The 113025-nt window shown below is 40.2% G+C and overlaps 4 protein-coding genes and 2 long non-coding RNA genes across 12 annotated transcripts; 3 read left to right on the top strand and 3 right to left on the bottom strand.

The window, feature by feature from the left end:
* The first annotated feature begins 9078 nt into the window (after positions 1-9078).
* Positions 9079-18708, top strand: arrdc3b (arrestin domain containing 3b). The gene is made up of 8 exons (XM_020081598.2): positions 9079-9692; positions 13594-13675; positions 13998-14145; positions 14681-14783; positions 14902-15158; positions 15782-15935; positions 16020-16174; positions 17472-18708. Exons 1-8 carry the CDS (start codon positions 9413-9415, stop codon positions 17550-17552), a joined length of 1260 nt encoding a protein of 419 aa, XP_019937157.1. The 5' UTR covers positions 9079-9412; the 3' UTR covers positions 17553-18708.
* Positions 18709-26169: 7461 nt separating this feature from the next.
* LOC109626349 (myocyte-specific enhancer factor 2C-like) lies at positions 26170-58385 on the bottom strand. 7 transcript variants are annotated; one of them, XM_069513766.1, is made up of 12 exons: positions 58106-58352; positions 54118-54212; positions 44205-44378; positions 42168-42371; positions 34595-34738; positions 34315-34504; positions 34162-34206; positions 33142-33308; positions 32982-33005; positions 31835-31964; positions 31612-31735; positions 26170-30646 (listed from the first exon to the last, which is right to left on the bottom strand). In XM_069513766.1, exons 3-12 carry the CDS (start codon positions 44256-44258, stop codon positions 30298-30300), a joined length of 1431 nt encoding a protein of 476 aa, XP_069369867.1. In that variant the 5' UTR covers positions 44259-44378; positions 54118-54212; positions 58106-58352; the 3' UTR covers positions 26170-30297. The 7 variants fall into 7 exon arrangements, with proteins under 7 accessions (XP_069369867.1, XP_069369866.1, XP_069369870.1 ...); XM_069513765.1 differs by having other exon boundaries at positions 34315-34507; positions 58106-58349; XM_069513769.1 differs by lacking the exon at positions 32982-33005 and adding an exon at positions 53677-53918 and having other exon boundaries at positions 34315-34507; positions 58106-58341.
* An 11474-nt stretch (positions 58386-69859) lies between these two features.
* On the bottom strand, positions 69860-73708 carry cetn3 (centrin 3). Its single transcript, XM_020081773.2, has 5 exons — positions 73544-73708; positions 72856-72991; positions 71911-72025; positions 71587-71778; positions 69860-70467 (listed from the first exon to the last, which is right to left on the bottom strand). Exons 1-5 carry the CDS (start codon positions 73558-73560, stop codon positions 70424-70426), a joined length of 504 nt encoding a protein of 167 aa, XP_019937332.1. The 5' UTR covers positions 73561-73708; the 3' UTR covers positions 69860-70423.
* Positions 73709-80005: 6297 nt separating this feature from the next.
* Positions 80006-81016, top strand: LOC138405460 (uncharacterized). The gene is made up of 2 exons (XR_011239196.1): positions 80006-80148; positions 80500-81016. It is a non-coding gene; the product is annotated as an uncharacterized lncRNA (long non-coding RNA).
* Positions 81017-89484: 8468 nt separating this feature from the next.
* On the bottom strand, positions 89485-103516 carry LOC109626031 (alpha-tectorin-like). The gene is made up of 19 exons (XM_069514087.1): positions 103370-103516; positions 101914-101995; positions 101072-101157; positions 99715-99945; positions 99531-99599; positions 98270-98360; positions 98060-98165; positions 97730-97970; positions 95712-95868; positions 95323-95401; positions 95124-95186; positions 94033-94238; positions 93679-93810; positions 93066-93253; positions 92792-92940; positions 92183-92428; positions 91544-91706; positions 91310-91399; positions 89485-91065 (listed from the first exon to the last, which is right to left on the bottom strand). Exons 2-18 carry the CDS (start codon positions 101963-101965, stop codon positions 91310-91312), a joined length of 2349 nt encoding a protein of 782 aa, XP_069370188.1. The 5' UTR covers positions 101966-101995; positions 103370-103516; the 3' UTR covers positions 89485-91065.
* A 235-nt stretch (positions 103517-103751) lies between these two features.
* On the top strand, positions 103752-106804 carry LOC138405447 (uncharacterized). Its single transcript, XR_011239186.1, has 3 exons — positions 103752-103841; positions 104690-105446; positions 106295-106804. It is a non-coding gene; the product is annotated as an uncharacterized lncRNA (long non-coding RNA).
* The last annotated feature ends 6221 nt before the right edge of the window (positions 106805-113025 follow it).

Here is a 113025-nt window from a genome sequence, read left to right as displayed (position 1 = left end):
TATATCGTTACAACAGGCACAAACATTCACTGCAACTAATCAGAAATTGGGTGGCCAAAGGACATTCATATTTATATATATACTGTATATATATATATATATATAGAGAGAGAGAGAGAGAGAGAGAGAGAGAATAATTATTATTAAGATTATTTTTTTTTCTCCTATTATCTGCTTATTTCTTGTTACTAATATTATTGTCGTAATTTAACTTATTTTAAAGATTAATATCATTATAACAAGAATTAATTGGTTAATAATATTATTGCAGTGATATCCTGGTGTCTCTCTCCCCCTCTATTCTCTCTCTCCTTTCCACCCAACTGCTCAGGGCAGCTCCACAGTAATTATTTAAGCTATAACTTGTTCAAAATGTAGCCAGCTTATTTTGATTTTATTTGCACAGATGAATTAAGAAGCGTAATGAGGTGATCAGGGTCCTGACTAAATGAGTGTGGGCGGTGGAAACCAGGGAGAAGGAAATCCAAAAGGAGTTCAGTGCAGCTCAGCATCAGCTCTGTGAGGTTGAACAGAAACAGCAGCACATCAGCCAAAAAGTCCCCGAGAGAGATGAATATGTAGACGGACCTGCACTGGGTGGTGGAGGCATACAACCACAGCTCGGTCATTCTAGTTTAGACTGAGAGTGTTTCTCCTGCTGCTGACAGTGTTATCAGCTGGTGTCAACATAACTTGAGTTAACTGGAGACTGTTCCTATGACGGACAGGCAGTTCTCATTTGGATAATCACATGAAAACAAAGTAAAGAGTATCGGAGCGGCCACCAGAATTGCAAGGGCAATAATAATAATAACCATTTGAATAATTATAAGAAGAAGAAGAAAGAAAAAGAAGATGGAAGCATAAAAAGAATGAAGAAGAGATACAAAACTTACACCCAAACTAAGAAAAAACAGAATAAGAAGAGGAATACAATTATAATAGATACATAAAAAACATTTTAAATAGCTACAACAATAGAATCAAATGGGTTGCTGTGTTTATTTTTATTCTTCATGTTGTGTAGCAACATTGTGACCAGCAGAGGGCCTCATATTGTATGATTCCATCATGTCTGCTGCGACCGGATTTGTCTTATGGAAAGAATGAGAGGTTAGATATAAAGCCTGGTTTTAACCCTTAAATCAAAGTTCCCATTTTTGCAGTATAAACAGATTATCTGCACATCAGAACCAGCTGTAAAATAATCCAATCAAATGTGAATCAGAGGAGGGGACACAATACCAGGACATGTGTCATGACTTTGAACTATTTTCTCTGTTTGCCTGTTTTATGAAGAGTGTTTTCATTTTTGATAATGGACTCCTCGTTTATTGTATCTATACCTGTGTTTTCCTTAGGTTTGGATTTGTGTTCTCTGAATTTTCATTCAGTGTTTCATTCTGTTTAGATTTAGGTTCCACGCTGTGTCCTGTTTTATTTTGTAGTTTCTGCTCCTTGTGGGTTTTCCATCCTTGACTTCCTGCCTTGATAAGTTTCACCTGTTTGTCCTGTGCCATCAGTCTCTACTCTGTCATCAGTTCAGTGTGTATGCAATTCTCTGTGCTTCTCTTTGTCGGTTTGTTGTCATTCCTGGTCGTCTTCATGCCATCACCCTCTGGCCTTTACTTGTCAGTTCCTACTGTTTCCCAAGTGTTTTCTATGTTTTTCAGTTTAGCCTTTTTTCTATCTTTTCTAGTTGTTTTCTGTTTGAGGATTTTAGCTTCTTGGTGCTTTTTTTCTGTTTATGGCTTTTGCCTCATTAAAGGTTCAGTGTGTAGAATTTAGTGACATCTAGAGGTGAAGTGTCATGTTGCAGCTGAATACTCCTTATTTTACCCTCCCCTTTCCCAACATGAAAGAGAACCTGTGGTGAACTTCAGTTGTCATGGAAACTCAAAAGATTTTAGTTGGTCCAGTTTGGACGACAGTAAAAAACATGGCGGCCTCCACAGAGAGGACCCTGCTCCATGAAAACAACAATTCATACAATTTGGATGAAACACACCAGTAAAAACATCACTAGGATTATTTTATATTCAATTTCTGCCAAACATTCCTTTCACCTAATTCCTACACACTGGACCTTTTAAACTTGTTAAAAGTTTTGCTTCTGCATTTTGGGTCCACCTGCTATAACTTAAAACCTGACATGTAAATCATCAGGAAAGGGTTGGATATTATCTAACATTATTCCTATAGCTCTGTGTCTCTGTCCATGTCTATTCCCTGATATCAAAATCAGATCTGTTAATGGTACATTGTTGAGTACTGTTGATTTATTTATTTATAATCCTTTTTTAGACACTTGCTTTGTGTGTGCATAGTAATCTGGTTTGGGCTGTAATTGAAGACATTCGCTGTTATTTTATGTTGAGGCAACTTTGGCTCAGGAATGTTCTTGGGCAAGACACTGGACCATGACCGCTGTGTCGACAGTGTGTGAATTATGTTAAATTTGTCAAACTTATTATTTATTTATTTTTATCAAGAAGCATCAACTTTCCTGTTCTCGTAAATCTCTGAATGTGCTGTAAAAGAACATTGTTGTGGTTTACATAGTTTCACACTCTGCCCCCAAAAACAGCCCTTGTAACTACTTGGGTTTCTTCTTTGGTTTCTTTGATTTTAGCCTGTTTTTGCGTTTGGCAACATTAGAATGTGCTGAATGAGCTGTTTAAATGTCCTCAACACAAGCCTACACATGGCTGTGCAGATAGGCATCACTGTGACAAAAAACTAGAATTACCCCCTTGCAGTTGTATTTACAGATTTTTTTTCCAGATTGATTTATGAGATCACTACTGAAATACAATCAATTCATCTTTGAGTAGGACAACTGGACAAAATTTGGAGAAATTCTCTACAGACAGATACTGTATGTTGAAGAGGCCAAACACATGTTATGTGAGACCACCCTGAGCTTGACCTTTGACCACCCAAATCTAATCAGTGAGTGAACATGTTTTCCAAAATTGAAAACATGTTCATGAGGTAAACAACTGTGAGGCCACACAATGACCTTGACCTTTGACCACCAAATAAATAATAATTAAAAAAATAATAAAAATCCCTATGGATGTTCTTGATGTATCACGCTCACAAGCGCATGATGTCACCATGAACTTGACCTTTAATCCTTTGACCACCATCTTTGAGTCCAAGTGATTGTTTCTACTAAATTTGAAGACATTTTCTCAAGGTGTGTTCCTGAGTTGTTGCATACACAAGACAAAACAGGATTCGAAGGGTCAGTGTGACCTTGACCTTTCACCACCAAAGTGTAATCAGTTCATCCTGAGCACAAGTGACTGTTTCTACAGAATTTGAAATTATTCTCTGGATATGTTCATGAGATATTAGGTTCACAAGGCAAAACATTTGTCCTGTAAGGTCAGAGTGACTCTGACTTTGGAACTTGACCACCAAAATCTTCTCAGTTCATTCTTGAGTCCAACTGAAAGTTTGTAGTCTGTGCTGAGTCATAAAAACATGAATATTCTGAGCCAACTTCTGAAGGAATAAGTATTTTTTCCTCATATCTGGTGTTTACAGTAGACAATGATAACAGTAAGGTATGAGTCACACTAAATTTAGAATAATGTATACAATCTATTTGTATTAAGGTTTAACAAACTTGATACAAAATTAAGGAAATGAGATGGAAAACTTCCACTTGAGGGAATAATAGTTCCTCATTCAGATTCCTTGATACAATATCATCTGATTCTTTCCCTCAAAGGAAGGAATCATTGTTTCATTTTCTGACACTGTACATTATCCGCTGTCGATCATACCTTGACTGGTAATTAAATGAGTAGAATTTTGTTAATTTTTAAGATTATTTTCTTTTCTGCAGCAAGTATTAACACCTTCAGTAATGGAATTCAACTTTAGATGATAAATCTGGTGACATTTTATATTCAAATCCCATGAAAAGATTGAAACCAACACAACCAAATGTTTGATTATCTTCTCTGGGTCCAGAACCAATTTGGCTACTGTGACATTAAAGTATATCTTATCTGATAATCTGTTCATTTTCTCTAAACACTTTCTGACTCTGCTCAGTCTGTGGCTCTCAGTGCTAAGCACCGAGTTTAGTCTATCAGGGGCTTGTGCTGAGAATCAGGTGAAAGCCACAAACTGATGAGAAGGTGCTCTCACCAAACTTGTTGAATTGAACGTTTTTTAAAGGGGATATATTTCCCTTTTTCTTTCTTGTAAATGGCCCGTATTTATGTAGAGCACTTCTCATCATGATGACCACTCATACCACTTTACAATTCTTTTTTTTGCCATTCGCACACACATACAGTGTATCAATGGGCAGCACTTTTTCTATGAGAACGGCATAGCTGTCAAGGGCAATTTGGGGTTCAGTATTATGCCCAATGACATTTTGACATGCAGCTGGGGAAGACTGGGATGGAACCACTAACCTTCTGGGCACATTTTGTTATTTGCTTTTTAGTGTATGTAAAATGTTTCTAGATTTAAAAAGCCAAAAGTCTGCAGTAAAGGGAGCTCTTCTTCCCTACAGAAGATAATGGACAAAACACCCTGGGAGTCATGTGACATCCCAATATCCCATATTAACATACGTGTTGCAGCGAGTGTGGCCCTTAACAAAGCCAGGTGAAGGGAGAGCACAGGCCAACCTTTGACTATCCAGTGCTGGAAGCAGTAAATCTCAACAGAGTGGACAAGATGGCCAATCAAAGGGGATTGGGCTTTATCGGGACAGGGGCATTAAAGAGACACGAGGTGAAACCAAGTGTTGGAAGCTGAAATGAAGAGCTGTCCTGATGGACAGAATGAGGAGAGTGATGTGTTTTCTGAAAAGTAAAGCATGTAAACCTTTTCAAGTATTAATAATAATTAAAGTTATGAACCTGGATAAGAGCATAATATGTCTCATTAAGTAATTTTACATCCAGCCCTGGGTAAGCCTGATCGCAACGTAAAGATGGCTTCTCTCTTTCCCACTCAAAAGGATGTAGAGTGCCACAACATATTGCAGTGCAACAAAAGTATTTATTTTACAACTTAAGTAGAACAGAGGTGTCAAGGTCAGAACAGCCAAAACAACAAACAAAACAATCGGTAACCAATCCTCACTGAATTCCCTAAAGAAAACAAGGACACTCAGATCCAGTAATCCAGATCCCTCTAAAATCCACAAAATCGCTACCAAACAACAAGGCGTGGTCGGGCTGGCAGTTCAGGAGGCGAAGAAGCAAGAGAGAGACGGCACCAACAGCTGACATTTTTAAGGTTTGTGCCGTTTAACTCTCCGGTCCAATCTGTTTCCACCACCTAACTCAAAGCCCCCCATAGAAGAAAACAGAGGAGAGTTATACAGCACCAACCTCTGTTGGGGAGGAAGAACAACAACAAAATACATGTGGATTCACAATTCATGACAGTAAGTACTGTCCATTAAGTTTTCATCATACAGTTAGGCTGATTCAGACATTATCCAGAGTTTTTACTAGGGGGTAGCAGGAGAAGCTTAAAGGGAAAGTCACAAGCCTCATTATGATCTCACATACTCTGCAGAATGTCAAGGGATTATCTGGAGTTCCATGAATGTCTGAAAGCAGCTTGTGACACATTTAAATGTTTTGGGACACAGGCCAAAGGTTTGTGTGGATGTTGTTGAGACAATTTGTCATAGTGGAGACTTATCAGGTTTGTTAGTCCAGTCTTTCATGTGGATTTGTTATCAAGCAGAATAAATAAAATGAATTAATACTCAGATGGACTGTCAGGTTGACGGTCTGACTGTACCAATTGCACTGTTGTACCAGCCGCACCTCTTCAACTTACACTGTTTCCTTTGACTTGTGTTTATTGTCTTTCTTCTGTGTTTTTATATTTAAAAAAATGTACATCTAGATTTGTCTACTTGATTTTTGGTTGGATAAATGCTGCTGTAACAACAAGAGCTGCTGAAACAAATTTTCACTGTTTTAATGTTGGTGACAATGTTGAACATTGACAATAAATGATCATGATCCTGATTCGGATTCTGAAGCAAATCCTTCAAAGTTCCATTATTTGTACATCAGGTAAGCTATTAAATTACATCAATTGGCTAAATGTGAAATCTGGAGAGGATTTCATGGTTTCGTGGTTTTGGGTCCACACAAAATGTGTTTGACTTTGTCAGATGTTCTGTATATTGCGTGACCTGATATCGTGTTATACTGTCAACACGCTGAAAAGGAGATGGAACAAACAAAAGAGAAGTAAGTAGTCCTAACTCCTCTTAAACCCTCTTTACACCAACATTAGTGTGATTTGTTATTTTAAATGCCGGTAAACCCTTTAGAAAAAGGTGACTGACTCCCACTGCCAGTAGATAAGTTTGCCTTGCCATCATTTTTCACGTTTGATGTAACGAACATTCCTGAAAGGAGGGTTAGTAAAAAGCAGAAAGCCATTGACTGCGTTTGTGTCCAACATGTCCATCACTGGATATGAGAGATGGAGCAGTGATCACTGAGGAGTCAATTGAGCCGGGAATAAATGAGGGCTGTAACCTTTCACACTGAGGACAAGAGCCAGGTTGATGGATTGTTTTGTCCAGTATGAAGAGACTTTAGATACCTGGGCTATGACACCGTGGTGGTCATTTTTTTTCAGTGCCAGTGATAACAAAAAGAACAAATCTTATGGTGTATTCTAATTACAAGGAACCTGATATCTCTTTTATTCTGCACTCTCGGCTCAATGTCCTCTTCATCTCTGTACATGAACTCCGTCAGCTCTCCCTCAGTATCTTTAATTTACTTTTCCTAGTTGTGATATACCTCAGCAGGCCTGCGTGTTTGAACCAACTGACCTTGTTACCATTTCACACAGCGAGGGCAGAGAGATACCACGTGTCCTCCTCAGTCTATCTGATCCATCAGCAGCCCACCCCTACACAGCGATTGTCCAATCATAGATTAACAAATGCCAAGATTGTGTTGGTGTGTGAAGTGTTGCGCTTGTATTCTGTCTCTTTTTGCCTTTCAAAACTAAAGGGTGTGCTGTATAAAACACATAAGCAACTGTTTCCATTTCTGTTAACGTGTAAATAAACAGCCTCTGTGTTTAAGAGTGGGCTTACAAACTTTCTTTTTGATAAAGCTTATATATAGTTGGAGCTGCCTCAGGTCTGTCTTGGAACAGCTCTCATGCTGCTATACAGGCCGAGATTGTCAGGGGACACACAGAGCTTCTCTTTCTTCCCCTCGCTCCTCGTCGCGTTAATGTCTAATCAATACATGTTACTGACTTGACTTCTACCCCAGAGTCCTTATGCTTTATCGTTACAGATCCAGAATCAGGGCTGCAGGTACATCAAGGATCATGATTGTGGTTGAAGATCGTGATGGTGGATTCTGATTATGAATCGTGGTGGCAGCTGATGGGTTATGTTTAAAAGTGGATTGCTTTGATATACAATATGCATATTCATATCTTCTACAGGCAAAGTCTTGATCATTACAATTGACATTTCTGCTCCCTTCATCTCTCTCAGACATTATCTTTTGTGTACATATTGATGCACCTCTTCATTTATGTTACACACTGTCTTTTCACATGAATGTTGTAAATATTGTTATTTTGTCGATGTGCTCTTGTTACACATGGCATCTTTTCACTTCTGTCTGTCTTGGGAGAGGGATCCCTCACTTGATACTGTCTCTGAGGTTTCTACATTTTTTCCCAGTTAAAAGGTTGTTATTTGTAGTTTTCTCCTTGTTCTTTAGAATACGGGCCATACAAATACAATTTGATCGATTGATAATCATCATGCACTAATGAAATTATGTAGCTTTGCCAGGTTTTATTAATCTTTGTGGTCATTTCCTCTTTTGTGTCTCATTTTGTGTATTCTGTGTGATTGTTTTTTTATTATTTTCTTTTTGAACAAGAAATGTCAACACACACCCTGCAAACACATTTTAGTTTGACAAAATGTACCTGAAGTGTACAGGAATGTTTGCTGTACTGCTCCAGCAAACATTCTCCTATGCAGAAACGTTTTCTTAGCACATCTATAATATTTGACTTTGTTTAAAAAAAAATTTGGTTAGGAAACACTGATGAGTGCAAAGGATTCACATAGCGAAATTGTTTTGAACCAGATATGCCCACACATGCCACATACCGATTGGAATAATGGCACTTGGGCGGTCCACTTCTGTTTGCCTGATCTGAGCCACAAGTAAGCCATAGCATGTCAACCAAAGATGGGCGGAATTTGTTTTGTGCTGTTTGGGCCATATTCACAAAGTTGGTAAATGCAGGCTCACATTCATTTTGGCTGGGCTACCAAAAGAACGTGCTGCATCTTTGCCTGAGGTCCACATCTGTACCTGGGTGTGGCCCCTGGAGCTGTGCCTTGACTGAAAAGTGTCATGCTGGAGGAGGATTTTCCACAACCTGGCAAACCAACAGTTTTTATCAATTGATCTATTAAACATATTTAAATAGTGTATTATCCAGTAATAAATACTTCAGCTATAGCTAACCTAGACACTACCTTATCAGAAAGTAACTGTCCGTCCCACTCTCATGATCTCATGACTCTCTTATCTTCAGATTACACACTAACTTACTTTTGGATTCAAGGTTGAACCAGTGGTCAAAGGTTTGAGGTCAAAGTCACTGTGACCTCTTGTGGCACTATTTTGGCCATAATTCAAGAGTCATAGTAATTGTACAAATGATTGATTTATTATATAAGTCTGTTTATATAATTATATGACTATTAAATGGTTTGTTGGCAGAGGCAGAAGAAGCTGAGCTGTTCGTGTATTGCTGAGGTTTAAGAGTCATATTCTGAAGTGTTTTACAATATTCTTCCCCTCCAGTAAAATAGTACATCAGTGCTAGAACATATTTCATGAAAGGTTTATTCACTGTATTTGTAGCTTAATATGATGTTGAGGTTTGTGAACCATACAGAAAAAGTTCTCCTGAAGAAACACAAAATGATTCATAAAGCGCAGCCACGTCCACCCTCTGACTTTCTCTGACTCTGTCAGATTATTTGTCGAAGCCACAGGCTGCACCTCAGCTCAGTTGAGTGTGAGCAGGCCGGCCGGCGGGTGCGCACATGCTCAGTGAGGTTATTTTTGCGCACAGAGGCTTTAAGAGCGCAGCGGCTGGAGGTAGACGGCAGCAGAGAGAGCGGAGAGGCGCACAGACAGAGCAGGGAGGGGAGCAGAGCCGACCATCAGCTGTGCGTCTCAGCCAGATGAACCAGCACCAACACCCCCGCGGACCCGGCTCTGTGCTGGGCACCCAGAGCTAGGGCGCATGAATTTGCGCCGCACGGCTCTGCACACGACATCTCCTCCATTGACTCTTACTTTTTATATACATATCGTGTTTTCTTTCCACTGTCATCATGGTGCTGGGCAAAGTGAGGGCCTTGGCGATCTACTTTGACAGTTTGAATGAGAACAACCTGCCGGCGTTCTCAGGGGGAGAGCTGGTGTCAGGGAGGGTGGTCGTGGAGGTCACCGGGGATGTGCGGGTGAAGAGTCTGGACATAACCGCGAGAGGAGTCGCCAAGGTCCGGTGGACAGAGTCGAGGAACGCCGGAGCCAACACGGCGTACACTCAGAACTACACAGAGGAGGTGGAATACTTACATCACTACGACACCTTGATAGGAGAGGAGAGAGGTAAGCAGTTAGTTCAGTCTCACTGTCACACGCTGCTGCTGCTGCTGCTGCTGCGGGACAGCTCGTCACGCTGATCACGCAAACTTTTCTGTCTGTGACGGAAAAGTTAGTGAACGCAGAGGGTGGCAAAACAAAGCGCAGAGCCCCCAAAACGCTTAGTGCATCATCAGTGACCAGGCTCCGCGGTGCTGATGCAACAGCTGATGGTGACACCGGGCTCCTGTCCTCACTCCGAACCAACACATGAATTATTGAGCCGAAGCGTTTGTTAAGCACAGACCCTCAGCAGCAGCAGCAGCAGTTTGTTGTGCACTAATCTGCACCCTGACGTCTGAATCAAAAAGTTGGATCCCATGCGTAAAAGAAGAAATCGACCCAAAATCTAAACAAACCGATGTGCGGTTTTTTTTTTTTAAATGCTTGGCGCAACATTACAGCAGATGCAGAATGAACATTTTACTGATGATATTCTGATGTAGGCGATAGCTCAGGCAACTCCCTTTGTTAGAAGCGGTTCAAACCTGTTCAGAAACTGCCAGAGAGGGAAGGAGGGAGGGAGGGAGGGAGGTAGGGAGGACCAGACTGACTCTGTGCGTGCGTGCGTGTGTGAGTGTGTGTGTGTGTGTGTAATGATATGTCAGCTGCCATCCTCCTCACACTTCCTGTACCTGTGTTACTCTTGTAAAACCTGATGCACAAAGACTTCGATGGAAACATCATGTAAATAAAAGGCTCCTGCAGGGATGTGCTACATCATAAGTTTGTGGCTCTGGCTGTCACCTCCTCACCAGACTAACAGTAACAGCAGCAGATCATTTGAATTGTAGACTGAGACCAATTATTCCAAAACGCCACCACAACCACCATCATGGAGGATTTGCCGTCACCACCGACCTCTTGTCTCTGAGAGGGACTTTGTTATCTATACTGGCCACGCTCCACAGCTACATCCTGTTCGTTTGTTTTAAACTAAGATCATGTGGAAAAATATTGCAGTTGCTTCTCTTTCAGGGAGGAATTTGTCAATTATTTGGACTCAATAACAGCATGTTGGGTCAATCAGTCAAATCACGTGATCTTCCTCAGCAGATGAGAGTTTGCCCACTTGTATTAAAATTGAATATGTTCAAACAGTTTTCATGTTTCAGTTATCTTCATTCTTGAATGACTTCATTTGAGCCAGGCTGATGTATTTAGTGAACAGAGGGATATGTCCAAACTGGTGAATTTGTTGACTGATAAATAAGAAAGTGAAACAAACACATTTTAACTATATCAACTTTGATGCAAATCATGGTTTCTCTTGGTCACAGTTTTGAAAAAGCAAATCGAAATTATCATGATTTTTTATTTGTGTTTAGGTTTAAAAAGCATGCAAAATACAAAGATTTGATTATATTATATATTATAGTCTGTATACGTCAGGCCATAGACCTGCATTACGGCTGCAATTATTAATAATTGTATTTTTCATTACTATTACATTTTGGATTTATGGCTTCCACTAATCATTATTTGAAAAAATTGTAATACAATATATACAATATAGACTAGATAAAAGTTTAAAGACATGTGTTGCCATCAAACACCCAAAGATTATTATCAACTGAGATGCTAAGGACACTAATTTCACTGTCTGAACCAAACATCAGCTTTTGTTTTTTAAGACCTTTAATAAAACTCATGTATTATTCCATGACACTAAATCTCCATGTGCTGAGAAACCTCATGAGATCTGACTGAAAGCTCAAGAAACTGCCAAAAGGACTCTTTCTGTTTTTAAAGGAACTGCTGTCAAGTTGTGACACTGGCCTTACTGTGTGATGAGTTTGGACTGTAACTGGTTTTGTTGTTGTTAACTTGTGGTTGATGAATAAAATGATCTGAATGCAGCACATTTCTTTTTTCTGTCTTCATTTCTTCGCGTGAGAACAGTACCTGGAGTTCACTGATAGAGTACACCACCCTTCCTCTCTTGCACCCCCACACACCACATGGCTGTGCTAATGTGGGCAGGGGCTTGTCACGGCTGTACCAACCAGAGCTCAGCCTGTAATTCATGTCACATTCCTCTCCAATGGGAGACTGAGTTGTAATGCATGCGTTGGAGTTTCCAGCTGAAGGAAGCTGCTCAGTCTGGTTCATACCGGTCTACTCCTGCTTTGCTCTGTGTTGCCGGTGACTTGACGGGGGCTTGTGCGCGCACACACACACACACACACACACACACACACACACACACACACACACATGCATGCAAGCTGTTTATGACAGCTCTCACGCCAAACTCATAGGAACCCACACAGACACACAGAGTGAGACAGACACAAACAGCAGAGATGCAGGGTGAAACAGAGTGAGTGCTGAGGTGGCAGGAAGCTGAAGTTCAGCAGGGCTGAGTGCAGACACTTAGAGAATTTCAAATACAAACAACAACAGAAGAAATGAGGAAGCGAAAGCAGAGGCCGTGTTCTTTCTCCCACAGGGTGTGCTGCTCTCGACTCTATTATTAGTCCGCGTGTACTGAAATTGAGCAAAGAAATTAAATGAACCTCGGATGTTTAAACAACTATTTGTCTTCCACCAAATCCTTACTGCATCTGGAGTCTGTAAATGGCATCAGTTGTGTTCAGGTTCAAGCTCGACTGACCAGACTGGCACCACCAGGCTGTGTCTGATCCGAGACTGAGGGTAAAACACTGGAGACACATTTTCAAACTGTGTAATCTGACATAATACCACAGCAGACCCTTCTCATGTTTTATTTGAACAATATGACCTTTAGAGTCCCACAGGTCACAATGTTCAAGACTGTCAACCTGCAAACAGCCACATTGGTCATTTGTGGCAACAGTTACCGCCTATAGTTACGTTTCATTATTGAGTGACATCTAATGGCTGTAATTATGACAGTAGCAAAGGAGAAACACTTGACCTATAAAGAGCGAGAAAGTTTTGTTGTTTATTTTATTGACGAGATGATGGTCTGTCAGACCGTTAAATAACTTGTTGTCTGAGGTAACATAACATAGTTTTGTGGTATTTGTTTTTAATTGTTGTTTTTTAACACAGTAACAAAGGGAAGAAAGTCTTTGGGAAATTCTTTGACGTTGTTAATGTGTAGATGGATTAATTTGCTGTGGTGTTGAGTTTTGTTTACATTAATTGTCCCCACTTGTTAATTTTTCCATCAATAAGATTTCTTCAACAATTGACTTTTTAAATGCTTATATGCGTTCTTATGTATGCTCGGGCTATGAATCCGTGTTTATTTCCAGTTCTGATGGAAACCATGGTTTTGAACGCAGGCTTTCTCTATTTTTCTTTTAGATTTCTTAATGATTTTGATATTACCTGGAAGACCTCAGAACTCAACCTATTTGGTATAAGCTGCAACTAACAGTTCATCTGGCAATAATGTCTGAATTAAAATCATGAAAAATGTCTTATTTCTCACAGACCAAGGTGTGATCTTTAGATATCTGTTGTCAGGCTGACAGCCCACGATCCAATATATGTATTTTAATGTCATATTGAAAAGGAGGAAGTATCACATTTTGAAAAAACGTTTTGGCATTGTAGCATCGAAAATGTAAAAAAAAAAGATTAATCATAGCTATTCATTAGTTCTAACTCAGCGTTTTTAATTTAGATGAAAATGTGGATTTTTAGAACAGATTAGCTGGTGCAGTTCCATGACATTTAACTATGGACTGGTTTTGTGATTCATTGTCCTCTCCTGATAGAATTCACATATTTCTGCTGGCTATGCTTTTGGAAATATGTGAATCCCCTGAGGTGAAGTGTGGAGTGCAGTCCGCTGTGGACTAGGTCTCCAGTCTGTGGTGGGGGCTTAGTGCAGAGTACAGGTGTATATGGACACATGTCCTTTGTCTTTCAGATGAGGATTGTCCAGAGGAAGGTCTGACTGTTCTGCATGCCGGCCTCCACGAGTTTGCTTTCAGCTTCAACCTGCCTCAGATGTGAGTAGTGACCAAGTACCGTACAGTTTTGAGACCCTTTAAAATGATCCAGTTACAAGAACATTTTGTTCGTAATTTGTAGTACTAATACAACACACATAATCTACTAACATACATCTTTTAGAGATAATACCGCTGTGCTTTTACTTGAGTTGAATGCAGGGCTTTAACTTGTAGTGAAGCAGTCTATCCTGTGTTGGTATTTAAAGTTAAAGGATCTGAGTACCTACGCACTGTAGCCTACTGGATGTACTCAAAGTAAATAATAGTTTAGCCTAACTTCATAACACGCATTCTTTTTTCCTGCATTCCCATGTTTCAGGGCCCTGGCCACATCTTTTGAAGGGAAGCACGGCAGTGTCAGGTACTGGGTGAAAGCTGAACTGCACCGTCCGTGGCTGCTCCCTGTGAAAGTCAAGAAAGAGTTCATTGTGTTCGAACACATCGACATCAACACACCGCTGCTGCTGGTAGGCACGCCACACACGCTGCATTTAACTTGAAGGACCAGTTTAACGTTTTTGACAAATATTGGTTAAGAGGACATGGTTCCGCTCTCACGTATTTACTGATGGTAAATATGAAGCTACAACTTGTAGCTGGTTCGCTCTGGAGCAGAGGAAGGTTATCAAAAAACGCCCGATGAGGTTCCAGTTTCTTCTTCTGCAGTTCCAGTGTGATAACTTACCAGTTCCACTGTGTTTCATGTCATTCTGGACTGTTACCGGGATAAAACAAGGCATCAATATTCATCATATCGAACTCTGATGATTCATAGTACTTTCACACATTCGCTCACTGTTCAGGGGAGATTTGAGGTTCAGTGTCTTGCCCAAGGAAACATTGATATGCAGACACAAGGAGCTGGGGATTGAACCACAGACCCTCTGATTTGTGGCATCAATCCTCTCATCAACCCTAAACTTATGAAGCATTATAAACGGAAAAATGGACATAATGTTTTTCATGTTTCACCAGAAGTTAAAACTAGTTGTATCTGAACAGGCTCCTCAAGCTGGAACAAAGGAGAAGACTCTGTGCTGCTGGTTCTGTGCCTCAGGCCCGATCTCCCTTAGTGCCAAGATTGAGCGAAAGGGCTACACACCAGGTGAGAGAAAACTCCTCTTAACTTCTCCACCTCTCCTTCTTCTCTTTTTGCCTGTGAGATTTCACTTATATCACTTCTCTCTCAGTCTGACAGACTGATCTGTTGTCTTCTCTCCAAGGCGAGTCTATCCAAATCTTCGCTGAGGTGGAGAACTGCTCCTCCCGGGTTGTGGTGCCCAAGGCTGCGCTGTACCAGACCCAGACCTTCTACGCCAAGGGCAAGGGCAAGCAGATCCAGCAGCTGGTGTCCAATCTGCGAGGAGACCCCCTGCCGCAGGGGAAGAGCCAGAGCTGGGAGGGAAAACTGCTCAAAATACCTCCGGTGTCCCCCTCCATCCTGGACTGTCCTATCATCAGAGTGGAGTACGCCCTCATGGTGAGTCTACAATGTTTCCTTTCCAGTCAGAAAATGAAACATATGTTATGTGTTCCAATGTAAAGTGATGGTGACAGCTAATTATTAGTTGTATTGACTTTATTTTAAAATATTTCATACTTAAAATCCATTATTCTTTCATGAAAACCAGCTTTTTACATCAATAATAACACAGTCACACACTATAAATGTATAACCTGTTAATATACTAATAATATACAAATAAAGTGTTAATATCTACCAGTAAGTTCCATACCTAAATAATAGTATTCACAGTAATCCTACAAAGAACATGCTAAGAACATACTAATAATCAGTTAATGAAAAACATACTCAAACCAATTAACGTGCACATAAAATAATAATTATTATAATAGTTGCTGGGAAAACACTTATATTTTCCTGCTTCTGCTTGCTCTAACTGCAAGTTTACACAAACACCAAAAAACGTATTATAAGCAGCACAGTATTGGAGATGTTGTTTAAGTTCCCAAAGTGTGATATTATTATTATTAGAAAACAGGCAGATATGGTGGATATCTGCTATGAACAAGTACAACTGGTTTCAACAGCAGCAAAACATAATTTTGTTCTTCTTCCCCACACACTCCCTCTGCCTGCAGGTATATGTGGACGTCCCCGGGGGCTTGAACTTGTCTCTCTCACTGCCGTTGGTGATCGGGACCATACCTCTCCACACCAGCAGCACCCGCACTTCCAGCATAAGCAGCAACTGCAGCACTTTGACCTGGCTGGGCCTGTCGCAGACACCTGAGGGTGAGTATTGCAAGCCCAGTGATACATACGCAAACAGTACAGTACACAAAAAACCCTTACACTTGTGTTGTTTTTCTACTGCAGCACCACCAAGCTACAGCGATCTGTCAATATCAGAGTCCCACAGACAAGATTGTCTGCAAGGCTGTGATAGGTCTGACGGGGTGGGAGAGGACCAGGGATCTCTGCTAACTTATATCACAGAGTTCAGATATCTTCCCCCGCCAGTCTACTCTGAGGTACACGTCACACACACACACACACACACACACACACGCACACATGCACACAGAAAATAAAGAGTGATCTGGCCAAGGGCAGCATGAAAACATGTTGCAACAGGAAAACCAAACAAAATATGATAATAAAGCCTGAAACATTGAGAGTTGAAAGGGAGATAAAGATACTGTAAGAGGTAAATGGTTTAAATGGTTTGTATTTATATAAAGCTTTTCTAGTCTTGATGACAACTCAAAGCGCTTTACAGTACAGTAAAGAGGTTCAATTCAATTCAATTCAATTTGATTTGTATAGTGCCGAATCATAATATACATTATCTCAAGGCACTTTACATAGAAGGTCAAGACCTTAAAATCTTATTAATATAGAGAAACCTACCACTTCCCAGAATGAGCAGCACTTTGGAGACTGTGGAGAGAAAAACTCCCTCTGTTGGTAAATTCTTCTCGCAGGAAACAATTGGAAATATCTGCTAATAGCTAATTCCAATTTATACATAAAACAAATAAAGGCTAAAAGTCAAAGTAGCAGCAAAAAGTGATGGATTAACAGTTAAATTGTAAGGTAAATGTAAAGTGTGAATGCTTTAAATGAATGGTGGTGTGGATGAAGAGGTGTCTCACAGGGTTCTCTTCAAACTGCGACATCTGTTTGGCTTTAAAGGTTCAGTGTGTAAGGGATTTTGGGCAGAAATTTAATATAAAATAATCCTAGTGATGTTTTCACACACTGGAAACTGTGTTTCATCTAAATTGTATGAATTGTAGTTTTCTTTACCATAGAATGAGCTCTTTATTTTTAAATACTTTATATTTACATGGAGGGGGGTCCTATCTGTGGAGGCCGCCATGTTTTTTAATGTCGTCCAAACTGGACAAACTAAAATCTTCTTTTTCATAACACTGAAGTTCACCACAGGTTCTCTTTCATGTTGGGAAGGGGAGGGTGAGATGAGGTGTATTCAGCTGCAACATGACACTTCACCTCTAGATGTCACTAAATTCTACACTCTGAACCTTTAAGACAAAGTTCATCTTGATATCAAATATTAGCAGAGGCTGAGTGAACTTCAGTTTATTTTCAGGTTGTAGCTAAAGGTTGTGAACACTCAAGCTGCCATGCACTGCAAGCTTTTACTGTAGTCATGTTTGTGTTCTAATATGATCAGATAAGGAATCAAACACTGCATTTAAATTAAAAATTATTTAGATTTGTATTTTTCTTTTCATACCTTGTGTTTTTGCCCATCAACAGCTTCTAAAAATGCATCTGTGTCTCTGTGATCCCCCCGCCCAGGTTGACCCCAACCCAGACCCCGTGGAAGTGTGTCATGGAGCCATAGATGTCAGGAGACCTTACACGTGTCCATCCCGCTGAGGAGAGCTCTAGAGCTCAGAAGGCTTCTGCACAAACAAGACACCGTCACCCTCAGCTCCCAGGCCCACACAGCCAGCTTCTCGCTAGATTATATACCACGACAAATGAGGCTGTACCCTCCCCGACACGGGAATGTCAGCTGAGAGAGTATTAGGTGACCACTGACGAATGGACCAGGGATTTGGAGCCATCCTCTATATCCTGTGCTCAAGTCGAGGCAAAAAAAAGTTCTGTCTGACAACACTGACTGTATATCTCTGTCAGAGTAAGCCTCCTTCTGCCTCATGGTGAATTTTGCACATAACCGAAAAAACTGTTTTTCTATCTGTGGTTCTATTTACGGCAGATTCCCACAGGCCTATATGCTACAGTAGAATCTGTCCACAGGTCTAAACAATAGTGAACTCCTTGAACTAAAAGGCACATTTAAAAGAGGACAAGTTTGAGCTTATGACTGTGGCCTGAAGGCGTCACAAACCAGACTTCAGGTGGAAACCGTTGCTTCTTGTGAACAAAGCTGAAACTTACCAAAAGATTTTAAAAAATTAAAAAATTGATGCCGTGAAAATAAGACAGGGGACGTTTCCGATGATTAGTTGCAGAAATGAATGCATCACATAAACAACCACCTCAAGCACTTAAAATAAAGTTCAAATTGTGTGTGAAAGTGTGTAAATGAGAGGGAAAGAGTGTGTGTGTGTGTGTGTGTGTGTGTGTGTGTGTGTGTGTGCTGGTTTAAATGTCCAGGTGAAACGGATACAGGCCCTAGACAAAAGCACAACTCCGACCAACCACGATAAAATACCACAAGTTGCCTGTAGGTTTCTGCTCTGAGCTAAAGCTTTTCTCGCTATAGATTTTTTGCAAACGTGGATGTTAAGAAGCTTTGTGCTCACAAAGACAATGGCAAAATGTAAAAGATAAATGTTTACAGATGAATATATCAAATTGAGAATGTTGTTCAAACATGACTTCTTCCACCTGAATTTCTAACTACCAAGTGCAATATATTTTTGTATTTGTGATTTTTTTGCACTAGTTTTTCATATACTCTATTGCTGTTTATTCCATTTCTGTGCATTATATATTATTGTCATGATCTTATTGCTGTCATGATCAACTTTTGATAAAATAAAAGGTTTATTTTATAAAATAATCTTCAGTGTGCATTGGTGTGTTGGGGCTCCGATCTACTGTGTGATTCTTGTTCCACTGCTGAGGATACAACAAACCAGATGTAGGGCAGAGCTCACGTGAGCTGCTGACCTAATTCCTCACTGCAGACTGGCAAACGCCATGGAGGGAAAAAACAGAACAGAGATTTTAGAGTAATGCTATTTTCACTCAGGATGTTTCATAACCTACAGTAAACAGGCTTACAGTAGTAATGTTAGATTAAGTATTTCTAGTTCAATTCATTCAGAAAATACAGACCATATACTGTATATACATACTCACACACATGAAAGATATTTTTCATAATAACACCAGCCATGTGTGTGTGTGTTTAGAGTTTAACAGGAATTGGTTGCATGTCAGGGACTGCTGAGTGAACAACTCATCAGCAGTTCATGATCACTCAATAAAGACTTGAACCTTTATTTGATATCTTTGAGACTAGGAGTGCGTAATGCTCAGCAGGCAATCGTCTCAAAAGGCAGAGACCAGGCTGCCACTGTCGCTGTAGGTATTTGTGGTACCACAGACCGGATCTTACAGTTTTCACCAATACCACTAAAACAACGTGGCCTCTATCAACACTTTGAGTGATGAAAACAAATATTGAATGGACTGCCATGAACTTTGGTGAAGACATTTATGTTCCTCAGGGGATGATCTTGTGAAGCCATCAGGCCCTGCAGGATAGTGTTCAACTAGAAGAACTAATAGCCTTGGATTATGTAACAAGTCTTTGAAGGGAAGGTTTGCAAGTTTGTCAAATGTTCTTATTCATGAGTTAAATGTTTGAATTGTTTAAATCGTCTTGTTCTTATCTCAGCACTGATGGGGAAACAGGGTGGGACTATAGTCTTGGCTCTGCCCAAAACAAAAACAAAAATCCACTTACAAGCAGCGCAACAACACTCCCTGAGTGTGTGTTTAATCCCTAAAAACAAAAATTCACACTTTTATTGTCGGTTGGGACGTATAATTACCCTATATTGTACAGATTAAACAAATAACATAATGCGTGTCAATCTGTGAGTCTTGGAGATACTGATAGGCAGAGTTTGTTTCCTGTAGGCCTCTGTTGTTCCCAGACTTAACACTAAGCTATAGGCCAACCTTCATGTGGCTCAATATTGAGCGTACAGACATGAGAGTGCTGCAGAATGCAGGAAAAGAAGCTATCCATCTATCTATCTATCTATCTGTCCATCCATCCATTCATCCATCCATCTATCTGATTCATACACAGGCCCTGGTGATGGCACAAAGTCCTCAACAACAGAGAGCAGGCTGTCATCTTAATTTTCCATGTTGAGGTACTAGTTATCGTCAGATCTGAAGCAGGAGCAGAAAAAACACATTCAGTGCTATTGGCTACAGTAAATGTCAGTCAACATTTGTGACAATTTGTGTTTTTATGGGAATCACGTAAATTATAAAACATGCAGAAGTAAACATTTTACTCTGACAACACAGGTCATCTCCAAATCTTTTAATCTCCAAATTAGAATGAGGTCCTGCTTATTGCTTATTTGGTGAAAGTTTGTTTAAAGGTTCAGTGTGTAGAATATAGTGACATCTAGTGGTAAAGTTTCATGTTGCAGCTGAATACCCCTCACCTCACCCTCCTCTTCAAGACATGAAGGAGAACCTGTGGTAGTCTTCAGTTGTCATAAAAACTCAAAAGGTGTTTAGTTTGTCCAGTCTGGACTAATGTAAAAAAACATGGCAGCCTCCGTAGAGAGGACCCGCTGATGTAAATATCAAGTATTTAAATATAAAGGGTCTATTCTAGAGTAAAGAAAACAACAATTTGTACAATTTAGATGAAACACAGTAGGGATTCAATAGGATTATTTTATATTCAATTTCTGCCTGTTGATCCCTTTCACCTAAATCTTACACACTGAACCTTTAATGGGAGAGGAGGCCGTAACATTTCAGCTAAGGAAATTTCCCCTTGTATCAGAACACTACTCAATATATTAAGTTACGTCTCAGATTAAAGGGGCTTTGCTAGAATTCATTGGAAATGCTTGTTTCATATATTCAGGATGCACAATCACAGTGGCTCTCTTGTTTTGCAGATCTAATACACATGCTGCTATTGAAGCAAGGGGCAGTCATTTTGTTTTTGCAAATAAGCTCTCATCAGCACCCACATCCTGCTAGGATTCAGAGAGAGCTCACATCGGTCTTTTCCACAAAATCTAACTGTATGACGATTTACTGTAATGCAGTAACTCTGACTGCAGTTTAATTCTTCCCACAAAATAGATCGATAGCTTTTCAGATCAAGGTTGAGGAATTTCCTCCAAAAGAAAAAAGGCCACAAGGTTGTTGATGGGTTTCTTGTCAGATTTCAGATGTGAGTAGTTAAGTTTCATTCCAAAGTTAGTGCAAACATCAAACTTCTCAAAGATTGGCAACAGACATGTCCCTCCTCTCGTGTTAGGTGAATATGAGCTGACTAGTTGATGAGATAAACAGCTGGGGGTGCTGATCCTTTAGCCGCTGCCATCAAACCACTACATAGGAAGTTAAGGTGATTTAAGAGTTGCAGTCAAAGCTCAACCGATGGAAAACATGACAGAAATTTAACATTTAGTTTCATGTATCAATGTGGAGACAGATCCAGATTTCTCATCGCTCCACACATGTCTGATGTTTTCTTTTTTTCCTGGTTCATGCACATCAGCGTTTAATCACCAAGAATAACGTATTTATGACATTTTGGCTTTTGTTTCCAGGGTCGATTGACAACAGGTGCACTTTGAGTTAGGTCTTCAGCCTTGGTAGGTAAGGTCAGATTCAATATTTCGCACACACACACACTCACACACACACCCACACACACACACACTCACACACACACACACACACACATACACACACACACACACACACACACACACACACACACACACACACTGCACAAAATATAGCCTTGGTGTGAGCCACGTCTTTCTTTCTCTCTCCCCATCTTTCTCTCTCTCTCTCTCTCTCTCACAAACACACACTCACACAAAACAAGTAAAATGTCCAAAACAACGATGACAATGTGGAGACCCCTCGAAGGACAGATCTCTGGCTGTAGTCTCCTGTTCGACTGGTCAGTTAGTTGGTCGATATCCTCTCATTCTCATGCATGGAAGCACACAGACAAGCACCTTGTTGGTTCAAGACTTTTACCTCAACTCAGGATTACGTAATGCTCTCAAGACACATGCGCACATGCCAAGAACAAAAACCTCCAGTATGCATGCACACAATAGTGAGAGGTCACATGAATAATGTTTTGGCTTCTAATATACAGGCAGCTTCTGGCTGGCTGATAAACAGAAACTGGTTTGAACTGGATGAAGACACTCAGGCGCAGACAGACAAACAAAGAGACAGACTGGCATCACATTCTTTAAAGGGCTCATATTCATATAACTTCCTGGTACAAAGTTGCTCCTGGTGATGACATTGTTAGAATGATCCCTTCACAGACTAGATCTGGTAAAAATAGAAGTGATTCACGAGAGATCTCAGGCCCTAAGAATTCTGCTAAGGGGAAAAACAGTTGGTAGTAGGACTTTCTCAAGCAGAAGACTGATAATTGTTACTATCCTAACTTTAGTATGTAAGTTAGCTGTCAGTAGGCTAACTGTTAGTAAGGTAACTTTGGTATGTAAGTTAAATTGAGTAAGTTTGGAGCCAGAGTCTCCACAGTAGTGATGGTGGAGGGGAGCCACGGTACCGAGGATCCACTAAAGACCCACCCGACCAGCAGCGAGACAACTTCAGCGGTCAATCATGAAGCATGGTTAGTGGAGTGGCCCTTAGAGGATACAAAATGCAACAAAAAAAAATTGTGCTTAACAGGAAAAGGTTCCGCACCCCCATAAGAAATGCATCACCAAGCCATACCACACCCTCAACCCCACCTCTTTGTTAAGAAAAACATTTCAGTTCCTTGCTTTGTTTAGACAATTTTCCTAAATCACTCCAAAGCTTGGATCCATTCATTGTAAGTTGGGAGTGTATTTTCTGAATATCACAGCCACTGGACATGAGAGATGAAACCTTATTTCACTGTCATCGCTGACTGAGAAAGTTGTTGTGTGTTTTTTGTTTTGTTTTTTTACATTTACTGAATTGCCTGTCACTTGATCCTCTGGAAGGTGTTAGAATAAAAGGCTTCAACAGAGAGACACAACAATGTACTGTGTATTTATATATATCTATATATATTTATATATAATAAAACTGTCGGATTCCCCTGGTCTGCACCAGTTCTAAGTCAGCCGCTCTTGGCTATGTCATATTTGCCTGCACTAGTTGGTTTTGCTTGTTTGTTCAAGTTGCATGTGAATCAGACATGCCCGTGCACATTCATCAGACATGCGCACACCACAAACAAGGTACTTTGCAGGCATCTGGGCTGACATCCAACTCACAGGGCGTCCTTGATGACTTCTAAACACAGCTCAGCATTGGCCACAGTGTGTGGATCGGCTCTTTCTGATAAAAAAAATAAACAAACTAAGTTTATTTTCATTATGTTGAACCCATGCGTGGTCAAAAGGGAAATGCACATACACACATCTCATTAATTAAGTTATTGAGCACAGTTGATCGAATTAATTTGCTGTGGTCACGTAAGTGTGAAAACTGTCTGAAACCTTCGCCCTTTATCTTGGCATCCAGTTCATCTTCCGACAGCCAGCCAACAATCTATGGCCATTACCCAGACTGCCAAAAATAAACACCAGCCATCAGCATTCGGCTCGAAGCTGAGACACTGAATTTATGAGCGGTTTGTGCTTCAAAACTCTGCTTTACCACTGTAAGTCAGAGGTCAGTAGTGGGTCAACACAACAGTGTGGACAAACTGTGGAGAAGTTTTCACTGGGTTTGACACAACATGCTTTCATTCAGGGTAGCTTAATGCATCACATGAAAGTTGTTATAATTTAATATTGAGATTAGTATTTTACATAAATAAGCAGATAATGAAAAAATACTTTGGTGCTGTTTGATCACAAACTTGTTCAGACTTAATTTTGCTCTGTCTATGTTTTAAAACGTGTATTACTAAATATGTTTCAAAAGTATCAGCATTGTGAGGAATATTCCAATGAAATAATATAACAAAATAGGAAAGAAGCTTCGTGCAGCTGGATTAAAAAACTGAAGTTGAGACTCATCTAGTTTATAGATTTAGCAGCTGTAAACAAGTGATATTTTCTAAATATTTTATATAACAGTGTGGACTATTACTACTGCTTTAACAGCAAAAACTTTACATTTTATGTTTTTTTAATTCAATGTACTTTGTACTTGTATTTATAAAAATGAATCCATTCTGCAATTTCCCTGCATCAGATGAAAGCATTTAGTTTGCTCTTGTTCACGAAATCACTGCACAAGTAGAGTGACATTGAATCAGAGTTACGTGTAACAGTCATCTATTCCCAGCAAACCAAATTATTCACAAAAGCTTCTGCATCATATCCCAGTTCACACCTGCATTAAAATGTATCGGGTGATCGGAGTACAATCGTAAAGTTCTTGAGAGTGTAAATGGACTTGATGCACATTGAGGACGGATTGTGATCTGATCAGATCCAGAGGTGGTCAGAGACTCATTGTGGCAACACTGAATACAAGTGCAGTTGATTTGTGAATAAACACGTGAAGCAGTCCTCTCCTCAGTCCTCATGTTAGTTATTCAAGACGCCTGTGAAGATGAGACCAGTGGAAAAGTTACCATCTTCTTCTATCTTTTTTGTAGTTGTTTTAGACCTGCTTAAATGGGAGTCTGTGATGCTGACTGGACAGAACAATCACACCTCACTGTGGACACTGGAGACATCTTTATACCAGGTGTACATGTCAGGTTAAAATAAGATGTAGATGCTATCTGGACATGGGGCAGGTTGCCTCGTAAAAGGGCTGAGAGTTTAGAAAAGGTCAAGTCTAAATGGAGAAATGTGTGAAAACTAAACTTTGGCAGAAAGTATATGAAGCCCACAGTGTGAATAACTTCACTCCTACCTGTCAGCACTTTATCAGATGGACTAAGGGCCCAGTCACACCTGTGCAAATACAAAGCGAACATCGCGGGTCAAAGTTCACCAGAGCTGAACTCCAAGCGAAGCCACCCTGTGATTTCCCTCTCCACAGGAAGTAAATATTTTATTCACATTATAGATTCTAAGTGAACAGGAGGTAAATATTTGACTGGGCACTAAAACCTATCAATCCAGCTATTGACAGTTCTTTGAAAAACTAATATAAAACAGTTTTTTAATGATGACAGATATAAATACAGAGTTGAAATTATTGGTTGATCAAACAGAAAATGACCAAAAATCGATTTTATTTGTTGAATAATAGTTTTTCTGCTTTTCTCAGTGACGGTTAACTTTAATTGTATTTTGAAGGAAACTGACATTTTATAGACCAAATGACTGATAAATAAATGGAGACCACAATTGCAATAAGAGGAAAGTGATGAGGAGTCTGTGCTGCCCCCTGGCTGTTGGTCTGTAGCTGTAACAGACTTGATCATTAATCCAATTCTGGAAATGAGAAACCCTGTGTTCTTCTCTGTCATAAAATGTAATGGTCCAGTGTGTAAGATTAAACAGAACATTCAGGATGTTCTCATTATTTTACAAATGTATAATCATACAAATGTATAATCATTTGAATTTACATCTAAACTATATGCTGGCTCAAGAGAGAGGCATGTGTTCACATTACCTGAGGGCCACTGTAGTTTCTCCTGCAGGGTTCTTAGAAAGCCACAAAATAATGAATCCATCAAGGCAAAAACTGAACATTGACCAAACAGGACAATTGTATGGCGCCTTTCAAGGGACCCATGGACGGTTTACATATTTAAGGGGACAAAGACAAAGTAGTGCACAGGTGTAGAAGGGATTTTTGGCAGATTGCAATAAATCAGGTCATTTAAAGTTTTGAGTAGCTTTTTGAATGTCCAGAGGAATGTGGTATTTCACTTGGCAGAGCTAGCGTTCTAGAGGGTGGGGGCTGAAAGTCTGCAATCTGGTGTTGGGGATGGTGAGCAGGCTCCAGTTGAAGGATCAGACAATCTAGAGTACCTGAGTATGACAGTGGATCGCTATTGCTGTGAGTAGTTCCACCTAGAAACTAAGTGTTACTTCTAATTTCCTTTCTGTTCAGAACTTTAAAGAACAGGGTTTGAACACACAGAATCAAACATTCATGACAAATTACTCTCAGTATATTTTCATGTGATGTATAATATGTTAATGTTGATATATTAACAAATAAAATAACATACGTAAGTTCTTGTCATTTAAATATTTTCATATATATATTTATGTTGTCCTGCTAAAATCTCTGGCATGAAATAAAAACTAGTGTGCAGCAGAAAGTGAGGAAGAAATGAACAAACCACACAGAGACATTTGTAACAGAGCCTGTATATTTAAAGTTTTCTTTTTCCTGCAAAATACAAATACGTTCACTTTTCTGAGTGAGGGAACCGCTGTACATGATCTGCGACGACAGAGGTGCACTGTATTTCTCTTCTGAGAATCATTGTCTCCAAGTGGCGACAAAGGCCAGCTTATGCCGCTAACAATCTCTTAGAGTATTTTACTTGTTACTCAAGCACTCATGTGTTTAAAGAGGGGAAATGCAGCCCAGGGTGTACATTTACAGTACAGAGGACATTCAGGGACATCACCCAAAATAACTTGAAATCATTTCATCAGGGCTTTTTAAGCACGGATTTGACAAAGTCCAGGCAGTTACGGATTAAAGAAATCAAACCAAAAACACAAATATACAGGGTATTTCACACTTTGGTTAGTTTACACTCCACCGTTCTGCGTGCACCCCCACCCATCGACTCAACCTGAAGCCTGAGGACGAGCTCCTGGCCCTGTCCCTCAGGGAGCTTTGTTACGCTGAGTCAGGTGTGTTGCAGTGAGCCGGAAGCCGACCAACTCGGAGACTCCAGTCATCATAGAAGAAAAGGAGTGCAGGAGAAAATACATCTGGGCTCTGCCCTTGTTTTTTTCATTGTTTTTTTTTTTAAACAGCATCATGAAATAGTTTGTAACTCAACAGCAGCAGCTGTCAAACTAGAACAGCTACAGGGATTTGAATGAGTGAATTTAGTCACTGGATTTACAGTTAACGGGGCACGTGGAGTGCAGACCTGTGGCTGAGGGTTCGTGCTCCAAATATACAGCTGCTTAAACCAAAATATTCATATGTGAACAACCCTTAGCCACTTCTGTCCCTTTAAAAGTACAACAATGTGGATATCAGAGCCTTAACTACTGTGTTCATCCTACTGTGACTGGTGTCAGACCATGTTGAGGTACAAGGCACAAATTATCGATATATGTCCACAATACCTTTCAACAACATGCAGTGGTGGGAAGAACTGTTTACTCAAGTCCTGTAGTTACACTGAGTTTGCGTACTTTACTTTTTCTCTGATAAGATTTTACACTTAAAAACCGTCTGTAATGTATTTCACAGGAGTAAACCAATGATCATTTAGCTTTTTGATCTCTTAGAGAGAAACACACTGGCTAATTGGAACCAGTACCCTTGTTCTACCAGTTGTTGGAATCTGCTGCTATCTAATGAACCAGCCTGCTTTTCCACCAATTTTGAATAGAACCATTAGAATCGAGGATGTGTCATTAACAGGGGGTGGAGCACAACCAGAAGTAAGAAGTACCATTGTATTGATTACTTGTGACCATGAGCCACTGAAGTTGTCACAGATCAGACGGTTCAAAGCTGCCCTCCCATGAATCTTCTCATGACCCCTCCAATTGATCTGCTGATCATTTGGAGGGGCCCAAGCCCTGTGTTGGGAACAACTGCATTAAACTGTATTCAAAGTAATGAAAGTCACATTAAAATGCTGCTAAAGTTGCAATGATTGGATTAATTATCTGATTATGTCACATCAGACAATTTACTGATACGGTAATACTTTACATGATGCTGACGATACTGAATTAATACTTAAGTAGGGTTTTGAATACACGACTTCTGTTGTATTGGTATTTTTACTTGAGTAACTGATCTGAGTCTCTTCCACCACTGCAGATGTATTGGTGACGCGCATGTTGTCTGTGGAGAAGGGCAGATTGTGTTCTGTGCTCTGTGAGATGATGTTGGCTCTGACACCAGCTACACAGAAGATTTGAAGGGGATTTTTACTTCACTTTACAACTCACTTAAAATCTCCCAGAATGTTTGTTAAAAAAAGGTTTGCACCTGTTCTTCCTGTTTTTATATTGTTATCAAATTAAATAAAGCTGCACACATCCAAAAATATCAATTTGATATAAGGAAGGAAGCTTTTTTTTTTTTAAACTCAACACAATAAAGTTTGTGCAGTGTAACATCACTCTCCAGTTGTATAAGGCTTTTAGTGTGACTGGAGCCAGACTGAAAATCTCCCTTTGTATAATTTACCACTCCAGTCGTTATATAAACCAACAGACGCTGTTGATTCTATGAAAATAATGCAGGTTGTTGTGTATGGAAGCAAGAGCAGCCATAAACATTGTCTTGACAAATGATTACCAAAATTGTGAACTGTAACCACTATAGAATACTTAACATTTAAATTGAAATACCATTGCATTGAAATATTCAGATTTAAAAGATGTCTGTGTGAATTTATATGGTTGGTCCATTTGTGTAAAGTTTAAAACACAGATTTCAGATAATCAAGTCAAAGAACATTGTATAATTATGTTATCTTCAATTTTAGCATCTGCAGAGCTAAGACGATTTTGTCAATTCGAGTTAGTTTTGAAATCATATGGATTCTTAAACTTCACGTTATGATAACTTTATGATTACTTATCTTTGTTTACTTAAAAACAAACATCTTAAACATTAATTTATTGGTATTTTTCCATCCTCACCACTTTGTTTGGAAGATCTACATCCCTCATTATTCATTGATGTATTCACTTAGTATGAAATGTCTTTGTTTAAACCTTTATCTTCCTATTTCCCCTTCACAGCATGAGCTTCTATGGTTGTATCACATAATTTATAATAGCCAGATATGTGCAAGTACATACATTTTTAACATGAAAAACTAAGTATTAAGTAGTGGTTACTTTTCAGTTCCTTAGTTAAGTAAAAACAACTTAAATGACTTTTGATTCCATACCTTAGCAATTGCATCTACCAAAATAATAAAAAAGAAAATCTTTATTTTTTTCTAACAGGGCTCTGAAAATAAGTTACTAACTCTGATTAGTGTCTTCACATCAATTTGAAACTTGTCCAAAGCTTCTTTTCTATGCAACCTGTTGCAAATAAGTTTCTTCTTTTCTTCCTCAGTCACCTTTTCTCTTCCACCTCTACATTTCTCCACCTCTCTTCTACTGTACTTACTCAAGCTCTCTCGTTCTACCTCTTTTATTTGCCAGACTTTACCTTCCATGCTTTCTACATTCTAAATTTGCCTTTATGTTTCTGTGTGTGCACATATGTTGAACCTGCAACACGCCATGTATGTAGTGGTGACGCTAAGCGCTTCAACTCAGCACGCCTCGCTCTCATGGCTCCAATGATCCACATCTCATTAAGTAGCTTCACCGTTCAGAGTACCAGACTTATTCACTTTACCTTTGTTAGTTTGCATACATGTGCACATCTGTGAATGTGCATTAAACATACTTGCTATTTACTTAACCCCCCCGAACACACACAAAGCCAACGTTGCATGTATACCATCAGCCCTTCCAGCCACTTCTGTACATGTTGGTGTTAAATGACATGTAAGAAATAGTCTTGAGAACAGTCACACTCACTATGTCAAAAACATCTCAGGTGAAATGACCCACTTTCAGTTTATTTATACCCATTACTCATTAACACGCCCTGCATAATAAGCATCACGTTAATCACATAAGAACAAAACGTGGCTTTAAGTGGTTTAATAATAAGTCGAGTAATTTGGAATAAAATTCAATGCTCTGTATACATTTTAATAAAACAATATTCTATTGTTGAATCATAATTCCTTTCATTATTCTTGAATTTCATTGAGTAGTATTACATTATGGAAGTATTACGATTAAGGTTTGTTAGAATCACATTAAGGTTCATATTTATCTGCTGAATCTATCACCTACACGAAATGGAGGATTTTTACTTTTTATTATCGTGTTGGTATCTCTTATTCCTTTACCTCTACTGAGAACAGTTGAGTGTCAAAACCATTGAATCCTTCTTTTTGCTGAGATGTTTTTGACACAGCTTTCAATGTTTAAAAACCCATTTCTTACAAGTTCTGTTCACCAGTTCTAATCTTCCAGGAGTCATCGCTCCAGTGTACAAGTCTGGCTACAGAACATGTTGTAAATACAGCAGAGCATCACTGTATCACTGTCTGACTGTGCTCCCCCCACGTACATGTTACCATTACACATATAGCACACCCACTCGGTACAATAACAATTTGATTATAATAATAATAATAACACTATAAGGTAACTTTACTAACACCCCTTCCCCTCTGCTTGTAGACCGGCCCCCATCATGTCGCCCAGCCCTCTGATAGCCTCATCCGTTTGACTGAGGGGCTGTGACGCTCCTCCTGACTCGACAGAGGGCGGAGTAGGAAGCCGTCGTTGCCGTGATAATCCTCACGCTCCTCGCTGCCTTCATACGAGCTCCCGCAGCTGGATGCGCTATCACCGGGGGAGCGGCCCGATTCGTTGGGACCCCTGCCACAGGTAGAGTATCCAGCCGTAGTCATGCCTCCTCCGAGTCCTGTGCCGACCATGGTGATGCTCCGGTCTCTGGGAGGGGAAGCGGGCTCAGACTTGATGTGTAGGTTCTGATGACCAGAGGTGAGGTTTAGGTTTGAGTTCTGACACAAGTTTCTGTGGGACAAGAAGAGTTTTTAATGAATCTTTTGCATACTTTAATCATCTATCCCAAACATAACTTGCTGAATGTAAACCCACACTTTATGGGTCTCACACTGAATGTAAACTTTTAACCCACAGGCAACTTTTTGACCAGTAACAACTCCTGCACATTTTACTCAAACAAAGGCAGCTTCACCTTGACAATTGTATTGAAAGAGAAGCAGGGAGAAAAAGAAGAGTGCTTGAGGAGGCAGACAGCCTCGTCTGTTCTGCAGCACAACTAAATCACAGCAGCATCAAGACAACAGTTGTAGCCACAACACGTTTAAAACAACTCCACTGATATTATAATCATTATTGTATTTTATGGAGCATTTCAACCCATCACCCATGTGGAGAAATCATGGAGACCATGGAGTGGTTCAAAACTATTTGAATCTGATCTGATCATCAGAGATCCAGACAGTCGTTCATTGAGTTAAATAATTAGATGATGTGACCCCAGGTGAAACGAGAATTATTGATACCTCTGCAGATGTCTGAAACAAAAATATTCAGCTTCCAATAATTGAGCTGCAAATCCCCACACTTAAGAAGTTTTACCCAGGGAATGTTTTCATATACAGATTATAAAAAAATATTGCTGTAATAATATATATATATATATGTTATTTAACTTGTGGAACAAGAACTGTGGAGTTTTATGCAGTAACAAATGTATGTAACAATCATCAACTATTTGTACACATGGAACACATAAAGAGCATGTAAGAATAAAATAAACGTGTTGAATGATTTATAAACAAATATGTAAACTGTAAATATTGTAAAAAGAGTAGGTGCAATAAGATCTGTGGACAATGTTTTTCGCTGCATTGAACCATGTGGTTTTTTTCATCTCTCTTTTCCTTTTTATCCGAAAATATTTGTGTTAATATTTTTGCACCAAAAATGTCATTTTAACTGGAAACTCTTACCCCATGTGTCCGAGTGCTGGATGCTGCAGATTCTGTATTTGCTGATGCTGCCAGCTAGTCACTGATCCAAGACCAGAACCACAAAATCCAGACAGAGAGGACAGGTCAGCTCCGAGGGAGAACTCTGAAGAAAACCCACAAAAAATCCCTCCTCATTAAATGATTAGATGCTACATGAGGCAGCCCTCCTCTGTCTGTAGCAGTATGGTTCTGTAGTAATCACCTGTGCCATAAGAAGAGCTGAGTGTTGACGGATATCCGCCCATCCCCTGTCCAGGTAGAGTCGGAGCAGAGATGGACACTGCAGGTGTCGACAGAGTCTGAGCGGTCTGAGAGTGATTTATTCTCTGGTTCTGCAAAAACAATGGAAAAGAATATCTGTAAAACGTGAATCATTCAACACAAAGACACACTCGAAACAATAGACCAAACCCTAAATGTTACTGTTCAGATAAGCTGCAGAGACATTTCATTTGAGTGGTTTCAGTAAAATCTGAGTAAACCACTGCAGTCCTGTGTATTAGGCAGGGTCACTCTGCTCGTAAATTCTCAACGCTCGTGGAACAATATACACACTTTCAGCTGCAACAAAGGAGGCAACAGCATTTTTAATGTCTCCATGAAGAACACAGAGTGCAAAGTCAGTTTTGGAAATTTTGAGACTAAAGCCAAATTAATGGCAGGGGCTTTTGGAAACTGTGAGGTACGATCAAAGAGTTCAGAGCCCATGAAGCATCTGCAAGTAAGTCATTATTCCACATTAAGTCACACTCAACATAAAGACCAGTTCTGGATCTAGGATCATCACTGGTGACATGAGTATGGTCTGTGACTGCGATCCAGAGGTCAGGAGGTATGATCCTCAATGTCCAAAACATGCTGCTCTCCCCTCAGCTTTGTCAACCGGACACAGTCACAGCCACAAAAATAAGATATAAAATGTATGAAACAGATGGAAGTCAAGCTAGCTTCCACACTCTGCTGCCAAAGAGCATAAATTACTCAATGAATTCAAACAGGCATTCAAGCTACTGACCTGCAGTGGTCTCATTGCATTTAATGAAAACAGTCTAAAAACACTGAGCGTCATTTTAGACAAATATTAACATTTTGACACAGGTACTACATTTGGTTTGTTTTCAAAACCAGGAACTCAGATCCATGAGGATTTTTAGTATGGGTCTGTTGCATGAAAAATATTTTATGCACACAATAAATAATTTTAGGGAGGAAGGGTGACGACTACAGTGATTTACCTCGACGTTGTTGAGATTGGATAAAAAAGTCAACGTCAATCTGCCCTGTGATATACTGACCCAGACTCAGAGCTTTTTGCTTTTGCACTACTTGTTCCCTTACATGCTACTTACCAACATGAGGTCAAAGTCCTCACACTGAAGGGCAGCATTAAAGCACAAACCAACATTATTCCATGCATTATAATGGGGCTTATTTTGCAGTGAAAATGAACAGAGTGAAAATCACATGAACTCAAGTACATAGGGGTGGAATGCAGAAGACAGCACTCACAACTGTTGGCATGTTGTTGCACTTGTTGGAGGGTGGCATCAGCGTTCGGAGGTCAGGCTTACGGCTCATGCTCATCGAAGGAGGGCTCTTATCCTGCATGTTTTTGGAGACTCCTCCTGCAGACAGCAGCCCCGGGGAGGTGCAGTGGTTGGTGTAGCTGCCATTTCCTGGGGAGACACAAAAAATGGATGTTCATGTTTGAATGCAGTTTTAATTTCAATCCACTGATAAATGATCTTTGTTGCTGAAGGTGTGTGCATGCTTCATCCTTTCTCTCTGAATGAGAGCCTAGCATGTTCTTTGTTTGGAATATTCAGATTGTGGTTTGCAGTTTTATCTGTTTTATGATTTTATTAGTACATTTCATGTATTTAGTATGAGGATATTTTTTAGAAACATTCATATTTAGTTTAATTCATATTTATCAGGTTGAAGTTCAGGTCATTTTTGCGATTACTCTGCTGATTATTTTCTCAGTTTCTCATTTACTCTATAAAATACTCAGTCTTATTCCCCAAACTCCAAAGTGACGTCTTCTAATTTTCTGCTGATCCAAACCCCTTTAAGGTGAATCCTTATATTTAGGAAGCCAATCTTGAGACTTAAGATTTGGCTTTTTGGTAATGACTAAAAATGATTAAATTATTTCAAATAAGAGTTTTCAACAAGTTTCTGTTTTGGTTGTATCATCTCTGTGATTAATGATCTCTGTGGTGTTTCTATCTTAAACAGGACACAAAATAAAATAAAAATCATCAACATCTCATGGTTAAATATTTATGTAAAGGTGTACCAGGGCTTCAAGTAATCATCATTATTACTACAATTGTTCGAATCATCATTTGATGTGTAAAATGTCTGATCAGGCAGAAATGCCAGATTACAATTTTGAAGTAATCAAAGGACATATGATAAAGTGATAATGAAAATAACTGTAGACTAAATTTAACAATTGAACTGGTCACAAGTCCTGTGAAATGTATCTAGTGACAGAGGAATGAGATGCAGTTCCAGTCTTACCCACACTGGAGACCACAGTGCTCGTCAGCTCTGAGCTCATCAGTCCTATAGACAAAAACAACACACACACACACACACACAAATGTGGTCAGATATCCAGGGGTCAAGACTACAGATTATTGAATTAGGATTATGTAGTAATATCATACATACCTTCATTTCCAGTGCTAGAGGGCCGCTGAGGGGACATGCTGTTTCTCTGTAGGGAGGGGTGTGTGTGTGAGATGGGCAGCAGATTGTGGTTACCTAGACCACCTCCTATGCCTGGGTGGGAGTACAGCAGTCCGCTGGCATTACTGCCTGGGATGGACACTCCCATGTCATAGTTGGAGGGAGGCAGACCCTGCTGTGCGATTAAAATCAACAGTTAAGATTATTGAGAAGAATCCATGACACTGCTTAGATGGAAACACAGAGAATATGGTGAACTTACACAGATTCTCTGTCTGTTAATCATTAGGTCGATGTCATCGTTGATTTTGCGGTATTTGTCGTCCGACTCTGGGCTCTGACCAGCAGAGTCATCTGCCTCGATGTCAGGGCTGTCGCAGCCATTTAAACCCTTTTTACGCAGTGTCTGGTTAGAGGAGGTAAAAAAAGACATGACATGTAAAATCATAGGGATAAAGTGACTGAGATCAGCCAGTAGTTTCACTCTATTTCACTGGTCAGCAGGTGGCAGTGATGTTCTGAAATACAACCAGTCATGGATCACATCAAGAGACTTCGAACAATAAGTACTTCATCATTACCAGGGGCTGATTTAAGGTCACAGGTTTTTCATCTGCTAACTGCACTTTGTATAAAGATAATTGCTAAATTAAAATCATTGCATTATTTCTTGTGTATGCCACACAAACACGAACCTATCCCTTTCACTAAAAAAGCTGCAGTGCATCTTTCTACCGCAAGAGAGCACCATATGAGAAGGTATCCCTTCAGCTTGCATCATCATCCTCCAACTTTCTGAGCAAGAACAAAAAGACATGACTCACTTCAGAAACACAAAAATTATAAAATCTCCAGAGAGATCTGCCTCTCTCTCAGTTTATGTGTGGATTTGGCAAACGTGTTCTGGGTGACTCCAACGTCAGTAAGCTTCATGTAAGCGTTGTAAAATCTCTGCTCTAACCCAGGTATCAGATGATGATGACGATGGTTGTGCAACGTGTGTGTGTGTGTGTGTGGTTTGGCTCTCAGTGGCCTTGCTTCAGCACTTCACAGCCCATTAGTCCAGTCTGTCACTGGACACTGTAGACTGTAGCACGCACGCACACACACACACACACACACACACACACACACACACACACACACACACACACACACACACACACACACGGAGAGGACTCAGCGGTTGGCCCAGTGCAGCTATCCCACTCATCCCAGTCATGTCCACCTGTTTTACTTTAGAGGAGTGGGGGTGAGAGGAGGGGGAGGAGAAGGGTGAGGCAGCTACCACCAATGCTAGTGTGGCTACAGGAGAGATGGCCGTAGAAGGCTATTTTTCACTGCTGTGCTCCGCTTCTCGTCACTCCCATCCCTCCCTCACAATCTGTCAAATCTGGCTCTTCTACTAAAACATAAAACCGACTCCTCTAGCCTACTTTTCCCTCTTCAAACACACACACTGTACACGGTGTCACTACTGCACACCCACTCCTTCCTCTTTCAATAAAGAAAAAAAAACAAGCACACGAATGTTAACAAAGCCAGGAACTGTGGTGGAGAAACATTATTTTAGTTAGACAGTACCTTATGGAAAAAATACTAAATTATGTAAAACTGTATTTAAATATTGACTTAAAGTTCAGAAAAATTCAAGAAAATGTATAGCAGTAAAAGTACTTGACATGAACTGACATTGTTGAATCATTAATCCAGAATCATTGATGCTTCAGAAGCATTTTTCTGATTTCAGCTACTTGGATAATTTTGTCCGCTGGTTCACAACCCCAGGTCTGGCCCCTCCAAATGGTCACCAGATAAATTTGAGAGGTGGTGAGATGATTATTGGGAGAGAAGAAGAAAAGAAGTTCTGATTCACTAATCTAAATTTGTTTTACAGGCTTTAATCTTTGCTTTCTGAGAAATATTGGATCATTTCTACCTTGAATGGTTGTTAAAGGGACACATAAAGGTAGCAGTACAGATAAAGTAAGTACATTTACTTATACCTGTAAATGAGTATTTTTACTTGATGCTACTTTATACTGGTCTTACTTTATACTCAGCTGCACTACAATTAAATTGAAAAAATACAAATCTTTCAATATTTGTGTACATTTGTAGTTGAGAAAAAAAAATGAAGTAGAGAAGTATGAAATGCTAAGAAATTAAAGAACAAGCACCTAAGTCCTGTACTTGAGTAAATATTCAGAGTTACTTTACACCACTGGTCAGGAATGTGTGTGTTGGGGTGTGTGTGGTGGCAGGTGGTTTGAACAGCTTTCTGGAGGCACTGGAGACAGACAGGGAGGATGCCATAATACCATGCCAGACCCGCTGCTCTTCCTCCCCCCACATCCATCTACACCTCCACCCTCACTACTCTTTTCCATCGATTTTTCTTTTTTCTTTTCTCAGTTACAGTTGCTTCTATAGCTCTCTCTGTTTCGTGGGTGGTCTTCTCCTCCTGCTCCTGCTCCACCACTTCCACATCAAATGATGCTCTGAGTGCAATGCGTGCACAAGCGTATGTGTGTGCGTATGTCCGTGCGTGCGCCAGGGAACATGACGTGCAACTTTTACACCATCCCACAACTGCTCAGCCAGAATTAGAGCAGCACATATTTATAGTAGTGGACCTACATTAAAGACATACGAAATACCCTTTATTTAACAGCTAATTATCGTATACATCTAAATTTACAGATAACTTTGCTCATAATTAGTTGTCATAAATAAAGTAAATAAAGTGAAAACAGTTCATAAATTGACAGCAGCATCCATCTGAGTTTCTCAGAAGGACATACCTATTTAGTTAATTCTTTATTTACTCAGATTCTCCGCGACATAGAGCTGCGAAACAATAAAGACCTATTTATTGATTAGCCCATATTAGTTTAGTCCTGGTCTACCAGCAATTCATCTGTATTAATTAAACATTACAAATAACAATTGAAAAATATTTTTTTAGGAATTCCAGGATATTATTTTAACATTTAGACACTTTTATAGCTCTGTTAAACATTTAAATTTAGGCTATCTGTTTAAAGAGATACTCAGTGCAGTGTTCAATACAACAGTGATTCTTTTGAATAACCAATGAACACCTGAAGAGGTAGAACCATATATGACAACCACACAACACACAAGTCAGAATTCTGGGCCTCTCATTCATTCATTCGTTAATTGAGCCTGTCCAGGGCTTTGGGTTTAAACTGAAATATCCATGAATTTATGTACTGACATTAATGGTCACCAGAGGGAACCAAATTATTTAATCAAATGAATTGAAACAGCTCCACTGGTTCTGAAAGCACCACCTGCTCCCAACTGTATCAACATCTGATCTAAAAGTTTGAAATTATGGTTGTCATTATTCTCAGGTATGTGCAGTTCTGAAATATACACCTACTTATTTCAGAGGGGAATATTGTATTATTACAGCACTAGACCGCTTTAGTTACAAGTTACGTTTAAATTAAAACACAAGACAAATGTATTTAAAACACCACTCTCTTTAGAATAAGACCATCATCTATTTCAATCTAATAATGTCAGCCAGAGTCCGTCACACCCAATTTACTGCTAAACAAAGTACTTTTACGTTTATTGTATTTTTGAAGATTTTGAACGTCGGACTTGTTTTGGAGTTTTACACTTTGAAATTAACGTAATCACTGACATATATCTTCAGGAATTATTACAAACACTTGAGCAGGATATCTAAGCAACAATCTTATTAGATAGAGTATATGAACACTGGACACAAACAGCTCCTCGGCTCCACAAATACAAAGTGGACTGGTCACAAGGGGAAAAGGAAGGAGAGGACCTAAGACGTGGTTGCTCAGCTTTAAGTTGCCTCTCTTCCTTTTCTCTATTTTCCTCCTGTGGCTCACATAGTTACGCACACACTCAGTCATTCACAGGCAAACCACAGTCGCACACACTCACAGCCCGTCATGGCTATTCTTAGCTGTGTTCTGCGCTATTTTTAGACCACTACCGGTTTCCAGCCATTTAGCAGGGAGGGATCACAGCCAACACAAAGGAACTGGACTTAGTCTGTGAGCACATCCAAGCGTCGGCGTGTGCTTCAGTGTGTGCACATGTGCACGCACAGCTTTATTGGAAACTTCATCTGTTTCTAATCTAAAACAACATGGAGCCACAGAGAGACAGAAAGAGAGAGAGAGTGAGATAGAGAAAGAGAGAAAGAGAGAAAGAGAGAGAGAGAGAGAGCAGAGTGGGCCAAAACAAAGTAAGGTTGACGGAGTAAAAGTGAAGAATGCAGAACTCCTCAGATTTATAAATAGCAGCAAAGTTCCCAGGCTAAATGAACACAATACAATAAGCTGAGAGTTGTCTGACCTGCACTCTGTACACACACACACACACACACACACACACACACACACACACACATACATACACATATACACACATAAGATAGACGCATGCCATCCCGCCACACAAGAAAAAAAGAGATGACCAAAACAAAGGAGCCTCTCTTCTACTGAATTCCTGTCTGGCAGATAGTGTATTTCAGAGCCTTTTCACAGCTACAGTATGTTGGCCTACAGTCATTGAAGCACACATTCCAACCTCCCCCTCTTTTCTGTTGCAATTAAAACTTGTCGATTAATCAGCTCAATGCATCAAGTCATGGGAGCATAATAGAACTGAATATCTTTGGGTTTTGGGGCATCAGCTTGAGTAAAAATTTATTTTAACTCCCGCTTTGACATTTAACAAATGGTTTACAACACAAGACATTTTAAAATGTTCACTTTACTGGTGTCCACAATGGCTTTGTGAGGCCACTGTGACTTTGCTCTTTGACCACCAAAATCGAATTAGTTAATCTGTGAGTCTAAGTGAACATATGTACCATAGTTGAAAGGATTTCCTCAAAGCATTCCGGAGATTTTGCATTTACAATGCAGACACAATGAGCTTTGTGGGGTCACTGTGACCTTGACCCTCGACCACAAACATCTACTCAGTTCCACTGAACATTTGTACCAAACTTGAAGACATTCCCTTAAGCTGATTTTAAGATATCAAGATTAAAAAAATCATGAAAATACTTTGACATACTTTGAAATACTGTGACCTTGACCTTTGTCCACCAAAAATCGAGTTGATTCAACGTCTTTGCGTTGAGGTGAATGATTGTACTAAATATAGAGAAATTCCCATGAGTGTATTATAGATGATTGTGGAGTGTGAGGTATGTCACATGATGTATGTCACATGATTGGAGCTGCCTGAACTAGCTCACAGGCGTCGCTCCATTTCTGTCATGCTGGCTGGGTGATCTGCAACTTGATTATTTACACTACACAAGTCAGTAATCAGGGAAAATAAGTAATAGCCATGAGAGCTAGGGACTGGGCAGCACAAAATCACTGCAGTTTGTATTATGTGTCATGCTCGAGTTTGGGAAAAAAAACCATGAAAGCCTGCTGTTGGGTCAAGCTCTGTTAGTTTTCCTTTTGGCTTGGACTGGTTCAGACAGAAAAAATGTGACCTGAGCCACGTTCTGTTACTGTAGATTGCTCAATGCTGGGTGATTTAAAAAAGAGCCAACGGAGGCACCTCCTTTTGGGGAACAAGAATTTCCTCTGCTGTGGCTGCTTCGACGTCCCTATCTCGTTCAGACACTTTGATTTCTTGAAGCTTGAGTGGTGGATTTTGACGTGAACTCATGCCTAAATTGATCGGTCTGCCTCCTGCCTTAAGGCAGCAGCTAATAAGCTCTTTAGCAATTGAACCATCCATTTAATATTTAAGAGAATAAACAGAAACAGTGTCTGTCTACAAGGTGGGAAGCATTTGGGCTGGGTGGATTCACATAAAAATTGTGTGTGGAAAATAAAATACTATGAAATAGTAATCATTAACCAAAGCACTAATACACAACACTCTCTTTCCTCAGATTGGCAAACCCAACAGGAGGATGGTGGGGTGGGTGAGAAAGATCTGAACACAAGGGAACAGGAAGCTGGACAGTAGTGACAGAGGAAATGCTGCACAACGGGTGAAGTGGATACAGATACAGTTTAGAGCAGAACGCAGCAGACTGTGGACATAGAGAGCAGAGATGAAGCGGCTGCCTGGGCAGATTACAGTAATGAGCCAAACAGGATTGTGGCAGATTACAGAGGATTACAGAGCCTAAAAGACTGGTTCTGTTGGGGCTGGCCAAGAGGCCATGTGGTGGGCCGCGTGGAGGGAAAAGCTCAGGTAAACACATACATGTGAACACAGAGAACACACATGGACTCACAGCAGCAGCCTCCTTCCTTGTTCTTAATATAGTGCCCTTCGAGGCATAGAGGTTTTAGAACTCACCAAAATTCAAGATGAGACATGAATAAGAGCCTTATAACAAGGAGTTGGTCGACTCTAATACTACTGACCCTGCTTTGAAAATTCTCAATAGCAAATCTTACCAAATCTGATGCAATAGTAACAAAGCATAACAATGCTGCATCCACTTAAGTCACAATAGTATTAGGTTGTCTCTCGATGTTAGCCATTAGGAGCCCTTTGAAAAAAGAGTGTGCCACGCTCAGAGTCCACAGGATTCTCTAAATTACTTAAAATGTTATTGTAATCAATAACAAGGGTTTGCACCTTTTTCTATTTACATTCCACATTATTCTTGATCAATGCTTCATGACTTCTTAAATGAAACCACGATAAAAAAAAAATCCTGCACACTTCCCAGCACTGAAGCAACAGACTCCTGCCTCCTCTCTGACTTTTGACAGCTTAGGTTTAACCTTGGTGACATGGTGTGCTTAGCAAATATCCACTGCGTGTTTGTGTGTGTGGGTGTTCAAAGAGTGTGTGTGTTCGCATGTGTCTGCAGAGGAACGCACTTGCTATTGTGTTCTCCTAACAATATTACATAAGTCAAAGCAGACCATGGTTAAATCTAGTACAAACTGTATTGCCATGTTCTGGTACAAACACACTAACACACACATGCGCGCACACACACACACACGCACACAAGCACACACACACACACACACCACACAAACTAAGAAGTTCCTGACAAGCATCTGCGACACAGTCCCTTCAGTCGTTTTTACAGCCTGATCATATTTATTATGGATTATGCTTAAGAACTGTATTCATTTGCTTAGTGGTTAAATCTATAACAGAAGTTTTCATACTGTGAGGCTCCTTCACAGATTGTTTTTAGGTTCAATAAGACTTTCGGTGGAAATCACTTTAATAGTTAATTCAATTCAATTCAATTTTATTTGTATAGCGCCAAATCATAATACATTATCTACAGGCACTTTGCATAGAAAGTCAAGACCTTTGTATTGTATTTAATATAGAGAAACCCAACAGTTTCCACAAAGAGCAGCACTTTGGCGACCATGGAGGGGAAAAACTCCCTCGTTATCCATTGTCGATAAACTTCTATAAACCCAACTGAATATCATAGATTAAGAAATGCTTCTTATATAGGTAGAGCTGTCACTTCTCAGTTCTCCTCTATATCACAGTGATCCAGTAATATGTGTCTGTATGCTGCAAACAGGACCTGTTAGTACTATTTGCAAAAATCAAAGAAAAAAGTAGAGGGAGAATTTGCCAAAAGATATTCAGTTAGAAATAGTTTACTATATATTTACCTTCATTGAGAACCAAAAATATTAAGTTTACAATGATTTAAAAAAAAAAACATTACTTTAAAAATGCCTTTAACGACTAATCTGATTGCTCCTGATCATTTTTCTGTGAATGAGCTAATTAATAGATCTAGTGCCAGTGAGTAAATGTTTGTGTGTGTGTGTGTGTGTGTTTCTTACATCCACAATATCTGAGTTGGTCCTGCTCTCGTGGGGCTCGTTGTATTCGGTGTATTTGAGCAGAACTTTGTCCATGTCGGTGCTGGCGTACTGAAACAACTTGTTGGTGCTGTTGAATATGATGAGTGCAATCTCACAGTCGCACAATACGCTTAGCTCGTACGCTTTCTTCATCAGACCAAACTTGCGCTTGGTGAACGTGACCTAGAGGAAGAGAGCAGGTAAAGAGGGAGAGGGAATGTTGTCAGTCATACATCGCTGTAGTTTCACTGTAGAATGTGAGATCAAGTATGCATGAGTGGAACGCAAGACAGACTGTAACAAGTACGCAACTCTCAGTGGACACTAAATGTGGAAAGTATGATAGACCCTTAACTGCTGCACCTACCTGGCTTAGGGTTGTGTTTTTTCAAATCATCAACTTTCATCATTTGGACAACTGATCTATCTACATACAAAGAGCTAGGTTTTACAACCACAGCCAGAGAGCTATGAATATGACATCAAAACTGGAATATACCATAGTGACAGAGCAGCTCAAACTAGTACTGGTACATTCCTTTAAAGATAAATTCACATGCGCACTCACACACACTTAAATATGGCTCTACCATCATATAGTCCACAAGAGGGACTGTGACGGGGTCAGTGCTGCTCTGCTACTGGGGTCAGGAAGCATATGTGCCTGCATTTCCTGTCATAACAGGAAAAGAGGAACCACTCCCCCAGACAGGACCTTGTCAGTGTGTGTGTGTGTGTGTGTGTGTGTGCGTGTGTGTGTGTGTGTGTACACTTGTGTGTGAAAATGCCGACACATAAAACTCCCATAGACAGTATGCTCTTATTACTCAGGTGTCGTATTCTTTGAATTGAGCTAGCGGGTCTTACATGTTGAATACAGGCTCACATACAGCCCCCATGACTGGGAGTCAGACAGCTTGTGAGGATCATATGACATGATATCACCAGTTTGAGGAACTATAGTGCGTCTGTATGTGGCTGGTATTGTGTTCAAGTGTGACAGAGGAAGAGACAGTGAATGAATGAGTGTGTTTAAAGCCCTTTTCAGACATGGAGGTTGTGCCATTGCTGTGATGATTTACAATGTGCTAAATAAATATGAGATTTCTGTGTGCCATCCTGGTTTCATATTGAATCATTATACCTAAATAACCTTCTACAGGGCCCCTTTGCACAAACCTATTTTTGGTCAGACAGCTCTTTTGGATCCAGAGAATTGGCAAGTGAACTTTTTACCCTAGGAATCAAAATCATGTCAAAGATCATTGTAGGCTTAAAGGTCCAGTGTGTAAGATTTAGGTGAAAGGGAACTATTGGCTGAAATTTAATGTAGAATAATTCTCATGATGTTTTCATCTTGTTTGTTTCATCTAAATTGTATGAATTGTAGTTTTCTTTACCCCAGAAAAGACCCTTTATATTTAAATACTTTATATTTACATTGAGCGGGTCCTCTCTATGGAGGCCGTCATGTTTTTTACATTAGTCCAGACTGGACAAACAAAACATCTTTTGAGTTTTTATGACAACTGAAGCTACCACAGATTCTTTTTCATGTTTGGAAGGAGAGGGTGAGATGAGGGGTGTTCAGCTGCAACATGCAACTTCAACACTAGATATCACAAAATTCTACACACTGAACCTTTAAGTGAAGCAGCTGTTAAAGAGGGTTCAGTCATGGTCATGAAAGATTTGGTGCTCATCATGTTATGCCACCTTTATTTGGATTGTTAAATTGAGTGTGTTTCATGCATTGTATCTTTTCGAAAAACTGAATTCTGTCAATATTGTATGTCTTATTCTGATTGGTTGGATCAGTTTGTAGATGTGGGTCTTAGCCAAACTATGAGACACTAATGGCAAACTGACACATGAGTGTTTTGTGCTCTGTTATAAACATGTCATAGGTCCAACCTCAACTGACTGTTGTTGTGTCTCTAAACTTTAAAAGGGATTTGAGACAAACATGTTAAATTACTGTCACATCAGAAAGGTGAAAGCCTTCCGTATACTTACATGTCGGTTCCGTTCATCCATTATCCGGGCTATCTGAATCTTTTTCCTCCCCATCTTCGTTATTTTTCCTGTTGCTTTTCCTCTTTTTCAGAAACGTCTCCTCCTCTGGCTTCGTTGTTTGTCTCCCAGGTCCTCAAGGTTTCTCACTATCAATCCCAAACTGCTGGCTGGCACCTGTGGAAAAAGAATAAACCGCAAAACAACATGATCATTATGGTAAAAAAAAATTTTTTAAATGCATCAAACCCAGTCAAGAGAAAGAGGATAAACCAGTTTTACATTTCAGTCACATCTGAAGACATGCCGTGTAAACATCTAACCATTTCCAGGGCAATAAAAACAACAAAAGACTTCAAAACAAAACTCAGACAGAAACATGTATGAACACTGCATCTAATTACCAAAAAGGGATTGTGTGTGGGTAGTATTGCATGCTGAGTAGAAATTTTCACCCGCCGTGCACGCACAGACAGGCAATATATTATCTGTTTGCATACCCGTCCATTCACTGCTGCTGTATCCCCCTGACACACCCAAAAACCCAGCTTCCTCAGGGGGTTACTGTACGCTCAGGAGGAAGTGAAACAACCCGGTATGTCAGAATGCGATTAATAAAGAGTGATGAGTTGGGCTGGATCATGCGCTATGTAAAAACACCTGGAGGTTTGGAAAAATCACATTTGAGGACACCAACTCTGAGTGGAGCTGAGATGGGACAAGCCTCTGTGAAGTGATAGGATCAGACTCATGTCAATAATAGTGATAATGAAACTTAACAGTACATTTTATAAAAAATTATGCCATATAATGTTTTCCACTAAAGAAAGAAAGGAAAACATTGAAAATGTATAGGGTAGTTATTTTATACAAGGAAGCAAAGACACTATGTGAGAGTAGTTTTACATTCACCCTCAAAACAGGAAAAAGTGGAGGAAGTGATATTTAATTTTTTTATATCCAAATTCTAACTGAGTTTTAGAAAGTTCCTTCCAGAGTAAATACATCAATCAATCAATCAAAATATATTTGTATAACCTATATTCACAATCGGACTCGTGTGGCTTATCAAGGTGCAACCCCCCTGCCATCAAACCACAATATAAGAAATTACAAAAATAGTGTCTTAAATAATGCTGAGCAAACAAATAATTTCTACAGGTACTTACGCAAGTTGGATACACATTGGGCTAGACTGGAACCATATAAGAATTGCGACCTTAAGAAGGGTAATAAACAAGTTTGAATACTTTGACAAAGTACAGGTGGTGACTGACCCACACATTTTTCTGTCTGGGCTTACCACACTTGCCGCTGAAACTGCTCAGTCAAACCAACCCATACAAACCCTGATACTCGACTTGGCTGCGGCTGATAACACCTCTTGTACAGACTCGCTGCCCTCGATGCTTCCTGTACATGCCAAACCTCAGGCTGTATGCCAAAAACAACTGAACTAAAAATGTGGGATTATGGCTCTCTGGGCTGCGTCCAACTGAGCATACACAAGTGTCATTCAGATGTGCTTCTTTTATACTTATACAGAGTGGGAGAAACACATACGTGTCTACTCTGAAGCACTGCAGTGTAACATTTGGCAAACCACAATTTGAAAAAATCAGGGAAAGGAAGGCCATTTCAATGAGAGTGTAAACAAACAGACCATTACATTTGTTAAACCTGATAAATAGAACAACTTTGAATTATCAATGAAATGGGATATCTGCTAAAAGTGGGAAATTATGTGCAATACTGTAAGGAAAGACATGTGCAGCACTATCAGCACATGCAGTGTGTGTGTGTTTGTGTGCGTATGCCATGTGACCCATGTCTCACTCCTAAAGTGGAGCTTAAGAGCTTGGGTCACCGAGTTAACTGGATGTTCACACACGCTGAGACAGACGCACACAAACACAAACACACACGACAGGTTTTCTTGGCAGCCCTCCACCGCCATCACAGCAGGGCAAAGCAAAAAAAAAGGCGTGCTCACTTTCAGGAGGTGCCAGCCTTCAGGCACTAGGATGACACGAAGAATAAAATTGGGATTTGTGAAGGCGTAAGAAGATGGTGAAGGTGTGCTCTCTGAACAAAAGGGAGAAATTGAATTCAGTTCTCCCTTTATGTCAATAAAATACTTCAAAGGTTGCTATTTTGCTTTATCTCACTCATCTCTTAATTACTATCATCATCATTATTATTGATTGCATCACGATGTTAAATGCAACAAACAAGGGCGGCAACAAACTGATTTTCTTGATTCATTGCATCAAATAATCTTCATCACGGTTATGATCACCTGATCCCGATCAGAGTCCTCTAACACTTAGTATCTGTTGAATGCAATTCTATCCTATATACATTTAATTGATGTTGACATGTAATTGAGACCTCAATGCAACAGCTATGGCAACTTAATTGACACCTTATTTTTCACATTTGCACACTGGATTAAAAGGATGATAACCTTAATTTATTGATATACAACAAAAAATTACAAACAGCCCACTCTTGGTTGTACTACAATGTTACGGGTGATGGGCTATGAGGGCTTTTGTGTCTGAACATAAAATCGTTGACCAGTGCAGATACATTTACATCACCACACCCAAAAAGAATGCCCTGATACTGTTCATTATGATCGACTTTGGACATCTCTATTTATGGTCAGCACTTCAGCAACAACCATTTGGTATTCTGCGTCATATGACATCTGGACCTGTGTTGCACGCATTCTTGTGATTTTTGCAAATTACAAGACTGCTAAGATCTCTGTCCACAGGCCCGGGATGATGTAACCTTCAAGCATCATTACCAATGACAAGAGTTGGGTCTATGTGCATGACCCAGAGACCAAACTGCAGTCTCCTTATTGGAAAAAAAACCACAAAAGGTTGTGACATTCACAAGGTTGTGCACCATTCATTTGTCTCCCATTGTCACACTAAAATGGCAGAGTTCTCCCGCACAGTTCTGAAGCATCTGAAGGAGGACATTGAGTGAAAATGATCTAAACTGTGGTGTGATAGCAATTAAGTGCTCCATCTCAACAGTGCGTTGGAAAAACCAATGGTTTTTGGCAACACCAACAGAACTGTTGCTCCCTTCCCACCCTCGTTGCTGGATTTTACTCCATGCTTCTTCCTCTTCTCCAGAATGAAATAAAAGCTGGATAGTCACAAGGTAAACTACTTCAAAGGGAATGGCAGTCAAGTTCAAATCGGGAACAGGTTTTTCTTGTCAAAGATGTTCAACTGTCTGAGTGCTTCTTCTTCTGTATAGGCGTAAAACAGAATTACCATAAACAAATTAGTGTATATTATCCCTCAAGGCTATAACGCTCCTTTGTCCAAAAACTATTAAATTCACATCAGTGAGTCACACTGTTGCATTGGATGACATGTTTTTTCATTGCCATGCACATGACTGCTATATTTTGTCATTATAAATGTATATTATAAAGTCAATAAGAAACTGAAGAGTTGAATAAAATCCCCAACTATTTTTCTTTGCATATAATTGTTTTAATTGTCAATCACAAAAGGTAAATCGTTCAGTTCCAAGCTTCTTATTTGTATATGATTATAAATGTAACTCTTAATGGGGAGACAAAACAAACATTTTGCTCTAGAGAAATTGTGAGGGGCCTTTTTGTGAGATGATAAAGCCAACAAATCAATCATTAATGGCAAAAATAATCTTTTGCGGTCCCAATAATCTGCACTGTGTGTATTGTCCCCTCTCCTCAATTATTTTTCCATCCACATCTTTGACATGAGGAATGTGTGAATATGATCTGACAGCTTCTGTCATCAGAGGATAATTGATGTGTTTTGCCACAACAAACCACTCTGATTAAGTGGAGAGATGTGATACTATCAAAATCGTGTGAAGCGAGCAGGAACATGCCAGCCTGAGAGCCTACATGAATATCTAGAGCCTGAGTCACGCCGGCTCTGAGCCTACCTCTCTTCAGGAAAACAGCACAAGGACCAACACGGTTTAAATTTAGAGCTCACAGACAACAGCACACTCAGCATGTTGTAGTAAGAAGAATTTGAGGCCAAACGGAGACATGAGACATTAAGGGGAAACATTGCATTTAACTCTCAAAATCAGTCAGTGAGTGTATGTGTGTGTACTGTAGATGTGATTTAATGCAGAGTTTGATCTTTTCCAGGATGACAGCATACGCCCCCCCCCCCCCCCAACACACACACACACACAAATTGTACTGCTATATTTAGCCTCCGTGTAAAACAGAAGGACTCCAAAAATAAAAGAATGAACTTTTTACCCCAAACAACAATACGACTGGTTTCTGGTTCACAGACAGAGGGAGCGACTGTTGAGCTGAGGAAAAGATGGAAATCAGCCATCTCACGCCGTCCTCAGCTGCTCCCTTTTCTTTCTCTCGGACTTGCCAATTATTTTCCAACATGCTGAACCTCAGAGAGAGGCCGAGTTTGACTGTGTGTGTGTGTGTGTCAGTTGTGGAGTACTATATTTAAGTAAAAGTACCAAAGACAAACAGTGAAAGTACTCTCATACAAGTAAAATCCTGCATTCAAAATTGTTCTCAAGTACCTAATCTAAGTATCATGTACAACATGTACTTTTACTAATCAAAGTAAAATTATTAAATGCAAAGGAATTCTGTCTGGGAGTGTAATATTCCCCTGTATCTTAGCTAATATCTAAGCAGCATTGAACTCTTATTGAAAGTTAGTTTTGAACTCTTTAATGTGGGACTGAAACTATTTATTTTCATTCTTAGAAACAGTAAGAAAAACCCATCACAGTTAAAGTCAAAGTGACACCTTGACTTGTTCTGTTTTGTCGTTCCAAACGTCATAATGATTCACTTAACTGTAATTTATAACATGCAAAGCCACAAAACCTCACATTGTTGAAGATGAATGTATGCGATGTTTGATGTTTTTACATGAAAAATTACTTCAACGAGTAATCAGTTACCCAAAGAGTCACTGACTAGTTTACTGATAGCTGACTGATTAACAAATCCTAAAACTACAAGACTAATTGTTCCGGGAAATTGTAACATAGTGTTGGTTAGTTTAATTTTGCTTCTACAAGATTGTCTTGTATGAAATCTTAATTTGTAAAGTAACTAATGAGTACAGCTGAATTTCAGTAAATGTACTCAGTTTGGGTAAGGGTCAGCAATGTAGACTTGCGTGCGAGTGTCCTCACAGCCGAGAGAAACAGCTAACGGGGGACATGTGGCAGTGGTATTCCTTGGCAGGACACTTGCGTGTCTCTGTGTCACACAGTGTCAGAGAGCCAGGGAGGGTGGGGGTGGGTGGAGGATGAGGGGCAGAGGGAGCAAGGCTCTTCTGCCTGGGGCTGACAGACAGGAGGTGGAAGGACAGCTGTGAGTATGATTCACTCCATCACTGCCTCCTACTGTACAGGGGACTTTGAGAAAGTTTGAGATGGAATCTTTTCTACCTGCAACTGCACTTAAACATCAATTTAAAAACAAGGAAAGCTGAGCTGACAAATACAAGTTATTTCTAATGAATGTTGAAGACGTAAAATGACTATAGGTATAATTTTAAAGACTCTTTCAAACACTCTTAAGGCCTTGCACATCAACAGTGACACAAACAAAGGCACGGAATAACAAATTATTTGTAAGTGAATTTTGTAACTATTTTGCTGATAAATTGTAAGGATTAGGATGTATTTCAGGATCCATCAGACAGTTTGAACAACTGCTGCAAAAGCTGGCAACAATATTTCCTCAGTATTTAAATCGTATTCTTTTAAAGACAAACATAACTGTGAGCAATGGCTGAAGTCAAATACATTAAAGGAATATCTCAAAGTGTTTTCAAAGGTCTCAATGTATGTTGTGATCATGCATATTACAAATAAAATTGAATAAATCGACAGATAAAGTTTATATCAGAATGAGGAGGACATTCTTCCTCTAATGCTTCAGAATGTGACACCAAAAATATCCACCTAAGACTGATGATTATTGTCCAATTTCATCGTTCTGGTCAGTCTAACCACTCTTATGTGCAAACACGTTCCGATAAGGCCACAGTCCACCACCTACTCAGCATCAAACAGCAGACAGACACAGTCAAAGAGGAGCAGGTTAACATAGTGGAGCATTTAGCAGCTAAAGACACAGGCTTCTCCCTCTGGAGGTGGGGGGGGACCAAACACAGAAGGAAGGAATATTGGATTCAAGATTGATACGAACACCACTCTACATACAGTATCTCTATTAATCATTAAAGGGCATAGACTTTTGTTTTAATACTTGATTATTTAATACTTGTTTTTATTATTTTATAACTTATATTCTATATTAGTGTCAACAAACTCCAAAAAAGGTTTCTTGAGACTTTCCATCAAGGCTGGGCAATATGGTAAAAATTTTTATCAAGAAAATAATTTTCATGTCAGTTAATATCCAGAATTATCATGATAAATCTAACATTATTATTTATATCAAGAAGATAATTACTATGAACTATGTTATAATTACTGTGCTTGCACAATGCATACGTGATAATGGATATATATTGAACTTTTGTTATATTGGTATCTATGAAAAACATATTGCTCTATTTATTGGTATTGTTTCATGGAAGTATTTATATTTATATTGTGTTGTTACTGATAAGAATCATACAGGAAGCGAATGCGGGTGGACTGCATCATGTTTGCATTTCCAAACTTTCCAGTTTTAGATGATTGAGGACTCTAGAGTAGCGTGCATGCCAGGTCTGAATGTAGCAACGGTGATGTGATTTAAAACTAAAACATAGTAGTGTGAATGTAGCCTCAGGTGACATCCCCTTGGACATTTATCAGGAGTTTATCATTTATCTTATGATTACATGCTTCATATTCCATACATGAATTGGTGCTTAATCCAGTCGCAACCACAATGAACACCAAGAAGTGGGAGAAATTTGGGGACTTGCAGAGACTTGAAACTTGCTTGAAGAAAGTAATCCATCAAAGTAATACTTCTTTTTTTTCCCAAATTACCTTGTGGTTGTGTAATGATGCAGGTGCAAATATGGATGATGTGGAAAACTCTGCCTGTGGTGCATTCAAGGACACTCTGAGACCCAAATTATCTGAATATACTTTTATATATAATTTTTTTTTACCAATCTAATTTGCGAAGACATTTTTATCACTACTTGGTGTGTGAATTTAACTATTTTGTCACCAAAGCACATTAAACAATTGTTTTTAACAGATGATTGTCAAATCTTGGATGTGCCGTGTGACCCCTGAATACACCATTTCTAAAATACTTGCCAGTGAATTATCAGGGGAAACTGTTGATTTGACAATCAGGCAATCTCAAGACAGAGAAAGGCATATTGGGCCCTTACATAAACACATACACAAAACACGTGCCAAGTGTGAAGCTGATGAGATTAGCTGTTCTCGACACATGCCACATACAGACCAGCAGAGACTACTGACATAGATGCATATACAGTATAAAGGTATCTATTTGTTTACACGTTAGGAATATTTAAGTCAACTCCGATGTTGTCTCACACATGAAGGAATAATCTGTGTCTCTTCCACATAGTGAGGCACACATCTCATTAATTTAACACTGGTATCAGATCAGTACTCGGCTTGTACTTGGCCAACATATATATCAAACTCCTTATGAGGGAAATGTCATCTAAGTGCATCCTTAATATTCAGTTTCCTTTAATGTAAGACTGGAAAAATGTGTCAGATCCTCAAACTGGAGAAGCTGGAATCATGTCAGCTGTGTCACCACATGATAATCACTGAAAAACCTCAGTAACATACAGTACAGTTTTCTGACTGCCAGCAGGTATTCAGTGTACAGTACGGTCTCTCACATACGTTCTCCTCTGTTCATGCCCCTCTGACTGGAGGCTACAACCCTATACATTAATTTGTAAAGTGCCTTTATTACTGTGAAGTGAAGCATGAAGTGTATTAAATGGAGACGAGTCAGATTGGCCGTCAAATCTGAGACATGTGAACTTCTGCACCTGGAAACACAGGAATCACCCAGGGCAAAATTAAGTGCTGTTCGAGTCAGCACACCTACTTGAATAAAGGGTAACAGCAGATTTACAAACATCAGCGTTATCAGATAACTGCACCATGTTAAAAGTATAATATTTGGATGTGTGATATGAGGCAGAGAAACGTGATATCAAGTGTCTCATCAACTTTCAAAAAACAAACACAGGCTAAATGACTGCTCAAAGTCCCTTGTAGGGTCTCAGATGCAGACACAGGTAACCTGATCTAATACATGTGGTCTGGTTAGGGACACCCCTCTATAAGCAGTGAATGAGTCACTTAGTGGCTCAAACACCACATGTTCAGCATGAGTGACTGATCTCACATCACTGTCTATGGGACACAGCCTCTCTCTTTACGCAAATCTGTCAGGATCATTGATTTAACAAAATAATACACAAATAAGAATTTACGATAGTAAATGATAGTGATGTGTAGTCTTTTAGCTCTTTTTCCTACTGCAAAAACCTTTTAGAATTTTTAGTAGCCAGTCGGAACAGATACGAGTATGTGTTCAAATGATTAAAGTAAAAGAGCAGAAGTATTATCAGCAGAATACATTAGGTGTCAAGTTTGAAAAGAAAAGTACATAAAGCCGATTAGTTCAATCATTCTTCAAGCAACAAGACTCAACAGAGATTCATACAGAATGCAGTGCTGCAGTCAAACGTCATATCAAGGTTGCGTTGGCAGGGCCGTGTTGCTTCAGGTACCAACGAGGAGATCTAAGTTCAGTCTAAATAACTGCTGAGGGCTTGTGTGATCTCGATATACTGGTGGAGGAGGTGGACATAAAAGGCATGACCTCAGAGTTTCTAAAACTACTAGAAGCATCTTCAATAAAAAAAAAAAAAACAGCCCAGATGAACAACGCAGGATTGCCAACCTGGAAACCCCCCCAGGGGCCCCTGAAGTACAGGTTTAAGCTATCAACATATTTCTGCAAGGAAATCAATTAAGTAGATTACAAACCATGATATGTCCCCCATCCTCTGCAAATTGGGGCCCCTGGTCTTGAATAGGATCCCCTGAACTGATCTACTTTATGTTGAACTCTTTTGATTGTACAGTTATGTTTCATCATATTTGTTTTTTTCTTCCTCCAACAATTACTTCATTCATCTTCATCAAATCTATTGATTGGTCGGTGTATAAAATATCGGATTATAGTGAAATTCCCATTGATGTTTCTTAAAACAAACTTAACAAATTGCTCCAGTCATTCTGACCAAGACGGAAAGTGTCATTCAAAACAGTCATAGGAAAACTGCAGAAGAAGATCTTGACATGTGAGAAGCTGCCACCAGTGAATTGACGCTTCAGATGGATCAGTTATCAAAACTGCTGCATGTCAGCTCTGCAGGTCTGAGATCATGAAACTCCGGTTACACACACTTACCGGGTGTCGCTGAAGAAGAGTAACGCACCCTTCGCTCCTCATGAGGCAGGAAAAGTTCCTCCGGTCTCTGCCCCAGGAAGAGGGGTGGAGGGAGGGCGGGCAAACCGAGCTGCAACTCCGGGGCTCCGCACTATACACGGTACAATTACAACGCAGCCGACTGCAGTGACACGCGAGTGGGGGAGATGAAGTTCTCCGGAGTGGAAGACGTGAGGTGAGAGGAGAAGAGAGGAGCCGCCGACCTGAGGGACCAGAACCGCTTCTGTGTTGTTTCCTGTTGTTTATCAGTCAAGTGGCTGCACGCTCTCTCTCTCTCTCTCTCTCTCTCTCTCCCTCTCTCACACACTGTCTCTCTCTTTCTTTTGCACACACCCACACACACACTCACACACACGCTACACTTCCAGGGGACACACAGATCCTGGTGTGGCCGGTGCTCACCTCTCAGTCCCGCATGTCTTCCGTGACTTTCTCCGGTGTCTCTCCGTCCTGCGGTTCACTCCATCAACGAGACTTCTCCTCTGCTCAGCGAGCACCTGTGCGTCAGGAGGCACACACACACGCACACACACACACACACACACAGACACACACACGTAAGAAAAGACGTCAGTGTTGTCAGACACAAATAGAGAAATCATTTCAGAGACAGACCAGTGGCGGTGACTTCGTATTTGGGGGTGAGAAGCACATGGAGTGTTTGTTGTTAAACTGGCACGAACTCGTGTTTTCAACAGGTTTATTTACTCTGCGTCTTGTTTGTTGGAGCTGTCAGTCGTCTGTCTCTGCCCAGGGCCACTGCTGCCTCTCAGTGGAAACAACGACAACTGCAACCGTCCCTCATCGCACCTCTGTCCACAGGATTCTTTCATTGTGTCACGAATACAAATGGCTGTTCAGTGTGGCGTAGAATCAATCAAGCCATCAAATTTTATTTGTGTAGCCCATATTTGCAAAATCACAATTTGTCTCATAGGGCTTTAACGAGCTGTGACATCATCTGCCCCGTAGAAGAGAGTACACATTTAAAACAGTTCCTATGCCAAACAGAAGAGACACAAATAAGTGGGTGAGTAAAAGTGTAAAAACTCCAATCAATTGATTTTTTAATAAAAATCTCATAATAAAAAAAAAAACTTCTTTATAATAATGCGTTTAAGAGATGTAAGGACAAGACAGAAAAGAAAAGAAGGTCAATCACACAAAACAGGACAGAATTAGACACAAATAAATGTGTTTCATTATCCCTATGGGGGACACTCACTGGTATAATGTTTTCTTGAGCCCCTTACAAACTTTAACCTCCACAACTAAATGCCTGACCCCAACCCTTACAATCTAAACCTGTTTCTAATGGGGATTGTAGTTACACATTTGTGTTGCACAGGTTGCGAGACTTTCCACAGTAATTAGAGTAATTTTAACAATGCCAGAATTCAAATCCCATTTGTTCACTGATGGAAGAAGCACTCAGATGAAGTAAAAGTAAAAAGCTAAATACTAATATCACAGTTTCAAGAATACTATATAAAGTTCTGCATTCAAAATAGTACTGAAGTAAAATATAGTCGAAAGTATCAAAAGTAAATATAAACTGACTCGTGACTGACGTGTTATTACAAATTACATTGCGACTGGATAATACTGATTCATGAGTGCGGCAGCAGCATTACTGTTGTAGTTGCACCACATGGAGCTGCTTTAAATTATTATTATTTATTTATATACACTTAGTTAATGATGTTTGAGTTATTGAAATAAGATGTACAGGGAGAACAACTCTATCACTGAACCACCTAACTAACCAACCAACTATGTACAAAATATGATGTCTTACAGGTAATCATTCAAATCAAGATGATGTCTGACAGTATGATGATTAATGTAGACTGTTTGTGTCCACCTTGTGAAAGTCCAGTATTCTCTCTCTTTTAGCTATGTCTTTGGTTTCAGGCATGTCCTGACAATGATATTGGCTCTGTAGCTGCCAAATGCTCCACTAAGTTCACCAGCTGTTCCCTGTTTGTATCTATCAGCTGTTTGCATTTCTCTGACAAAATGTTTAGAAAGAAAAACAAATATTTTTGGCTGTAAACTCAAACCACCCTGGTAAAATAATAAGTGTGTTTTCTTATAACACAATAATTACAACTGTAGATAATTAAAAGTAAAAAATAATTTTGTGAAACATTGCTTCACATCACAATTTTAATTTTCACTGAAGCCCAAAACAAAATGACAGTAAAAACTGCTGAGATGATCTCTGTGTACGAACATATACTATTATTCTGCAGCACTAAACACTGTGTGTTAATACATTTTGATTTAGATATAAATGGCAAAATAATTGAATGAACCAACCTATGAGCATGGCTTGCATCATACAGCAGCTATAACATCTAAAACCTCTACCAAAGGTCAAGCTTGTGTTAAGACCCAAAAAATTTTAATTTTGTAAGCAGAATTTGAAATATAAACTAAATACATTCGGTGAAACACACACACAAACATAAGCAGATACATAACTAAACAAAACCTTGTCCTCTTCCTAACCATCACTTCTAACTTATTTTCATCACATGAAATGTTCAGTAAATCAAAATCAAAATCTCAGGTCTATGTCCACACACAGATTTGTTTATATTGCTTGATATTCATTTCTATTAATTATTTTATATAATTCAATTGACTGCTGTGCCATCAGCTGAAATATTTATGAAATACATATGTTTAAGTGTGCTTCAACACTTGAATTTCAGCATATGGATTCGTTATTGGTAACAGCTTTTTTATTTAAATTAAAAACATATTTACTTAAAGGTTCAGTGTGTAGAATTTAGTGACAGAGGTGAAGTGTCATGTTGCAGCTGAATACCCCTCATTTCACCCTCCCCTTCCCAACATGAAGGAAAACCTGTGGTGAACTTCAGTTGTCATGAAAACTCAAAAGGTTTTAGTTTGTCCAGTTTGGACGACAGTAAAAAAAAAACCCCTCCATGTAAATATATATTTTTTTACATATAAAGAGCTCATTCTATGGTAAAGAAAACAACAATTTATACAATTTAGATGAAACACACACGTGAAAACATCACTAGGATTATTATATATTATATTCAATTTCTGCCAAAAATCCCTTCACCTAAATCTAACACACTGGACCTTTAAAGTCAGTTATCAGTTTTACTAGTACACATAATCAGTGTGTTCAGAAGGACAATATCTTACTGTAAAGCACAACTTCTAAAACCACCTTATTGACCAAATTATAATTTCAGTGAATGACCATAACAAGCCATACAACAACCATAAAAGTTAAACACACATACATACTGACAGCTCATCTGTACTCTCAGCTGCCTGACAAAAAGTTCACAATTTTATTTTGTTGTTGTCTGCAATAGCGCTATGACAATAAATGAAGTGGCAATGTTTAAAGCAGCACCAATTACTAGTTCTATATTAACAATGGATCAAATGACTGTATATGTAGGAAGTTATGTTTAAGTGAAAAACCCACAGAGAATTTTTTTTTTATCAGTGTGACGGTAACTTCAGGAGCATTTTAGCATCTTTCAGCTCTTTTTTTGATAGATTATCTGGGCTGATATACAATGCATTCCATTCAAAGCAGAAGTCATGTGACAATTTAGCCTTGTTACACCACACTTTTTGGAGTATAAGATGCCCTTATCTGCCACAGTAAAAAACAAACATCTGTGGAGTCTGCATAAAGGTGATCATGATGATTCACCAATCGAAATGGGGTCAACTGGTCTACTTTGTGTTGACATAATGTTCAAGAGGTCATTGGCGAGGCTGCCTTTTGTTCAAATGGATGACCAAGAAGTCAAGTGTAAACAACCCACAACGTGGCACATAATCTAAAAACATCAGACTGACTTATCTGCAATAGGAAATTTTCACGTTTCACGTTTGGAAAATCGAATCGGCACAATTTGGTCGAATAACAGGGTTAAAATGATTTGATGTCCAGCAAATTCCAGCTTTTTATGCTGAAGCCAGTTGATTTGTTCAAAAATTGGTACAGTGCCAGTCAACAAGAAACGCCAAAGATGAAGCCACTGTCCACTACCTGCTCCGCAGAAATATAGTCAGAGAGCAGCTGGTGAACTTAGTGAAGCATTTAGCAGCTAAAGAGCCAGATATTTCCCCAGGAGGTGGTGGAGACCAAACACAGACATAACAGAATTTTGGACATCAAATTGTTGAGTGTCAAGAAACATGAATTAAAAGTAGTTGTAATGTTGCGCAAAATCTGCTGTATGCATGTATAAGCAATTGCTTCCAGCAATTTGGCATGCAGTTTCTATCCCCATCGCCAACTTCAATCCAGTAATCAAGCCCATGGCTTTTCAATCTACCTGAACATTTTAAATCCATGAATCTTCCAATACCATCTACTCACCAGTGCTTTTTGTTCTGTCTTCACCTGGAAGGTTCCCCAGCAGCTCCAGCTGTGGGTCTGTTCAGTCAATCCCTTGTATCAAACAAGAAAATGATCTTTTAAAAAATAAATTAAAAAGAAAGAAAGAGATAACATTAAGCCAGACCAGCTGGCTTAGGAAAGAGGGGGACCCAAAACTGGGGTGCGTTGGGATATGAGCTCTCTCTGCACTAAGCAGAGGTAGTCCACAGTGATCAGACCCTGATACTCAAACACCGCCCCCTCCCTCCCATCAACACAACACACGCACACACACACACACATCTCTCTTTTACACTCACAACCGTATACACTCATACTCTGTGACCTCCTGTGTCCGAGCTGGCAGAGTGCATGCCTGTGGAGGAGCCCGTTCACCTGTCGGTGTCACTCGCTGTATATTTAGCCCTGAGGTGTCAGTGATGCTGCTTGTGTGTGTGTGTTGGAATATGTGTGTGTTTGAGTGTATGCATGTGTATGTGGAAGAGAAAAATGTGTTGCTGACACTCAGGGCCTCTGTGGGCCTTGGTGTAAGAGCCCAGGATTACTGCTCCAAAGACCGTGGGCTCTACACATTACACACGCAGAGAGAGAGAGAGAGAGATCAAACTTGCGAGCATGTCCTAGATATCAGCACACCGAGCATCTGCTTGGCTGAGGATTACCCTCAGCTGTCTACTCTTGTCAGCTCTGAGCGGAGAAAAGGAGGCCGGCAGGCTGTGCTGACTTCGATGATGATCCATGAATCTATCAGATATCAGCACAGAAATATACCTGAATCATTAAAAATAAACCATAAAAACTCACACACGCCCTATGGTTTCTCAAACACTGTCATTTTGAGAAATACATTTGATGATTAATGAAATTTCTCATATCTAAATATTTTTGATCGTTACCCTATATTTCTTTCTGTCACTACGCAATTCTGACTCAACTGAGCATGAGAATTCATCAAAAATGTAGGCTTAGTTTATTACAGTAAGTCTGCTACTACAACCAAAACAGAAAGGTTTTGCCAGGTAGCGATTGATAGTTTTCCCCAATTAGCAGAAATGGCTGATGGTGGAGCAACTGGTGCAGTGCCCTGCTGTTGGAGGCTGAACAAAGGGAGTGATAGAAGCAGATGTAAAACAACAATGAACCTCAAACACACCTGAATGACAGGCACACAGAGACAGCTGGTAAAGAGTCTGACAGGGATGGTAAAATCTTTATGGAGTTTTAAATGTTTGACCAGCCCACCAATGCGGGACTCCACTGGGATTGTTTGTTAGTTCTGCAGCCATTCAGACTATAGAGAGAGCTCCGTGATAGGAGAGGGTCCACATTTCTTCCTCTTAAAACAATTGTGTTCAAACTGGGGTCCTGACAGTGGCTTTTTGCCTTGGTCAGGAGCTAGGCTGATAGCGGTAGCCATGTTGTGCTCCAGTCTTGTTGTGATATTGGTGCCAGTAGTAGCAATGGGGTGGCTGTGGCTGAGGGGTAGAGCGGTCATCCTCCAACCAGAAGGTCAGAAGTTCAATTCCCAGTCTTCCCATCTGCATGCCAAAGTGTACTTGGGCAAGATGCTGAACCCCAAATTGCCCCATAGAACAACACTAAAAAAAAAAAAGTGCTACTCTAGATGCACTGTATGTATGAATGGGTGAATGGTAAACTGTAGTGTAAAGCACTTTGAGTGGTCTTCAAGACTAGAAAAGCACTATATAAATACTACCATTTAATACCACTTTGCAACACTGGAGGAAATATTTGGGGTTGTCATTTTCAACTTTAAGACTGGGTGACTACCAGCAAGTTATATGCTGATTCTGTATAAAATGAATAAAAATGACAATTAATCCACTGGCCTAAGATATGTAGAGTAGTGCACTTAAGGGGTGCTTTCCAGACATAATGTGTACTGATAAATGTTGTTTAAATGTGGTTTGTAATGTATCAGTAAAACATTCACAGACGCGTTTGTGAATATCTCAACTTTCAGTACAATCTGCCCTCCAGTATTGAACTTATATCAGTGTGATAAGAACTACCTAAATGACAGAAACCATCATTGAGAAACATCTATTGACTTTGTGTACTTTTATGTGTACTTTTATGTATTTTGACTTTTTAGTTTGGTCCACGTCCCATCTATCAACATGGAGGGTGCAGGATTTATAACCTGTATTCTAGTCAGCCACCAGGGGACGATCAAGATGCTTTGGCTTCACTTTTTTTTTTAGCCCTGTTGTTATCCATCTTCATACAGTCAATGGTCCAGGCTAGAATGATGCAGTTGATTTTCTACTTTACTAACAGTAGCTTCCCAGGTACCATTCCATACAGCAGGTCACAGAGTTTAGTGAGAACAGGGTGATGGGGTGGAGACAGTTGCAGTGTAAATGATAATTCCACCTGCAAATAAACTCTGTGCATGATTTCCTTCTCACAACACACAAAGACACAGCCACGCATGAAGGCTCAAAGGAATGTGTAAAATGTTCTGGTGTGTTACATCTGCATGTTTTAATTTCCCCACCATTGGTTAGCATCCATCCTTTACCTTTTCCTGGAAAAAAGCATGCTATTTATTTACCCCCCTCCCCCAAAATGAGGTGTTTAGACTCCTGTTCACCCCATTTAGACTTGAGGATGTGAAAGGATATATAAAAGTCTGTGTTCTTTACTTTACGGTCTTCAGGAAAATGGGTCTGAAACTGATTCATGGCAGATTTGTCAGGAAAATCATTTCAGTTCTGGTCTGTTTAGACATTGAAGCAAACCTTCAACCATCATCTGACTGACACCTGAGAGCAGTTAGCAATAGAGCAGTTAGCAAATTTGCTAAACTAAGATGTTGAATATGGTAAACATTACACCTGCTGCACATCGCCATGCTAACATTACAATCATGTACATTACAATCAAGTCCTTTCTTTTCTCTTTTGTCCCCACTGACACATGTAGTGTCCTTGGGTCTGTCGAAAGGCGCTATATAAATCCAAGCTATTTTATTACTATTATGTCTGTATTAGCATGCTGACCATTACAATTAGTTCATAAAACTACTGCACTATCTACAGCCTCACAGCATAGACTGTATATAAAGATGGACGACAAGTCTCTTCTTCCTCCCACTGTATGAAAATCGTTGAGTTGGAGCCATGATATCATGAACCCAAGGATACACATGTTCAGCATCAAATAACTAATAAAAACCTACATAAATCAGTGTCATAAGAAAACGACAGATATCATCTTTGGACAAAAAAAATGTATATGTACTTTATATTGCAGCCTGCCATCAGGGGGGTGATCAAATTGTTTTGTTGTCCATCTTTATACAGTCTATGTCCCACAGAGCGGCCAACTGTTAAGTTTGTGTTTAAAAATCTCCCCATTCTTTGCGTCTCAGTTTATTTATTGTAGTTTTCCTTTTGAAGGGTGTGGGGGGGCTGAGGCCAGTCCCAGCTGACATTGGGCAACTGTGGCTCAGGAGATACGGTCGGAAGTTCGATCCCTGTCACCCCAATTCTGCATGCCAGGCAAGATACTGAACCACAAATTGTCTGGTGTGGGTGTATGAATGGTATGAATGGTATGAATGATGTGTGATAGAGAATTAGCACTGTATAAATGTGTGTATAAATGGATGACTGACAAAACTGTACTGTACTTTGAGTGGTCATCATTACTAGAAAAAGCACCATGTACTATTAGGAGAAAAACTGGGTACCCCCTGGACAAGACGCCAGTCCATTACAGCTGACTTACTCTACTACTCATTCAGTTTGAGGGTCTGATTAAGCTGCATTTGTTTGGACTGTGAGAGGAAGCAGGAGTGAATGCCCCAGGTGGATGTAAACGGAAGAAGACGTAAACTTCACACAGAAAGACCCTGGTTGGCCGGTAGGTTTGAACCCAGACCCCTTCCTGCTGTGAGTCAACAGTGCTAACAACTGCAATACTGCACCACCCTACATGTCTGAATTCTGAGTGTATAAATGTATCCACAGCAACCACTGCAACATAGAAGCCACAGTGGAACATGTCCATGATGTAGTGTGCATTGCAAAGATCTCAGCTAGAACATTTGTGATCTGATCTATTATTGTGCTACAACAGTACTCTTGTTACTCAGATAATCTGAAAAAATCTACAAGAATTCTTAATGTTTAATGTTTTAAATAGAGAGGTTGTGCATAATGTTCCTTCTTATTTTTCAAGTGTTAAAGGTGTACAGGAATGTGTTCCAGTTATCTGAAAGACTCGACTGTGTATCCTGTATCTTCAGGGTGTCAGTCCTGCAGTATTTACAGGTATGTGTGCGTGCATGTAATGTGTGAGTTTGTGCTGGTGGTTGCCTGTGTACATCCTGTGCAGGCAGATAGTGTAGGAGGAGTTGGATGAGGTGTCGGAGCAGCATAAATAAGCAATCACAGAAGCAATAAGCTCAGTCTGAAGAGAACCAGATGTGTGAGGAGAGGGATCCTGGAAATGTTATTGCTGGAAGCACAAAGTCTCTCAAACATCCTCTTTAAATTCTCTGCAAGCTTGACACTTTTATTTCCACTCTTCTTCGTCTGATGTCCTATTACAGGGTGAAAACTGTGCCTCCCAGTGCTTTCACTTGGTCTCACAAGTCTCAGACACAAAGTTTGTTTGTGAGAAAGTTTTTTCATAATACTTCTGCGTCTGTGGGGAAGGGTTTTGTTGTTTAGTTGAGCTTGAGGGAAGGTCTGCTACAGTGCGGTGCAGGCTGGGTGAAGTTGGGATGTCCGAGAGATAAAGTTACTGTGAAAGCCATGAGCATGTGTAAACTAATCCATCCTCACCCAACTGCCGGGCATAGTCCGCAATCCACAGCATGTCTCGAGGCATTCCCTCCTCACGTCTGTGTCTACTCCCCTCCTACACCTCCTCCATGAGGGAATTCCGGAGTTTACCACTTCTGCTACTGTACAGCTCATGTAATTTGTTACATATATGAATAATCAGAAACAGCTACACTTTTGTTTTAACACACAAAGAAAAGAGTCATGTTTATCTGCCATTGTTGTTAGATGAGCTAAACAATAATAGTAAATAGTACATACTATTTTAGCATATACACCCCCATCACCATCTCTCCGAGTGTCAACATAACTCCCCCACTGAAAGAGACACATCTACCATAACCTCTTTGTGGACCTTTTGTCTCCCTGTTGTCGTTATCTATTTTTGCACCTTTTAACTGTAAATTTGAAAGAGGTTTACAGTCACATAAATTGACTGGCGGAGAGGCTCCCTGACCTCTCGAACCCCTGGTACTGTACCCTGCAGGTCAGTTCACTGATACATCTCTAATATTGACTTTTTCCATGCTTTATTGTTTGTTGTCAGATTCTACTTAAAGAACATTTATTTCTTTACTGTATAGGTTGGATCTATAACTAACATACTTTAATGTGAATTTTACATTTTTATATGGTGAAAAAGCATGGAGTCAAGAAACGCTTTTTATGATGATACATCTATCTTTGAATTTCTCTCCTTTATGCATCTTTCTCTCATTTGAATATTCACTCTTCTTGTAATGATTGTTGGCCACCAGCCATTTTAGCCCAGAGTATGCAACCTAAATTTCACAGCACATATATTGTTGTACAAATAAACATTTTGACAGCTTTTGATATTTATTCTTCACTATTTATTTCTCTGTTAGTAATATTGTTGGCTTATTAGTTAACTGATTAGTCCCAAGGTGATGTTTTTGCTGTTGTTTGACAAATAGAATAATTTGCCATTTGCTTCTGTTACAAATTGCATTACAGCATTACTGTATCTAGTGTATTTCATCAGATTATTTTACATCAATAACTTAAAGTTATTATCAAGTCCATAAAAGTAGTGAATGAGAGAGTGATTAACCACTTTTTTTTTTCATCTATTATTGTTATTATTGACTGCCTGTTTTGTGAAACCATAGATGACATATTAAATCAGCAAATAAACATGTATGAAGCTGGAACTTTGACTAATTGCTACAATTTGTTTTAAAATAGATCATAGTTAGTTAAACTGAAACTATAGGGATTCTTTTTTATAATAAATGATTCTACCAGTGTTTTCTTGGATAATTGATTCATTGTGTGGTGTGGGGCGGCAGGCCTGGAAGACTGTTTTAAGGGGACAAAACATTCAGGCTTAAATATTAGTTTTAAGTTTCTTATGTTTTTATGTAAATTATTTCTTAATAAATCCTTCTTATAGCATAAGAGTCGAGAAATGTTGCCAATTAGCTGTTTAATCAACATAAATATTTAGAATCAAATACATTTCATGTGTAATTAAAAACATGATGAGATGCTTAAGATGCCAGTCATTTTACAATGAGGCTCCATTCATGGTGGCCACGAAGGTTGAGGTCATTCGTTAGGGAAGAGTCAAAGGTCACGGCCCTCACCTGGACACTGGTGTCACATGTCCTGCTGACACGTGTCATAAACACTGAGAATCACCCTAAACTTCTTTCTCATCATCTACATAACCTGAGCTGACAGAATTCATATCAGCCAGTCATAGATGGAAATGGAGCTTGATGCCAACATACTGTCCCAGATCTATCAAACCTAAACGGTACAGCAGCAGCACCATATCACCCCTCTACCCTACTCAGGCTCCCATGTTCCCTTGTCTGAGTAAGGGTCAGAGGTTAAGTGTTGTCACATGGCCGGCATAGCTTGCCTAATGACTGACAGGTGGGCACAAGACCTGAATACTGACTCGTTATCTCGCTATCAGACTCGTTGGAGGCGCCCACTGTGCAAACATGAGAGCATCTAAAACTGATTTGTTTCATATAAACCAGTGATGGCTCTTGGATCTTTGACTTAATGATATAGAATAAGACTAAAATTATTGTGTGTAGGAAATATTCAGTAGTCTGTGGCTAGAAGGAGACTTGTGCTGTTTTAATAAAATAATATAATTTTAAAGTTAGATTTAAATTTGTTTTATTTTGGATCTAAATTCTGGACCAGCTATCACATAAATGTGGGGCAGTAGATAAGAAAGTTGTTCCATCTGTAATGTGGTGAAACTAAACCATAAAGTGGCATGAAAAGAAAATAGTACTTTACATATCAAGCTCTTACATATAACATAAAGAACTTTTAAAAATGGCAACTTGAAAATAAATGGACTATCCAACAGCATAAATATTTTTTTTTAACAGTATAATTAAGTATTATAATAATTATTTGTAAGTAATTAAGCTATTTGTTGATAATGGATTTGTTGATCAGTCAATTATCAGTAAACTAGTCAGTAACTGTTCGGATAACTGATAATCATCGAAGTATTACATTATGTCAAAATATCTCAGGTGTTAATCTTCAACAATGTGAAGTTTCAATGCTTTTGTATGTCATGAATTACAGTTCAGTTTGGACTGTTGGTCTGAGGACACAAAACATGTGAAGGGGCCACTTGTGATGGATGTTTCTCACAAGGAAAATTACGACTGGTTTGAGTACCACATAAAGAGTCTAAAACTACCACCTCAACCAACACAGGGGTTAAACGTTGCTTAGACATTAATGCACAAGGAATAGCATCAGTCACAGGGGCCAATTGTCTTTGCATTGATTACTTTTACGTGTGATACTTGAAGTACATTTTCCTGAATTTACTTTTAGTTGTTTTTAAATAAATGATCGAAATGCTTCCTCCACCATTCTACCTCAGTTATTACAGTTTCAGTTCATCACGATCTGATAAAACACAAAAGAGTCAGAGTCTGGCTATAACTGTGGTGCTGTGAAGCCATTTTGCTTGTCTCCTGGCAGCTGCTGGATATGTATTAATAGAAAGTTCTTTCACAGTCTTCCCTGCACCAAATGTCTCAGTAGTAGTTGTGAGGACTGGTTAACAGTCAAATCTAGACCAGTGTAGAAAACATCAGTAAATGTGCTCTCATCCCATTAGCCCATCTAAATGTGGAGCCTAGCTAACCTCTGCTATTACCCCTGACCAGAGAGCAATCAGACCCTGGCTAGCTTCGCCAGACTGGTGTATTTTTAGAAGTCTCATCAACACACGATGATTAGCAGCAATTCAGAGTTGGTATGTATGCAGTCATATAGTGGAAACCACAGGGGGGCGACTTTGAGGCTGTAACTGGGGAGGAACTGGGTTGGTTTTATTTCTGGAGCATGTGTTGCCCTGGTCCGGGCCGCGACCAACAGCTGAGCATGTGCCAGTGCAAGGGCAAGCCACGATGTCTGTCCCTGTAGTGATGGCCTGATGCAGGTTGTGATAATCAACATCAGTGTTGACCTTCAGCCTGAGTGCACATACTCAGTAACACAATCCCTGCAGTGTGTGTGTGTGTGTGTGTGTGTGTGTGTGTGTGTTTCTCAGCCTTTTATTACTGCTTCACATTCATTTGTCTCCTTGAGAAACTTCAAAACTCTATTACACAGGAGAAAAACCACTGGGTCCTCTACTCTGTCATTGTGTGATTGGCTCAAGTTATTACCAAAGCAAATTGGGTTAGAAAACCACAGTCCTCTTAATCATCTGAGCAACAGACGGGGGCTGAGAAAGATCAAAAGTGAGGCTGGCCAATGTTTTTCATGTTTAACTGACTTGCGACCAGAAGCCTCCATCTATATCAATATGTAAAGGGCTGTGGGGAGACAAATGACAGGGAGCGCAGCAGGATCCGCCTAAAGCGGTTTGTGGTTGGTCAATTATTTCGACACATACATCATCACCACATGGGATTTCTCAGTGTTGCTCTCATGTATACTGTTGGGCTTTGGGTCCATTGTGGTTTCAATCATCAGCAAGTCAAGTATCTCTTTTATTGTTTGATGTGGTCAGATCGTTTGCTGTTGTGAATGTTTTGAATGTAACAGTACATATTAATTCGATGCACAGCTGCTCGTCCCTTCAGTGAGTCAGCCCAGGCTCTGGAACTTAAGTACAAATATTTACAAAGTGTCGAACCCACTGTGATTTGTGTGAGTGTAACTTTCATGACGGTGCCTTAAAAGAACAGAATAAACAGCACATAGTTCTGAAGCTGATGTTACTATGAGCTGTTCAGTGTTGAGCTTCAATGAATGACTGGCTCTCTCTGGTGGTCAATTAAGGAACAGCTCAAAGCCTGTTTCAACCTTCTGAAGTCAATTCTGCAGGCAACCGTGCAAACCTCGACAAAACATAGACAGTTGTCCTGAGACAAAATGAAAACTCAGTTTCGACACATACATTCATCGTCCATAAGACAAAATCAGAAATGAGCACAGACACAAAACCACAAAGAGACAGAAAAGATCACAAAAAGATGCAATCACACATACAAAACAACCACAAAGACACAAAACAATCTCAAAGAGACACTAAACAACAACAAGGAGACAATAAACAACCACAAGGAGACACTAAACAGGCACAAAGAGACAAAACAACCACAAAGAGACACAAAACCATCACATAGACAAAACAACCACAGAGAGACAAAACAGCACCTTGACACACCAACAACAAAGAGACAAAACCACCACAAAGAGACACTAAACAACCACAAAGATTCACTAAACAACCACAAAGAGACACTAAACAGTCACAAAGAGACAAAACAACCACAAAGAGACACTAAGCAACCACAAAGAGACACTAAGCAACCACAAAGAGACACTAAGCAACCACAAAGAGACACTAAGCAACCACAAAGAGACAAAAAAAACACAAAGAGACACTAAACAACCACAAAGAGACACTAAACAGCCACAAAGAGACACTAAGCAGCCACAAAGAGACAAAACAACCACAAAGAGACACTAAGCAGCCACAAAGAGACACTAAGCAGCCACAAAGAGACACTAAGCAGCCACAAAGAGACAAAACAACCACAAAGAGACAAAACAGCCACAAAGAGACACTAAGCAACCACAAAGAGACACAAAACAATCACAAAGAGACAAAACAACCACAAAGAGACACTAAGCAACCACAAAGAGACAATAAACAACCACAAGGAGACACTAAAGAGGCACAAAGAGACAAAACAACCACAAAGAGACACAAAACCATCACATAGACAAAACAACCACAAAAAGACAAAACAGCCACAAAGAGACACTAAACAACCACAAAGAGACAAAACAACCACAAAGAGACACTAAACAACCACAAAGAGACACAAAACAATCACAAAGAGACACTAAACAACCACAAAGAGACACTAAGCAACCACAAAGAAACACTAAGCAACCACAAAGAGACAAAACAACCAACAGGAGACACTAAAGAGGCATAAAAAGACAAAATAACCACAAAGAGACACTAAACAGCCACAAAGAGACAAAACAACCACAAAGAGACACTAAACAACAACAAGGAGACACTAAACAGGCAAAAAGAGACAAAACAACCACAAAGAGACACAAAACCATCACATAGACAAAACAACCACAGAGAGACAAAACAGCACCTTGACACACCAACAACAAAGAGACAAAACCACCACAAAGAGACACTAAACAACCTCAAAGAGTCACTAAACAACCACAAAGAGACACTAAACAGCCACAAAGAGACAAAACAACCACAAAGGGACACTAAACAACCACAAAGAGACACTAAACAGCCACAAAGAGACCAAACAACCACAAAGAGTCACTAAACAACCACAAAGAGACACTAAACAGCCACAAAGAGATAAAACAACCACAAAGAGACACTAAACAGCCACAAAGAGACAAAACAACCACAAAGAGACACTAAACAACCACAAAGAGACACTAAACAGCCACAAAGAGATAAAACAACCACAAAGAGACACTAAACAGCCACAAAGAGACACTAAACAGCCACAAAGAGACAAAACAACCACAAAGAGACACTAAACAACCACAAAGAGACACTAAACAACCACAAAGAGACACTAAGCAGCCACAAAGAGACAAAACAACCACAAAGAGACAAAACAGCCACAAAGAGACACTAAACAACCACAAAGAGACACTAAACAACCACAAAGAGACACTAAACAACCACAAACAGACACTAAACAACCACAAAGAGACACTAAGCAGCCACAAAGAGACAAAACAACCACAAAGAGACAAAACAGCCACAAAGAGACACTAAACAACCCGAAGAGACAAAACAATCACAATGACACACCGACCACAGGGAGACAAAACGGTCAAAAAGACCCAAAAACAATCACAGAGACACAACAATCAAAGTGAGACACAAAACAACCACAGAGACTAAAACAACCACAACTACTAGCTCACAATCTTTCCATGGCTTTTGATATGTGGAGCGACGCATTTGCTGATATGACTTAACTGAAAACATCATCACAGTGATAACACCACAGTCCAGCCACCTCAGGTCAAACATGTGAGAAGCCAAGTCCACATACTATAGTTTAGGTCGAATCTTCATTGTTGTGGCTGCAGGCTAATGGTTGTCATGTGAAGATAATTAAAGCTCCATCATTCACAGTCAGAGTAGGCTGCACACACCTCTGTCCAGGCCTCTTCCTGTCTACAGAGGTCCTTAGATTAAATTCAATTGTGATGAAGCTGATGTGTGAACTGAATGAAGTGACAGATGATTTTCAATCATTCATTCATTCACATTGTATTACTGAGTTTTATGTATTTTGGACCTCTTACTCCCTACTCAAATATTGAGGAGAGAAGTTATTGGACACAAACAACCAATCGTAGATAAAAGCAAAAGACCTGCTGGCAAACCACTTTATTCTATACAAAATAAATAGCACATTCAAATATATTTGTTATGTAAACTGCACATACAACCAGTCAAAAATGTTCAGCTACAGTATGAAATGTGTGTTACAGAATACACAGAACATCTGTTTCTGAATGTCATCACCTGCAACAAAAGAATCCAATTCATCGAAGCTGGTTTGGTCTTTGATACAAATTTTGAAGGTGAAGTTACACCACACTTGATTAAAAGCAGAAACATGTAAAGGTCAACAACACTTGAAACAAAGGTGAAAAACAGATAAGCATGATGACAACAGCTTTTAACAACAGCCTACACGTCATCTGCCTCGAGCTGTGCAGTCGATGTTGAACTTGTCAGACAATCCAGTCTTTTAATGGAATAATTCAAGTATCGTCGTATAGGTCGTACTCAGGGACACACCCGCGAGTCCGTATTGACACTTGTCCACTTTCATACTCACACATGTTCAGTCAGTTCGTTTTACTCAGACTGAAAACCAATCCAAAGCAACATCCGCAGCCTCCATTATACACCTTGGACACAGTCTCCTCATCAGGAGTCTCCATTCATGATGGACAGAAACTCCTCCTGGTTTACTGGATGACAGAAAAACAGAGAGAAAAAGTTTAGGCAGAAAATTACTGTGCACATTAATGCTCAGTGAGAACAAATTCCAAGGAAGAGTCGGACATTTTCTTGACAGCCAACCTGCACATAACTGAGAATAAAAGCAGAGTAACTCCATAAATTGTTGAGTTTGCTTCCAGGCGAGAACAAATTCATTCTGTCAATCAAGAAACAATCAATTGCTAATTGTTTCAGCTCTAGTATCGTATCAAAGGAAAAGCAGCACCACTTTGCAGGCTCATATTCTTACTCACCCTCATTTGAGTCAAAGCACAATACACGGAACAATTCCTCTCAAATAAAAATGTAAGATCATATGTATTATGACAATAAATGTAGATTACAATTTTGTACAAAAAGACTATTATTATATGTTTCTAGCAGGAAGAGCTGTGTGCACATTATGGTTCTAATAAGTATAACCGCCACATACCAAGTCATTGGTTTATTGACTTAGTGCTGTGTGTCTGCCCCCCAGTGGCTGTCTGGGGTATGGTTCATCTACGGTTGACAATGGAGACTCACCTTCTCTCTGCAGGCTGCTGAACGGTGAACTGACCCTAAATCTGTGGTGATGTTTGTCTGTATCAGATTTTAGTGGCGAAACACTTTGAAAGCTTAAATCTGGCTGAATAGTAGGCTTGACAACCTGTGCATACAAACTATTCATTTGTTAAAGCCATAACTTAGTCCAGCAGTTATCGGTGTGAGTGTTGTTTTATTATGAGGAGGTGCTGTTGAGGCTGTGGTGTGAGAACTGCTGCTGTTCCATAGAGTGATTGATAATCCACCACCTCAAACAGTACAGAACTCCATCTGCATCATTTGTACCGTCTGCACCATTTAGCCCGATGATGCTGGAATGTTTGAAGCCTTCATCATTTTTACTGGTACACAGGGTCAAAATAAACCGGTTTAAATAGGGATCTATCACATCTTTCTATTACTGGTCCTCAGAATTGAACAGACATGTCATCTGTCCACGTATCTACCTCACTTTATTCAAATTCAATAAATTGTGTTTGAGACTGGCTCCCCATTTATTTAGGTGTTGATTACTTTTAGTGAAAACAGTCGCCGCCACTTACTCTCTCCATCTCCGTCTGTGTCAAACTCATCGATCATGCTGCGCAACTCGTCATCACTGATGTTCTCCCCGAGTTCTCTAGCCACACGCCTCAGGTTCCTTAGACTGATCTTTCCTGATTCGTCATCATCAAATAACTTGAAGGCCTTCATGATCTCCTCCTTTGGGTCTCGCTCCAGGATGCGATCGGTCACTGTGGAAAGAGATGGAGGTGTTGAGGATTTACTGAAGCTCAGAGAGATGTGCTCAAACTGCGCGTCATGATTCATCTCACTCACTTTCTACTCAATCTGTGGAGTTTCAGGTGAGGTGAAAGCAAACTTACCTACTTCATTGAAATCCTCAAAGGTTATTTTTCCGTTTCCCTCTCTGTCATAGTCTTTAAGAATCTTCAGAACGTCCACCTTCTTCACCTCAAAGCCAAGTGCACGCATGGCCACCTGTTGAGAATTTTGAATCGTCATAAACAATATGTGGCAAAACTTAAGCATGAGGACATTTCTTAATCCATGAATGAATAACAATGGATACATTTACACCCCCTTTATTCACGACTCAATGTGTCTTAGCTAAACTGAGCAAGTACAACATCGTGGCTCTCTGACTCACCTGTTTTTTATTGTTTTCAATAAATTCACTCTCTTTGATACAGGCTGTCACCTAAGATGGTTGGACACAAACCATCCAAATACACTGGCAACCTACACATAACATCCAAGGTAAGTGTTAAATAAACCAGCCGATTCTTTGTATGGTCTATTTGTTTGTGCAGAGTTTAACAAACTGACAGCACATGGACAGTCCTAAGGTATAGGCCCTTAATCTAAAGATGTTCTCATATTTAAAGCCACAGTAGTTCATCAGATATCAACCGTCTCAGAAGTGCAGTAAAGATGAAAAACAGTATCACACCTGGACTTGTTCTTGTGGGACGGGTCACTCCCTGATAGGACTGTGTGTAATGTACCGTCCATGAATAACTTTGTTAAGTTTTTTGGTGTGACCCTGGTAGTTACAGGATTTACCCATGTATTAGCCATCACCTCAGCCCTGACTATACAAACTACTGTCTGGAGGGACAAACAGGAGGGTTACACATATCCTAAAACATAAAGACCTGATTCCAGTCTGTTCTATTTATATGATGATGATGATGATGATGATGATCCAGAGATGTGAGACTTGAAAAGCATCTTATGCTCTGAATACGTTAAATCATTTGATTGCCCTCTGATGTCTCTCAAAGAACTATCAGTCCTTGGCTGCTCACCTTCAGTTCATGGTAATCAATTTCTTTATCTTTGTCGGTGTCAAACAACTCGAACGCTTCTTTGATTTCATGTCTCTGGTCTTCGGTGAGCTCTCTCCTCTTCCGACGTTTGGCTTTGTCTGCAGCAAGCTCAGTTCTAAAAATATAAATGTCAGTGTTATACTACAGCGCAGTACACATTCTGTTAGACAGTCTGGAATTATGACGAAGATTCAACCATCCTGACCACATCAGACCAGGTCCAGACAAATACCACGAACTGTCATTTGAGTCCCTGTGTCCCCGGGACACAGAGGTAAACATCGATTCTTCTTAAAGATGTTTAACTAAATGAGTTCACTTCAAACCATTAAGTACGCGATGTATAGCAATCAGTGTAAAGAACGCAATACAAAACGATGGTTATAGAGACACAAACTGTAGCAGAAATCCCTGCACAGCCTTTACTTCCTTTAAGAGCTTCATTGAAAGGGAACTACAGAGTTGAAGCGCAGCCATGAGACTCACTTCAGACACAACAGTGGGATGTGGTGAATAGAAGTCAACAACAGCACAGACGGTCAGTTCCTCAGCTCGTGTTACGGAAGAGTTGTCAAACGTGCTAACGCTAGCTAACACAGAGGGGGGAGACTTGCTGGCGCGTTACACTGAGCTGTGGTGGAGCAGTGACGACAGACAGACTGTTTACCTGAGAGACAGACTCATCTTCCGTCAGGCTGAAGATGTTTCTAATGTTCAAATCCAACGGTACCTGCGCGAAACACGACGGAGAGGACAACACAACAAACCCGTTTATCCGCGCGTACACACTGGCCTCCTATTGGTCGGTGGTTGCGAAGCAGCAGCAAAGTGTTGTCTGATTGGTTCAAGTCTTAACCATTCACTTTTCTCTCTCCAAACTTTATTAAGTCAACGACAGTGAACAAAGACAGTAGAAATAGACCATATAGACTGTATTTAAACTTGTAGATCTAGACCATATAGACTGTATTTAAAGTTGTAGATCTAGTCCATAAAGACTGTATTTAAACTTGTAGATCTAGACCATATAGACTGTATTTAAACTTGTAGATCTAGACCATATAGACTGTATTTAAAGTTGTAGATCTAGTCCATATAGACTGTATTTAAACTTGTAGATCTAGACCATATAGACTGTATTTAAAGTTGTAGATCTAGTCCATATAGACTGTATTTAAACTTGTAGATCTAGACCATATAGACTGTATTTAAACTTGTAGATCTAGACCATATAGACTGTATTTAAAGTTGTAGATCTAGTCCATATAGACTGTATTTAAAGTTGTAGATCTAGACTATATAGGCTGTATTTAAACTTGTAGATCTAGACCATATAGACTGTATTTAAAGTTATAGATCTAGTCCATATAGACTGTATTTAAAGTTGTAGATCTAGACTATATAGGCTGTATTTAAAGTTGTAGATCTAAACCATATAGACTGTATTTAAACTTGTAGATCTAGTCCATATAGACTGTATTTAAAGTTGTAGATCTAGACTATATAGGCTGTATTTAAACTTGTAGATCTAGACCATATAGACTGTATTTAAAGTTGTAGATCTAGACTATATAGGCTGTATTTAAAGTTGTAGATCTAGTCCATATAGACTGTATTTAAAGTTGTAGATCTAGTCCATATAGACTGTATTTAAAGTTGTAGATCTAGACTATATAGGCTGTATTTAAAGTTGTAGATCTAGTCCATATAGACTGTATTTAAAGTTGTAGATCTAGACTATATAGGCTGTATTTAAAGTTGTAGATCTAAACCATATAGACTGTATTTAAAGTTGTAGATCTAGTCCATATAGACTGTATTTAAAGTTGTAGATCTAGTCCATATAGACTGTATTTAAACTTGTAGATCTAGACCATATAGACTGTATTTAAACTTGTAGATCTAGACCATATAGACTGTATTTAAAGTTGTAGATCTATTCCATATAGACTGTATTTAAAGTTGTAGATCTAGACTATATAGGCTGTATTTAAAGTTGTAGATCTAAACCATATAGGCTGTATTTAAACTTGTAGATCTAGACCATATAGACTGTATTTAAAGTTGTAGATCTAGACCATATAGACTGTATTTAAACTTGTAGATCTAGTCCATATAGACGGTATTTAAACTTGTAGATCTAGACCATATAGACGGTATTTAAAGTTGTAGATCTAGACCATATAGACTGTATTTAAACTTGTAGATCTAGACCATATAGACTGTATTTAAAGTTGTAGATCTAGTCCATATAGACTGTATTTAAACTTGTAGATCTAGACCATATAGACTGTATTTAAACTTGTAGATCTAAACCATATAGACTGTATTTAAACTTTTAGATCTAGACCATATAGACTGTATTTAAGGTTGTAGTTCTAAACCATATAGACTGTATTTAAACTTGTAGATCTAAACCATATAGACTGTATTTAAACTTGTAGATCTAGACCATATAGACTGTATGTAAAATTGTAGATCTGGTCCATATAGACTGTATTTAAAGTTGTAGATCTAAACCATATAGACTGTATTTAAAGTTGTAGATCTAGACCATATAGACTGTATTTAAGGTTGTAGATCTAGACCATATAGACTATATTTAAAGTTGTAGATCTAGACCATATAGACTGTATTTAAACTTGTAGATCTAAACCATATAGACTGTATTTAAACTTGTAGATCTAGTCCATATAGACTGTATTTAAAGTTGTAGATCTAGACTATATAGGCTGTATTTAAACTTGTAGATCTAGACCATATAGACTGTATATAAACATGCAGATCTAGACCATATAGACTCTATATAAACTTGTAGATATAGAGCATATAGACTGTATATAAACGTGTAGATATAGATCAGACTACAGCATATAGACTGTATTTAAAGTTGTAGATCCAGACCATATAGACTATTTAAATTGCTAGATGCAGACCATATAAACTGTGGTCCTCTGGGTTTGTAGGAGTCTAGATCCTACAGGAAGCAGCCCGGTTCTCAGAGAGCCCAGAATGGGCTCCTGTGGACCACAGAGTACAGCAAGAACTTCATCGATCCAAGCAGTTGTAAGACTTTGCTCTTACCCGCAACAGACAGACCCCTTCAATCCACTGGCAGGCACAAAATACACACCACTTTTAGGAAAAAATATATATCCGCTGCAAACGGATGAAAGTCCCACCAAAGGCTCCAATACCGTTTTTGCCACCAGAGGCCCCAGAGACCCCAGGGCCATTTCTGCCACTAGAGGCCCCAATGCCATCTTCGCCACCAGAGGCCCCAGAGCCATCATGGTTGCCAGAGGCCCCAGAGTTATCTTTGCCATCAAAGGCCCCATTGCCATTTTGGTGCCCAAATGTCCCAGACTCATCAACATCGTCTCGATTCATCACCACTAACACATCTAATTTTGTGGTCCATCCACTGCAGCCCAGGGAGAGCCCTTTGAAAATACCTTCCACTTTTCGCTTTATTTGATATAGATGGCTTCCTTTTCCTCCCCGCAAACTTGTAGAAATAGACCATATAGACTGTATATAAACTTGTAGATATAGACCATATAGACTGTATTTAAACATGTCGATATAGACCAGACTACAGCATATATACTGTATTTAAAGTTGTAGATCCAGACCATATAGACTATTTAAATTGCTAGATGCAGACTATATAAACTGTATAAAGACTTAGAAATAGACCATAAAGACTGTATTTAAAGTTGTGGATCTAGACCATATAGACTGTATTTAAACTTGTAGATCTAGACCATATAGACTGTATTTAAACTTGTAGATCTAGACCATATAGACTGTATTTAAACTTTAAGATCGAGACTATATAGGCTATATTTAAATTGGTAGATATAGACCATATAGATTGCATTTAAACTTGTAGAAATAGACCATATTGTAGCATCCCCGGCTCTTAAACTGATGGTCCAAAGTTTTTATTGTAGGAACCTGGTACACTTGAACGCACTGTAAGAGCTATGAAAAAAAGTATAAAAATAAATGTAATTATCTTCTTCATGACCTTATTGTATGATAAATTCACTCAAAATGCAGTTGTCAGGTTTTTTGGAGTGGTAAACTCCGTGGTGGGGGATATACCATCCTTCCTCCCTTCCCTTGATCATGAACTTTCTCTGCCTCACCATTTCTGATGATTTCATTCATAAACTTTACATATTCAATTCAATTCAATTCAATATTATTTATATAGCGCCAATTCATAATTTACATTATCTCAAGGCACTTTACATTTAAAGGTCAAGACCTTAAAACAATATTAACGTAGAGAAACCCAACAGTTCCCACAATGAGCAAGCACTGTGGGGAGGAAAAACTCCCTCATTAACAGGGAGAAACCTCTGGCAGAACCAGGCTCAATGTGGGCGGTCATCTGCCTCGACCGGTTGGGGTGAGGAAAGAAAAGTAAGGGGGGAGGAAAGGAGAGATGGGTGGAAAGCGGGGGAGAGAAGAGAGAGATGAGGTGGAGAGAGAGAGACCGGGAACAATTGGGCACCAATCACTATCAGGGCTGACTATAACAATAACAATGTAGTGATCTACAACAGGATTATATATATTAATGAAATTACTGATTTGTTGTAATTAATGCTAGCAATGGTGATGGTAGTCGTTGTTGTCCTGCAGTCCCGGTGCCAGAGTTATCTGAAACGAGATAGAGGGATGAAGGGATGGTTCAGGACTCACCTGATCCAGCCCTAACTATAGGCTTTGTCAAAGAGGAAGGTTTTTAGTTTTACTTTAAATGCTGGGACAGTGTCTGCCTCCTGAACCCAGAGTGGGAGCTGGTTCCATAGGAGAGGAGCCTGATAGCTAAATGTTCTACCTCCTGCTCTACTCTTACAGACTCTTGGAACCACTAGAGAGCCTGTGTTTTGGGAACGAAGTGATCTACTTGGATAATAAGGTGTTATCAGCTCTATCAACATAGTGTTCTTTGTACTTGTCATCCTTCACCAGCTTTCTTTTAAGGTGACTGAGCCATACCATGGCCTGTTGCTTATTGTCAGGGAGATAGGGTCTCTCTTTAAAGGGGAGTGGCATCTCGTAATGTCCATGAATGTTCTTCTGAATTCCATACTTTAACATATCCAGGAAGCGGATGTCATCCTGAGACACAGTCTTTCCGTCTTTGCTAGCGTCCTTAAAGTCAGACTCGAGAACCCTAAGTGCCTCTGCTGGAGTCACTGGAAGAAGTTCTTTGACAGCAACTCTGTGGCACATATTAGTGAGGTTTGGTGAGTCATGGTGTGGTGATGAACAGCCTACAATGCTCCACCCTAGGTCCATCCAAACTGCATATGGTTCACTATTTCCTCCAAGGATTATCTGCCGTGGTGCCAGCGCCCTTGAGCAATTGTAGCCGATCAACAGACCGACTTCACACTCCAGCTGTGGTGGGATTTAATCTGCTATTTTCATTAAATGATTCCAGTGCCGTGCCGTGTCACAGGTAGGAATGTGTGTTCGATTCACTGGTATACAGTCCTTGGTGTAAACAGGAGGGAGATCAATGGGGATTGTAGAGCTGTAACCTATCACTCTCAGACCTGATACTCTTTGACTATGCATTAATGAATCCTTTCCTGTCATTGTTGTTAGCTTCAGCCTTACAGGATGTGTTTCAGTCTGCAGACTATCACTAACTTCTTGGTCAATGAAGACTGTATCACTTTGGGTATCAAGCAAGGCATAAATAAGCCTTTCTATGCCTGGATTGCTAACGGAGGAATCCCACACTGGTACTATCATCAAAGTAGTAGTAGTTGGTTCCTTAGTCTCCACACTGAGAGACAATGTGGTTGCTGTTTCCTCTGTGGTGCTTTGATTTAAGACTGACGTGGTTTTGGCTTTAATGTAGTTGTCATCATGGAGAAGCGTAGGATGTCTTCCTTTACAGCTATCACATGAATGTCTATTGCGGCAGTCCTTGGCATTATGGCCTGACCTCAGGCAGCCATAGCAAAGTTTCTTTCCTTTCACATATTCCCGTCGTTCCTCCAGAGCTTTCCTTTTGAACTCAGGATAGCGATGAAGATGATGTTTACTGTCTTGACAAAACATACATGGTGGCTTTAAACCTGTTTTTAACTGTCCCTGAGTTTCAGTCTCTGTAACTATCTGTGTATGGAGAACACTGGATTTGAACTTCTTTTCTTTCAGATGACGTCTGTCTGTCAGGCTACAGCATATAGACTGTATTTAAAGTTGTAGATCCAGACCATATAGACTATTTAAATTGCTAGATGCAGACCATATAGACTATTTAGGTTGCTAGATGCAGACCATATAAACTGTATAAAGACTTAGAAATAGACCATAAAGACTGTATATAAACGTGTAGATATAGACCAGACTACAGCATATAGACTGTATTTAAATTGGTAGATATAGATCATATAGACTGTATATAGACTTAGTAACAGACAATATAGACTGTATTTGAAGTTGTAGATCTACACCATATAGACTGTTGTGGCAGTAGACCATGCCACAGGGTTCCAACCATGACAGCCAGAGACGAACCAGTCACACCATTTGGGGCTCAGCAACATCTTTTTATTTAAACTTTTACACAAGTCACAAAACACTTAACTTAAAGGGTCCAGCACTTTCTGCTGGACCTTTAGCTTCGCCCAGTCTCTTCCCCAGTGTGTGTTCCTCTGAGGCAGCTCTGCTGCTGCCTTTTCAAGCATTAGGATAAATCGGCTAACAGCTCTCATCTGTGGTGCAGGTGAAGGTGCTCTCCCAGCCCCTTCACCTCCACAACTGTATATAAATGTGCAGATCTAGACAAAATAGACTGTATTAAAATTTGTAGATCTAGACCATAATGACTGTATATGAACTTGTAGATCTAGATCATATAGACTGTATATAATCTTAGATCAAGACTATATAGACTGTATTTAACTTGTAGATATAGACCAAATAGACAGCATATAAACTTAGATATAGATTAGCCTTGTTATCCCAAAAGTGTGAAATGTTCAAAGGTTCAAAGGCTTTATTTGTCATCTGCACAACAGATACAGCGTACATGTTGGCAATGAAAATCTTAAATCCCAGGCACCTCAAGCAGCTCAACATGTGATAGTGTCAGAAGATAATAAAATAAGAGTAACTAAAAATACAAAATACCAATACACTAGTGCAAATAAACAAGAAAGTACAATGTCATTAACTAGTGCAAAAAATAAAATAAACATCAAAAGGTGCCAATAAACATTATAAGGTGCTAAGGTGAATATAAACATGTGCAGTCATGATTTAGCTGCAGTTATCGGGAGGTATGAACAGATATGAATTATTGCACTCATTTATTTTTATGTAGCTTAGAAATATGATGAAAGGGAATAGAAAGATGTAGCAGAATGAGAATTATTATAGACTAAATAAATAAATATAGTTCTTTGTGTGTATGAATATTACAATGTGTAAATGAATATGTTGCTATAAACAGATGTAGTGACTTTCACAGAGCTCAGGATTTCAACAGTCTTATAGCCTGAAATGTGGACATTCTAAACAGGCATGTTTATTTCTGTAGTAGTTTAATTTGAATTGACAAAAACCAACCTTTATGTCCAACAGTCGACTCTGGAGGAGCTTTTAAATACCACAGGCCTGAACGTGAAGGATTCCTCCCTTATGAACCGTAGATGGAGACTTGAATGTAGAATTTTGAAGGGTGGGCCACCTAACTTAATCTGCAAGAGTCACAAATACACAGTCCCCTCCCAACCCAACAAAGCAACTTGAAGCCTATACAGAATTACAATGACTTCTAGTAAAGAGACTTGTTACCACACTCCCTGGGAAAACAGAACATCTGGCTACATCTGAAGACTAGTTCTGAAGCTGCAAAGCATAGTGTCCATCTTGTTGGGTGCACCTAGAAGTTTCCTACTCAAGTCCTTTTGTGCCGGCGCTGAAAAACTAAAGGGTTGGGGTATACACGCAATCGGCTGCACAGGAGAGCATCCAGTCGAGCATCCAGAGAAAAGTGTTGCCCCTGTCCCCACCCCAAGAAAAACCCTTGACTGAACACTACTGCAGTGTTTGACAACAACTTCATGAACATTACAAATAAAATGTTATGGAGAGCTGATGTGCATGCAACATGTTGAGTTACACATTTAAGCCATGGTGTTTAAGAAAAATCAAGGGAACCGAAATTACTTAACTTAGCACCCATGAGTCTGAAGTAATGCAGTATTAGCGAGACAAGCTTGCAGCTCTTGATCTTAATGTGACTGGATTCTCAGTGTTCCATCACAGGTTAGGCCATCCCAGATGACATACAAAGACAATTTGGGCAATTAAACCTGAGAAACCAAAGGGAAAAGAAAAAAGGCACACACACAAACAGAGAGCGGGGCTTCTGCGAAGGACGTCAGGGATTCAGATTTAAGCTCAAGCACACAAGGGGTTGGTACTTCATTCAGGGGCCACACTCATATTTGCTGACAGCTTCCACAGATTGTTTTGCATTCAGAGGCAGGCGAGATCAAGTGGACAGACAAAAATGATCTGAAACAAAGAGTGATCTACAAAACACACCCACCACACAATACTCAAAGATTTGAGGTCTACTCATCTTTTGGTTTAAGATGCAAAGCAGTAGGGCCCATTTTCATTTTGAAAAGTTAAGCCAGCATCTTACTACATGCTCCAGGTTAGATGACTTCACTCGTGCTTGAACCAGTCTTGCACTCTTATTTCTGTGAAGAGAAGTGCAGGGATACACCCAAGCAAAACCAATAGCAATATAAATTGCTGCAACACATTTGCACTGCATTTCAGACCAAATTGAAGCTGCACCATGCACAGCTTTCCTCAGCTACTGAGTTTTTTTACTTCACGCATTTGCGCGATTTCAGAACTTCATATGAAAAACCTACCACTTGCACAGTTGCACAAGGGCTAGCAGCTGAGGGCTAATCACTTCAATCTATTGATCAAAAAGCAACCTGACTCCCATTGATCTCACTGCATGTTGGTTGAGATGATTCCTGTGTTGTCTTAGGTAGACTGCATTCTTCCTGCAGACTGTTCTGGTCACTCTGTGCTGCTACTCTGCCCTGTGCCTCTGGCTCCCTCTGGTGTACACTCGCCAAAAGCTGCTGCTTCCTGTTCTCTTGGATCCCTGTGCTCCTCCCGCCATGCTTTATGGTCCTGTCCTGCCTGGCACTACTCTAGTCCTCCCATGCCCAATGGTCCTGTCCTGCCTGCCCCCCCTCTGGTCCTCCAAGAATCCCATTACCTCACTCCATGCTGGTCCTGCAATCTTCCTCTAATAACTACGTCCATTCCTCCCTATGATAACTAAGTCCATTTTCCCCAAGAAAAATAGTCTTCCCTCTTCTCTAATGAAGTAAAAAAGCTTGACAGTTGAAAAAAGTCCATATAGAATAACCTCACCTGTGATTCCTTGTGCTACAGCTCTGGTATGAGCTTGACTTCCTTCCAAGTTGCTTTTAAGACTGTAGCTTTCCTTTGTTTAAATCAAACGGTATTGCTTGAATGTAAAAGAGAAATTAAGGTGGTTATATGAGCTTTGCTTCTTTTCAATCTGCCTTTATGACTGTAGCTTTCCTTTGTTATTTCTTCGATCAAAGCAAAGACTATTACTTGAAAGTAAAAAAAGTTTTACAAAAAGTTTTCAAAAATACTAGACAGTGGTATTGACTTATGAGTCTAACAGGTCCTAGTGTTTTCTTGTTATTCATGATAAAGTTTTATGTTAAAATGTAAAATTAAAAAAAACATTATATTTTTTATCACAATTGTTTTACAACCACATTGGAGAAAAAACATAAGGAAAAAGCCTCCCCCATAATACCCTTCCCCAAATACAAGCAGTACAACACTACAAGACAATCACTGGTATTACAGTAATCAAAAGTACAACTGCCTTCAGAGGGACAACTGTTTGACTATCAATACAATTTAAAGTGCAAACCTTTTTCCAGAAGGAGCTTTTAAATACCAAAGGCCTGAACGCGAAGGATTCTTCCCTTATGAACCGTAGATGGAGACTTGAATGTAGAATTTTGAAGGGTGGGCCACCTAACTTAATCTGCAAGAGTCACAAATACACAGTCCCCTCCCAACCCAACAAAGCAACTTGAAGCCTATACAGAATTACAATGACTTCTAGTAAAGAGACTTGTTACCACACTCCCTGGGCGGTCTAATAGTTCTAATGAATTTTAAGACAAAAACCAAAACAATCATCAAAGTACTGCTCCATGACACATAGGTATAACATTCAATACACACTGAAAATCATTGAGTGACACATGGACACTGGGCTTAATTTAGCAATGTGAGATAATAAATGATAGAAATTAAATAAAAATCCATGTCTTATGGCCATTCACCTGCTTTGGCACGGAACCTGATGTCTCAGATGGCAGGTTCTGTTTTCTTTTTGTAGGTCTGGGGCAGTCTGCATTGAAACGGCTGGAGCCGGGTGAGGAGCCAGATGAGGAGCTAGATGAGGAGCTGGGTGAGGAGCCAGATGAGGAGCAGGGTGAGGAGCATGGTGTGGAGTAGGGTGAAGAGCCAGGTGAGGGTTTGGGTTTAGGGCTGCTGATGTGGGTTAGTGTTGGGACCATCCTCAGAATCCACCTCAGGCTGTAAGGCTGGTTGGGGTTTGGCTCCTGGACAATCATCCACACATAGTTCTAATGAATTTGAAGACAAAAACCAAAACAATCATCAAACTACTACTCCATGTCACGTGAGTATAACATTCAATACACACTGAAAATCATTGTGAGTGACACATGTACACTGGGCTTAACTTAGTAATGTTAGATGATAAATTATAGAAATTAAATTAAAATCATTATCTTAAAGACAAGCTATAAAAAAAATAATCTAAAAACGCGGTTTCAATCAAATCTATCAGCTGTAAAATAAATTTTATTTAATTTGTTGACATTACATGTATTTCAAAACCATTTCAACTTCAAACAATGGTTTGATTTGATAATTATTGTTTTTTATCAATAGCTGTTGGTCTAAATTGTTCTCATGCTCGAGAAAAAAAACCTGAGCATTTTTCCAAGTATAATTTAGTTAGAACAAGTCTCACAGAAACCTGTTTTCACATCATAATAGCAGCACAAGTAATACCGACTCCTGAAAGTCTGAAAAAACAATGCGTAGGAGAACAACACAGGATAAAAGAAATTAAAACTGACCATTTCCACGTTGGACATGCTTCAGCTGGTGTCTGTAGCATATGAAAGATGTGTATGGACAGTTTTTCCAAAATGTTGCTGGATCTGTTAATATTCAAATTGGAATTAATTTCAAATACAAATACAAACTGTCATCCTTGCTTTTCAGGTAAAATTCTAAAAGTCACAACCTGAGCTCAAACTTATAAAGGACTGAAGATTTAAAAGCAAAATACTTTGGTTTTAAAGTTTGTGTTCAGTCTCCATAGTAACAGCTCATTAAAGCTGTGTCTCTCACAAACATTTATACACATTGTTCAGTTATCATCATTCAACATATATGTAGGAGCCATTTCACTATTTATTTAAGAAGTTATTCTAATGCCTGCTTTGTTTATGTTTCCCTGAGCTATTGTGCCCTCTGCAGGTCGAAAGGCCATAAATAGGAGAGTGACCTGGTGGAGGTGTGGCTGACTGGAACCACACAGCTTTTTGACCTTGCTGTTTGAGTGTTTGCTTGCTTTTGTTTGCTGAGGATAGGCCTCACTGCTGCTTTGTACACTTAAAGGTTTTTTGGCCTTGATTTATTTATACTACAAAACTACAAGTTGTCACGTTCATTTATCAATAAACCAACCATTGGAATTTACCTGGACCTCTTTGGATCTCCCTTCATTCAAATCAACAAGCGTCAAAGAACCCCCAGTCAACACCTTTTCTAAATAAATGGTCACTATAATATATATGTTCTTCTATATATTATATGTATCTTTAGAAATAACTGGAACAATTTTTTCTATTATCGTGGCAAAAGCATCTCTATCATAATACAAACAGGAAATACAAATAGGAAGAATTCAAGGAGGCAGTGTAAGCTGATATTTATCTTTCTGTTTGTGACTGTCACTAGAGAAGACATGTCATCTGGGTGAAATGGACATATTCATTAACATGAGGACTGATATTTAGAAAAAGGATTATTTACCTACTGACACTTGAAGAAATGCTGCATACGGATAAAAAAAATCCTGTCATGTCCACTGTTGTTACTGTCTCCTGCCAGCCATTTTTGTCTATTGATGCATTCAACATATCTGTAGTGTCCTTTTGCAAATTATCAGTATCAGTTTAATTATATCACACTTACACTCTCTCTAACACACATATACACACCCATATATATATATATATATATATATATATATATATATATATATATATATATATATATTAAGAGAAAGACTCAAAAGGCAACTTAAAATAGTCTCAGTCTAAATAAATAGGTTCATATAAGCATTACATATACATAGCATATTATACTTATATTCATTTTGTATACCATACTGGCCTATTTACATGTAAACAGTCTGTATATGCATATATATGGATTTGTCCATTTCAACATCTCCTAAATGCTCAAATACTGTTTACATCCTCATGCAATTATCCTGTGCCACTGCACTTTATTCATATCCATTTCTTTACAAATTTCCATAGTGAAAATTGTATATTATGTACATATTCTGTATTTTTATGATTTAGTTTTATTATTCTATTGCCTTTTTTCTTATCTTCCTCTCTAAAAAGTTAAGAGCATAAACTTCACCTATGGTACATCATGAACCATAGGTAGTTGGTGAGATTTCAGATCAGTCATGAAGTGTGACCCTGTAGTACCTCACTCATCGTCCAGTTTACAGTTTCTAAGCTGCCATTTCCTATGTATGGGGTTAAAGCATTTCTTGATTGTATACTTTTACTTAATTAGGTTTTTAAATGCAAGACTTTTGCCCGTGGTGACCTACTCTTATTCTTTTGCATTTGTACTTTTGTGTGTCCTCCCTGTGTTTGTTCAGACTGTTCAGCAGAGTGGTGTCATTGTCACAGATCTGTGGTCGAGGTTTATAGTCCGTGGTGGTCTGTATCCCCTGCCACAGGCTCCTTGTGTAACAACCTCAGGCCTGAAAACTGGTGGACATGTTAGCCGGTCGAGCTGGATGGCGGAGTCTGGTATTGTTGAGCCATGTTTCCGTGAATACAAAATCACAGCACTCTCTCACAGTCTGCTGGGTTGCTCTCAGAAGGTGTATGTAGTCCAGTTTGTTGTCCAAGGAGCGTACATTGGCGAGAACGATGGACGGCATAGCAGGCTTGTGTGGATTAGCCGCTAGCCTGGCCTGGGGTCGATGTCGAAGCGGGCCGCCGGAGTAGACTATGCACGGTTCAAAGCAAAATAGAGCCAAAATGATCTTTCACCACAGTTTCAATATTTATCTGTCGAATATGTCACAAACATATATTTGCAACGCTTCCTATTGACTCCAGCATTTCTGTTGACTGAATCTATTAAATTGTTTTTCAGGTTTTATTATAATCGCAAGGCCAGAAAATGCGTCCTGGCATTTAGTTGGGTACATAACCCAGCTTTTACTCAAGGACATGCAGTGATCATATAGTAACCACACAGAGCAGCTCCACTGCAAAACTACAACACACACGATGCCAGTGTGAACAACTTTCTTTCTTTTTGTCACTTTGTGTACTGTGTGCTTTATGTGTATTGCTTGTATGTTTGTTGTATTGTGAAAAGGTTCAAACAAAAGAATCACAAACTATACAGAGGGAAATGGCATGTAGCCAATATTCTACCCACGGCTGGAAACAACTACCAATAGATATTAAATCTGCCTCAATCAAAACTGAAAACTTAACTCAGTTTGAGCAGAGCTTACATTCGAGCCTAATATTAAGGCTCTATGACGATTTTGAAAAATTGACACTTAAAGAGCCAAAAATTGGCGGCCATCTTGAGTTTGAAGGTCAAAAATAGGTCAAATCAATAAATCTACATCATTTATGAATTTCTTGACCCAAATAGTCTCAGAAACCATGTATTATGCAGCACTGTGGGCCAAACCATTAAAAAGTTAATTTCCAGCTTGGCTGACGGTAGCCATTTTGGAAATAGAGCTCTCACAAAATTTCCCCACATTTTTGTGAGGGGCAGCTCAGCAAATTTTTTTCTTTAACCTTTATAGATGACAAATCCAGTGAGAAAGGAACCTTCGCTCTCCATGGTCACAGAACTGCTATAGATGACCCAACTAAAGGGTCAATTTACAGATGCAACTAACAGAATTACAAACAACACCATGTGACAAAAATATTTACAAAAGTAAATTCAATGTAGGCACAGTAAGTGAATGTTTACTTCAGTTTAAGAAGTAACTGTTTATAAAAGCAATATCAGTCAAGTTCCTGAGATGTAATGCGATGAAGGATTTCCTGTTTTTATACATTTATCCATATTCAAGGTCAATATAACAGGGCATGTTACATTATCTGTTTGCTGTTATCACTTAGTCAAAGCCAAAAGGAATTTGGCTCTAATTCCTTTTTACCCCCCCTGTAATTTTCAAAGGTTTACTTGTAGATATGAGATTTTCATGTCTTTTTTTGATGATCAAGTAGGTCTCCGTGTACAATACTGTGCTCATGTCTGTACTGTGTCTTAGTGTAGCAGGTTTAGGATATAGTTTATTCATTTACACAAGTTTCTGTGCCTGGTAAATTACAAGTAAATTGAAATGGTCCCACCATTCTGCTGTTGCAAGCTTGCAGAAGATGGGATTTCCAAGCTGTTTTGTAGTAGCATTATCTCCTCACAAAGTCAACATAAATAACAACAGGAGACACAATTAAGAGTTTGAGTTTGTCTAGAAGACCCAACATATTTATTCTCTCTGTGCCATCCAAAACCTGAAGTGTCAGACACTGGGTCTGATCTTATCACCTAAATTCACACTTTTAACTAGATATTAAGATGCATGTGCATCTGAAAAAGTACATATGCACCAGAATAATGAAAGCATTTGTAATTTGTTCAAGTGTCTGAAATCACTAGTATTTAAAGCAACAGAGGCCACTGCAGCCACATGAGATGATTCATTTTGTTGAACTCCAAGTCTCAGCAGTTTAGTGGTGTTGCACCCGGGCTAGGGGAAACATGAGCATAACATGTAGTTTGGTTCCCCTCTTGGTTAGCTACCAGGACTGCTCTTTTAACAATATTATTTAGAGGCTTTCAAAACAGAAGATTATCAGACAACACAGCGCTCTGACTCCAATCACCAGCTGCGACCTGAAACTCCACACACAGACAAAACACAAAACAGAGTGAACAGCACCACCCTTAGCAGAGAGGGAGAACAGCATAAATCACACATTCATGTACAGAAAACAAAACCTCTCAATCACTTGAGTGGATCTCTGACTGCATAGTTTACAACATGGCTGACTGGTGTTAATTACTTATGATCTCAGGCTTCCAGAATCACAAGTGCTATTGCTTTTTAGTGTCTTATTAGTCTTTTTAACTGATCAACAGGTCAGCATTACTCTTGAATTTGCTGGGCCTGATTCTGGAATTTCAAGCTGCTACTATACTTTGTAAAACACATTTCATAAGAGATTAAGCCCGCTCATCAATGTGACTTAGGGCAAGAGCTATTTAAAGTCAGTGTTCCATCAGAATGATTTTTGATGCTGTTTTATGGTAAACTAATAATAATGTTAAGCAGGTAATGTCCTTAATGGAGAGTCTATAAAGGTACATCTTATCTCATCTTGTATATAAGCATTTGCTTTTGCCTTAGCCTACTCGGTCACTGTATAATGTAAGTTTAGACTTTGTTTACATGAGGACATGGGTTTTACAACGTAATCAGGAGAGTGGAGCTGTCAGTCAAACCCAGTGAGTCCACACATGTCGAATCAGAAAACGCCTGTCTGTGAACATATTAAATGTTGACATATTTTCAGTTATTGAGTTACATATATGGAATAATTCATTTTGTAGAGGGTCACAGTGATTATAGTTTGTAACGTGTATGCTGCATCATCCAATTAAGAGTATTGTGCAGGGTTTTTATTGGGCAGGTGAAGAAAGTGAGCTGACCTCCTCACATTGGCAAAATGTTTGTTAGACTTTGTTTACACTATATTGTTAATAATTAATGTAAAATGTGTGATGATGATGACCAACCAACCAACCAACCTGCCTCCCTGCTTATCTCCTATTTCCATTAACTTAAAATCAAGACTAATACATAATCCTTCCCAAAACTGAAGAAAGTAGCTTCTTTGCCTAAACCTATGAAACCTTCAACTCAGGCAACATCAGAAAACATTTTTTATCAACAGAGCTTTGCTGCCTGTTAGTTCTACCTCTGCCAGAGCCCTCCACTGCCTTGTTACTCTGTACAAAGCAGCAGCCTTCAGCCGCACTCATCATACATGAGTCTGATCACAGCAGAGGAAAAAAACTGTGAAAGACGTGTGGACACTTAAAGTCATATCTAATTAATGAAAACACACAGACCCATGATTGTCTTTTACCCACATTCCCTTTATTTATGATTTTTTTTAGGTTCTTCAACAAACAAAAACACAATAATAGCGACAAGAGTTTGGATAGAGTTAAAGTTACACTCATCATTGTATCACTTGTTGTACATCGACCAAATCTATGTCAATATGTAAATGAGAATATTCCCCACGAACCCTCCACCCTGGCGCGATTTCCTTTTTTCCCTCACAAACTCATTTTATATATTTTCATCATTAGATGATGCCTGCAACTGAGCACCAACTGATGCTGTTACAGGCACAAGTTAAGGCCACATTTCAATTGAAAACACATCAACTCTGCAACAGATATGTCAGCCGTCCCAATAGTCCAGAGTTTTAGAGCTTCTCAAAGAAGTTTGGAAATGCTGATGGTCCCATTTCAGTTTGAAAACTCTGGGGCAGTGTTTAAGTCTGCACATAGCCTTTGCAGATTTGTCAGTCTCCTATCACATGACCCGCTTCCAGAAGAAAATAACCAATATTGGCCTCAGCTACCAGTGTACAATACAACATGTATAATCAATTACAAGTGTTGTTGACCATGTTCTCTTTGCTAACAGCTGTTGTGCAATTAAAGTCTATACTTAATAATGATGGAAATTACTTTTTGCCATTGATTGTAGCCTCGCTCTTTCTGCAACAAGCAAACAAATGCTTTCTGTTTACACTGGCATATACACACGCTCAGTCTATGTGAGTGATCAGGTTATATGTGATTTAAGTTGGCAACCAGTGAACTGAACTATCCAAGTAGTTAAAAGCAGCTACATTAGCAATTCTGGATCAATGATCTGATCAGAGATTAGTCACAGGACACTTTACTACACAATGAAGTACTGTGGAAGTACTGCTACTGTGTCACTGTCACTAAGTGCATGAAGTACTGCTACTTGGGTAGTGTAACCATATTAAGTACCGTTAATGTGGAACTGTAACTATGTGAAGTACTTTTACTGCTGATACTTTTGATACATTGCTGATACTTGCAGTGTGAGTTAAAATTCAGGATGCTGACAGAACTTCCCACTGTTCAGCAACCAGATGACCCAGTGTTCATTTTACACTGTTAACAGTCCTTTGTCCAAATATTGTGATGTTAATGGTTGTCTTCTACGAGTGTGTGTGTAATATAGATTAAATAAATTGGTTATAGTAAATTTCCCTTCACCATGTTATAATATGTTTTAAGTCAGTCTCTCCAGGACTAGCAACACATGGAGCTGATAGACGCTCCATCAAAGATCAGCTTGGCTTTGTATCAATGTTCTGATGAAGCTTCACCTACTGACACCTCATGTGACCTGTTGTTTCATTAGGTTATTTGATGCTCCTAGCTTGATCAATCAACTTCACAAACACCACACTGGACTGAATTGGTCCACACACAACTGTTTGTAAGTATGGATAGTGTCACAGCAAACATAACTGAGCTCATCTTTTCAGGAGACGTTGAATCTAAAACCAAAGGGATTCAGACATCCAGGCTCTTGATCAGGAGCCTGGAGTCACTTAGGAGGTCAACAGCATTTCAGTCAGTCCGAGTCGCCATGGAAACAACCTGTGACAACAGCCAGAACAAACTAGGATTAGTTTTAGTCGCTACTGTCTGAAGACCAAGTCCTTTCTATCAAAGTGTAGCAATCACTGAAATCCAGGATTTGTTCGACTTGTTCACTCTTCATTCTGTTCTTAGTCGGGCATTAAAATCCTCCTGTCAGTGTCACATTCTACATCATAACAATAGGACAACAAGAGTGACCACACCTCCGCCATCACCTGCCAGCAGTATGGTTGTGTCTTACCTATTTAGTCCAAGCCATGGTGATGAAGGCTGGGTTTCCGTCTTCATATCTAGACCTGACAGATCTGCGTCGTCTCTTAACTCCACAGCTCTGAGACAAAAACACACAGATAAAATTTTAGACTTCAGCTTGTTGTACAAATCAACTGTCTTTCCCTATTGATCATGTAAGAACAAGCTCATGTGTGGGTTGAGCTGCTTGCATCTGTGGGTGGATTTGGGGGGCAAGGCATACCTGGGTGCAGGTGTTGCCCTTCTTTACACACAGCTTCACTTTGCAGTGCAGGTAGACGTCACTGCTCTTCCCAGAGAACTCAAACAAGTTAAAAGAAAAGTAGTTGGATGTTCCCAGTCCGTTGTCCACCATCTTCACTGTCTTGTCAGTGGGGTTGGAACAGCTGCAGAGAAGCAGGAAGACACAATAGACATCAGCATCTGTGTCACAAGTTTGATCCCCTGAACTACTCAATCACTTTTATCTCACACTGGAAACTAATGATGCCAATTACCGCTCTTTGAAGGCAGCAAAAAAAAAATCATCGTATCAGAGAGATGCAAGGCCAGTCCTACTAATGATTGATTGATCTAGTTTCTCTCCTCTTTGTTGATACTTGTGACAGTCAACCGTTTTCTCCAGCACCACAGTTATCCAGTGATCAGTACATCCACTGGTACATAGCAAACAGAAGCCAATAGCTAATTCCTCATCATTCCTCATTTTTCAAACAATGAAAAAATACTGACTAAACCAAAGGGGTTCATGTAGTAGCTTAGAATATAACTCAGTGAGTCAATGCCAAATAATTTTTAAAACATATTATATATATTATAAATACTTTATATTCAGAATGGCTTCCACATCTATGTCCCTCACCCATTAACAATCAGGTCGTATCTCAAACTGGCGTTGGGTGACTGCTCGTTGGTAGCCCAGCAGGAGTCGATCACCACAGCTATGAGTTTGCCATCCAGTCTGTCCGTCTTCAGCTCCACCCAGACAGTCTGCTGCAGCCGGACATCAGTGTTCGGCTCAATTACTTTGGTGCGGCCAGCGTCACTGTAGACCTTCATGGTCAGAGTGTAATTCCAAGCTCCAGATACAATCTGCTGGATCACAGAGCTGCAGAGTACACACACACACACACACACACACACACACACACACACACACACACACACACACACACACACACACACACACACACACACATATTCAGTGAAATGAACCTCATTCTTCCTATGTTAATGGAGTTTCTTTCCTTTAGTGTATTATATTGTTTTTTTGTGAATATAAATGTTCTGCAAAGTTAAAAGACTAAAATCTGTGGTAAATGGAGCTCCTCTTCAGAAAACACTGAAGCTCCTCCCCCTCCAACCTTTGTCATCATAAAGTCATGTAATTTGCATAATGCCATTTCTCCAATTTTATTAATTATGCATTGCTTTGTTAACAGTGTGACTGACAAGCTGGTCAACCACTGACCTGTCTATGATTCTGAAAGCCACGCTCTTGATATCCGGCTGGTTGTAGAAACAGGAGAAGTCGATATTGACTTGGTCATGGCGAGTGATGATGTTGGTGCTGTTTTGTGCCATGATGGAGTTCTTGTAAATAATATTCCTGTTCTTGGCCTGCAGGGTCACAGGGAGTCAGACAGTGTGAGTGCATGAGGTTTCAGCTGCAGAGAAGATCGCACTAATCCACACATGGACCACAAACACTGCAAGTGTGAGTCACTTCGAGGAGAGACACTCACCGTGACCACCGTCCCACACGGGTTGCTAGCGTTGAATTTGAAGGTCACCATTTGGGTCACATTGTCCATCTGACCTCTGCAGCTCTGGTTGTTAAGGTGTAACTCAGAGTAGTCAATGCCTTTTTCCTTCAGGAGACAACCAACCAGGGAGACTGAAGCAGAGTTCTGATCGCAGACCGTTGGCTCGCCTGAACAGCAGCACAGACAAGAGCAATGACACAAAGACTGGAGCTCAATACACAAGCTCAGAAACTATTGACTTGGGCTGAGAATATAAGAAGACGCAAAGAGGTCAGTTTAAACTAAAACAATTTAGCTGTTGAACGAAATATGATACAGAATTTCTTTAAAAGATGGGGGATGGATGACCAGACAGAGTCGACAATTTACTGCTAATTTATGACAACGTCAGGATGAATGAAAAGCTCTTGATCTCTGAAGCAAACCCAGGCTCCTCATGTCTGAGGCCCTTCTGTAGTTGTCTATACATGATAATAGGTCAGATGCTGTGTTTTCTGTGTAATAAATTAATGTTTTTGCTTATACACTGTGATTCTAACATCAGTCTGTGGTGGTATATGTGAAACACTTCTCCCTGAGACAGCCTCCTTACCTAAAGCACCTGTTGATCTGTATTTAGAGGCAAAAATGGCCCGGCAGAGGCAGCTGGTTCCACCACTGGTGTCCTCAGCACAGAACTCATGAGCACTGCAGAGGGTGTCCTGACAGAAGGCTTGGAGTGTGGCTGAGAGGAGCAGACAAATCAATTATTTAGAGTTAGTCAGATTAACAGTAATGACAGACGGTTATCAACCCCTGACTTGACTTGATAGACAGTGTGAGATGATCACACAGCTGAACCAAACGTAGTTGTTCCATCTCTGAAATATGAAAACACACTCTGACTTAGGGATTCTGGGCTCATCTTGTCCCATCATGTCTCAGAAAGAGAAATGAGTGGTCTTACAGCAGCCGGCCTTTGACCTCCAGCCCTCCAGTGTGTCATTGGTCTTGAATTTGCAGGCTCTGACATAAGCCTCCAAGAACCTGCACTGACTTAAACCATCTACCACCGGATATTTGCACAGGGTGTTGGTGCAGGCAGTGATGAAGGGCTCTGGGTCGATGTGGTTGTGGCAGGTGGTGAAGGGCGCCTCCCTTATGAGGTTACAGCTGTTGTTGGAGATAAAACGTTCAGTATCAATCAACGTGTATGAAAATTCAATGTCAGTGACTGTAGGAGTCTCATGAGTAAACAGTGTTGCAGCCAAGGTGACCTCGTCTTCAGACGTAATAAAACAACAGAAAAAAACATAACATGCCTCCATACTGCTCGTGTGGTGTCATCCAAGTGTCCGTAAGCCCCAACATTCATAGTCAACTCGAAACAAGATAATTAACACCATGTTTTAAGCCTAAATGTCCACTACCGGAAGTAGCAATGCTAGTGCCCGTAGCGATGCAAAAGCGCAGCCCACGCAGCCCACGCAGCCCACGCAGCCCACGCAGCCCACGCAGCCCACGCAGCCCACGCAGCCCACGCAGCCCACGCAGCCCACGCAGCCCACGCTTTCCCTTGGGTGAGAATGTGTGCAGTTCTCTGGTGTGTCCGTGAGAACGTGAACGTGCCCCCGAGGAGGATATCAGAGGACAATTAGGCTTAAAACATGATGTAAATGATGCTGTTTCAAGTGGAATATTAATGTAGGGGCTTGCGGACACCACACAAGCAGTATAGAGTGAGTAGATAATGAGTGGATTGTCATTTTTTGGTGAATTCAATTCAATTTGTTTTATTTGTATCGCGTCAAAGGAATATTCAATATCTCGTTCTATATTCTAAATGATCTCTATCTTTACATAGAAGGTCGACACCTGAACAGTAGCATTAAAGACAAATACTAAAGTAAAGTACAAGTAGACAGATTTATATTTGAGTAAATGTACTTCGTCACTTTTTACATCAAAGGTGGCAAGTAATTTTCCTCACAGACAAACATGAGACGTAACGCCAGAGCTTTAAGAACTGAGTATGTGTTCAGGTGTGTATCTGCTCACCGTTCAGTCATTCTCGTGCAGTTGATGGTTCTGTCAGCAGGTTCAGAGTAATTCATCTTACAGCTGGAGAAGGGAGGCAAACAGAGTGTCAGGAGTTCCCTTGGGCCTGACTCGTTCACATAAACACACTCATACACTACCCAGTGGTTTGTATATGTACAGCTGTCAGTGGGAAATTCAGGTAGTGACCAGGTCTCACCTTCTGGAGCTGAACTCAGTCCTCACTTCACTCAAAGGCCTGCTGGAGTTACCACATAAACCCGTCATGTTGGCTGTATCTAATACCGGAAAATTTGAAGAGATAAATAGTCTGACGAATAAAAGTCAGACTGGATGTACATGTCTCAAAATGATCACAGCTGAAGATGCAAACAGAGCTGGGTTCCACCATCAAACCACTGAAGGTAAAAGGTTACATAAAATGATGAAATTAATCCTTCAATTTTACTAACTTAAGAATAAAAACAAATCAAATGTGGTAAATGTCAGCAGGCTCACTAATAGTGTCTGATTTCTCTTCACTGCTGTATAAAAATATAAAGCCTGGCAGGTGTCATGGAGTTTAGGTCTGTATTTGTCTCTCTCTACCTGGCAAGTGGATCTGTACAGTGTAGCCATCAAAGAAGACAGAGGTGGAGTAGTTGGAGAGGGTGAACTTGGCCGTGACTCCAGTTTGGTCCTTGTAGACCTCCACACCGTGACGAGACAGAGGCGAGCTGCTGAGGCTCAGTGTTGTGTTGTTCAGCTGCGTCACAGCACAGGGATAAAGTGAAGGACACCACTGGTTGAATGATGACTAACGCAACTGCACAGGACTGTTTACTCAACACTTTAATCCACTCCACTGCTTCTCTACTCAGTTTTGGACACTTCCTCTGTCTCATCCAACACATTTCAGGGGGGACATCTTCAACTTTTGACTCCACTGATGGCAGGACACTGGAATTTCTAGATGCGTCAGCTGTCGGCCAAACAGCCACTCAATGAAGCCAATTATTTTATTGATACATTTCCTCAAACAATTTACCAGAACTGAATGAGGTAATATGGCTTAATTTGAGACAGGGTTATATAATGGAAAGGACATTATCTCTATTTCTGGGTGTTTGATCGTTTGATCGTCCATTTTTTCATATTAACACACACACAGAGTGATTAGAGAAGACATAGTGAACTCATTGAACTGAAGACAGCTATGCTTGTTAGTTTTTGTTCAGTAAAGGGACAATACAAACCTTTATCAAAACAACTGTTCAACAAACACAAAAACAATAGTTTCAACTGTTGATCCAAAGTCTGCCTCCACTGCATGGTGCTACAAGCTAACTGTTATTAAGAAGCTAAACAATAATGGACCGTAATCTAAGTGATTATGTTAGTTAGAAGGAAAGATGACAAAGAGAGGAGCAGAGAAAAGAGGACAGAGGGTGAATGACAACACAGAGAGGAGGACAGGGAGGAGGATTAACAGAAGAGAATGTCAGAAAGTGGAGGACAGATGACAGAGAGAGAGGGACAGAGGACAAAGAGAAGAGGACAGATGACATGGAGGAGGATGAAGAGTGGACGACAGGAGTACAGAGAGGAGGACAGAGACAGAAAGGATGACAGAGGGAGTACTGTATATAAGATAGAGATTCTGGTGTCTGAAATGCTATGTGTAGTCCTCCCCATAAAAGAAATTTATCTTTAGGTTTGAAGTCCACAGGTTTTGAGGAATTTGGAGAAAGCCTGAACGTATGGTAGGGCATTAGGTTACAGTTCTAAGTGCTACACTAAATTTGAGCTAGTGCCTTCTCTTTTTCTGTCACCGAACAAATGAGAAGAGCTGGATGAAAACCAGATGTGTTTTCTTTAGGTTTATGCAAACAACACTCCTATATAAACGAGGAGTTGAAGTTGTCCCCTTAGAAGAGATTCACATTGGCCCAGAATCTCTCTTCAGGCAGCAGAAGAGATTCACATTGGCCCCGAATCTCTCTCCAGGCAGGAGAGATGCACATTGACCCCGGATCTCTCCATATGCAGATTGCATTGCTTGTATTGATGCTGAACTTTTTTGTAATAAACATTTTATACAATTAAGACGGTGTCATCGGAGATTCCTTCATCATCTTCACATCATCGCAACCCCAATATACGACAAGATCAGGACAGAAAGAGGATAGAAGATAGAGATGACAGAGATTATTATGCAATTACATGACACAGAGCAGAATCTGTTTTCTATCACTGTCGTTAGGATATTTTAATTTGTTACAGTTACGTTGGTAACCAACATGTTTACTGTATGTGTTTTGTCTCAATTAAAGCTGATGCTGCAGAGCAATGGCTCCTTCCTGTTTTTGAGAATTCCATTGGTTCATGTTGACCCACTGCAGGCCGAAAGGGGGAGGATGCTGCTTTGTTCTCATTTAAAGGGGCCGTCCACCCAACATCAATTGCATGAAACACAAAATCATCACATAAAGGTTGTTTTAGTGACGTTGGAAAGATGAAACACAAGAGAAAACTTTATCCTACAGTAGCGGCTGGACTCTCTGAATTGACTCTAAATTGAAGTCCACACTTACACTGACACATCACTCCCTCCAAATGAACTTTACCTGAACTCTACCGCCTTGTCCCAGGTTAATGTTGACACTCGGACTATCCATTTGCAGTATCACATGGTCCAAAAGATTAACATCTTTACGGCGGCGGTCCTTGAAAACAGCGAGCAGCTGCACACCCGAATGTGATATCAGAGTGTAAGCACAGCGATCTGGGATGGAGGTAGCATTGCCAAAGAAACTGATGACAGTTGAGCCAGTCACAGTGCAAGTCTGGGGTTCTGGGCACCTAACACTGGGGGGAGGGCATATACTGTATTACCATCAGTATTGGACAAAGTTGACAAAAGTATACAACTGGAAATATAAATGACATTTGTTTACTTGCACATTCCTCCACAGGGGTTAACAGTGACTTCGGAGAAAGTACTACAGGTTACACTGGAGCCATTTGAATGACAAGTCGTGGTGTTAAGCTTATATAGAGCACCTGGTAAAAACAGATTATTGAATTATTAACTTCACTCATAAGAAAATGAAACAGTAACATTATCTCATGTGGCTTTAATAATTAATAATGCCAGCTCTGCTTACCTGACTGTCTGCATGCTCCAATGTTTCTATAGCTTATCATGCGGGGCATCACGTAAACCTGTGAAACACCATCAATCACCTCGATTAAAGTCTGCAGAGGAAAAACACAACAGAGGTTACAGTCAAACACAGATAGGACACAGAAATGAACAAATCGGACATAACTTTTTGGACAAACTCAACTAAAACTATCTCATCTGTGGACAACTAAAACTACATGACTGAAGAGTTCAGTTCAGTTTCATTTTTTTTAAATAAATATGTTTCAGTCATCTAATGTGTCATCTAATAATTTGAAAATATAATTCAGCAGCATTTAAGGAAAAAAATCTGGAAGAAATCCAGCACCTCCTCCCCATGAATAGCACAGATACATTGTCTTGTCCAGAAACCACAGAACCACCTGTAGCACCAGATTTATGTTTGAACCAATTTTCTTCCATTGATCTTCCTGAACTGACCTTATTAGTTTCATCATGTAAACCAACAACTTGTCAATTAGACTCTGTCCCAACTGGACTTTTTAAGGATGTTTTCCCCCTAACTGACAGTTCCATATTAAATCAGATTAACATAACGTCTGTTAACCGGCTACATACCACAAGCTTTTAAGGTAGCTGTTACTAAACCTCTGCTTAAAAAGCCCACTCTTGATCCAGAGGTTTCAGCTAATTATAGACCCATATCAAACCTGCCCTTCATTTCCAAAATCCTAGAAAAAGCTGTTTCTAACCAGCTGTGTGATTACTCAGATAGTAGCGGTTTGTTGGAAAACTTTCAGTCAAGATTTAGAATCCATCACAGCACAGAAACAGCACTGTTAAAAGTCACTAATGACCTTTTCATGGCATCAGATGATGGACTTGTCTCTGTACTAGTCTTGTTGGATCTTAGTGCAGCATTTGACACCATAGATAATGTTAACGTCAACAATGACCCCTCCATGCACAAGCAAGTTAGTCATGGAGTTCCACAAGGTTCTGTCCTTTGACCGATACTCTTCACCTACGCTCCCCTAAGGCAACATCATCAGAAAGCACCACGTACACTTCCCTTGTCACGCAGAGGACACCCAGCTGTTCATATCTATGAAGCCTGATGAATCTAATCACTTAGTTCAACTTCAGGAATGTCTCAAGAACATCAAGGCCTGGATGAGCAAATCACAATATATCACCAGTGCCAGTGATATATTGTGATTTGGTACTATACAAATAAATAATGTACAAAATAATGAATTTAAATTGAATTGTACACTTACCGTGCTTGAACTTTTTCCATTTTGAAAGTAGCCAATAGATTGTTTGCCAAAGTCACGAAAAGCGATCACCTGGAAACATAAAACAAAAAATTCAGATTGTTGGGAAATAAAAAACATATTTAGCTTTGATCATCTGATTAGACAGAAGAGACATTCACATTGGCTAATTCAGAACAATGCTCACCAAGATTGTGGAACTACTATCTCTGAAATAGAAATTAGGGTTGCAGGTTGATGAACCAATGAGATCAGGCACACCTTGATGATAATTTGATCCAGGGTCTTTCCTTGAATGTGTTTCAGCCCAATTTCCTTCAGCAATTGACCCCCGTGGTCCCACCCAACAGTCATTCTCTTTTGTAATGTTGTAACGGCCTTTGAAACAAACTGCCACTTCAGTGCTTGTGAAGTCCACCTGTTTGGTTGAGGGAGAAACCACATGTGAAACAAGTCATGAAGTAAAAATGGTATATTGTACTTGCTAATTCCACAAACATCTGTCACACTCGTGAACTGTGCAGTTAACACAGGGTTAACAGTACAATGTAAGGTGTTGGACAAGAAGAAACTGGTCAGCTCAGCAGTGTAATAGTTAAATTAGAATTAAAAAAAAGCAGTCTAGCTTTGTTAGTCAGACAGTTTTTCTTTATTTTCTCTGTGTGAAACCACCAGCCAGGGGAGTAGGGACTAAGATTAGGAAGAGGGCTTGCTTTTTGTTCATTTTATGAGTTGGTGTCACCCTCTGCCCTTAACCCTTTTTGCGCTGATTTTTTATTCACTGTTTAGTGTTGTTTATGTAAATGATTTAGCACTCTAACAATAAAAGGCTGCGTTGCCAGACACCATCAGCGCTGTGTTGCTTACCTTCCTCCTAGACAAAAACTGGGTTGTAACACAGATAAATCAGGTAAGATGAACACAACTTTTGCTAACTTCATTCTGACCATAGACTGTTTACAAAAAGCTCTGCACACAAACAATTAAAACAATAAAAAAATAAATATATTGTTGGTGTATTTGAGGAAGACTCACTAATGACAAGGAATAATTCTGAAGTATACACAGGCCAAAAAACATCCCAATCCAAATAGTAAAGTTTAGAATAGCCACTGCACTAGTCTAATTAAAAATCAAAAATACAGTATAATAGTATAATACATAAAGCAAAAACATATTGTAATAAAACAAGAACACTGTAAATTGCAGATTCCTGTCAATAGTTATAATAATAACAAACTTTGTTTAGAATGTATTTTTCAAACAACTGCAATTACAAGGTGTTTTTGAGAAAAATTAAAAGATCACAATCTAGAGCAGAAATATAAGAATAGAAACAAGTCAAAACTCAATTAAATGAGATCAACATGATTAAAATTATAACTAAGACAAACTGAACCTGAGTTGTTAGTTTCCTTAGTCAGCCTCATCATGGCACTGATGTTCCCTCAGCCTGCAGAAATTCCCTCCACCAAAGACAGACACTAAATATCGAGGGGAAAGACATCAGACGGTTCTCAACCATCAAGCTTCATCTTACTCACATATGATGTGTTGTAAGTGGTTCCATGAAACTTGATGGGACATCCAGGATGGGAAGCGATCACATTATTTTGAAAAGTTTCCCTGCCTGACATGGAGACATGGTGACAGATATTTAGACAATCAGCATGTTGGAGCACATAAAAAGCTGCAAATACACATGTTATATGTAGCCAGTAGTGAAATGTCCCTACAGAGCTACTGTAGGGATGGGTAGGCCTTAGCACCTCCCACTTCCTGGTCTCTAATTTGGTTGGGGCACAGGAGCTGGTGAGTACAATGTCCCAGTATAACTTTCCCCTCTCACTGTCAGTGTCCACAGCCAAATCACCCTTTAGCACTCCACTTACTATTTGCTAATTTGCCCTGTTAAGTATTTTATATTTAAACATATATGCATATATTTTGACACTTTAGTCGCTTGTGTGGAGTACATTTTCTGTTTGTAATATCATGTTTAAATTGTCAGTAGTTCAATAAATTGTTGTAACCTTGGGAATACCTAGTCTCAGTCCATTTTTTAATGTCATGTGTCATAAAGGATCTGTGGGCCTTTAGTTGGTTTGAGTCAGTATTAAAGGGGTCCATACACTATAAATAGTTAATCAAATCTGGCCCTTGCCCGTAGTCACATTCAGAACAAAGAGCTCTCAGGAGCCCACAGCAGCTGTAGACTCACAGGACAACCAACAGCTTAAATCAAACTCTTCAGCTGGATAATTATCTTCCTGCCTTACTTTATATATAATTGTTTCTTAGTCTGTTCAGATAACATCCTTCAACTCATAGTTTGGGTGGGGTTTCCAAATGGCTGCCATGTGGTAGAGGTGATGTGTGTTCTTACCATATACAGACACTTGGCTGAGTGTAGCCATGTAGACCAGGACGAGGAGCATGCTGGAGGAGAGCAGTCAGCTGACAGAGAGCTGGAGGACACGATCAACACGTCAGAGTTCACCTTTTGGGCTAAATTTGTGTCTCACTGTCTTTATGCAACACTTCGCAATGATCTCCAGAGTTCATTGTTTTTGTGCTTAAGAACATAAAGCCTGTGAAACATTTAGAAAATTACATTTTGTTTTTGTTTCACTGCTTTGTGTTCACTACCAGTGCCCCCTCTATTCATGCAGCCCATCTGTCTCTCAACCACTTTAGCGCTCCCCATTGAGCTAGGGGTGGAACAATCATTAAAAGTGTGTGAACATTTTACTGTAATCCCTAAAAGAAAACCTGTACAGAGCAGATTTCACATGACAAAGCAACATCACTGTTTACGATCCATAAGAAAACCAAGAGAAGAAGAATGGCTCCAACCTGTTTTCTCTCAGGTTCATACCAAAGTGCTTCTGTGTCTTGTGAAATCAGCTTCGTACATGTCTTCATTGAAGGCTTTTATGTAAATTATACTTATTACAACTTGTGTCCGCTGTATTATTTGTCATGTTTGTCTCTGAAAAGGTTCACATTTTATGTTGACATATTGACTTGTATCACATTTCCAAGTTAAATAATGAAGTCTGATTCAATTTTTTCTAAAACACCTAAATATTCCTGAAACTTTTCCCCTTAGCAACACTTGGCGTTAACTTGGACCAAATGTACAGCTGTACTTATTCTAAAGCAATAAAAGTAGTTTTACTTTGTTTGTTGCTGTTTTATTGTCCCATGAAAAGTAGAAATGATCTGATAATTTAATACCAACAACCTCCCTTTATCTTTTCCTTAGTTTGTAATTATTTTGTTTGTTTTCTGCTGTTGTTCAGAGGAGCACCCTCTTGTGTCTCACAGCTACAATACAGAGCTGGCTCTACAACCTGTTTGACATGAGTTATTAAATCAAATCTTGTTGAGGAGCTCAACATTATCATCTCAGTCCGTGAGGTATCACACTACAGTGATGAACCTCCTGTGAACTTCTGGGACTAAAAACTGTTGATCCCCACTGGACACTGTAAGTATACTACTTCCCCAAACATCCAGTAAACAAATAATTACTCTTAACTTGAAATGATCAATTGATTAAAGTAATAGTCAAGGAACACTAATCATTTCAATGATAAGGAGACAAATAATATGAAGAAAACATATCAATTTTCATCTGTTGTCTCTTTGTTAATCCAGCCTTGAGCAGAACAAAAACACTTGTCGGTGATTTGGATCATATTTCCTAGACTCAGAAGAAACACAGTGGATTTACAATTCCTCTTCTTGTCCAGCTTCAGTGCTGCTTTTTGTTTGGAGAGGCAGAATCCCAGCAAAGCTGTGCAGAGATGGGGACACACAAAGATTGGCTGTCTTACCTGATGGAGGTTATCTGGATGACCTGTGAGAAGATGTTCTCTGATGAGCCTCTGTTTCAGATTCCTCTTCTTCAGGTCTCTGAGAGATGTGGTCTTACTCTGCGATGCTCCTCTCTTATAGTCCTTCAGCTCAACTAAACCCAGTGACACCACCATGTTAATCAGAAACAACAATGCAGTGTAACAAGTCATACAAACTTGTGGCTGTTTTGCATATTACTGCTTCTATAGTTGTACTGACTTATATAAGGTGTGTACATTCTTCATGTTATCCAGACTGACACTCACTCAGTAATTCCTTAAAACAGCTCCACTCTCCTGGTATCTCCAGTATTATTTATTATCTTCTTACCGTGAGTTGAATTGCTTGCAGGTCCTGTTGCACAGATGAGGGGGATAAATGTTGAGATCACATGAAGGCTAAATAAAATAAATCAAATAAAAGTGGGTTTTAAGAATCAACCTATACGAGGTGATACATTTTGCCATCCTGATCTCCTCAGGGAGGTTGTTCCAAAGTCTGGGAGCATGTTTTCGAGTATCTGTTAAAATCCTGGCATCCGCATTTTGGATGTGTTGAAGTGAGGAGAGAGATTTTGTGCTGCAGACGGAGAAAAGGGAGTTGCAATAATCTAAACATGTTAATATAAATGCATGAATGACTGTTTCTAGGTTTTTGGCAGAGAGAAAGGGCTTAATTTTAGAATTCTCCCAGAGTTGAAAGAAGGATGACTGATAGATTTGATGTCGCTGTTCAAAGTGAGGTTGTCGTCAAATATAACACCAAGTTTTCTACACTGGGGAGTAATGAGATGTGAGTGAGGACCTTGCATGTTTGTGAGTTCGCTGTGTGAGGAGTTTGTAGCAATCAAAAGTATTTCTGTCTTTTTTGGGTTCAGCTGAAGGAAATTATGTGCCATCCAGTTTTTTGAATATCTGTGAAACAGTTTAGAAGTGGAGAGATTTCATTGAAGTTATTGGGGTTAAAACTGAAGTAGACTTAAGTGACATCTGCATAAAAATGAAAAATGATGTTAGGGAACTTATGAGGTGGCTAAATGGTAACATGTAGATAATGAACAGAATCGGGCCGAGCACCAAGCCCTGAGGAACCCAACCATGCAGCCTAGAGGAGTAGGACCTAGCTTCCCCAATGCTGACACAGAAGGTCCTGTCTCTGTAAACGGGACAAGAGGATGGTGTGATCGACTGAATCCAGTGCCGCACTAAGATCCAGGAGTATTAAAATGGAGGGGCGTCCAGCGTCAGCAGCTTAAAAGACATTTCTGAGTGACACCACCCTCAATCAACCTATACGAGGTGATACATTTCGCCATCCTGATCTCCTCAGGGAGGTTGTTCCAAAGTCTGGGAGCATGAATGGCAAATGCTCTGTCACTTTTATCCATAAGCCAGGACTTTGGAACAACCAGGTGGGCAGCATTTGAGGATCTCAGGGCTTGTGATGATATATATATTGTTAAAAGGTCAGTTATGTAGCTTGGCTTTAAAAGTGATAAGTACAATTTTAAAATCTACTCTAAATCTAACAGGGGGCCAGTGCAAAGATGCAAGAATGGGTGTGATATATTCATGTTTTCGAGTATCTGTTAAAATCATTGCAGGATATTGCTGCTTTTATAGTTGTACTGACTTATTTAAGGTGTGTACATTCTTCATGTTATTCAGACTGACACCCACTCAGGAGGGGCGTCCAGCGTCAGCAGCTAAAAGGACATTTCTGAGTGACACCACCCCCATGTCAATCAGAAACAACAATGCAGTGTAACAAGTCATACAAACTTGTGGCTGTTTTGCATATTACTGCTTCTATAGTTGTACTGACTTATATAAGGTGTGTACATTCTTCATGTTATCCAGACTGACACTCACTCAGTAATTCCTTAAAACAGCTCCACTCTCCTGGTATCTCCAGTATTATTTATTATCTTCTTACCGTGAGTTGAATTGCTTGCAGGTCCTGTTGCACAGATGAGGGGGATAAATGTTGAGATCACATGAAGGCTAAATAAAATAAATCAAATAAAAGTGGGTTTTAAGAATCAACCTATACGAGGTGATACATTTTGCCATCCTGATCTCCTCAGGGAGGTTGTTCCAAAGTCTGGGAGCATGTTTTCGAGTATCTGTTAAAATCCTGGCATCTGCATTTTGGATGTGTTGAAGTGAGGAGAGAGATTTTGTGCTGCAGACGGAGAAAAGGGAGTTGCAATAATCTAAACATGTTAATATAAATGCATGAATGACTGTTTCTAGGTTTTTGGCAGAGAGAAAGGGCTTAATTTTAGAATTCTCCCAGAGTTGAAAGAAGGATGACTGATAGATTTGATGTCGCTGTTCAAAGTGAGGTTGTCGTCAAATATAACACCAAGTTTTCTACACTGGGGAGTAATGAGATGTGAGTGAGGACCTTGCATGTTTGTGAGTTCGCTGTGTGAGGAGTTTGTAGCAATCAAAAGTATTTCTGTCTTTTTTGGGTTCAGCTGAAGGAAATTATGTGCCATCCAGTTTTTTGAATATCTGTGAAACAGTTTAGAAGTGGAGAGATTTCATTGAAGTTATTGGGGTTAAAACTGAAGTAGACTTAAGTGACATCTGCATAAAAATGAAAAATGATGTTAGGGAACTTATGAGGTGGCCAAATGGTAACATGTAGATAATGAACAGAATCGGGCCGAGCACCAAGCCCTGAGGAACCCAACCATGCAGCCTAGAGGAGTAGGACCTAGCTTCCCCAATGCTGACACAGAAGGTCCTGTCTCTGTAAACGGGACAAGAGGATGGTGTGATCGACTGAATCCAGTGCCGCACTAAGATCCAGGAGTATTAAAATGGAGGGGCGTCCAGCGTCAGCAGCTTAAAAGACATTTCTGAGTGACACCACCCTCAATCAACCTATACGAGGTGATACATTTCGCCATCCTGATCTCCTCAGGGAGGTTGTTCCAAAGTCTGGGAGCATGAATGGCAAATGCTCTGTCACTTTTATCCATAAGCCAGGACTTTGGAACAACCAGGTGGGCAGCATTTGAGGATCTCAGGGCTTGTGATGATATATATATTGTTAAAAGGTCAGTTATGTAGCTTGGCTTTAAAAGTGATAAGTACAATTTTAAAATCTACTCTAAATCTAACAGGGGGCCAGTGCAAAGATGCAAGAATGGGTGTGATATATTCATGTTTTCGAGTATCTGTTAAAATCCTTGCAGGATATTGCTGCTTTTATAGTTGTACTGACTTATTTAAGGTGTGTACATTCTTCATGTTATTCAGACTGACACCCACTCAGGAGGGGCGTCCAGCGTCAGCAGCTAAAAGGACATTTCTGAGTGACACCACCCCCATGTCAATCAGAAACAACAATGCAGTGTAACAAGTCATACAAACTTGTGGCTGTTTTGCATATTACTGCTTCTATAGTTGTACTGACTTATATAAGGTGTGTACATTCTTCATGTTATCCAGACTGACACCCACTCAGGAGGGCGTTCAGCTTCAGCTGCTAAAAGCAAGTCGTTCAATATTTTCAGGAGTGCAGTTTCGGTGCTGTGGTGGGCCCTAAAACCAGACTGAAGGGATTCAAACAATGAGTTTTCTGATATAAAAGCTAAAAGTTGATTTGCAACGATCTTCCCAAGGAAAAGAAAGTGATGGGTCTAAAGTTCTTAAAAATCTATTAGAACCAGGTGATAAGAGAATACTAAAACATAAGTTACACGGGGTTAGCCCGTGCCCTTTAAGAGTAAGATACACACCCGTACCCAGCAGGCAGGGCCAGATTTACACTTCGCTGTACCCTGGGCAACAATATTCAAGGGCCCCATGATCACGACCCCGGGATCACCATAATCTGGCAAAATACTGAATAAATTACAGTAATATGCAGTAAATATACTCAATACTTCGGTAACTAACTGTCATCAAGTGCATTTTGATGTACAGATGTGCAAATGCTCATAGAACTACAAATGCACCACTATGTCCTCTTGTCAAGGCCACTCACTCACATATGATGTTATGAAAACAAAACACATCAGCATCAGTATAATCTGGCAAAATTGACCCACTACATAGAGAGGAAAGGAAGTGTCCTCCATTTTCACAAAAAAATAAATAAGCAACCACTTTCAAAGTATCAAATATTTATTTAACAACACCTATTCACAACACAAATGTATTAAACTGATAGAACCATCACAGAGGAAGTCCACAAACAAGACAAGGACAATGAAGTTATAGTGCAATATAAACATTAACATAAACAGAAATGTGCCTGTATTCTCTCAACAACAATAAATAATTTACAGCATTTTCATGGAGCCACCACAGGGAAAAATTTAATAAAATGCAGTATCATCTGTATAATTTTAACTCGTTTTAAAACAGAAAACAACCTGTCACATCACAACTCAACAAGACAGGCAAGGGTTAAACATTTTAGTGCAAGTTAAACATTTGGAAATCTTTCAATTTCTCTCAATTAGACAAGACAAAAAGAAATGCTACATTATCTGGCAAAATTCACAATTTTAATCCTAAATAATGGGGAAGTGCATGTTTAAATTGTAAATGCTTGATTTCATTTGGCAAACACATCTTACACCGGCATTTTTCTGGACTTGAATGTGCAAACTGGTGTACAATATCTTCGAAATCAAGGGCACCAACAAGTTCATGTTCGATGGCCAAGAGAGAAAGTGCAGAGAGCCATGTCTGTGACATTGTGGTCCTCAGCTCATTTTTAACTCGTTTCAAAACAGAAAACGACCTCTCACGCTCACAGTTAGACACAGGCAAGGTTAAAAACAGTCTTAGTGCAACATTAACATTTAGAAACGTTGTCTTAAATCCATGTCTCTCAAGAGCTTGCAGCAGCTGTACAGGTGAAGTCTCATTCTTCAGGTGAAGTGCTTGAACTGAATAAGTTCGTCTGACAAGGAACCATCCAGATCTGTCGGATAAGTGGAGCACAGCTTAGCAGCTCTTTCACGCACATCACAATCATTGCAGTCCCTCTCAAATAAAACTCCAAAGAGGTCATACACGTGTGTAGGCTTCAATGCGCTTGGATAGGCACGAACAAAGTCTGTCAATGATGACATAATATGTTTCAACCTTAAATCTCTGACTACTATCGGTAAAAGCTACTTCACTGTCATCACCAGACTAGTCTGCAAATTTCTTTCTTTTTCTCACACGTCGAGTGTCAAACTGGTAGTTTTGTGTGGCACTAACAGTGCGTGCAGATTCTTCGAGCTCTGCAAACTGTTCTCGTAGAGTGCCAACATATGAATGTAGTGACCGCAAAAGGCCAAGAGCAGTAGCTAAATCTATATTGCTTCTTTGGAGTTGGTCACTTGTTGCCTTAAATCTATGCAGCACCCGGTTCCACAACATAGTCATTATTACTGTCTCATGTTCATCAAGTTTTGTTACCAATGCAGCAGCTTCGAGTTTGGTTTGTGTTTTCTCATCACAGTCTGAGGCTATTTTGGCTAATGTATCTCTGATTGCCCTGTAATTCTCATTGAGAGCTTTTGTGGAGTCTGCTCTGCAACTCCATCGAGTGCTGCTGAGGGATTTTAGAGTGTATCTAACATAATGTTTGCTGTTATGGAAAACTGTATTCCAGCGATGTGTTGATGTGCTGCAAAATGTATACAGGGACTGCAACAGTTCAAAAAAGGAGTTAACCTTTTTTTAATGGTGGTGGAGACAGTGGCATGGCTCGGGATGATGGTGTACAATGTCCGGGTGCAGGCCCTGCCACCACCCCAACCGCTGCTGTGATTGGCAGTGCACTGGATGGTAACATGGACCATCCTGATGGGGCACAAGGCACAGGCCCCTTCGGGGTCTCCTCAAGCGCCACCGCAGAGGCATCCACCACAGCGGTATCCACCACAGCGGTCCATGAACCCAACATTTGACCCTGACTTCTCTAGCACACCACGGCAGCAGCAAGGAGCGCACGCTGTGCTACCAGACAGTTTTGGTGCAGGACGGAGCCTATCTACCACCTCGCAGGGATTAATTGGGCCCAGGATTGCGCTTGCACCGCTAAGCTTACCAAAGTTCTCTGGAGACAGGAGAAGCTATTGGCGATGGAAGAATAACTGGGGGACCCTTCAAGCATTAGCAGAGCCCACGGGCTCCCCAGAGTGTAGGCTCTTCCACCTGCTGGACAGTATCGCTGATGCAGTAAAACGTGAACTCAGACTGTCTCATTGCCGTACTGCGGAGGAGGTCTTCCGGGTTTTGGAGGACTGTTATGGGGACATGTCGCAAATAGCAGACGACATTGTACTGGAACTACAGGATTTACCAGCTGTCCGCAACAACCAACCAAGAGAGACTTTGCAATTGATCCAAGCGGTGGAAAGGGCGCTGTTGGACCTTATAGACTTGGGTTGTGAGGACGCCATAAAAAACCAGTTGGTGATCCGGTCACTTGAATGTAAGCTACCGGACAGCATGAAGGAAAGGTGGCTCTTGTACCGGTGTGATGCAGCCAGCAACGTCAACCCGCATAACCGGTTCGACAAACTATGGAAGTTCCTGAGAGATCAGAAGACGGTTCTGGTGCAACTGGAGCAGTTACAGATCACGAGACGACGAGCTCTGCCAGAGCAAGTGAACCAAGCCCTCGTGAAAACCCTAAGGAAAGACTGGGGGTCCAAAGGCCGGAGAGGCGTTCATTTACCAAGGCCATGGCAAGCGAGGCGAGAGAAGAACCATTGCGAGATCCTTGCAGTATGTGTGGCGAAGAGGGGCATACTGGACGATTATACCACTGTAAGGCATTTAAAAAGGCCAATCCAGTAGAGCGGAGGGCTCAAGTTAAAAGGACCAAAGCCTGCCCCAAATGCTTGGATCTACATGGGAGGGACAGTCCGTGCAAGACAAACTTTCTGTGCCGCAATGACGAATGCAAAAGAGGTGATGCCCCTCCAGATCACCACTTCTTCCTGTGCCTCAAATCACCAGCAAAAAGGGACACTGCTAGGGCGGAGACCAAGGGGGTAAAGAAGAGAGAAACGCGCGGTCCGACCGAAGAACAAGAGGCTTTGTTTGCTAGTTTAGGACTGACCCCAGAGCAGCTGGAGGCTGTTTGTAAGGCTTGCACAAACAAGGTGTCTTCAACAATATGTGCTGGCAAAGATCTGGTGGACGAGGGTGGTCCGAAAGAGCACCCAGTCCTCATGATGTTGGTGGAGGTCACGACCAAGAGAGGAGACTGGGTTGGGGCCCTAATCGATCTAGCCTCCGATACTAACTATATCACTCACCAAGCAGCAGAGAGACTTGGATTGGCAGGTGAGCCAATCACACTGGTAGTATACGGTGTGGGTGGTATGGAGGCGAGGGTTGAGACAAAGAGGTACCGTGTTAGCATGAAAGTAGCCACGAAAAAGGGGACATGAGCTCCATGAGATGCTCTGCTATGGTCTAGAGGAGATTGCCAGGTTGGACCATGCAGTGGCCTCGGAGCGCCTGGAGAACTTCTTCCCTGGTGTTGTCAAACCGGGGGAGCTGACCCGCCAGGAGAAAGTTGAGTTGCTTATCAGTACCCGGGAAGGTCGCCTTGCCCCCCAGTGGATGATGAGGTGCGGCGATCTGGTGTTGTGGGATGGTCCACTCGGAAAGACTGTCAGTGGCGTGCATCCTGACCTCTTTGAGAATGTTGAGGTAACTGCGCGCCACTCATCAACCCACTTTGCATGCTCCATGAGGGCAGAGGCCAAGAGAGTCGAGGTCATCCATAACTACTGCTCCGAGCTAAAGAGCAGCGTTGAAGTAGGAACCATGGCTGCGTGCAATGCTGAGATCATCAAGTGGATGCAGTGGGACAGCATTGGGGCCGCCTGTAACCCTATGTGTGGTGGGTGTCGTTGTGGCAAGTGTGCCCCTGGAGGGAAGGAGATGTCGCTCGCTGACGAGCATGAGTTAGAGATCATCAGGGGAGGTCTGGTCTTCAAGTTAAGCGACAGCCACAGTGATAAGCCCCACTGGGACGCCAGGTACCCCTGGAAAGAGAACCCTGCCACCCTACCGAACAATCGTGAAGCTGTCAAGGCAGCGTTTCTGAAATCCGAGAAGCACCTGGAGGGGGATCCGAAGTGGAAGGAGGCATACGCGAGGCAGGTGCACGACATGGTAGCCAGGGGGGCCGCAATCAAGCTTTCCAAGGCTGCGATGGACAGTTGGAACGGAGCTGTGTGGTGGGTCAACCACTTGACAGCACCCAACCCACACTCTGTCTCCACCCCAGTGAGACTAGTCTGGGACAGCAGCCGGGAATTCAAGGGTGTTAGCCTGAATGGCATCCTGCTAAAGGGCCCAGATGTCTTGAACCCCATCCGGGCAGTCCTGATCCATTTCCGGGAGGGGGAACATGCTGCTGTTGGAGATGTGTCCAAAATGTACAACTCGGTGTGGTTGGAGGATCAGGAAGTGCATTTCCATCGATTCCTGTGGAGGGACTCTCCGGCGGACGAAATCGAGGACTATGCAGTGGTACGGGTGAACATGGGCGATAAGCCGGCTGGATGTATCGCCCAGGTGGCAAAGAGAGAGACCGCCCATCTGCCACAGTTCGCGGACAAAGTGGAAGAAAGACATGTCATAGTAGACAACGCCTACGTGGATGACATTCTGGTGTCCCACAATGACTCCCAAAGACTGAGCGAGATTCTTCAGGGGGTTGAGGCCATTCTTGCAACCGGGGTTTTTTACCTTAAGCCGTGGGTGCGGTCTGGCCAAAGTGGGAGGCAAAGTAGTGTTCCCACCAAAACTGAGACTATCATGTTGCCCAACCAGTTACGCGACGAGGATAACAAGGCCCTGGGAGTGGGAGTTAACGTCTCTGCAAGAAAGAAAAAGATGTGCACCGAGCTCGACCTCACTATGGAGGACATAGAGGAGAAGACGCCAGATCCCCTTACCCGTCGTATGTTACTAAGCCAGGTAGCCGGGCTTTATGACCCCCTTGGTCTGGCAACGCCCCTGAAACAGAAGGGCGTCATTCTTGTCAGGAGGGCCTTCCAAGAGGCCGGGACATTGACTAAGGATACGTGGGACAAGCCACTGTCTGGTGAGCTGCGCGGGAGGGCGATAGAGCTTTTCAAAGAGTATGCCCAGCTGAGTACCATCACTTTCCCCAGGAGTATTACACCATCCGGCTGGCTGGGCAAACCCTGGGGGATTATGTTTTCCGATGGGAGCTGTGACTCTTATGGGGCGGTTCTCTACCTGCGCTGGGAAACCTCAGAGGGTGTTGTGACCCGGCTCGTGGAGTCAAAGGCTAAATTGACCCCCCTTGACCAGAAGGGCGATGCTGTTAAAGCGGAGATCTGCGGAGCCGTCTTTGCCACCCGCCTGAAGAAGTACATACTTACGCATGGGCGGTTGAAAGTGGGTAGGTGGTACCACTTTGTCGACAGCCAGACTGTGTTGGGAGCAATCCAACGGGAAAGCTATGGGTTCCAGACTTTCTTTGCTAACCGTGTGGGGGAGATCCAGGAGGCCGGACCTGTAACAGATTGTTGGTGGGTCCCTGGTCAGTACAACGTGGCCGATCTTGTCACAAGAGGGTGTTCCCCTAAGCAGCTTGATGGTCACTCCTTGTGGCAGAG

This window comes from Paralichthys olivaceus, chromosome 18 (assembly GCF_024713975.1).
Source record: "Paralichthys olivaceus isolate ysfri-2021 chromosome 18, ASM2471397v2, whole genome shotgun sequence".
Classification (NCBI taxonomy): Eukaryota; Metazoa; Chordata; class Actinopteri; order Pleuronectiformes; family Paralichthyidae; genus Paralichthys; species Paralichthys olivaceus.
This window is presented reverse-complemented; position numbering and strand designations above follow the sequence as displayed.

What these genes read in the sequence shown, in the direction of transcription:
- cetn3 (XM_020081773.2), bottom strand. An exon ending in TGAGGATTTCAATGAAGTAG is followed by an intron (nt 71,779 to 71,910) that starts GTAAGTTTGCTT and finishes CTCTTTCCACAG; the next exon opens with TGACCGATCGCATCCTGGAG. An exon ending in CACAGACGGAGATGGAGAGA is followed by an intron (nt 70,468 to 71,586) that starts GTAAGTGGCGGC and finishes TCTGTCATCCAG; the next exon opens with TAAACCAGGAGGAGTTTCTG.
- LOC109626031 (XM_069514087.1), bottom strand. Translation starts at nt 101,965, where the DNA reads ATGCTCCTCGTCCTGGTCTACATGGCTACACTCAGCCAAGTGTCTGTA. An exon ending in GACAAGGCGGTAGAGTTCAG is followed by an intron (nt 95,869 to 97,729) that starts GTAAAGTTCATT and finishes GCTGTGACGCAG; the next exon opens with CTGAACAACACAACACTGAG. An exon ending in TGTACAGATCCACTTGCCAG is followed by an intron (nt 95,402 to 95,711) that starts GTAGAGAGAGAC and finishes TTCCGGTATTAG; the next exon opens with ATACAGCCAACATGACGGGT.
- LOC109626349 (XM_069513765.1), bottom strand. Translation starts at nt 44,258, where the DNA reads ATGGGGAGGAAAAAGATTCAGATAGCCCGGATAATGGATGAACGGAAC. An exon ending in CCAACTCAGATATTGTGGAT is followed by an intron (nt 34,739 to 42,167) that starts GTAAGAAACACA and finishes TCCTCTAACCAG; the next exon opens with ACACTGCGTAAAAAGGGTTT. An exon ending in CTCTAGCACTGGAAATGAAG is followed by an intron (nt 34,207 to 34,314) that starts GTATGTATGATA and finishes TTTTGTCTATAG; the next exon opens with GACTGATGAGCTCAGAGCTG.
- arrdc3b (XM_020081598.2), top strand. Translation starts at nt 9,413, where the DNA reads ATGGTGCTGGGCAAAGTGAGGGCCTTGGCGATCTACTTTGACAGTTTG. An exon ending in TCAACACACCGCTGCTGCTG is followed by an intron (nt 14,146 to 14,680) that starts GTAGGCACGCCA and finishes GTATCTGAACAG; the next exon opens with GCTCCTCAAGCTGGAACAAA. An exon ending in GAGTGGAGTACGCCCTCATG is followed by an intron (nt 15,159 to 15,781) that starts GTGAGTCTACAA and finishes CTCTGCCTGCAG; the next exon opens with GTATATGTGGACGTCCCCGG.